General features: G+C 34.2%; 5 protein-coding genes across 6 annotated transcripts in view; 1 reads left to right on the plus strand and 4 right to left on the minus strand.

The window, feature by feature from the left end:
• The window catches only part of Noc3 (Nucleolar complex protein 3), a 5984-nt gene extending 1956 nt beyond the window's left edge, over positions 1-4028 (minus strand). Inside the window, exons 1-10 of the mRNA XM_077428582.1 lie at positions 3887-4028; positions 3555-3808; positions 3320-3477; positions 3008-3246; positions 2759-2924; positions 2356-2690; positions 2088-2276; positions 441-622; positions 153-361; positions 1-79 (exon numbers count right to left, since the gene is read on the minus strand). The exon at positions 1-79 is cut by the window's left edge and continues 103 nt beyond it. Coding sequence (XP_077284708.1) covers positions 1-79; positions 153-361; positions 441-622; positions 2088-2276; positions 2356-2690; positions 2759-2924; positions 3008-3246; positions 3320-3477; positions 3555-3808; positions 3887-3895 — 1820 coding nt within the window. The 5' untranslated portion in view covers positions 3896-4028. The remainder of the gene's footprint in view (positions 80-152; positions 362-440; positions 623-2087; positions 2277-2355; positions 2691-2758; positions 2925-3007; positions 3247-3319; positions 3478-3554; positions 3809-3886) is intronic.
• Positions 4029-6770: 2742 nt separating this feature from the next.
• Positions 6771-9422, plus strand: LOC143911229 (protein phosphatase methylesterase 1). Its single transcript, XM_077430039.1, has 9 exons — positions 6771-7337; positions 7414-7612; positions 7690-7799; positions 7875-8029; positions 8199-8289; positions 8370-8435; positions 8506-8715; positions 8793-8950; positions 9017-9422. Exons 1-9 carry the CDS (start codon positions 7264-7266, stop codon positions 9172-9174), a joined length of 1221 nt encoding a protein of 406 aa, XP_077286165.1. The 5' UTR covers positions 6771-7263; the 3' UTR covers positions 9175-9422.
• On the minus strand, positions 9296-102220 carry MICU3 (Mitochondrial calcium uptake 3). Of its 2 annotated transcripts, XM_077430040.1 has the most exons (12): positions 102179-102220; positions 101972-102057; positions 20901-21042; positions 15089-15199; positions 14967-15014; positions 14806-14888; positions 14474-14539; positions 12120-12206; positions 10741-11035; positions 10443-10670; positions 10222-10379; positions 9296-10147 (listed from the first exon to the last, which is right to left on the minus strand). In XM_077430040.1, the coding sequence occupies exons 3-12, from the start codon at positions 20947-20949 to the stop codon at positions 10076-10078; spliced, it is 1197 nt and encodes a 398-aa protein (XP_077286166.1). In that variant the 5' UTR covers positions 20950-21042; positions 101972-102057; positions 102179-102220; the 3' UTR covers positions 9296-10075. The 2 variants fall into 2 exon arrangements, with proteins under 2 accessions (XP_077286166.1, XP_077286167.1); XM_077430041.1 differs by having other exon boundaries at positions 101972-102216.
• On the minus strand, positions 100503-101873 carry LOC143911231 (serine/threonine-protein phosphatase PP1-beta catalytic subunit). Its single transcript, XM_077430042.1, has one exon. The coding sequence runs from the start codon at positions 101731-101733 to the stop codon at positions 100747-100749; it is 987 nt and encodes a 328-aa protein (XP_077286168.1). The 5' UTR covers positions 101734-101873; the 3' UTR covers positions 100503-100746.
• Positions 102221-113348: 11128 nt separating the features above from the next.
• On the minus strand, positions 113349-115445 carry bnl (fibroblast growth factor branchless). The gene has a single exon (XM_077430043.1). The coding sequence runs from the start codon at positions 115211-115213 to the stop codon at positions 114437-114439; it is 777 nt and encodes a 258-aa protein (XP_077286169.1). The 5' UTR covers positions 115214-115445; the 3' UTR covers positions 113349-114436.
• Between the last annotated feature and the right edge of the window lie 28734 nt (positions 115446-144179).

Raw genomic sequence — 144179 nt, forward strand, 5'->3', positions numbered from 1 at the left:
TGTGAAACTTTCTTACGTCGCATTATCAACACGTTGTTCAAAGCCTTTACAATAATGATCAAATCGGCATGATTTTTTCCTGTTGAAAGTGGTAAGAGATGATTATTAAGAATCAATATGGTGAATTTTCAGATGGTTTCACGCGGTTCTACCTGCGTGGATTCTTAATAGGTTACGATAAAGGTGAGAGTAGAATCTTGTCGGGTCTATGTTCAATACGTCGCCCTGGCCGGAGAGTACTGCGAATACTGTTTGTACGCAGTGCAACTGTTCCCTGTAACCCAAGTCTTCGTTTTCCAATAGATTGTTCAGAAGATTGACGAGGTCGGAATAATAGTCTAAGTTCATGATGTGAGCGAACCTGAATATTACACAATTTGTGATAAATTAAGTTGTTGAGAGTATTTAGAATGAATGGGGTTATAAAATGAAAGTCATACTTTGATAAGCCTTCTAATGTGGAACTGAGAAGTTTTGAATTCGGCGATCGTTTTAGAATTCGGAAATATATCGTAAATACGACTTTGATGATTTCCGTTAAATTTTGCTGCTTCGTCTGTTTGTTTTCTTCAGCTTTTGTTTCCAACATTTCCTTCTCGAGCTCTTGTAATTTTTTATTTCTCTAAAATTCATCAAACAAATGAATTTTTTTACATAAATCGCCTCTTCATGTTTAGTGTTTAATTAATATACCAGGAAGGCCTAACGGGTAGCCCCAATGTGCCTTCCCGGCCAGAAACATTTGTACATTTGATACAAACATTATATAGAGTACATAAATACATATCAATTAACATCCACAGAGACATCCATGGTCAAATTTGTAAATTTGCAGCATTTTATACAATTCAGCGAAATTCGAGATTGCTGAAAACTCGAGATTTTGCGAGAAAATCGGTAAGGTTGCCAATTTGTTGGAACTGTTTCAATGAAAACCGGATAAATTGATAAACTCTGATATGGAGTCACAAATCAAGGTCTGGCCGGCAGCAATCAGTGGGATTTGAAGTGGCAAACTCTGATAGATCAGAGTTTGCACTTTATCGATCGACCTGGAGTCACAAATCCAAGGTCTGGCCAGAAGATACCAGTGGGATTTGAACCCGTGACCACTCTGTTCAAAGCATCATATGCTAACCACTAGTCTATTCTGCTGGTTAAATAAATACATCATTTATATGTAATGACAAATATGGTTTGATTATTTTTGTACATAAATACTAATTTTCAAACATAGCAAACAGTATAGGTCTGTTACCGAGAATTGGCGCGAACAAATGCGCTTGTGTAGTGTCTGTGAATAGGTGTATAGCATGCTGTAACAATTCAATAATAACTATGAGTGTAGTAAAAATATATATGAGAACCTATAATGCAAAATTTATAAAATATAGTGTGAAAAAGATAAAGTTATAGGCGTTTAAACAATTAAAATCTGACAAAACGAGTGGGTGGCGGAAAGTCAAACATATAAGGTTACTAGCTACCAAGCGTCAACGTCTTCAAAATTTTCGCAATCTTAGACGTGTTTATTACGATTACTTTTCACCATCGAACTATCAGAATCGATTTAAATTTCTATCGGTGACCAAACCGCGCAAAATGGCAAGGTTTCAAAACGATCGGAAGAATGTAAGAATATTGCCTGAACGATTAGCGAAGTGAAACATAGAATAAGCCTTGTAAAAAGACGCATTGTATGAGAACGCGCCAATTTTCAGTAACAGACCTGTACATAGAATACAAATAGAGACATCTATGAACAATCAAAAAAGTTTTTTGACCCAACAAATTTGCGAGAAATACATTATGTACATAGGTAGCACCTTTTATTAGAGATGCTAATAGCTCGAATTTGCGAGAAAATGAGGATACCGATTTATTGGATCCGTCACAACAATTAAGCTAGAAAAATCGGAAAATTCTAATAGAAGACGGTCGATCTGTGGCCACGAGACCTCGCTAGCAGCGTATTTGGCTGGGACATGAACCCAAGACTTATCTATTAGTATGCAATAGCTCTTCCAGTGCACTACACTGTGACTTGTCGTGGGCAGAATCTTAGTTTAATTTAAATTTAAATGTACCTTTCTCTCTTTCTTCGACATACTAATGAGTCTTTGTTTGTGCGACATCTGTTTTTTTTGCTTCATTTCCAATTTTTTTTCATCATCCAAATTAACATCTTTAATCCTCAAAGCTAACATACAATCCAAGACCTGACAATTGACCTCGTTTGAACGGGTTTTAACTAAGATATTTATTTTACGTACAATCTGCAAATACAAATAGAAAAATTTTGAACATCACAAATACATATGTATATATTCTTATTAAAATCAATTCGGTACTTACCATTAACGAAATCAATCCTTTTTTATCATTTTTGAAAACAGTTTGAAAGCATTGGTTGACCGTTTCTCTTGCAGATGAATTTTTATTGTTCAAAAATGGCACAAGCATTTGGGCTATATTAGACGAGAAGTTAAAATACGGATGAGAGACTAATAAATCACACAAGCAAGTGATTGCTATGTGTGCTAGTTTCAATCTAGGCACGTCAACTTTACGGGTATCGCCTTTTTTTCGGATTAAAATCGATGCCATTCTTTCTAATCGTTGTAAATAACGCTTATAATGAGCTAAAAGACTCGATTCATATTTTGTGAGCGCCAGAGTATCCTTTTTCACTAAAAAATAGATATAAAAATGAAATAAACGAAACACAAATTTAATTTTGGTGCAAAAGTAATCTTACATTTAACGTCTCCAAAATCTTGTTGCGAAATTTGATAGTCGGGTAGAATATCTTTGAAAACTTCCAAAAGTGATACGGTTGCCAGTTTTCTAGTAGTCAATAAATTTTCAAAGCCAGTTTTACTTTTATCGTCCATGAGATACAGCAACGTGAAGAAATTTGTAATCTAATATAATAGTATATTCAATTAGTATTAAATTAAACGCAAAGGTATTAAAATTGTTTCGATTATGAATAATTAAAACTTGCTTTTATTTCCGGATTCTCTAAAATACCAGAGCATAAAACGCCGATTTTAAGCTTTTTGTTCTGCACATCTTCGTATCTGGCGAGCAATAGATCGGAAGCTGACAATGGCTTTACCGATTCCGAAACAGTATCGTTTTCAGCTGGCAACTCATCTTCTTCGACACCATTTTCCTCGACGATGTCCTTTTTCTTATATTTATTAGCTTCTTGTGATTTGAATGGATTCTTAGGTGTTCTTTCTGAAATTACAAATCAAAACATTAAAAAAGGCGACCAAAAGAAAACTTATGTTTGTACGTAGCAAATTTTTACCTTCGACATCCATAGATCTCATTTCGATTCCATGTTTAGTTTTGATCGGCAATAACTGCTTTTGCTTTTTTGCTTGCGTCGGTATTATCGTGCTTTCATAATCTTCTTCTAAATTTTCATCTTCAGCGGCAGCGATGCTGTTTTGCTTACGTTTTTTTCTAAAAAAAATTCAAACAGTTTATAATTAAAACATTGAAAATGTGATTACATGTGGGATTTATAGTATGAGAATTACTTCTGATTTCTTTTTGAAGACTGCAGCAAATAATTAAGATCATCCTCCTCCATCATTTCCATCATATCTGTGCCTTGAACAGAATCATTGTCACTGTTCTGTCTGTCAGGATACTGTATTTCAACTTTTTGCGGCTGCCTATTGATAACTTTCTTTTTACGATGACGCTGCGACTTGATTTTTCCTTGTTTTTTGAGTTTAGTTATCACTTGATTGCTGTGTTTTACTTTGCTCACCTTCATCTTTTTCTTTTTCTATACAAAAAAATGACAAAATGTTTAATAACTACTCAAAGTAACATGATATTGTTAAAATAAAAGTAAAATACTCACCGAAGCCATTATAGTACAGGTTTATACTATTTCTTAAGTCAATATAATAAAACGGCACATCCACGTGCGACTCGTAACAGGTTATGTATACGAGTTTGACACTTTGACAGTCAACTACCAAATATTTGGTCTAAACATGATTGAATCATATTATTGATAAATTTAAGTTTTTCATTATTTTGAGAATAAAATAGTGTCGTTCAAGTGAAATAAATAAAAACATTGTAATGAACATTTATAACATTATATACAGACAGGAAATGAGAATTTTTAATTCTTTGTTAGATTAAAATTCCAGGTAACGACACACATACTTCCTTATTATCAACTTCAATATCCTGATTCATAAGAGAAAATAAAAAGAATTATATCAATAACGAGCTCAAAATTCGTGTAACTTATAATATTCATATAATAATGTAAGAAGAAGAAAAAGTATGTATTATTAAGTATGACACCCATTACTGTTTTTTCCGTTTCTGTTCCCGTTTTTTCCCGTTTTTTTTTCACAGTAATCTTCCCGGACATGCATACAAATAATACTGAAAGCTACATTGTAATCGGTTAAGTGGTTTAGGAGCCTATTCGAGACACACACACAGACATTCATTTTTATATACATACATATATAGATAGATAAGAAAATACATCATAATTTCAACAAGTAAGAATATTTGCTTATTATTATTTGATTTCTTTTATAAATATTTGAACTACCAATATTAGGATACAACCTTTTTTTTAGTAAGGAAAAAAATTAAACACCGACCTGGTTCTTTTTTATTTAGCACTACACCACTTATTATACCCACATATGCACATACATACATATGAATATGAATATAGCTAAAATCAATCCGTGTACGATGACAGAGAGCCAAATTCTATTACGTATAATTATTTAAAGTGGAACATTTTTCACTGTAAAATTAAATTGAGTCTTTGAAAAGTTTCGAGGTGTGCGAGAGCGCCTTTTTGCGCACGGAAAAAAAAGCTTCCGTGCGAAAGCGTCACTTTCCCCGGTCGAAATGACAATTTTTTCAGCGAAAGCTTTTCCTTTCGCGCGCAATTTCCAAGGTTTTTCCACGACGCCTCCACCTTGTCGGCTAAGCCTTCGACGAAAACAAAAGCATTATCGAACGCATAAAGTCCGCTTAGGCTGAGGGACGTCTCCCTCCGACCTCCCGAACACAACCTCAGACCTAATATAGATCGCAATCTTTTCCCCTTTTTTTTCGTTCTCTTTTTTAACACCCGAATCTCTTGCGCATAATCTTCGAAAACGTATAAATAACATTTCTCTTATTTAAATTAAATAAACCGGATCCAAGAATCATTTCACACGTACCATTGTATACATATATCATTATCAGAGTACGAAAGTTCATTAAAGCGCATCGTACATACAACGTGATAGAAAATAAAAAGAAAAAAGTCCAAGCTGATTATATTACGCAAAGTTTTAAAACTTAATTTTCCTTTCGTCGACATTTGAACTTTTCAATTACCAAGTAACTCAATAGTGCTTTCGTGCAATGAATAATTAATTAATGGCAGTACCCTTGTTTCACCTTACGCTACATTCTACATACATTTGCATAAAAGATTCCATACTTAATTTTTGCTTTGCCTCAAAAACACGACAATGCTCTTTGTTTCGCTGAAAAAAATAATCACCCGATTCAATTTTCTTCATTGTTCGTACAAAATATATATGATACGGGCTGATTCACATCTTATAAAATAAAATGAGGCAATATAAAAACAAAATGACAAGTAATTCCAGGAATACATTATACATATATTGAGATATAAATTTGAGATTATTTTAATATACTAAAGAAATAAAAATTCAATGTAAATTTTAAACATTTATGACTCACCTACTAAAAAATTAACGTGAAATTATAAAAAAAATCTTCATTAATGAATATAAATATCTTTGACCGAAATAAATTAATTAAAATCCCACCGAAATATTGTTAAAATAACCCACTAGCTTTTCTTTGAATTTGACTTTTCTTATTTTAAATACCGGAGAGGATAAAAAACTCAATGTAGTGTTTTGGAAGTTGTTTATTGTTATACTGTGGCGGCTCTACGACATGGTCGAGTTTCGGTTACCATCCTGCGAGTTGGGACCAACTCGGTTGTGTTCGGAGCGCTATCACCACTCCGTCTCTGGCTCATAATAAACGCACGTGCATCAACATGCCAGTCGTCTCATTCGTTCATCCCCCATAATATTATACAAATATTAAGAGAAAAGGTGTAGCGTGATTAGGCAACTCGATTTCCGTTGTGTAACTTTATTACTGACTGACTGGCTGGTTATTGAATAGGAAATTCTGACCAGGGCCGCGCCTACCATATTTACAAATGTATGCATCACAATTAGGCGGCTGAAATATAAAGGTGGCCGAAATAAATGAGTCGCAAAAATTATATTTATTAAAAAATACGAAAAGAGACAACGTACTTTTTAAAATGCATTATATTGTCTTCTTGGATTGCTGTTGCAAGTCTTTTATGTTCTATTGTGTTTGCAACTGCCAGATATATTTTTTCAAGGATGTTGAGTATTGGTTAGTCATCGAAAGAACAATCTCCTAGATGTGGAATTGAGGGTAAATTATAATTATTATGAATGAAATTGAAAACGTTCAGTTTCTCTTATCGTCTGGTCTTGGTTCTTTCTGTTTTTCTGGTAAGTTTTTATTATGATTCAAATTTTCAAAACTATATTTATCACAAGGTAAAATTTTTACACTACTCGCAGGCACTTAATTTCTTGATTTTTTTTTATAAATATGATTTATACAAATGCTTTTAAAATTAAAAAGTGGCAGATTTAAGTTTGCACACCCTGCTATTGACTGACTGAAGAGAACATCTGGTGGGCCACGTACATGGGTCTTTCTTTTTTCCTAAAATTTTTGTGAAGAGCACCTGTTGCATTCAGTTATTGTTGGGTGTGTCCAATTGCTTAAGCAAGGGTCATGTCTCTAGATATGCATAAGTTGTGCAAACGTGTGATGATTTCCCACAAAATAATGCAAGGAATTACGCTAAAATTAATTTCTAAATATGTAAATTAGTATTGCCACATAATTCGAACGTCGGTAATACAGTTGTCTACTTTACCGAGTGAATCGGTACAGCTGTCAAAATACAAAACGATCCGTGTCGAAATGTTGACAACTACCTCTGAATTGTGACTCGTTTCAATACCAATTTTTGAAAACTGTCAAATATTCACACAAAAGATTGAACAAAATAGTGTTATATAATCAGATACAACGTAAACAATATTAGCATGACTCAATAATTACAAGATCTATTAATTTAAAAAGGTCAAACTAAACCCCCGACACAAAATGTCTGCTCTGCACAAAACCGTTATGCGATCAAAGCTGCCACCTCGCCCACCCAAATCAGTATCGTCCTTCAAGTGAGCATATCGCATTACACTTGTAGACTATCCCATCGTCTTGTATTCTATGCTTGATATCCTTATAACCTTTCAGACAAATGCAAGCGAATTCAAGGAAGAAGAACTACACGCCGGTATCCTGGAAGGAGTATTTCTACGAATGCAAAGACATTGAAGTAGAAGGAGGCACGTTCAGAGTATACTTATCCGATCCGCCAGATCAACCGGACAGGCCGAGACTCGTCGTTCTACACGGCGGGGGTTATTCGGGTCTTAGTTGGTCTCAGTTCACTGTACGTAGCATATTTGAATTGAATTCAAACAGTCGTTGAATAATATTGAACATGCGACGTATGTCTGTTCCATTCAGGTTGAGGTCACCAAGATGATCCACTGCCAAGTCGTAGCTATAGACTTCAGAGGCCATGGCAATACTGTGACGGAGAACAACGACGATCTCGGCGCAGACACGCTAACAAAGTACTCACCTCGACTACTATTTGGTTGATGTTTGGATCGTTTAATGGGGTTTTAATGATTTTTATGATATTGTAGCGATATTTCTGGTGTACTGGAAGCACTGTTTGTCGACGATAAGCCACCGATAGTTCTAATCGGACATTCTATGGGAGGTGCGATTGCTGTTAGAGTTGCTAATTGTAACATATCATTGACCATTCTAGGCTTAGCAGTTATAGACGTAGTTGAAGGTATTATCATACTGTTGTAATACTGCTTAATGTAACTAATCTGTCTGTTTTCTTATTGATTTATAAGATTGCACAATCTATCTGGACTATTTCTATTAGGAAGAATTACATGTATATATATTCAATAGTTACAAAAAGAACAGTTTATATATTACATTTATTTGTTTAGGAACTGCTATGGAATCATTATCAAGTATGCAAAGCTTTCTACGTGGCCGACCAGCTCACTTCAAAAGCATAGAACACGCTATAGAATGGTGGTAAGATACAATTCATTATATGAATTGATTATGAATATAATAAAATACATACAATTTTAATAAATATTCGTTATTTTTAGTGTCCGAAGTGGACAGACGAGAAACACTGATTCCGCCAGAGTATCAATGCCTGGTCAAATCATCAAGTATGCATGATTAATTCTGAGCTGTCGCTGTATTTGAAGGCATGATATAATGTGTACGTATTTATTTCAGTTGTAAAAATGGAGTCTTGGCATCGGCCGAGCTGGAGAATTATGAATCGCCCGATTCCGAGGATTCGAACTCGTTAGGACCGCCGGCGAAACGTCTCGCCGGAGTAGTGTTGAGCGATTGCATAGCTGAAGAGGATCAAGAGGACGATGTGCCGATGGACAACGTCCCCTCATTCGTACCTCCGAGTGGCAAAAAAGACGATAGTAAAAAGTAAATGTCGTATGATTATAGTTATGTAGCATTTATGATTGATGGAGAATGTAAATGTGTGCTGCATTCTTTTTCAGTTACGGTTGGCGGATCGATCTTTCACGCACTGAAAAGTATTGGACTGGCTGGTTTCAGGGATTGTCGACGGCTTTCCTCGAATGCTCTGCTCCTAAACTGCTTCTGCTTGCGAGTATTAGCGGCTTAGATAGAGATCTCACTGTCGGCCAAATGCAAGGTATCACTTGTATGAATGCTTTGTTTCGTTTGAACGTGTTTGTATTTATGATGTGTTTGTTTGAAGGTAAATTTCAAATGCAAGTTTTGACTCGGTGTGGTCATGCCGTCCACGAAGATTGTCCAGAAGAGGTGGCTCAGGTGATTGCATCGTTTATGCTCAGGCATAAGTTCACGGAGTCGGCCAACGACGATCAGAATTTCAAAGTAACGCCGGGATGTTGAAACACATACATATACACGTATCGAAAAAAATGAAATGAAATAATCTATAATAAAAAAAAATGCATACATATTTAATTTAAATATTATTATTATTAAATAAGTTTCAAGAATGTGAATTTTTTGTGATATTATTTTATTTATACATACAATACTTATTGATGTTGTACGTTGTACAGTATTAATGATGTGCACATACATACATAAAACTGCCACTTTGGATAAAATGAATTGAAGTGTGTACAAAATCTGCGTGGATTTTATTTTTATTTATATAATTTGTATGGGTTTTATTTTAATATACATATACACTGTGAAGGAATTGTTTATTGTGATTAAGATATCAATATATTATATATTTTTTACTAAAATGAATTAACAATGTTACAATTCAAAATGCTTTCTAACCATCTACGATAAGCGTAAAGCGAAAACCACAAATTACAACTCGATTCGCCGAAAATGTATAATACTTATGTAAGTTTTGAAAAATAAATACACATGAATCTTACAATCCTTTTTTTTTCGAATAATATACATTTTTATATAAAATAAATGCAAAAACAACAATCTTAACTTTTCAAACAATGCATACAACGTAGTATAAATATGTATGTAATTTATTACATGTTTTAAAGATCGATATATTGTAATGAGATTTTTTATTTGCCATATAATAAAGTAATGAAAAGATATATTATTAACAAGTACGTAGCATGCGTTTTATTTGCGATCTGAAAATTTGACGCAATGTAAAGCTAGCGAAATATAATACTAAAGAGAGGTTAGTTAAATTCAAAAACACTAAAACGCATTCATTATATATGAAAAATGAGTATACAGATACAGTGTTATAATCAGCACTCGATACATTAAACAAAACCAACGACGATGACTGATATTCTCAACCGACGGCTTTCATTTCTTGCTTGACACAGCTTTTGAAAGCTTCCCATCCTTCATTCTTAGCATAAGACTGTTAAGAAAGTAAAATATCATTAAATCATTCAATCTAAATCACATACGTATATGAAAGTGTTTGAAATTTACCTTGAAACCCCTGTGCAGACGATCTTTCATGATGGCTATGAACTCCTTGTAGCTTAAAAGTCCATCTCCATCTTCGTCAAATATGGCAAATACAGTCGACACTAAATGATTAGACTGGCTGATTCCGGTGCATATTTTAACAGCGCGTTGAAACTCGTCTATGATTGAAATGAGCATCAGTTTGGTTCAACGGCAAAATGGTATATATAAACAAGGCTCACCTTTAGATATGGGACGATCGGCTAAGGTGTACATCCTCATTGCGATGGTGAAGTCTTCCAAATTGTTCAAGAACTGACAGAACACACGAAACTCTTCAAAAGATATACCCTTCTCATCTTTGACCCTGTCGAGGAGTCTATCCAAGTACATATCATATTCATCGGTGTCGAGGTAAGTGTAGCGTAGCAAGATTTTGGCAAAATCAACTTCAGATATCGTATCATGACCTAAAGTCACATCGTTTATGTAATTTTCATTGGAAATCATACAAACATAAGCACTTATTTATGTGAATACCTTTTGAAAATTCGTGAAATTCCAATTCCAAAACTTCGGTCTGAAGATTTTCCATGAAGAGTCGGAAGCCCTCGAACTTCAATTCGTTTGTACCTTTTTTACCGAAGAAGTGCACGGTCAGGAGTGTGTCGACCTGATGCCTCCTTTGCAGACCCTGCTCGTCGTCGACGTATGTCTCTTGAGGTTGTTCCTTAGGTGCGGCCGGGTCTTCAGATTGACCATCGGCAGATGCTGGATCAGTTTCTTCGGCGATGCCTCGCTTTCCTTTCCACGCATAGCTGAATATTTTCTCCATCTAAAAAAGCATTCAATAATATACAAACCATATCTTGAAATAAGCAATAAATGGACACGGGACAAAGTGATGGTTGCAGACTGAAGACACATTTCATAGAAAATATGAGTATAGACAAGGTATTTAGCACTCAGATACAGGATTTGTCCAGAAGTAATGATTAATATTGAACACAATGACACATTTATACAAAAAAAGTATACAAACAATTACACATGTATTACACTAATGTACACAGTAAGACTTCGATAACCCAGTAGCGTCGCTAGGCCCGTGCGTGGAGTGCAGTCTGCACTGGGTGACACCAAATTGTTCAAATCGAAAAACGCTAATTCGACATATTCGTTGTATGAAAGTCCTCGAGCGGCTATACGCCTCATTGCGATTTCTGTATATATACAGCTGTGTGTATTTATACATATTTCTGTATATATACAGCTACCGCGAAATCCGTCTGATATTATATAAATATATAGCAACAAATATGAGCCATAATTTTTTTTTTTAAATTCCTGAGAAATCAGTGTACCTAAAGGTAATAAGGTTAACTGATTCAATCAGACGGAGACGCAATTCAGAAACCGCGTGTGAGCTTAGCTTCTCTTTTGGCGCTTCTCTTTCGTAAGGCATAAAAATGAACAAATATTAATAAAAAACATTTTTAAGGCGACACCACCCCTAGCGACGCCACTGGATAACCTACATATATAATAAAATAATACAATGAAACAAATTATTAAATTAAAAAAAGGAAGAAACATTAGTATAATATAGAACTACATTAGGTGAAAATCCAAACACGGTTAAAATTATTTTGCATCAATCGTCAAATAGAACTCTAGAATTATGATCATATACATACATAGAATGGTTTGGTACAAGTTTTTTTGATCGACAGACAAAACAGGGATGTTTTTTCGCTATGGAAACACATTATAAACAAACTAATTAATTGAGAAAAAAATACACACTGTGAATACACACGTAATGATATGTAAAAACTATTCAAATCGTCACTATAAAAAAAAAACCACTATTGTGTTGAAGCACACACATGAAAATATGCTGGAAGTCAGCGACTTACAAAACTCGGTGATTTTTTTGGCAGCTGCTTCGGTTGATCGTTCGCCTTATATCTAGCTTGGGTGCTATCGCACACTAACTGCATTAGCTGGTGAACACAAATATCAGAATAAATTCATTTCTTGGAACAAAAAATATTTAAATTGCAATCCCCTTTTACCTCTGCGTAAAATCACATGAATTGATAGCAACACAATGTATGGAATCAATAAAAACTTTAATTTTGCATTGCAAGCAAAGTAAGCTAATATAGTTTATTAATATTATTATTTAAATGTAAACATGCTACTTTTTGTAGTTTTTTTTTTAATAAATGATTTATTAGTAATTTAAATTTAAAGCCAATTGTCAAAAAAACTCAAGTTAACAAATTAATATAAAGCAATTACATTTCACATTAAAAATTCAATCAATACATTAATACATATGTAATAACTCTAAAAAAAAAAAAAACAGTAAACATACATACGATACGTGCACAGTAATTTAACAAAATACATGTTATTGAAGCTGTCGCGATGACTCACACTAATAAAGTTAGGATTTCATGTCACATAGGACCGTCTACAACATTAGGTGGAAATGTTTCCGTTGCCAAATACAGAAACAAAATGAGTAATAGAACATGATTGTATAAATCAGTGGCTTTCAATGCAATGGAAATAAGATAAATATTCCACAAAAATAAAAATCATTATCAAGTCAATGAAAAATTTTGCAAAAGTAGAAACATTTGTAGGAATATACGTAGCACAACTTGTACTATCCCGAATCATCTATTTCTTCATAAACTCAAGTCGCACGATTACATCATCGCCTTCCTGTACGAGCATGCAAAGCCAACTTTGTCTGAAAGATCTTCGTTCACATAGGGGCAAATACACAATTCGACTTGCTTGCATTAAACCATCTCCAGCCCAAAGGAACCCCCGAGAGCATGATCTCATTATACAGCTACGCACCAAACAACTTCGAGCCAGTTAGAATCTCATGATCTCTCAAGCAATAAAATCACCGTGAACAGACCGAACGCCGGGAACCGATCAAGCTGGTCGGGTAACTTTATATCTTGGGCAACCGGTGTGTTACTGGGTGTGGCATGCTCCATACAACTGCATACATTTGATCTGGTCGTGCAACAAAGTCACCCACCGAGTTGCTCGCAAGTCACCCGGTGTGGATGGGCTCAGAGTCTGTTTCTTTTAAAATGCATCTTAGTCTAATAAAAAAGGAATATTAAATTTGTAAGACTAAACAACTCCAAGTTCTGGCATCCATTTTTCATTCGATGAAACCTTCACATTAGGGCAAAGTCTCTCACTTTTGCATGGTGCTGTGACTCCGTATTATCGCACATCGTTGTAAAAATGGAAGTAAATAGCTCGATTAAGAATTTCATTTAAAATCATCATCAAAATATGTATGAGTGGTGACGTCTTTTCTGTTGAAAGCCCGCCGCGTTGAAAATTTCGCCAACATTTCCAACTGGAAATTTTTAGAAATCCAATAAAAAGCAGGTATAAAAATTGTAGCTAATCCATACAAACCCTACATAACTACCGCAGAGGATTTAGAGTTTTGTAAAGGTGTGTTTAGACTCTCTAGTATATCTTGCAACAATATAAAATAAACAAAACAAGTCTATTAATGAATGTATTTTTCCAAAACTAGTTCCATCTTCTTCATTGCTGTTAAAATGTAATGCTCACAATCTAAATGCCAAGCCACAATCTAAAATACCCAACAGTTAGGGATTTACATCGAGAAATTCTGCTATGGTTATAAATTCAGAAATTCCGATGCAAACCAGTCTTTATAAACGTTGACAAATCAACGACACGGATTACAAGACCTATGTTCGATGCATTTTTTTCAATGCTACCTGGAAAGGATTAGCGGGTAGTATTCTTGTTTACTTTGTACATGCTCAAAATACAACGCCTATCGGCGTTTTTTAGGCCACGGACTTGTTGGCAAAACGCCGATCAGCATTCAAAGGGTTAATAGAAAGCTTTCACAGACTAGCAGGAATATTTCTGTGGCATGTCACCAGTTTGAAAACCACTGATGTAAACCATCACGACAGCATCAATAGAATACAAATCACATTAGTTCTATCACAAAATGCATCATGTTTAATCAAACTTGACACAATACGTTTGATATAGACACGTAGATATATTATTACGGCCAGTTGTGTTATATTAATATATAATTATTAATGAATTTTTTCATCATTGCTATATGTTGTTGGGGTATAACACAACCGACAATAATTCATTAGACGGATAATGTTAACATATATTCACACAATTATGCGCGGGGCGTTAGAAGCTGATTGTTCATTCCACTCACGGCCGCAGTGCTCTCATCGTCCAAGCCTTCACGATTTTTCACGGAGCCACCCATGAGTCTCCTGATCTATATGTTCAACGAACATAACAATGACATGCATATCTACAATATTATTCTACATACTTTGACTTCCCTTACACTTGTACTGTGCGGATGTTCATTTATAAATAAAATAATACAGAGTTTTCATTATATATGATACATAACTAAACTAATCAAATATTATTTGAAACATTCGATAAAGAAATAAAATAATATGTACATAAATATTCGATTCGGTGGAAAAAGTTTAAATATTGTGAGATATATAAGCGTGGATAGAAAATACTTACGACTAGAAATTCATTTTTATCTACACGTTGATTTCCATCAGTATCGAACATATTGAAAGCAATTCTAAATCCAGATTGCGGCTCTATAAATTAAAAACGTTTCATGATTACTTTTCATGATGATTCACAAAAATATGAAACAAAATAAAAGGAATACTCACTTGTCAATATAGAGAGCAAAAACAGGTATTCGGTGTATGAAATTATTCCTGAAAAGAAATTTAAAAAAATTATATATGTAATATGAATGTATTTATATTATTTGCTGAAGCAAAAGGCAAACCTTTATCTCGAAGGTTTCTGAACATTTGAGGAGATCCATGATTCAACGACGGCGTAGAGTCTCGTAGTTTTTCAATCTCTTTCAATGTTAAGTTCTTCCTTTTCAACCGGGCTATAATAATATAACATTCACTTTTTATATATTTGTTTATTTATTTTTAATCTATACCAGAAAGGCCTAACAGGTAACCCCAATGCACCTTCCTGGCCAGAAACATTTGATACAAGTATTATAAAAGGAAATACATATCAATTAACACCCATATAGACATCTTGGTAAAATTTGCAGCATTTTTAAACAATTCAGCGAAATTCAGTAAATACTTATCAATTAACATTCATTCGCAGATACATTAATGGTCAGATTTGTAAATTTGCAGAATTTTATACAGTTCAGCGAAATTCGAGATTGCTGAAAACACGAGATTTGTGAGAAAATGGGTCAGGTTGCCAATTTGTTGGAGCCGTTTCAATGAAAATCAGATAAATTGATAAACTCTGATATGGAGTCACAAATCAAGGTCTGGCCGGCAGCAATCAGTGGGATTTGAACCCGTGACCAATCTGTTCAAAGCATTATAGTCTATTAAATTTTCTCAACTTAAGCATATTAACAAAAAATTATAAGACTTTTATCAGACCTGAATTAGAATACGCTTTTAGTATATGGAATCTTCATTTAAATAATATGGTGTATGTATCGAAAGGGTACAAAGGAGAGTTACAAAGATACCTTCTGAACTTAAATCACTTTCTTATAAGTTGAAAATAATGAATCTCACTACACTGGAGACGAGAAGAATAAGAGGCGACTTAATCGAAGTCTTTAAAATAATAAATAATCATTATAATTGTCCTATGTTCTGACTCATTACGTTCAATGAAAATACTCTTCTTAGAGGAGTGTTGTCAGATGTCCCTATTTGAGCGGGACTGTCCCGAGTTCAACAAACAGATCCTGAGTCCCGCATTGCGTCTGAATATCCCGACTTAACAAAATTTGTATTGTACATATATGTACGTAAAAAGAAAAGGTAAATTTCAATCCATTAAATTGTTGTCCTTTAACCAAACATGAAGATCGAATTTTCTTCAATTGAAGAATTAACAAAATTATTTGCAATGTTGACCGTCTGTGTTTATCGTTTGTTTACTGTTTATTAAACAAATTTTTACTCTAGCAAAAGAAGATAAAACAATGTATGAGAAATGAACAATATTTTTAAAAGATCATTCCGCTTGCAATAACACTGTTCGACACGAAAAATGGTTCAGAGACGAGATATGACTTTTCTTATCGATCTATGCCCAGTGAACACGAATCTGGTAATAAAAAATGTTGATTGGCTCGAGATTCAGAGATATATGTGTTTTTTAAATCGCGCAATTTTTCTATATCTTTTCTATTCATTATAATTGAATAAAAAAAAATTTTTTAAAGATTTTTTTTTCGATCGTTCGAAATAGTGAACTTCGCGACCTGTAATTTTGGAAATCTGGCAACCCTGTCTTAGAGGTGACACTCTCAGACTTCAGAAAGAAAAAAATCGAATAAATTGATCAGAGATTCCTTCTTTTCAAACAGAGTGGTTACAGTTCGGAATGGAATGGAGTAAATTCTGAAAGCCTTAATATGTTTAAAATCAAGCTAGATGTCTTTTTTAAATTTAAGAATTATTTTAATTCTTCTTTTCCGATAACTTTTTTTTTAGTTATTATATTACCGTTCCGGATATTTTATTTTTACTTTTGGTATTTTCTCTCATTTCGTACTAGTGTCTTTACCCGGCTTCGCTCGGTATTTATAATATAAACCGATAAAACATGACTAATCTAATAGTAAACATTCATTTGTTTTTTATTACATTTATTTGAATCGAAAAAAAAAATTATTGACAGCCAATAAGAAATTACACACACAACGAATAGTATTTTGTATATATAATATAAAGGAACTGGAACAGAAAAAATAATCCCGATCCGGAACTGAAAAAGGAATCGGGATCCGGAACTGAAACAGTAAGCGGGATCCGGAATTGAAAAAGGCATCCGTATCCGGAAACGTAACTGACAAAGTAATCCGGAAACGGAATCGACAGCGGAAAATTGTCAAATTGTTTTCGTATTATTCGTAATATTTTTGTTTTTACATACCTCTTTTTAGCGTTACGATTATTATTTTATTATTTATGCAAGTCAAACCCCGTGGGTCTATCAGCTTTGCCGCCTACCCCATGTATTTTTAAATAAATAAATAAAACGTTTATTATATCAATTTTATTTCTATACATCAAATATTATACATAAAATTAAATTGAATGTTTTGATATCATTCAACGCCGTTAAAGAGAAAGCATGTGTTGCTTGTCTCGAGTTTGCCAAGATAGATAAGCTAGAGATAGAGATGCGTCTGGATTATTTCGGTTGAAAGGTGTGTATTTTAAAAGAAACTGGCGAAAATAAAAATCGACAGAAACCCACACACACACATACATATATTCACATAGTATTTTTAAACGAGATAGTTGTCGCATAATTAACAAACATGTAACGTTTATGTTGCGGATCCCGGGGATTCATTAGTAAGACTCGCCTGAAAGTCTACAGTATTTTCGGTTTTGTGTTTTGTTTTGTCGACTGAAAAATGCGGTTTGTTGATCTGAGGAAAAATTTGACATGTGTGTTGTCAAAGTGCAATTTAACGGGTTGTGTGTTGTGTAACGGCGGCCAATGCAGAAAGAAGTGTGAGCGGTCGCAATTAAAATGTTGGCATTGTTCCGCGAAAAGAGAAAATGTAAGCAACTAAAACAAAACGATTGTTTTCGGTAGGTAGACGAATGCAAAAAAAAGAAAATAGCTCGTGACCGGTATTGTGCAAGGTATTATTTTTGTGTATTGGGAAAAAATCGGCGGATAGACGAGAACAAATGGACAGAAACGGAGTTGGCGACTGAATTTTAATTGGCGAAATAACTGTGATTTGAAAGAAGAATGGGAAAGAAGAGCAACAAGAAGCGGAGAACAATGGAGTGACTTTTTGTCGTTGCAAATCGACAAACCATCAAATTAATTTGAAAAGCTTTGAAAAATCACCAACAACAGTACTGTTGTTTATATTGTATAGAACAGTTCTGAATGCAAATGTTCAACTTAAAAATGATATGTGAATTTATCACAATGCCATTTTTATGGAAAAACCATAATATGAGTCAAATTTAAAATGTATGTATGTAATAAAAAAAATTACAAAATTTTTATGTTCATATTACAGAATAATATGAACATTAAATTTGTTTAAATTATATTGAAATTATGTAGAGTATGTGAATTTTTTTAAGCAAATAAACATACATGGCAGGTGTTTTAGAATTATTTGAAAAATATTTACATACAGATACAAAGATTATCATATGAATGAAGTGTGTACTTATTTATTTATTTAAAGTTTGAATCATTGTGGCGTTACAGGAATTCCTAATGCCTCACAATGGTCGAAAATATAACAGAAAAGACACAAAAATATTCGGGTGTGACCAACCCACGACTTTATCTATGTATTTGAGGAATAAAACAAGGATAAAAAACAAAATTTGATAGTTAAACATAAACATGACCATTTTCGATACAGATTGAGCGCAAATGTAGAGAAACTTACACAAGACAAATGTTCTACTTCCAGTTGTCGGATTTTGTTCAAACTTTTTTTATTACTTAAAATCACAATATACATATATATGTATATTACTAGTGGTTTTACCCGGCTTCGCTCGGTATTTATTATATAAACCGTTTAAACATGGTTAATCTTATAGTAAACTAGGTGTTTTACCCGGCTTCGCTCAGTGTTTGTAATATAAATATGTAATATAAAAACATTCATTTGTTTTTTTATTAAATTTATTTGAATCGAAAAAAAAAAAATATTCAACCAATTGAATCGTCGTTATAGAAACTTTGACTTGTTTTCGACGTTCCCAACGAAAAATACTTACATACATATATATATGTATATACAAAGTCTCTTTCGAAATTATATATTAGATATTCATTTGTTTGTTTATTAAATTTATTGAATTAAAGAATTGAAAAAAAATTATATTTAATGACAGCCAATCAGAAACGAATGGTTTTTTTTATATATAAGTGAACTGGAACTGAAAAAATAATTAAAAAATCCGAATCTGGATCCGGATCTAGAATTGAAAAAGGATTCCGGATCCAGAACTGAAATCGGAATCAAGATTCGGAACTGAATACGGAATCGCGAGTCCGTATTGAAATCGGAACCGGAACTGAAACAGGAACCCAGAACCGAAAATGAAAAATTAATTTGGATCTGGAACTAAAAATTAATCCGGAACCAGAACTGAAACAGGAATCCTGACCCAGAATTGAAATCAGAATCCGGATCCACAACTGAAATTGAAACCGGAAATCGGGACTGAAACCGCAATCGGAATCGAAAACAGCATCTAAATCGAATTCGATATCGATATCGTCGCCATAGAAAATTACATTTGTTCAATAACGTCACGGACTAAGAACCAAACAAATAAACAATATACAAACAAACATACATACAAAGTCTTTTTCGAAATTACATATATGTACATATATTAGATACACAATAAATACCAAGAAGATAAAAATAATTTAAAAGGTCAAAATAAAATAATGAAATTTTGTTTTAAAAATCTACTACTTGCGGTATACGAATTCTGACCAAAGCCTTAACAAATCTAAGTTAGTACATAAAGAATACAAATATAAATTTTCAGTTTGATACGTTCAGGGGTGTGGAAAAATTCGTGTGGTCACAACATTTTTGACTTTTGTTAGAAGAAAAAATCCCATTTCCGGTTTATTAAATTTAGTAATTTTTTTTATTATTTTCATCACATACATACATGGATTAATACTTGAATTTTCTCGTGAAGAGCAGACATGCTTAAGGGGTCGAAAAAAAACTCCTCCAGCTTCATGTCGGAGACAATAGCTTACTTCAATGTCGGTAAAATATCAAAACGATCTAAATTCAAAATCACATAAAAAATTTTTGAGGGGCAGGAATTTCATGGAACTAACCGAGTGAAGCTAATAAAAAAACATGTAAAGTGCTAAATTTAAACTAAATATTAATTGAGTCCAAGTCTAATGTTTCAATACTAAGAAAATAAATAAAATTGATAAATCTTTTAATGTAATAAATCTAAAAAAAATACTGAAGAAGTACTGGATCACGTTTCGCATTGAAAATAAGTGCTCGAGCACCGCTCCAGCTCTGCTGGTTTGACAAAGACTACGGGAATCGCATTTTCCACTGATATATACATGTTTTATATTAATTACACAACGTTGTACACACCTGCATATTCAATAACCGGAAGCTGAGACCTTAAATGAAACTATTTAATCAAAATCGGTCATCTCTGTACGACTAACTGATTTCTATTTGTTGATAGTTTCTCATAAACCGGTAGCTGCTACCTCATAAACAATGAACCATAATAAATCAGTACGTACAATTGTTTCCAGCAAGCAGTTCATAAATCTAACCAGTCCGTATAACGCCAATTATCATATTGTCCTTAATACTTAACACTGCGATACATTAATTGATCTCTGGAACGAATCGCACAGTGCGTGTATCGTTGTTTATGATAAATTTCGATCGGAATTTTTTTTGCGTCACGCACGTTTAAAAAGACATAAAATTAAAAACCAGACGACCCAAATGTTAGCACGTACTAGAATTTACATAGTATCGACCATTCAATTGTCGTATTGATTGTATCGAATTGAACTGAACTCACGTCTCGGCTCTGCTTCGACGACCGATTCGAGGAAGTCCTGTGGAGTCATGTATAGCTGGCCATCGTACTCCACTGAAGCGAATTTGATGAATCTCCTCTCGCGAGAAGTCAACTTCACCGCTTTTACCAAGACTTCATCGTGCTGAAACAATAAAATCAAATGATTAATAAGGTACATGTTGAGCTCTGTCGAAAGGTTATCGGATATACATATACATATGTATGTATATAGTTGGTTGAATGTTTTTATTGAACTAGTCCTTATACAGTGCCGGCCTTACACCCAGTGGTGTAGTCGGACCAGGTCGCCGCCCTGGCACTTTATGAAAATTGTTTTTCGAGTAAAATTAAAAAAACTTCATCTATTGTCACTACGTACATAGATAAAGTAAATATTTTGGGTAATATGTCATGTAAAATTTTGTATACCAAATATTGTGAGTAGATTCTCGTTCTAACATTTGGTGACCACAACCGAATAGTAATCTGAGCATATTCAAAGCTTAAAAGACAACTTAAAAACGTTTTGATGAAATTCATAGGCTTTTTTTTTATCTTAGATCACCCAAAACTTCGTAAGAAAACATTTTTGAACTATCGATTATACGCACTTGAGAATAGATAAAATAAGGGAACTTAGCTTAAATAGAGTCATCTCTAAATTCACATGTTAAAATTTGATTTTTTGACATATATGTACATACATATGTATGTTCATATGTGGGTCTACGTGACGAGCCAGAATGTTAAATTAAAGAAAACACAAATATCGGAAGGCAAAGATCGAAAATCGAAAGATCAAAAAAAGGGTGCATGGTAAACGGTACATACTCACTTAATTTGCGCGAGCAGGGTACAAAAGGAACAAGAGGAACAGGCTTTTCCTCCCGTATTAATACGTAATTAAAAACTTTATCATTTTTATATCTTATAAAATTCAAAAAATAAAGCTCAAACCACAAGCAAATTCGACTCACTTCTAGAACCTCATGCTTGAACAGTCTAGAACCGAGCCAAGCTTTCAATCGTTTCAATCGTCAAATTCCCAGTACGACTTCATTCAAGTCTCAAGTACACGCCTTTCGCACCCATTCATCCATATGAGCCATCACGTTAATTTCATCCAGACGATTTGGCACCAGGACACGTCTGTTGTTACACCCTGAGTAACAAAACACACACACATATATACTCCTTCTACCTAAGTCTACCCCGAATAATTTATTTAATTCGAAACGGACCGCGCCCATTGTCACTTCAGATTCGGCTCTGCGTTTAAAACGCCGTGATCTCGTTAAATATGCACGCCAAATGTTCGGGGTCCAGGTTCACGGTCCTTGCGTATAATTTAAGACCGTTAGGAACGATATGGTTACATAAATCAAATTTATGACAGGCTAAAATAAATTTTGATCGTCTTCAAAGTGCCTTCGGATCTCCGATTCTAAGTATTTTATGATGCATTATAAATTCGCTACAGAAATTTCACCGTTTATATATTTTTAAATAATGTAAAACGTTTTTGCGTATTTGCGTAACAGATAAGCATATATCCGGTCGACTTGATATATGGACCATAAAAATACTTTTACTAAATTGTAAACACTTTTTTCCAAAATGAATCACAATTATGTATGTATAAGTACATACATTGGTGCGAAATCTACTTCTGGCCAGCTTCTTGAGCTGAGCACTGAAGAATCAGATGATTTACGAGCAGTGATTTGTTATAAATGTATGTAAATCCTAAAATCTTTATTCAACATTGGATGAAATCTTTCAACTTCTTCTTTTTCTTCTTAAAGCAGTGTAACGTGGGAACTTTATGGGGATTATCCGCTGCCTAAAGTGCATTCGGGGGCTAACAATGGAGACCCCCGAATTGGCCTAGCTGGACTCTAAGTGGTTGGTAGAATTCCTAGAACCCTGAGAGCGTGAGACTCACTTAAAATTGTACGTGCCCAGACAATGGAGAAACAAACAGATCGGGGAAGCTGTAGTGAGCGACTTGCCCTTTATAAGGAAGTACTTTGGCCATATCAGATCATTCTGGAACGAGCGCTGGCTGAGAGTTTGACCTCCTGAATCAGTTAATAAATGCTGTGAAGCGACTTTGGCCTTTCATTTGGATCCCCCACCCACCTCTACGCATCGATAGTATAATCATAAGTACACAATGATAATCTTTTTGTAGTGTGCCGTATAAAAAAGCTTCTTAAGAAGGACATTGGTTTTTCGTTGCCTTCTAACTGGGGATAGAAATGACATTTTTTGATGAAGAGAACATTCGCTTAAAGGTGCAACCAGATTGAGATGGACGCGTGAGGGAGCTCAAATTGTGATGAGCCGTAGGGGGTCGACCGGTTGTTCGGAGAAGGACACTATCCGAACCAGTGAAAAAACAAATATGAGACTGATTCTAACAAATATTCACCATCTTATCGTCAACACGGCAGAAACGGAAGAAACACAGGAAAGCTATCGATAGTTCGATCAATGGTGATTTGTATATTAGTGATTGGGTATTTTGTCATAATTAGATTTTTTTTTCATTTATACCAGGAATGCCCGAAGGTATACCAGGAAGAATATAAGGAAACATTGTACATTTGATACAGAGACATTGTACATTTGATACAAAAACATTGTACATTTGATAAAAATATTATTAGTATTATGCAAAGTACACAAATACAAATTAATTAATATCCACAGAGACATCTATGGTCAAATTTTTAAATTTGCAGCATTTTTAAACAATTCAGCTAAATTAAGTAAATACATATCAATTGACATCCATAGAGACATTTATGGTCAAATTTGTAAATTTGCAGTATTTTATATAATTCTGGAACAATGCTGAAAACTCGAGATTTGCGAGAAAACGGTTCCAACAAATGTTGCCAATTTGTTGGAACCGTTTCAATGAAAATCAGATAAATTGGCAAACTCTGATAGGAAACGATCGACCTGGAGTCACAAATCCAAGATCTGGCCAGCAGAAACCAGTGGGATTATATGCTAACCACTAGTCTATTCTACTGGTTAGGTAGATATAAATAATTATCCGCCCTTGAAATAAACAAATATCTCAGAAATTGACCCAATGTGAGTATCTAAGCTAATATATGTATTATATTTGCGAAATTGTATGTACCTATAGTACTAAAAATCGACTGAAAAAAACTCACTGAACTATTCACAATACCGAGTTCGTTGAACTGGATTACACAATAAGATAAACAATGTATAATTTCGAACCGATCGAAGATTGACGTAATGGCGATGAAAAAGTTTAACATTCGCTGAAGCGTGCATCGACGAGCACATTGTTAAGTCTGCGGATAATTGAAGTGTTTACACAACGAGTCGAAAATGCATGGCAAAATAAACACTGAGATTTATACATTCAATAAATAGTTCGATCGATTACAGTTCCGACATGTACATTAATAGGGATCATTTGAAACGGGCATAAAACAACATAATATCATTATTTTTATATGACAAATCACAGGAAGCGCCACTGATAATTTGTCCATTTCATGTAATAGGCAAAACAATTAGGGCGTACTTCAAGAAATCGTCGAAAAAGCAACGGGCCTGCATCGTTCATGAGCTAAGCATTTTTTGTCACTTTCATGTAATGAGCAATTTCAAGAATGGTTTATGTTTTAGTGAGTTATGAATTTTATTTTCGGTGCAATTATCAGGAAGAATCGTCGACAAGATAATCGTCTACGCCCACCTACATATATTCAGATTGGAGATTTTCAGCAAAGAAACATTTCACTGCATCGGTTGCGCGATAAATGGGACGAAATGGAGACTAATTGAAGGCGCGCAAGAGGTTGATTTATCTTCGACGGTGGAAATTCTTTTAAAAGTAGACGGCCGTCTGACGAGTGACAAGTGTGATTTATCACACGAGACGACCATCTTTGCTTTGTTGCTTTTCTTTTTGAACGCTTTTCCTTTTCCATTTTCTTTTTTTCATTATTTCGGAAGTACCAAAAGCGAATCGGTCATCGTTCGACAATTACGAAATTAATTTATAAATATATTTTGTAACGTCTATATATGTAACTAGTGTTGTGCCGGTTGATTTCAACGGGTGGTTTCGGAAAAGAATTGATACACGAATTAAAATAAGTTATATATTATAAATAAATAGAATGTAAGGTAATTTATAGGCGCGCGCACGTATTAATAGAAAAAGTTGAGTGCGCGCATTACATGCTCGTCGATCCAACCCATTCACCCATTCGAAATGATGAATGTGCGTGTGTGTGACTTGGTGGATGTGTGTGTGTACGCTCCCACGCACCGCATCTGACGCTGACATCACCCGTCGCTCGGCGCTTAATATCAGGAGCATATTTATTTTTTACATATATACCAGGAAGTCCTTACAGGTAACCCCAATTCGCCTTCCTGGCCAAATACATATGTCAGACACCACGGTTCCCCACTTCCCCGCGTCTCCTCGGCACGATCGGGGATGCTTAAAATGCACCGTCGTTGATACAATACTATCAATACAAGCATTTATACAATGTGAAATCTTACAAACATTATCCACAGTGACATCTATGGAAACCTTTTTGCAGCATTATATTAAATAAATCGGCGAAACTCAAGCCACTGAATAACTTGAGATTAGCAAGAGAGATAGGAAAGGAGATGCCAATTTTACAGTAACCGTTTCAATGAAAAATCAGAAAAATTGACAAACTCTAATAGGAAACTATCGACCTGGAGTCACAAACCAAGGTCTGGCCAGCAGCCAATAGTAGGAATTGAACCGTGACCACTTTGCTCAGAAGTATAATATGCTAATCACTAGTCTACGCTTCTGGCATGTGTATTTTAAAGCAATAAAAAATCATAATCGATAGACAAAACATCCGACTATTGATTTCAATACTCACTTTTCGCCTGGCAAATTTTCGCAGCATTTTTTAATCAAATTGGCGAACGCTAAGGTTAGCTTGAGATTAGCAAGAGAGGTAGGAAAGGAGATGCCAATTTTACAGGAACGATGCAAATTGGCAAATTCTGCTCGAAAACATAGTGACCACTCTGCTCGAAAGCATAGTATGCTAATCATCAGTCCACACCGCTGATTATAATAGTCCCATTAGAAAAAATATAATGACAAACTTGAATATTTGAGCACATCCAAAATTGGAACACGGGAAGATCCCAGTCATTGTTTTAAATCGAACAACGCTTACAGCCAAAGGTAAATAAAGACGTTGCGTTTAGGCACAGGCATTCCCGCGAAATACCGCTCGAATTGCACATCAAAAGAAGAATTCTCGAAAGAATGGCTAACCAACAAGTACAAATGGCGACCACCATTGGCAACATATCCGTGGCACATCGGAAGCTCACCTCGTCTTTTTGTGTACATATTCCGACGAAGCGAGATCCGAGAGCAACATCCTAACTTTTGAATAAATTATAAAGACGGCCACGCCTCGTCAAGAATTTAGCCAAACGCGCGTGAACTAAATGTATGCACGTAAGGAAGTCGCGAAAAACATCACAAGGGCCCTCTCCACTTCCGAAGATAAATCGTCGAAAAATTAAAGCCGAAAATATATCAAGGGATGCTGAATGAGGGGGGGGGGGGGGTTGCGAAAATTTCAGCACATATCATAGATATGTTCTTAATTTGTTCCTGTCGATGTAATAGAGTGTATCCTCATTAAAAACGAGGCAAATGCAACGCTGTGAAAAACCGACAATTCAATTCAAACTCGTCACTGAATAGAGCTTTCGTGACTATGAATGTCCTGAAAGATATACAAATACATATATAAATCGCAGGCTTTCAAACTGATATCCGAGAACTTTTTGAGGGTCTGTGAATTCGGATGGTCGTGCGATATTCTGTGGCTGTTTACTAAACACCGAAAAAAATCACCTGCGGCACATTTATCGACTTTATGTAGCGACAGTGAAAGCACATTTCAAGTGAAAATATATATTCACCAATTCAAGCAATGAAAATGTATCAAATAATGAATTTAAAACCTTTAACTTTATAAATTTAAACTTAACAACCCAATCATAAATTAACAGGGCCAACCCTTATTTAACCTAACCTATCCTAACCCTTAAATAATACCAACCCTAACAACCTAATCTTAAATTAATAAAACCAACCCGGAAAATGTTATGATTTTACTGAAAATATATTTTCACTTGATATATAATTTCACCGTGACATATACAATGCACGTTGAAGTGTACTATAAAAGATCAGTACACTTCAACGAGTATTTTTTATTTTCATTCTACAGCACATTTGATTTTATTCGATGATCCAGATTAGGGCTCTTTTAAAATTTAATAATATCTTTACCTTTTCAAAACGTAATATAAATAATTTAAACCTACTATTCGAAATTCAATATTCAAATATATATATTTTGTAACCCTATTTAGTAGGTATGTAATATTAAATTACAAAGATTAATCCTTCGAAATTGATATTGATCAAATTTGCGCTTCAGTCATCTGTCATTAGATTGGGAGATCAAAACCCTCCCACTTTGGAAGAGTTGACGTCGTTCTTGATTAAGCATTCACATCTTAAGAAGACTTTAAACCGGATAGTAATCCAATCGCCAATATACACTTGTCGGATTGCCAGTATGGCACCAATACAACTGTCATGTCAAGTTCACGGTCGTTTGCCAAGAGAAAAATCGATTCGTTAAATTTATTAGAAAAACGTAAAGGAGGTAAGTAAAAATCGAATCCTTTGACACATCCCGAACGATCACATCAAACAATCGGGACCGTGGACTTGGGATTCCAAACACTTTCGGTCGGTAATTAATATTCGCACGCGAAAGAACATTGACCCGCGGGATACGCAAGAGGGGGTTAAGAGGGGGGGGGGGGGCACGAAAAGTAAGAGCACGACAAAAATAGGAAAATGCGTGCTATACGGAAACGACGTGGTGATTCTGCGAGACTACCACACATTCCCACATCGTCGATTCTTATTTTTAAAGTACGCCCGAGACCGCTACCATAAACAATGTGCATGAGATTGTGGCCACGGCGAGCTCACTTACACCCACGTTGTGTAAACTGAATGAAACTTTCAAGTGGATGTGTGCATGTGAGTATGTAGTTGGTAATGGGTATTTTCAGAATCGCCAATTCGGATGATGGACCGAGACGTGCTAATGGCGACTGACCATGCCTGGAGAGTGATGGTCTGTAATATATCGTATCCTTATAGCGCAAAGTTGGCAAAATTACACAAGAACTAATTATTCAGAGCATTGTACATATGTACAGGGCCGACGAGAGGGGGGGGGGAAGGGTATGCAAATAACCCGGGCCCGACTTTCGAAGGGGGCCCGTGGTCCCCGCAAATAATATGTATATTTTTAGCAAAAGTATAAAAGCATTATTTGGCCTTTATACTATTAGGGTTTTTTGGACACTGAGTAAAATGGTATAACTGTTTTCAAGTAACGGATTTTACCTACTTATGGCATAATAAAATTTAGGGAAAGATCCGTTCTGGTGTTCAGAATAGTCAGTTTCCTCGTTACAATATCAAAAACAAATTAGTAAAGTAACACTTGGCCGATTCAAGCAGGTAACAAGCGGACAGTCAAAAGTACGAGATTAGTGCATTTTTACATCGATAATAAAAATAAAAATCTTTCAAATTTTTTTATGTTAAATGTTTAATTTTTATTTCATTTATGTCAGCATTATTTTTTAAAAATTAATCTATTTTTTAACGTGTGTATGTTTTTACATGTTTTAAATATTTAATTTTTCATTTGTTATAGTTTATTGTCGTATTTAATTAATTTCATTTGTATCACTGTGTTGTATTTATGTGCATATGTAAATTAATATGAAATATATTTTTATTAATTAGCAACGATATTAATTGAAATACTCAAAAACCTTTTTTTCTTTTTACATATTTTGATAATTTTTGTTTTTACTAAAATGGTCAAGGTGGGGGGGATCTTCAAATTTGCACCGGGCCCGGATTTTTTCTCTACGGCCCTGAGTATGTAGCAGTCGAACTGTATCTTCAGTTGTAATATACCGTCGCGGTTTCGGAAAATGGAACACTTGTGATTTTACGATTTTTGGGCAATAAAAATATTGTCCCTTTAGATGTGTGGTTTTTAACGATCGGGTATTTTAAATATGATTGTTTTCTACGATTTGAGTTCAGTTTAGTGTGAGTTTTCGAGGTGTACGGATCGAAATCGTTGAAAATAAAAATACCATGCAACAATACACTCAACTATTATTGGAGGAGAATATAAAAATCGCGGCTTTGGCAGACTCTGGACATTCATTGCGATCAATTTCTCAACAAATGGGACGTTCTGTATCTACTGTGTCAAGAATAATGAAAAAGAAAAAGGATTCTGGAACTTTTGCTCGTAAGAAGGGGACAGGACCGAAAAGATGCACATCCGAGAGACAAGATCGCCTGATAACTCTATTATCTTTACGGCAACGGTTCAAAACTGCTGTAGATATAAGAAAAGAGATCGCGGATCAATTTTAAATTGAAATTAGTGATGTAAACTTAAGAAAACGACTCAGAGAAACTGTACTGCACGCTCGGAAACCTGCGAAAAATCCATTACTTACGAAGAAAATGATGAAAAACCAATTAGAGTGGTCGAAATATCACGAAAATTGGACGACATCGGATTGGCGACAAGTCATATTTTCTGATGAGTCGAAATTTAACCTCTTCAGCTCCGATGGTTTTCCGTATGTTCGAAGAAAAGTTGGAGAATAATTCGACCAAAAATGTACCCTGAAGAGAGTGAAGCATCCCCCAAGCCACATGGTTTGGGGATGTTTTTCTTATTATGGAATTGGTCGAATACAGTTTGTACAAGGTTCCATTAACGGAATAACATATAAAATAATTCTAGAAGAAAGTTTTATCCCATCAATGGAAAACCATCTTTCAAATTCTGATAATGTCATATTCCAAGATGACTCTGGCTCTTGTCATCGAGCTAAATTAGTGAGTATTAATTTTATTTAATGATATTGAATGTAATTAATAATATTTTCAAAGAAAATACACTTCAACTACATATAACGGTAGTTGATATTAGGTTAGATGAAATATATTCCAACTACTCAAATATATATTACAAAATTATCAAATATATACTCAAATATATATTGTCAACTGTAACATATATGTACATGTGTACATACATAGATATGTTGTCTGTTGATTTTTCAATAAATAAAATAAAATATATTAAGACTACATACATAGATTGGTATTAAATCCGAATCGATCGTCTCCTGTTAGCATCGGCATCTATCTTTCTCCTAAATTCGGATAGTTCGAATTTGTCGGTTGTTGCAAACATACGCATGCTTGCGTTTTGTATCTAAATTATATCTGTATATGTTTAGACCATTTCAGCATTACAGGAATTCCCAATTGTCTACATTGTATAATATGTTTGGACGTGTTCACATTTAATTCCGCAGGTGATGTTTGTCTGCGAGCACTTTGCATGTCCGTGTTTGTCCATGTGCGTATTGTCCTAATTTGGACGGGCCAATTAATAACTAATTTGCAGTGCTTACAAATTTGTCTATTGCACGTTAGGGCGTTGACTTGGCTAATAAATAAGATTCGCACAGACGCGACACTGAAACTGTTTAGTCTAGTTAAAGTTTTATTCTGGTTAAAAGTGGTTGTAAATCATTCTGTCGCTACACACTCGAATTTGCTATTGCGCCAATTAAAAATTATTGGAATTAGTGTCTGATCGTTTTATTGCGAGGTACAATTTTGTCCAACCACAATTATGATTATATACGATTGTTTCATTTGATAATTATACGATGTCGTCGCATTCGCATTTAAGCATAATAGTTTAGGAGTGGCAAAACATTTTAGACTTAATAATGCAAAAAAATAAAAGGTCGTGCGGGCAAGTTTTCAATAGAATCGTATCGCACCTTGACTAGTTTTATTACTATTACCATGTTCTCAAATAGTAGTATTTCTGAATTAAGGCACAGACACATAATCGTACGGTACGGCATGGTAGACTCCAGCTATAAATGGGCGCGTCTTATGTCATTGTTACTTCGTACGATCTTACATATTTAGTAATAATATTATTTTGACTTTTTTGATTATCATTTCTTTAAATTTGGGAATCACCGGGATCGATCACTGTCAAACCTGTCAATACAAGGAAAATATTTCAGGGGTGCTAGCATTTTATATGTGCAAAACTATCTATCAAAAAAACACGTGCTGTGTATCTGTGTGTCTGCGCTGTTGTTGTTGTGTCTCCATGCAGACGCTGTGTCTCAGTGCGTCGTGATTTTGATGCAGTATTACTGTAAATTTTTCCAAAATGACATTTTATGATTTATGTACATATATCAGTAATGACCCACACTGAATTGATGGTATTTCAGCGAAGTCTATCGCTGCTGGCAAGATCTGAAAGGTCTTTAAGCCAGCAGCATAGATCAACGTGTAATGTTTTCAACTGAGTGTCACGGGTTCAATCCCTGGCCCGGTGCTGCAGACCAGACCTTGGATATGTGATTCCAGGTTTACCGTTTCCTACCAGAGTTTGCCAATTTATCCGATTTCATTGAAAAGGTTCAAACAAATTGGCAACCTCGTCCTATTCCTCGCAAAATTCAAAAACATTGAATTTTTCGATTTATAAAATACTGCAAAAATATTTGTCAAATGTATCCATAGATATCTATGATGCTCTGTAAAATTGCTCCATAAATTGTTTATCGAAGTTTATAATTGGCCAGGAAGGCGTATTGAGGTTGGCCTGTTAGGCCTTCATGGTATAACTATATTTATAAAATAAGTTGATAGATTGACTGTCTCCTGTTGGAGTTTATCTAATTGTTGTGACGTTTCTAATTAAATCGGCATCCCCCCGTAAATTTGTTGCAAGCATACATATGCTTGCCGTTTTTAATTAATATTTGTATGTCTGTGTGTACAATATGTTTGGATATTTACTACACAGTTAGCCATAGTGTCAATGTGGGATGAGCTATCTTGTCATTATGGTATATATGAAAAAAATATCATATAATATTAAAAAATAATTGTAAATAGGTTTTTGAGCTCTTTTTCCTATTATACCGTACATTAACATTAGAATAATAATAATACTATGATTACTAACAAAATTAAATTAAAATTGAAAAATAGAAAATGTAAGTGAACATAATTTAGTAATAATAAAGAATTTAAAAATCAGAAATATAATATTAAAAAGGGTTGAATTTCTTTTCACCCTTGCAAAATCTATAAAATTGAATGAAACGGTCGTAAAATTTTACAATCATCACGATAACACGTTTGTTGCATTATTGCAATAAAACCAGAGCTGTTTATTTTTATACATCAACACAATTCAATACATCAAATTTGAAGACCGGCTGTGAGCAGTCAGTTTTTATACAAATCGATACGAATTCGCTATATCAATAACGGTAACAGTTTTTCAAGCACTCCAGGAAAAGTAATATTTTTAAAAAATAACAGCGAATCTAAAAAAAGTGACGCATTTTCATTGGAAGCGTCCGATCTTGGAAAACGGTTGTTTTCATTTATCAAAAGTATCATCACGATGGGGGTATGGGACGACATCCTCAATATTCGCATGACGTGATCAACGGCCGCCATCACACCGGCTGATGAGGTAATGATTCACTTGATCAACTCTTTGTGATCCGACAATAAATACGTTCGAAATATGAGGTCAAGGCCCATGGCGGGGGGTGTTTTTGCGCAACTAGGAAGTCAACGTTTGGAGCACACGTCCACGTGTGAATGTTTGGGAAAAACTGGAAAATTTACTGAAAATATGTATGTACATATAATATATGTGCTAATATGTGTGCTATTTTTTCCAGAAGTTTCTAATGTGATAATTCGTATTGCGGTTCGAGGTCACTATTAAGCTATATTGACGTGAACCCGGACAATTCTAGCACCTTGAACTTATGAAAATTGGTTAAGTATGGAAAATGTCGAATCAAGGACATATTCATGCATTTGAATATGTAATATTTGAACGTGTTAAGGTCTGACCGCACTATACGACCGTCGACTGCTGCAGCTCGACACAACACGGCTAAGTTGATATAAAAGGCAACTGTGTCGCGTGACGCGTAGTGCGTTATATGTATCTCATACAATTTCATACAAACAATATTTGGCCGCACGCTGCCGTTCGTGTCGCAGACGCATAGTGCGGTCAGACCTTTAAGGTCTGACCGCACTATGCGACAGCCGAACGATCCGACACTTCACAACAGTACGCGACCAAATATTGTTAGTATGAAATTGTATGAGGCATAACGCACTACGCGGCCGTCACATGACGTAGAACGACAAAATGGACTTTTCGACCAACTTTGACGCAAGGTGTCGTTCGCGGTGTGACGCAAGTGTCGTTGAGTGGGAATTGCCTTGCGACAATTGTTCTCTGACCTTTTGCCTGAAGCCTGACGTTAATCGCTCCAAAAGGTTCGGTCACATTGTTCGCCTACTGCGATCGCTTTAGCTTCTTCTTGCTGTGTATCTCTTTTCACCGTCATCTATGTCAGATTTTAATTGCTTAAACGCCTATAGCTTTTTCTTTTTCACTCTATATTTTATAAAATTTGCTCTATATGTTCTCATTATCTCTCATATCTATTTAATCATGAATGTTATCGATATCGTTGTCGATCGAAATATCAATCGATATCGCTCTTATGGCCAAAAGTCCCGTCAGACATTTGACATATTGCATTACCAATTTACCAGTAAATTGCCGAATTTTCGACAACAGTAATTTCCGAAAATGATTTTACTGCTAATTAAATACATATACCGGCATATTGATGCATTAAAAATCGATGCAAATGGTGTATTGTGGATCACGTAGTTTTGAATTTGTTTATTTTCAGTATTATTAGGCTCGGTGGTTGCGTATATACTAAGCACCGAGAGGTCGTCGCGTTATCTCGATAGTTGATCTCGATTGAAAATAATTTATTCCGAGTATAATCTTTAATGCTTCTGGTCAGACTTGGATATTAATGACTCCAAGTGGATCGTTTCCAATCAAAGTTTGCCAATTTATCTTATATCCCTCCATCAAATTGGCAAAAACCATCCTACTCACCATGTCACCACTATTTGAATATAATTACAAATTACAAAAAGTTTAATACTATGGTATTAAACGCTTAGGAGCAACCCGCAATTGCATCATTGAAAAATATGTATAGGTATGTATATATAATTTTTTGTGTACTTCTCCAATGTTGCGTTCCAATGGAGATAAGGCATTATTAGCAAAAGTGATATTTTTAGAGATATATTTTTTTGAGCCGCTTGTAAAGCAATTTAAACTTTCCCATAAAAAGTTAAATAGCATTTAATAAGAATTTACACAATTCGATCTATCTATTCTGGCAGTGCGCTTGGGTTTCTCTTCTGATGAAAATATTTTCCAAGAAACACGAGCCAGATAACGAGTTTATTTCCAAATTCCGGTGGGAAAAGCCGAGGAAAAGTTTTAATTAAAAACCGCCAACTAACGGGCAAAGTGTCGAAAATTGAACATCAACCGCAGCTCTAAATAAACACAATCGATAAAAAAAATTACGTGACTTCAGGGGAGATCAAATGACACCGAATTGCTCGCCAAATATAATAGCGAAAATTTTCAGGAACGAATTGCATATCATACGAACGTCACTCACTGTTACTCATTTTCACCAATTGGTGATCGGTGAAATATGATTCATTGGAGGAGGACGTGCAGAATGACACGTAGACACCTACTGTTAAAATTCGCCTATTATTAGGTTAGCCATATTGTTTTGCTCTCAAATTTGGGACATTCGTTTGAAATTTGGCAATGTCTCCATAAACACCGATTCTGTTGAAATTCGTCAAAATTCTATCTAAGTGAATTGAAGCTCAGAAGAGTTTGTTCAGCGAGTGGAGAAAATTGAGACGTGTGTACAGTGATTGTTAGTGTGGCTCTGGCTGCCGAGGTGAATTCACATGACAGCGTGGTTACGAAGTTCCTGAGATTTTTCAGCAACTTCGACAGTTACATATATGAAATGGTTAGATGATAGATGATGCATTTTAGATGATTTTTTATATATTTTATTTATAAAATGCAATAAATATAGAAAATAAAAAGTTACATTTATTTCAATTTTTGAAAAAAACTTTAAAAAATTGATATATGTATATATGCGTAATGCATACCTTGCAGTCAACCGGTAGTTACCAACACTGTCTCAATTTTCTACACTCGCTGAACGAACTCTACATATTGAATTCTGAACGAACTCTACATATTGAATTCTGAACGAACTCTACCCTTTGAATGCTGATCAACGCCTATCGGCATGTCAACGAGTCCATGGGCCTGAAAAACGCCGATAGGCGTTGTATATTAAGCATGTACAAAGTAAGCAATAATACTACCTGCTAAGCCTTTCCCGGTAGCATTGAAAAAAAAAATGCATTGAACACGGGTCGTGTAATCCATTTCATTCATTTGTCAACGTTTATAAAGACTGGTTTACACCGGAATTTCTAAGCTTATAACCTTAGCAGAATTTCCCGATGGAAACCCTGGCTGCTGAGTATTTTAGACTGTGGCTTGGAATTTAGATTGACAGCATTAAATTTTAACAGCAATGAAGATGGAACTAGTTTTGGAAAAATACATTAATTAATAAACTTATTTTGTTTATTTTATATTGTTATCTCGAAATCCTCGGCGGTAGTTATCTAGGGTTTGTTTGAATTAGCTACAATTTTTATACCTGCTTTCTATTGGATTTATAAATAATTCTAGTTGGAAATGTTGGCGAAATTTTTAGCGTGACGGGCTTTCAATAGAAAAGACATCAGCACTCAAAGGGTTAATAGGTTTGCCAATTTAGAAAAAAATCTTACGCCGATTGACAGATTCCTTCTCGCCGTGTTTTGTTTTTTGTTTTACGATTGTGTTGACAAGTAGTTGAAAGAGTTGTGGATACCGGTGAGACATTAGTTCCAGTGAGACATTAGATTTGATCAACCGACGTCCCTGATAAATAGAAATGTGTCTTGAAGTTTTTACATATGCACTGGTGTTGTATTCGAGTTCCACGATCATTTTTGAAGGTCCAAATGCATTCTTGAACATATGAATGTCATATGTCACGATATGATTTTGTCCACGGACGTCGTGTCGTTCACCGTTTTGTCCGAGGACGTTTGGTAGTGACACCCGAGTGCAACACTAGTGCATATATAAAAACCGCAAGACGCATTTCTATTGCTCAGTGACATCGGTTGATCAAATCCTAAAATATAATCCTTAAGCACAGTTCACATTATTACATTATTAATTCCTTAAACAATGATAAATTCCTTTCCAAAACCACCCGTTAGTATGTATATTGAACAAAATACTAATATTGTACTAATAAATATGATATTTAATTTTAATTTCAACAAGTAGAAAGTATGGTAATCCTACATATGACAAAATCACACGCAAACGATACAATAGCACAATAAAACCAGGACATTGAACATCATATACATGTACATACATAGTTTCGATTGATTGCTTTTTAACAATGCAAACTGTCTATTGTAAAATTATACAAACTGTCCATACGATATGTCAAAATACATACACCATTTATGTACATATACATACAAATGAATTGACAAGTGCGAGAAAATTCAGCAAAGCAGGAAACTGGCAAAAAGGACGTACATAATTAAAAACAGGCCAATTCGCGAAACGTGAACCGGCCGCGAGTGCGTTCGTTCAACTCTACTCGTAGATTCAAAAACAAAATGACGATAAAATGAAACAAACTAACAAATTAAACCACCACGTCATTGTCTTTAAAATGCATACAATAAACCTCAATCATTTAAACTGGTCAACATCATCGCCGCTAATGAACGCTTAACGCCGATCGTTATAATTCCAACGGATTAACGAACTCACACTGCAAATTCAAATAATGCAAAAAATTCACCAACATTCAAATACAACTGTCGCTTAGCATTTCAGTTCATATGAGATTGTAAAAAAAAATCAAAGGTGTTTGTATCGCGAGGTAAAAGAACAATCCATCACCCGCTCAACAATAAACCTAGTAGACCTGTTACGGAAATAAAAAAGGAGGCTTTTATTTATCACCCCGATGCGTTTAGATAAATAAAGAAGGGCTGTTACTATCTTGAGATTCTGAATAAATGCTCACAACCGGAGTGCGGCAAATGCCATTACAGATCGACACACGATATCGTATTTCACCGTTTATTAGTATACATAAAACAGTTCCAGTTTATGTTGTGTGTTGCATTACGAATGGGTGTGTATGTAAATTAAAAGATGTACTTAATTTGAGGTCGAGAACAATTGGACGGAATGTTTTAATTGCAGAAGAAAATGTCGGTCTGTTAGTGTTTCCGTTGCATTACTCGGAATTGAGCTAGACTACAGCATAGTAGTGAAATTTATTGGCGTAGGTCAGGTTCACAAAAATATAAAGAATACAACTTGAGAAGTGCTGTTCTTCATAAAATAATTTTATTATAGTCGATTCGATGTAGCGGGAGACAAGAACCAAGCGTGCTGTGGTAATGTCATGATTGTCATGAAGATACGCGCGTCACAGCTGGAAATCAAGAGCACGTCCATGCCGTACAATTCAGTGTGTTCTTACAATTAGTCTACTTATTACGCATGCCTCATTAGTCTGGATACCTCAGAACACAGACTTGAATGGACTCAAATCAATAGTTGATTGATGGTTGAGCGGTACTGTGATCTCACTGCTACAACGTGGTAGTGCTTTCATTTTATGAAAGCGTATTTTACAAATTTTACTGGAATATTTCTATTATCATAAATAATTATTTTTATTTAGGTCAAATAATTGACATATCCGGTAGAAAATAAGAAGAGATAAAGTGACGTATGAAATTAGGATGGAGTGCATTTGGACGAATGAATGTTGTTTTTAAATCAAAAATGCCACTCTGTCTAAATGAGAAGATCTTCGATCCAGTGATGACGTATTTGCCAGTGATGACGTATGGATGCGAAACTTGAAAATTGAACGCCAAGATGCTACACAAAGTCCAATACACTCAAAGAAGTATGGAACTCTGTATGTTTGGAATAACGAGGAAAGACAGGAAACGGAATACGTGGGTGAGAAGTATGACAAGAGTAGTGGATAGAGTGAAGAAATTGACGTAGCGATGGGCGGGCCACGTGGTTAGAAGAATGGACGAAAGGTGGACAAAATAAGTACTAGAATGATACCCGAGAGAATGCAAAAGGGTAAAAGCAAGACCGCAGGGAAGATGGGTAGACGAAATTAGGAAAATGTGTGGGGTGAGATGGATGAGAGTTTCGCAAAACAGAGATGAGTAGAAGCGTGTTGAAAAGGCTTTCATCCAGTAGTGGATGGTTAGCGGCTGTAGATGATGATTACTATCATCATAAGTAATAACAGCAAAGAGTGCCAATTTTGATTTGAACTTAAATACTGGGTTAAGCGTGGTTCGTGGGCGTTAAAGCTATCACGCTCACACATCATGCGCCCCTATAACTTATCTCGCCGATCAATGTCACATCGCGTGAAAAACAACCCGCACATCCCGAGATGGGATCGATTAAAAATGTACAAAACAGGTAAACTAAAGTCAGGGTGAAAAAAACGAACCGAGGCAATAAAACAGGAATAGAACGCAACAAATATTCTTTACGAGGGCGATTCGTGTTTGTGAAGCGCCAACAGAGGCGCCAAAATTGTCTCGTTGTAAATAAAATAGCTAGCGGGCGGGCGTTTCCGTGATTGAGTGCTGTCCCCGATTTCTCGAATAGGGACTGAGGTTAAAGGGATTTAATTGCCTGGGCATGCCCGCGTGATTTAGGGGAACGAAACCGGGGGCCTTAATGTCCACGAATTATGTCCAGGTTCGACCTCGTCCCAAACGACCATTGTTGTCGAGCTTAACGTTCTACATATGTCGACGAAAATAAAATATCTCACCCCCCCCCCTCTGTTAATGGGTTAGGAAATTACGCTTATTATAATTAAAATTAAGTTTTCAGTGGGTAATAAAATGGATGGAGGTGTGATTGTGCTAAAAGGTAGGCGATCGATCGGGACAGTTTTTTTAGAGCCGACTCAGGAATGGTGATAAAATTTTATCACTATGGTAAAGAAGGGGAATAGATATGCGAGTAAAATGAAAGAATTTTTCCGATAAGAATTGTATATTATTTTGTTTGGGGTGCCTCAATGCATAATATAATGCGCTTTGAATGAAGCATGGATTCTAAATTTTTTATATTTTGATTTAAAAAATTTCATGAAATAAATAAGTGTGCGTAATAACGAGTCATAACCGTTTTTAAGGGCACGTGTTTGTAATCACTCTAATCTCTATTGCTAAACATATTATCAAATTTCGAATCTTTTGCAGTATTAATTTTATAAAATAAATATTTTAAGTTTTTAATAAAATATACAACATAAGTGAATTAAAAGTCTTAATTCTACATTAAAAATATGTATATATGTACAAGTATATCCCAGACTTTAAGATAAATGGAAAAACATCATCATTTTCGCAATGAAAAATTCAACTTAAGAACTACATACTTGCTTTGTACAAAATTTATTTTTCTATAATGGATCATTTATGGCGGTTTTGTAAATCTGAAAGCTTCTAAATCTACGTCTTTACAACATTATTTGTGTGTATAACATTTAGTGTTTCGAAATATTTACATCAATAAAATTTTAATTTAAATACGTAAGTTGATGATATTATTAATTTATTTATGGAATACGTATATGTACATATTTTATATTCGTGAAAATTTTTATTTTTTAGACAATAAAAGTAATTGTCAACGGCATGTTATGGACAGCAAAACTTACAGTAGTATTATTAAATATCGATCGACTATACCTTATATGTATATTAAAATATATTTATTTATTTTTTGGAGTCAAGTCAAGCATGCATTTTTAACAAAAACCATTTACAAAATTTGCACAAACAGATATGTATAATAACTCCATATATTAACATAACAATTTAAAAATTATTAAAACATATGTAAAAGTAAATAAAAATAAATATAGTAGCAATACAATAAATTAAATATTTATTTAATTATAAATCATCCATTCATCATTTAAGTTGTATTAATTATTCTGATTAAAATTAAAAAAAACAAATCCGACATGGCCATTTTAATAATTCATTATCAATTAAAAGTTAAAAACGGTTAGAAAAAACGAAAATAAAATAATTGGGAAAGATAAGAATAATTTAAAAAAAATCGATTTCAATGAAAGAAACGAAAAGAATCAATCGATCAATTTAATTTGTCTATATTTATCATTATATTATAGAACACACATTTTGGATATAATATATATTCAATAAAAAAAGAGGAAGAACAATCGATATAATCCGTATCAAATGAAAGCAAACTAAAATGTGTATTGCATGAACGAATCAATAGATAACTATTAATTAATCTATTTTTTATCATTATATAAGATATAAATATTTGATATGATATGTATATATATATATATATATTTTCAAACAAATAGTCAGAACCTATTTACGAAAAAAACTACATATATACATATATAATATTTTAATTGCATTTTATATAGCTATAATATAACATAAAGGAAGCGATTGGTTAGATCGAGATTAATCTAGAATATTTATTGCGGTCGTATTTCGGTATCGAGATATGTGGAAATGCTAGTTTTGAATACAGTTGTATTACACCATAAATTAACATCATCGATCCAATATCGAATGCCACCCGAACCTTTATTACTCCAATGATTAAAAGGAAAAGCCGATAAAGTATTTTTATTACATGCATACATATGCAGTCACATGTACTAACGTTGCATTCCAATTGAAAATACATACATACATATACACGTATCCAATTTTTTGCACAAACGAGACGAATACATATATACGTAGGTATACCAGATCAGAGATAAGATGATTTATCGTGTAATGGTGGAGTAAAAGTCACAACATTTCGATGCAAGCGATGCATCAAAGCCCAGCGTGACTTCTTCTAGCTACCAGTCATAATCGTAACATTATGCAACTGCTATAAAAATTTTTTTAGATTTTAAAACACTTGGATATCACTGCATGGAGATCTATTCGGCTACCTAAAAATGCATACTCGAATTACATTAAAAAAATAGATTCTCAAAATGCCTAGAGTGCACAGTAATCGAGACTGACAGTTATGTTGTATTGGCTATTAAAAAGCAAGCCGAGGAATTGTGCGATGATCTAAAACCGGTTCGATGATTATTAAAACATATTTCAAAATGTAGATTAGCCGTCACGGTAAAGTGTCACTCGGAAAAGTTATGGGTATTTAATAAAAATTCAATAAAACGACAATTTCCTCTCATTATATGATACACAATCGGTCGTATTTTCATGCAAAATTCGAGTTATGTACGAATTCGTTGGTAAAATAAAATAAAAGTAAGGAAATGATATATTATACACGTTTTATGTACAGCGGAAATTGTAAATAAGGTTGATTTTCGTGAGAATATTTCGCAAAATATGTCACATTTAATCGCGAGATAAAATTGAGATTCTCCAGTATCAGGAATGGCAAATTATCTACCTACAGTGTGATATTCAAGGTTGACGCTTCTCGAAGATAGTACATAATATATAAATGGAAGGGGAAATACTGTAAGACACTTATTTACGGCAAGTATCGATAACGACGATGATGATAAAACAAATTAATCTGCAGAATCATGCGTCTGTTGGGTTTAGATTTTATAATCGACGTGAACAAAACGTTAACAGCGTGCGGTCTCACATTAACGTTTACACTGCCAGTGGGGGGGTTTAAATGTTTGAACGCTAGTTTTAATTTGTCGAAACGTAAGACAATGACTGTTAAATATAGATATGGATATAACGAGAGTTTAAAGAGCTCAAATGATAGCAGTAAAGTCAATTGGAAATGTTTTATTATATTATGTATGTGAGGTAACTGTCCCAGTCTCCGTCAGGTGGAGGTAATTATCAACTATTATAATTAAGAAATTTTTATAGTATATAATCTGTATATTGAAAATTGCTTAGAGTATTATTATAAGATTAATTTTTTTGTAACTCATTTTATTTATTACCACCGAGCCAACAGCATGGCTCGGTGGTAATGATTAATGAATAAAGAGGCGCCGGGTTCGATCCCGTGAGTTGACCTCGATTGAAAGGAATGTATTTTGAGTATATCTGTAATGCTGCTGGTCAGACTGGGATATTTGTGACTTCACGTCTATCGTTTCCTATCAGAGTTTGCCAATTTTTCTGATTTCATTGTTGAAACGGTTCCTCGATTAAATTGGCTAAAAACCTTCCTACATACTATGTTACCACTATTTGATTATTTATTTATTTATTTATTTAATATACTTGGGGGAGGCGGCAAAGCCGATAGGCCCAAGGGGTTTGAATAAACATAATTTTACAAATTATACATATATGCAATAAAAAAATGAGAAAAATTAAAATACATTAAAAAAAAAAACAATATTAAAATAAAATAAAATAAGAGAAGAAAAAAAAATATAAAATAAATAAACAAAAAAAGATAAAAATACAGAAATATGATTATGGGAAAGAAGAATCACAAAAATCCTTTGGTTTTAAAAAAAGTATCAAGTTTATTCTTAAAAATATTAATATTAATAGAGGTTACTAAATCGTTGGGAAGACTATTCCAAACTGAAACCACTCTGTTAGAAAAGAATGTATCTCTGATCAATTTATTAGATTTATCTTTTTGGAGTCTAAGCGTGTGACCTCTGAGGTGAGTGTTTATGTTGAATGAAATAACATTAGACATATGACAATTATAGTGATTATTAAGAATTTTATAGACTTCGATTAAGTCACCTCTAGATCTTCTCGTCTCCAATGTAGTGAGATTCATTATTTTCAATCTTTCGTTATAACAATAAAATTATATAACAACAATTATGTACAATAAAATTTATGTAAAAGCTAAAATTCATATATGTCACGTTAATTTCGAGTTTTTAGTGTCAGTGTAAACTCAAACGCTCACTGGAACGCATTTATACGCATCGCAAAAACACTCCATACACTTAACATATATTTTCATATATTTTTAGGTTGTGGTAGAAACAATTATACGATTATGAAAATTAACACTCTAATTGAAAAGCAAATATTCACTAGCTAAATAAAACGTACAGCATTATACCGCCAAATCACCTAAATTAACCCAACATTGTCCATCACTTTCCTGACCACGATCTCAAAGATTCATTTAATTTTTCTCTGGATAGGTTGAAATATATGAACTGACACTTCCTTCTTTGAAACAAGTCATCAGGAAAAATGGCACAATAATAAAATTTAGCCAGCAGCATAGCTCGGTCGTTAAGCTTCTGCCTAACAACGAAAGAGTTCGATCCCATGAGCTGACCTCGATTGAAAAGAATATTTCTGAGTATATCTGTATTCGGATTTGGAACCCCTATTCGAAACCTTTAAGATAACATCCAATACAAAAAAAAAGCTAAAAAATACAAGTTTAGATCAAAACCGTTGAAAAGGGGGCGGCACGTGTGAAAAGCGCGTGTTTTTTTTTTTCAACACTATAAAGGTGTATCGTATGGCCAAGTCGAAATTTGCATGAATAAATCAAGAATTATTGGTGGAAGGCCTCGAGGCGGGTGCGATCGTAATAACGCATCGCGTAATTGGACGCAATAAAACCAACACGACGTGGCCGCGCTCTAGATGTTAGATTAACAATTGATCTTGATCGTCGGCCGCCGGCCCGTGTAAGCGTGAATGATGCCGACCCGACGAAACGAAACGTGAACAAAAAAATGGAGACATTAAAGACAATGGTTTATGCGTCGGCATACGTATTGCGAAAATAATGCGATCATCGATAAGGGATATGAGGCTTGAAATACATACATAATACTGACCGCGAATACTGACGATCAGTTATAATTTGGATGCCATGTTATTCAGGTATCTACTATTATAAGGTAGAATTAAATTGTAATACATAAATACATATGTATCTAATCTATAATTTGGAAAGAGACTTTGTATGTATGTATGTATCCATGGTTTTCGTCGTCGTCGTCGTCCGTAGATCGGTGACGTCATCGAACACGTGATTCGATTTTTTTTTTTTCGATCCATGGGCGCCGATTTTTTTTTTCGTTTCAATGGATTCACCCCCGCGGGGGCGCAAGGCGAGTAGCTTCATGGGGCCCCGCCAGGGGCGCCACAAGGGGCGCAGCCCCGTGGGGCCCCAGCCTCATGGGGCGCAGCCCCATGGGGATCAAAAGGGGGCGCCACAAGGGGCGCAGCCCCGTGGGGCCCAGCCTCATGGGGCGCAGCCCCATGGGGCTCAAAAGGGGGTGCCACAAGGGGCGCAGCCCCGTGAAGCCCCGAAGGGGGCGCGGGGGGCCCAGCCTCATGGGGCGCAGCCCCATGGGGCTCAAAAGGGGGCGCCACAAGGGGCGTAGCCCCGTGGGGCCCCGAAGGGGGCCCGGGGGGCCCAGCCTCATGGGGCGCAGCCCCATGAGGCTCAAAAGGGGGCGCCACAAGGGGCGCAGCCCCGTGGGGCCCCGAAGGGGGCCCGGGGGGCCCAGCCTCATGGGGCGCAGCCCCATGGGGCTCAAAAGGGGGCGCCACAAGGGGCGCAGCCCCGTGGGGCCCCGAAGGGGTTAATGCCTATTAGGGGCGCAAGCCCTAATAGGCATTAACTAAGGGGGGCGAAGCCCTAGACGGCAATTAATCATGGGGGCGCGGAGGGGCGAAGCCCTAAAAGGCAACTGATCATGGGGGCGAAGCCTTAGACGGCATTTAATCATGGGGGCGCGGAGGGGCGAAGCCCTAAAAGGCATTAACTAAGGGGGGCGAAGCCCTAAACGGCAATTAATCTTGGGGGCGCGGGGGGCGAAGCCCTAAAAGGCAACTGATCATGGGGGCGAAGCCTTAGACGGCATTTAATCATGGGGGCGCGGAGGGGCGAAGCCCTAAAAGGCATTAACTAAGGGGGGCGAAGCCCTAAACGGCAATTAATCTTGGGGGCGCGGGGGGCGAAGCCCTAAAAGGCATTAACTAAGGGGGGCGAAGCCCTAGACGGCATTTAATCATGGGGGTGCGGAGGGGCGAAGCCCTAAAAGGCATTAACTAAGGGGGGCGAAGCCCTAAGCGGCAATTAATCTTTGGGGCGCGGGGGGCGAAGCCCTAAAAGGCATTAACTTAGGGGGGCGAAGCCCTAGACGGCTTTTAATCATGGGGGCGCGGAGGGGCGAAGCCCTAAAAGGCATTAACTAAGGGGGGCGAAGCCCTAAACGGCAATTAATCTTGGGGGCGCGGGGGGCGAAGCCCTAAAAGGCATTAACTAAGGGGGGCGAAGCCCTAGACGGCATTTAATCATGGGGGTGCGGAGGGGCGAAGCCCTAAAAGGCATTAACTAAGGGGGGCGAAGCCCTAAACGGCAATTGCTCATGGGGCGTGGAGGGGCGAAGCCCTAGAAGGCAAAGGCTCAGGGGGGCGCCGAGGGCGAAGCCCTAGAAGGCAAAAAAAAATTTTGATTTTTTTTTTTTGATTTTTTAAAATTTTTTTTTTAATTTTTTTTTAATTTTTTTTTAATTTTTTTTTTTAATTTTTAAATTTTTTTTTAATTTTTTTTTTTTTTTAATTAAATTAGCTTAGTCATGTTTAAGCGGTTTATATTATAAACACTGAGCGAAGCCGGGTAATACAGCTAGTATGTATATAAAAACGGAAGGGATTTGCATATTTATTTATTTATTTTATTACATTTTATACCAGGAAGGCCGTACAGGTAAACGCCAATGCGCCTTCCTGGTCAATTACAAAATGGCAGCATTTTTATTACACAAGTCGCTGAATTACGAAACACTGAAAACTCGTAAATTAATGAGACATCTATGAATTGTACATACATTTTATTGTACATTAATCATACTCAAATAGTGGTGACATAGTAGGTAGGAAGGTTTTTAGCCAATTTTAGTTGGGAATCGTTTCAACAATGAAATCAGGGAAATTGGCAAACTTTGATAGAAAACGATCGAATTGGAGTCACAAATATCCAGGTCTGACCAGCAGCACTACAGATATACTCCGAAAAATTCTTTTCAATCGAGGTCAGCTCATGCGATCGAACCCGGTACCTCTCGGTGTTAGGCAGAAGCTTAACGACCAAGCCAGTGCCGGCCTTACACCCTATGGCGCCCTCGGGCATTTTTTTCTAAGCGCCCCTAGAAAATTATGACAATTTATTTTGTGACATTGTTGATCGGAGATAAGTTTCAATTTCAAATGATCAATTTAAGTTTCTCTTTGGCACTCTAATGTAAAATTTTTTAGGGTCATTGGCGCCCTAATTTTAAATTTTAAAGCGCCTTCGGTGCTAGGAGTGGCGCCCCAGCATACTTGGCGCCCTCGGGCACCGCCCGACCCAGCCCCCCCCTAAAACCGGCACTGGACCGAGCTATGCATGCAAATACACATAAATATATATGTATGTGTATTTGTATGGATAAGTATTATTTCGAAAAATAAATATTACAATTCATGAGAATGCAGGAGATCGCACCATGACCATTGACAAGAACACACACGGCCGGGCGAGTGCGCGGGAATGGAATTAGGAGGCAGCACGGGGGTAGAGTGATGGGACGGTGCGAATTGATGAAGTGCTAAAACTGTTAGCCTCGGCCCTAGTCTAGGGTTTATAGGTGTATGGGGGCGCCAGCCCATCCCTAAATTTTAAAAATAGGAAGTATTTAGAAAAAAAACGTAAAACATAAAATTAAATTTACAATTTTTTATTTTATTCAAAGCCTTGGGTGAATTTTTATTCAATAAATATAAACTTCATTTTTTTTGGATTCTTAAACGTGTTTATTACGATTATATTTCACCATTGACTTCTATCGGCGGCCAAACCTCACAAAATGGAGAAGTTTCAAAGCAATCGGAAGAGTGTATGAAGTTTGTCAAACTAACTGACGAAGTGAATCTAATAAAAACCTTGTAAAAAGTATGAAGACGTGAAATTATTTTCGATAATTTGCAATATGATTCATAAACTTTTTGTATAAAACATTATTAAAGCGACGCACCGCAGGAGTAAATTTTTTTCAAAAAAAATAGTATGGTTGATTAATTTGAAAATTGATTAATATGAATTCATTGGATAAATATTTATTTTAATATTTATATACAGTAACCCTAATTTTTCGCAAATTCCAGAAATGAAAAAAGCTTCCTTTATTTTTACTGGGGAGGGGGTGCGCCTGTGCTTCAACCCCCCCTCCCCAAAATCTTGGCTACAGTAGTGTTGCTAACGACAATAGCCTCGGATTTGGTTCATTTATCAATTCCTTTTTAAAACCACGTGTTGAAATATCGATGGGCACAACATTAGCAAAAACGAATCTTATCCAGTCAAAAATCATGTTAAAATGGACTCGGATAATGAAGTATTTTAAGCTATTCTGAGCTATGAATATGTGACTTATGTACATACAACCGCTGCAATGGCACTTCAATTGTAATATATCACTAACATACTCTTAGCTCTTAGATTATCTCATCAAATATCATCTACATATTTTGCTTTCAGGCTTATATTGCATACATATATTTCGAAAACTGACAGTCAATGTCCAAAAGTCAATAAACAAACTTACATATGCACGTAGAAGTCTTTGATGTATAAAATATGTTTGTATAGTTTCTAAAAATATAATAAATGGGGCGTTGAAAGTCACTATTTATAATAATGTTATTTTATAAATAAATAGTAAAATTATGCTAAATCTTAAAATACACTTGTACAATAAAATAAAGTAAAAATTAAATGTGTATTGTATTTGACTATATGGACATCAAAAGCAAATGTAATAATTAAACAGTAAAAAATCCAACTGAAATAATCCATACTGACTACGCATTTGAACATTACAAAAAAAATTGGCAAAACGTATAAAGAAAATGTGACTTAACGGAACTGTTCCAAAGCTACATATAAACAAGCTATTAAAAAAATTACACTCAATTTCACGACACTTTCAAGCAAAATCCAGTAGTAAAATACGAAAATAAAACGAATCATCACACGGAAGTGAAGAACGCATTCCTAATATAAAGCTGGCGAGCTTTTAAAGCTACCGTAGGATAATAAAGCTCCCACATAACGAAAATCGCATAAATCATAATGATTGGTTTCGATACACTGCAATCGATTGATGATTCGGGGCCGGTGCGTGCCACGCGTTCATATAATATTATTGAGTGGTAATAGCATGATTACGACGACCAAATCGAGTTAAAATGCGACCGCTGGAGGCTTCGTGGGGGCGTGGGGGGCGCAGGCCTAATCGTCGGGCTCCGCCCCCGTCCCGTCCCAACCCTCCCACGTGATGTCTTCATCGGATTGATACACGTGTACCGGTCAGAACACCAACGAAGAACATCGGCCACGCGTGTCGTAATAAAATATTCATATTTTTATAGGGTTATTAATAATCTTGCTATTTAATTCTAATTAAACAACAAAAAAAAAAAACCGGGAATTGAACCGATGAATGATGGTCTTTTTAAACAATGAGATCAAAAGTCAGAATGAACCCGGCCAAAATGCGTTCGAGATGAGAAATTGATGACTTGCATATAAAGTGTAATTAGTCGACTGAAAAATGTCACACATGCAAAGTGAGGAGTAGTGTGACTAATTTGGATGATATTCTTTTTTAATAAAAGTGCACTTGGTTCAATTGAAAATGTATATGAGTGATATATTTTTTAATCGTGAGATGAATATGAGCAATGTTGAAAGACATGGTTTGGAAAAAATTATCTGGAAAATAAATCGACCGTATATTTTACACTTACATACATACATACAGCCAGCAGCATAGCTCGGTCGTTAAGCTTCTGTCTAACAACGAGAGGCGCCGGGTTCGATCCCATGAGCTGACCTCGATTGAAAATAATTTTTCCGAGTATATCTGTAGTGCTGTTGATCAGACCTGGATATTTGTGATTCCAGGTCGATCGTTTCCTATCAGAGTTTGCCAATTTTCTCTGATTTCATTGTTGAAACGGTTCCCGATTAAACATTGGCTAAAATCCTTCCTATCTACTATGTCACCACTATTTGAGTATGATTTACGTACAGTAAAATTTGTTTACAATTCATAGATGTTTCATTAATTTGCAAGTTTTCAGTGCCTCGTAATTTAGCGACTTGTGTGTATAATAAAAATGCTGTATTGTTTTTGATTGCGCATTGGGGGTTTACCTGTAAGGCCTTCCTGGTATAAAATGAAATGTAATAAAATACTACAGAAAGAAGTATGACAAAGTGGTTGATGTAAAAGTGATAGTAAACAGATTGAAATGGTAATTAGTGGGTCACGTAGCTAGAAAAACGGACGATAGATGGACGAAATAAGTGCTTGAATGGTACCCGGGAGAATTTAAGTGGGGAAGGAAGGACGTATTGATGGATGAATGAGTGAGAGTGGCCCAAAACAGAGACGGAAAGGCCTTCATCCAGCAATAGATGGTGAATGGCCGTGAATTATGATATAACAGAAGCAAAATCAGGTAAGAAACAGGTTAGGTTTGTGAATAACTGTCACGAAGGGGGAGGAGGTGCGACGAGAGGAGATGTAAAATTATGGGAGGCCTTCCTCACTGTCCCACTTAAGTTGCATGCAATGTTTCAGCGTTGTAAATTTTCTTTCCGTGTTATGTCACATCAAAGGATTTCATTATACCGTCTGTAAAGAAGTTTTATTTAAAAAAGAATACATAAATTATATAGAGAATATGGAAGAGCTTGTCCATTATGAATAAAAGTCTGGTGAAATTCTTAGTGTTCTCGATCGCACTATAATATGGAGTGAAGACTTTGACGTTGAAGAGGAAGGAGAGAAACACTCTCACACAGTGATTTTCAAATGTGGTGTTGGAAGCAAATGAACGTCTTCATCCTCCATGAGCTTAAAATATTAGAAAGAATCCACAGCGTAGCATGCCGATGGAGAATTATTTCGCATTTAGGACATATAAGAAGGAATTTTGAATCTAGGAAATCTGATAGTAACTGCATCAGTGAAGAAGAATAGGAAGATCCCCAACTCGATGGAGGGATCAGATCAGGGAGTCAGCCTCTTTCTGCTCTATTATCAGCTTGACCCTGGACAGGGACGAGTGGATACGAGTCATCCCTCAGGTCCTGAATGTTTCATGAAACCACGATGCTCAGTATTGAGCAATCGAGAAGAGATATATGATATTGTATATATTAGCCAGCAGTATGGTTCTGTGTGATTTCGATTATGTTAAGCACCGAGAGATTACTGGGTTCGATCCCATGATATTCTTTAATACAGCTGGTTAGACTCCAAGTGGATCGTTTCTTATCAAAATTTGCCAGTTTATCTGATATTCATTGCTGAAACGGTTCCTCAAATTGACAAAAATCATCCTAACCGCTGTCACAAATATCTGAATTTGATTTACATATGTACAATATGTAAAAATTTATGTACAAGTCTAAATCCATAGATGTCTCAATGGATTAATTAATTAATTAATTTTATGTTCTTCACCCTCTCGAAATACAGTGATTTATGTAATAAAAATGCTGCAATGTTTGTAATTAATTGTCTAGGAAAGCGCATTGGAGTCTACCTGTCAGCGCTTCCTGGTATAAAAAAATAATACCGTTCGTAGATACAAAACTTTTCATGACAGTTCACAAGTTGGCGTATTTTTTTACCAGTTGAGAATATGGTTTAAAAACAAGTGTTCGACATAAAGAAAGCATTTGTTACATGCGATGAGCACTGTGAAGATTCAAAATAATAGCCGATATATAATATAAGATTTTGAAATGATTGGTTGTTTTGTATCGTCACTGTACACGCAGTTTAGCGATTCAAATGTAGGCTTAAGTTCAAATACTCTGAAAATAACTAGAAAATTTATGTACAGTTTGCTTCAATCGAGATCGAATAATGTATATACATATGTAATGTATATATCTAATAAATTAATAGTCATGTTAACTAACGCAACCCTATCTTTACGTACGATAAAGTTTATGGTGACATTATAATCATTTGCAATAAATCTCATGCAAGTGTAGAGCATACAAAATATGCTCAAATATTTATAACTGTAGTATATTTAAACGAAACAATTAGATTCAACAAATTTACAAACACACATCACCGACTTCCATTATAGCTACATATGTACATAAATTATGGTTACGCTGACCATACGTCCTTTATTTAAGAGGACAGTCCATTATTTCACTGCTCTGTCCTTTAGATTTATTTATATTCTAAAATTTACTTTTTGTCCTTTATTTTGTAATATCGACCACGGCTAAAAACACTAACGTCGAAATATTTAAAGATGCAATTCATAAATTTTATCAAAACTGTATTGATCACACTGAGCAACAAAAAATTTTTTTTTGCTAAATTTGACCCAATAAATTTGAATATGACAATGATTTTTGTTGGTTTCATTTTGGCTTTTATTGTCATTAAACTCAAAAAAAATTATTGTTATGCCAAAAATGAGTATTGAAATCAATAGTCAGATGTTTTTTCTATTGATTGTGACTTTTTAATGTTTCAAAATATTTACAAATGATTATTTTGGGAATTTTAAAAGTCAAAAGTATACTTTTTTCTTTTTTACATATTTTCTTTGAGCTTATTTCGCAATTTTTTTATTTTACCTATCTTAATAAACCACGCGTATAAATATTTGTTGTCTATCCCAATATTTTTTTTATCTAAAGGTACTTGTAATTCTAGCAGCAAATGTTTTTTAAATTTCAATAATGTACCCATATAATACCTATAAATATAACTACATAAATTTAAATTTACCATTATGTTGATATCAGTTTGGGTTTGTTATATTGTGATTGAATGTCTGGAATTCAACATATTTTGATGTTTGAAAAGTGGTAAAATTACTAAATGTATATATGGAAAATTTATAGTATAAAATTCATTTTAGTTCTTGCTGACCGTTAGATGTCGTAGTTTTTTCAAATTTATCCAGTTGTTTGAAAAGAAGTGTAACCGATAATAGTATTTAAAATTCGAAATTTTGTGTGCTAATATTTTATAATAAATATTATAAAACTATTCTTTATGCGTCCTTTATTTTTTCCAAAAAAATATGGTCACTATAATTACGGTATGAAAAAAATTGAATTTTAAATTAAAAGTCACCTCAAGCGACTATATTATATCGCATTATACTATCCGACAACAGACTTACAACGATTTTCAAAAGAAAGCGTTCTGTAGCTATTTCGAACTTAAAAGTCGTCGCGTTGGGAACTTATGTATGTACATTACATGCAAATTTCATTGGGGCGTAAAAATCTCAAATCACTAGTAAAAGTCAAACACTTGCCAAAACTTAAACGCGCAATTTCAACCTATAAAAATACATACACATATAACAAAACGAAAAATTAACATTGCACAATCGAATCGATGCAACGATATTGCACCGGAGCGATCGTCAATCTGCAAACCGGTTTCGGTAATGCACAATCGCATTCTTATTTACAACTGCGATGCAGTCGAGATAAATCATCCCGTTTTTTTTTAAATTTTCATATTAACATTTAATTTCTTCTTCGGCGAAACAAACACACTTTCGATTGTCGAAGAATGCGGATGGATATAAAACCTTGAACGTCTATTAATAATACACAGTTGAAAGGGCCATAAAATCGGTACTAAAACTTATTGCAAATACATAAAGCGTCCTAGCATTTTATCTCGATATACATAATCGCTGAGCGCGTGATTCGAATAGTGTTTCCTCGTAAGAGATAACATCTCTAAGAAGCGCCTCGGGGAAGCGAGGTGTTAAATATACACACACAGGGTGATCGGTAAATATGGTCCCGGGGACAATGAGGCGGCAGATGATTCAAAGGGAGGCTTCGTAGGAGGACTAAAGTCGGAATGGACTCGTTTCCGATATCATCAGCAGGAAACGATCGTATCGCCTCTTCTGACCATATTCAATACTCGAGATCCGTTCCAGATGGAAAAAAATTGAATATGGCGAAACAAGAACTGGGATAAACCGTAATATAGTCCCACTTGACAAGGGACTAGTTTGTGATCAAGTATGTACGGAGAGACACAAGATTGGAATTAATTAGACGTTCAGCTCGCGATCCCAAATTATAATGTCTTGGATTTACCATTCGTACTATGCATATATTTATAAGAACCGTTCTTGTGATAATATTAATTTGGTTTGGTTATAATATGCAGACATTGTATTTAATCGTAGACATTAACGCGAGATTAAAAAGTTAATGTCACGATATCGTAGCGTGGTGTAGAGGGGTTTCCGAGATCGGAGTGAAGTAGAGGTATTTTATTTATTTATTTATTTTTATTTTATTTATTGAAAAATCAACAGACAACAGGATGTACATAGATATGTATAAAAAACAAATAGTAAATATATAATATATGTAGCATCCGAGTCCAATAACAGATTTTTACAAAGATTATAAAAAAAATGAAAAAGATAAATATAAGGAAAACAAATGAAAAAGAAAAGAATAAAGGTTATAGCATGACAAAATATGTAGAACATTGCATAATTAAACTATAGTATTAAAATATTGGAAAAAGGTTATAAAATAGAATATAAGAAGAAATTTAAGTTTTTGATCCGTCGGTCTGCCAGCTCTGAATGAAGCACAGACTAAAACCTCTTAATATGTTGATCTATCGGGTACTCTCCGTACAGAGAGGCCATTGTTCGATGATACAAATAAAATAAAAATATGCCCAACCACCGAGCCAGCAACATGGTTCGGTGGTTGGGCTTTTGCCTAGTACCGAGAGGCGCCAGGTTCGATCCCGTGAGTTGACCTCGATTGAAAAGGATTTATTCTGAGTGTATCTGTAATACTGCTGGTCAGACTGGGATATTTGTGACTCCAGGTTGATCGTTTCCTATCAGAGTTTACCAATTTTTCTGATTTCATTGTTGAAACGGTTCCTCGATTAAATTGGCTAAAAACCTTCCTACCTACTATGTCACCACTATTTTGAGTATGATTAATGTACAACAAGTTAAAATTCATAGATATCTCGTTAATTTCGAGTTTTCAGTGTCTCATAATTCAGCGACTTATATACATATGTAATAAATATGCTGCATTGTTTGTAATTGGCCAGGAAGGTGAATTGGGGTCAACCTGTTAGGCCTTATAAAATAAAAAATAAAAATATGTATATATATATATATATATGTATGTAGTATACAAAAAAATAACGGAGTATTTAGTACAGCGAGTAGTTTTTAGCATAATTTGTCGACCCTGTCAAAGTATCACCAAAAGGACTGTAAAGGTTAAAGATTTGAGATAAAATTCAAGCGGCCCTTATCCTTACTATATCGTCAAGGTGTGTTTTTAATGAATGTATTTATGTTAAACGTATGCACCTTGGGACAAGAAAGGACGAGTCCAATTAAATCGAGCCCAAAGTGTTTTGTCACTGACCGCCTCATTAGTCTCCTTAATTTGAATTAACGGTGGTCTTTATCGATCTCGTTCCGAGACAAGAACCCCAAAAGTCATATTCTTCCGCACAAACAAACAAGCATCGTTAATCCGACATTCCTATACATAATTGATGGATCAACTCGGGTTGTTGAGATTGAAAGTTTGACTGGAGTATGTGTGTAATCTAGGATGTGTGCGATAAATGTGTCCACGGGGACAGTTCTGGGATTGGGTGGTACTATTCGTGTCGTCCCACGCTCCACTTTGTTATCTCGAGGACAGCTTGTACACTTCTTTCTTCTACATATCTGAGTTGGAGCACTCCCTTCGCATTGAGGAAGTCTCCTTATCCGGAGCGACGAACTCTCTTCGGGACACAAAATTAGATATTTCGATTCTCATTCAGGCACAATCCAATTTACTGCTTACGTTCTCCGAGATTTGGAGATTAGTGCGTTCAAACGGTGCGATAGAAAAGTACCCATTGCTGTACTTCATTGACTTATTCAGGGATCAGGAACGGTCGGCTTTAGAATTGGGTCTCTTAGTGTAGTTTTCCGGGACAAACTAGGTATGTACATATGTACATACATACATATGTATCAGTGGCGTGCTGTGGAAATTTCTCGTTTCTATCGAACAGCTTTACTTAGGATACAAAAGGATGCAGTATGACGTCACAGCTATCCTCTTGTATCCTATTCGTGCAAATGTAAATAAAGTTGTGCGATAGAAACAGATAAATTTCCGCCGCATGCCACTGGTATGGGTGACCGTCACCGCACCGACAGTCAAAAAATCGAAAATGTTCGTTTACCATGCATACATACATACATATGAAAAACGGTTAGTATATATATCAGTGGCGTGCGGTAAAACTCTCTCTCCCCCCGTCGTACATCCTCACTTAATTTGCGCGAGCAGGATACAAGAGGAACAGGCTTTTCCTCCCGTATCCTGCGCGCGCACATTAAACAAGGCTGTATGACAAAAAGAAAGATAATTTCACCGCATGCAACTGATATATATTATATATACATAATACTGTTTACCATGAACCCTTTGTTTGATCTTTCGACTTAAGATCTTTCGATTTTCGATCTTTGCCTTCCGATATTTGCTTTTTCAATCTTTTGACTTTCAGTGCCGTGAGGTAGACCCCACTGTTATGTATGTAAATATGTAAGTTTGTTTAAAAAAGTTACAACTATTTTCATCAACAATCTTTTTTTTAGATCATTTTTAGCATGTAAATCTATTATTTAATTAAAAAGGAATATGAGAAAGTATAAAAGTAATATTAAGTTTATATGAGATGAGAGTAAATAACCAAATCGCGCAAAATGGCAAAGTTTCAAAACGATCGGAAGAACGTAGGAATTTCAACTGAATCGTTTGCGAAGTGAAATATATGTAAAAAGTAGAAAGGAGAAAGTGAAAAAAAGTAGCTTTTACCATTTGAGTTGCAAACGGTGAATTGATTTGTGAATTGAGTTGCAAACGGGTGGTAAAAAGCCACGTTTGCATAGCTGTCATCGTTTCGATCTGACACAAGATTCGTTCGTTAATGATCAAATTCAACTAGCTTCATGTTGGGAACAATAGCTTATTTCAATGTCGGTAAAATATAAAAGCGACCTAAAGAGTAGAAGTGGTTCAAAATCAGATCACAAATTTTAGGCAAGGATTTCATTGAACTTAAAGAGTGAAGTTAATAAAAATCGTGTAAAAAACGCTAACACTTGATCTATGCAACCAGGCCAAAAATTACCCACTGGAGTGTTTTGGTTGATATTTTATCTTTGTATTCACATATATTTGACAGTGATCGATAGCCAGTTAACCAGCAGCATATATCAGTGGTTAATGTGTAATTCTTTCAATTATGTGTGCATAGGTTCGATTCCTGGCTATGCTGATGGCCGGACCTTGGATATGTGACTCTAAGGTAGATAGTTTTCCTTGACTTGCCAAAATTGCCTCCTGGAGTGTTTTGGGTGATTTTTGGGATTATGTGCCATTAATACCATATGTCATATGCTAGAGATGCTGCATTTTTTTCGCATGTTTAAAAGTATCTAAAAAAAAACGCGTGCAACGTTCCGCTCTGTATGATTTCGCCCTAATGTCAAACATTTATCCACTACTGTCATATCGACAAGTTAGACGATATGACGATATCGACAAGTTTAGACGATATGACGATATCGATAGGTTAGACGATATGGAAAGTTTAGACGATATGACGATATCGACAGGGAAATGACGTGGAATAGGCTACGGCCTATTCCATACATAAGGAAAATATTAAAAAAAAATACTCTTAAAGTGCAAATAAAATCTAATTACAGAGCAAAAAAGCCGCCAAAAAATACACCTGCACAGCTCTGGTCAGAAAAGCAATTTGTATGCAAGGGGGTAGGGTATGCGCGCTTCAAATAAAACATCGCCGATAGCCATCTCCAATTATTATCTCTCTATCGAAGGCTTTCGCGGATGGGCCCCGGTAATTAAAACGCTAATTGACGCTGGCCGGACGATTTCGCCAACGGTGGTGCAGTGGCGTATCGTTACGACGCATAGATATTTTTTTGCGGCTAATTTTCCCAAATACCCCAACTTATCAGCTTCGGTTCGACCTGACCGAAATCCAATCTCTTGCGAGCCGTCAGCCTTATTTATACGAGTCGTAAAACTGGCGGTTGCCTGCCGTGCAAAACGGGAGGTCTTCAGATCAAACGGTGTATACCGCGACCGGTGCACAATATTCGATCATGATGTTTAATGGATTATTATTATTTTCAGGGGGTCGTTGGAAGAAGATTAGAGTTATGAGATGGCGGCGATTGATGATTTCGGGGGGACGAGATGAGATTAAATGCGAAATCACCGAGTAGACGTGCGCATAACTTTGAAAGTCAATGAACCGACTGAAAAAAGCTGTGCTTTAAGAGTAACTGTAACTTGTGTAAGAAATGCTCATGCCAAAATATTATATACAGCGCAATATACCGAATTTATTATTGTTTGTACATGTTATACATTTGTTAGAAACCTCCTTTATTTAGCATGTTAACAATGACACTTTTGGATATGCAACAATTCTATTCCTTCGGTAACAAAATACCGTTTACTCATCTAAAGAATTCCGAAGTTATTTTCTTCTTCATCTAATACCGAATCCGTATTCGAACGTAGGCGACTACCATGGGCAGACCTATAATGGGCAACAAGAAACAATTTTTCGAGTGCTAGTCCTATACATCAGAGCATTGTAACCTCTGGATATTCACGGCACACATTGTTTACGACTCGTAGAGTTTGTCAGCTACGTACAAACATATTTACTTCATCGGCAGTCGCTAGTTATTCCTAATATGCATAGGAACAAAACACTAACTAACGTCGGTTTTCTCCCTCACACGCGATCTCACTCGCACGCATGAGGCCGAAGTGCTGTTCGGGGAACACATTACCGCGGTGCACAGGTTACGATGCTATACATGAACTAATGTTCCAGGGCGAAAAATAACTTTTTTCTCCCAAGTCATCGTTTGTATTTTCCCCTCTATGATTGTTTGTAGAAGGCGATATTTGGGGTCGCGAATAACGTGGCCAAAATATTCCATCTTACGGCGCTTCACCGTGTTAAGAAGCTCTCTCTCTCTCTCTCTCTTCCTATGAAGAAGTGAAGGACCGTTTCGTTTCAAATCTCCTTAACACTACAGTTGAAAGGATTTCTGGCTATTTCTTCGTATCTCTGTTTCGGAACTGACATCCGTATTGATCATTGCTCCTAGCTATTTGTAGTGGTCGACCTGCTATTTACCCATATCCCACAGGGTTTCTATTAGGAATGTTGGGATATACATACATAGATCATTGAAAACTCGGAGATTAATCTGCCAAGTAAAACATTTTTCGGCATAGTAAAGGGCCAAGTTGAATTCTCCAGGAACTCCATTTGTTCCATTTGTTCAGGAACTCCAGAATGTTCCAACATGTCTAGATCGCGATATCTCTTCCTGTCTGTTTGCGCACGTATGTAAATATGTACATAGGCACATGCGATATTTTATTTTATTTCAATCGAATATGTACACTCGCCTTTACAGATTGCTCCAAAGCGACGAGTGTACTAATACAGATACAATACAATTATACTATTAATACAAGCATTTTATAAAATGCGAATTCATACTAACATCCACAGTGACATGTATGGAGAAATTTTTGCAGCATTTTTATAATCAAATTGGGGAACCTCAAGACGCTGAATAACTTGAGATTTGCAAGAGAGATTGGAAAGGAAATGCCGATTTACAAGAACCATTTCAATGAAAACGAGAAAAAATGACAAACTCTAAAGGTAAACGATCGACCTGGAGTCAAAAATCAAGGTCTGGCCAACAACTACTAGTGGGAATCGAACCGTGACTACTCCACTCGAATGCATAATATGCAGACCACTACCACTAGTCCACGCTGCTGGTTTATAAATGCTTCCTCCAAAACTCGCCAGTATTGCGTGCGATATGTCTTCTAAATGAAATAGCAATCAATGTTGACCTATTCTCTATCTTGCATGTGGACTGTTTTTTTTCTTCTATACCATTGTATTATCAGCAAAAAGCAGTACTTTGAGTGTAATGTTTTTAACTGAGTCATCACGGGTTCATTTTCTGGCCCGGTGCTGCTGGCCAGACCTTGGATATGTGACTTCACTTCGATCGTTTCGTATCAGAGTTTGCCAATTTATCTGATGTCATTGAAATGGTACCAATAAATTGGCAAACTGACCTATTTCTCGCAAAAATTCCAGTTTATTGGATCTCGAATTTGCTGATATATAAAATGCTGTAAAAATGCATGTCAAATTTGCTGATATCTAAAATGCTGTAAAAATGCATGTCAAATTTGCCCATAGATGTATCTACATATGATGCTCTGTAAAAATTGTTTATCTTAGTTTGTTATTATAGGCCAGGAAGGCGCAGAATGTCAAAAATATGTATCCAGTGTATTGATTTGGGACCTTTTTGCATAGCTACGTTAAAACCAGATTAACATATTGAATATCTCAATTTTTTTCAGATTCTTTGAAGTAACATTCTTATATTACCCTTGTATGTGTTCAATACTATTTTTAAACATATCATTTTAGATTGTACATTCTCGACTATTTCAGCTAATTTCTTATCTTCGCATTATACATTTGTTTTCGGTATATAAAAATACTAGGTATATAAGAATACGAATTCGGTATACAAGAACACCGATGCAATACTGAGATTATAATCAATCATACTTTCTCCCTTTAAAAATAAATATTTAAATCTTTCTTCCGACATTATTCATACAAAAGTGCTCCACCACTGTATTTTCCGACCCCATACAAATGCAAATGTATTTTTATTATTACGTTTCGACAAATCTCTTTCGTAAGCACTTACATACCGAAAATACAACCGTTTCTGGCACCCTCGGGATCTGACGAAGCCTCGGGCGGGCCACTACCCAACAATATTGATTTACATCCAATGCAATTGGTTTTAAATCGCGTGAAGGCTATTTTTACCGAAAGAGGAAATGCCAAATCGAACATCTGAATCAGGACATCGTAAAAAACGAAAGGAACGCGAGTGAAAGAGCGTCAAAAATCTTTTGACAAAAAATGTGTATGCAACTGTAGTCGCCTGACGAGCAATTAATATGTAAAGTGCAGTACGAGATAACTGTTCGGGCGAGTTCTGGTTTTGCTGGTTCTCATCTCGTGACGGTTGCGATTCACAAATTATTCAATTAGCATACGCAAAGTTGTGACGTCATGAACAAAAATATGTAAATGAAAAAAACCAACAGGAAAATATAAAAAAAAAATAGTTCAAGCGATCGGTTTCGAAGAAAGCAGGAGAGGAATGAGAAACGAGCTCACGTCGAAGAGGTGTAAAAAATCCGGTATTTTCCGATATTATTGATCTATGGGGTGGCGCGTCGCAAACTGGAAATTATACGTGTGATGGTATTAAGCCATCTTACGGTGCCAAGTGTCATAAATAAAAGCGCATCGAGCAAGTGCAGGGGCTAATAATTACAGGGGACCGCCCGGTTCACCGGTTTTATCTCCGTGAATCATCGGATGCAACTGCATCACAATCGTATCCACGTAGGCGGATAAAAAGCCACGTGAAGCACCGCGTAATTGTTCTGTTTAATAGACGAGCCCCAGCCAGAACCACCATACAAAGTATAAAAATTCATGGATAATGGCCACGGTTCAGCTCGAGTGCAATCGTGGGCAAACTCATAACTTTTAATTTAAAAATCTTGGGAAAGTACATAATAGATCAAGTTTGGTAACTTCAGGAAAGTGGTCCTAATCATATCGAACCGAGTGGTATACAATATTTGAAACTACTGTTATCCTCCTAATACAAAATCAAATGATTATATTGTAATTTAGCCCAGTGATGGTGACCCGACAACTGAACACATGAACCAGCGGCGTAGACTAGTGCTTAGCATATTATGCTTTCGAGTGGTCACGGGTTCGAGTCCCACTAGAGTCCCGCTGCTGGCCAGACCTTGGTTTGTGTCGCTAGGTCGATTTTTTCTATCAGAGTTTGCCAATTTTTCTGATTTTCATTGAAACGGTGCCTGTAAAAATTGGCATCTCCCTTGCTCATCTCAAGTTATTCAGCGTTTTGAAGTTTGCCAATTTGATTATAAAATGCTGCAAAAATTTCTCCACGGATGTCACTGTGGATATGTGTATGCATTCGCATTGTATAAAATGCTTATGTATATTGATTGTATTGTATCTGCACTCGTCGCTTTGAAGCGATCTGTAATGTTTTTATTTAAAGTAATAATATATAATAATATAAATAATATATGTACATACATACATATGTATGTATGTGCTTTCAACCTCTTTAAATCAATTTGAAACATTTCGACAGTATCATCTATTTGAAAAAACAATAAAAAAATAGTAGGTACAAATTTCTCAATTTTGTTTATAAACTAGTGTTGCCCGTTGATATTTCAACGGATGGTTTTGGAAAGAAATTTTGACACATACAGTAAAATAAATCTTAAGTGTGTCAGGAACGATAAGTATTTGGCGTATCTCATACTCGAAGCTATTGTCGCTAGCGGCCAGCCGTATTGCCCCTCACTCCACTCGCCACGCTTTCCTAATTCTATCCGCGCACGCTTACCATCAGCATATGTAGATCAGTGGTTAATGTGTAATTAATGTTTCCAATTTGCATTGAAACAGTTCCTGTAAAATTGGCATCTCCTTTTCTATCTCTCTTGCTCCTCTCAAGCTATTCAGCGTCTTGAGGTTCGCCAATTTGATGATAAAATGCTGCGAAAATTTCTCCATAGATATCACTGTGGATTTTTGTATGAATTCATATCGTATAAAATGCTTACACAATGATTATATACACATATTGATTGATTGTATTGCGTCTGTATAACTGCACTCGTCGCTTTGGAGCGATCTGTAAAAGCGAGTGTTCATGTTCTATGAAAAAATTCTATTGAACACAACGACAAGTGCATACAGTGATGGGTGAATATAGACTATTGAAAACAAACCGGCAAAAAGTTTAAATTATTATGTAATACATATAAAATAAACTATAAAACACTCGCATTCTTTTCTCGTATGTTCAGTTGTCATTGAACTAGCAATTTGTCTACAAACAAATCGCAAGCAATTTTTTGGGTGAACGAATTGTATGTCAATTGTAAAAGCTTTCGGTCATAAAAAAGTATTTTGTCAATCGATGGCTAAAAATACGCATCATTAAATAATAAATGGATCAATCGTTTTAACTTTTTGACGGTTGCTTGAATGTTTTGTAAGCGAATTTGACAAAAGATTCTCAGTCATGCGATTTGTTGTTCATTTGCTACAATTTTTGTAGCGAGCAACTTATCCAGGTTTATAGCCAGCTTAAAGACCCATAAACATATCAGACAATCAGTTAGACAATATCTGGAAGCACCAAGGTTTTCAAGGACTCAACTCTAATTTTTTTTTCAATTTGATTTCAAGCAATTGAAAAAACAAGTTTTTGACTAAAATAAATTCTCCTAAACGAATTATATAATAGAAGTACATACATACATATGTATATCAAAGAAAGCTGTCTTTATGAAAGAATACTCGCTTCATCCCATAATATGTACATATGTTGAATTTTTAACCATAATTTTCGAAAACGGTTACTGCGCAGACACATAATCGTACGGCACGGCATGCTTAGGCGACTTCAGCTGTGAATGGGCGTCGCTTATGTCATTGTTAATTAATACGATATTATTCAAATAAGTTTCTCCTACATTTATTCAAATATGGGAATCGCCGTAATCGATCACGATCAAACCTACATACATATATCAATACAAAGAAAATACATCACCGAAAAAACGAGGAAAATATATCATGAGTTTTGGCCCGGCATAGTGTGCAAAACTATCTATTTGCGCCCTTAGTCTATTGCACCAATTTTCGTCAATCTTATACATACAGAGGATAATTCATCTAAGGATCGTCTGGCACTTGCGATCAAATCCATGTAACCATTTTACGTAATATTGAAAATACAAGAACACGGTAATGACGGGTTTTTTTTTAATCTAATAATAATGTATTGTAGAAGACGGCGACGTTAATTCAGCACATTACCTTTCAAACTAACGGAAATTTACTTTAGCTATCAAATAAAATATTAAAAATTATGAATATGAATTTTCGATTACGACATTTCTAATAAAAACTCATTCCAAATGCGACGAAAATCAAACGGTAAAATTTATTGAAATTACCTGAAAGAAGAGAAAAAAAACCCGCCAACAAATTAAGCGGAATCAAACGACGTGCATACGTGACCGCAAATGAAACGAATTTAACGAACAAGTTTTTTTAAACTTTCGCAAGTTGGTTTGTGTACGTGTGTGTCCTCCATAAAAATTATTTATCACTCGACAGACTTGTCGAACCTTCGATATTAAATAAATTGAATTTATTTCGCAACGCAATCGCACCCGAAGCGAACAATACGAATTTAAATCAATTTTGCCGTAACTTACTTATGCATGAAATTCTCTTTGCGCAAAAAGCTATCATTCAAAATATATGTACATTCAGTAGAAAATAATACAGTCGCGATTTTACATACATATAATAATGAATAAATCATATCGCATCTTTAGAGCACAAAGGTGATATGTATGCTAATTTATCCATACAGGTCAACATTTCAAAAATTTTAAATAGTAAACATAAATCGTGGAAATTTTACAATACATAAAGATGGTGTGTTTGTGAATTTCATTTAATAAGAAATTACCATTATTTTGCATTATTGTATATTAATTATATAAACAGGATATGCTAAGGGTACGCTGAAAGCTTCTTACATTAATGAATACACACTTGCGTATAAAATAGGAATCACACCATTCAATTTTCTGAACCGTTTCGACTAATTTGGATTATTTTTATGACGCTAGTCGAAAATTACGTTAATTTAATACGAAATTTCACGACTGGTGACACATTTATCAAATCAGATTTTGGGATTCCCACATTTAACATATTCGTATTAATAGATATTTTCACAATAATTATTATATCATAGCAATGCTTTTATTAAAAATCACAAAACTTCATCTATTGTTACTACGTACATACATAGATAAAGTAAAAAGGTTAGGTACCACTTCTTATCAAGCTATTTATTAAATAAAATTTTATTCCAACATCATTTAAATGAAATTTAATGTAGTCTTTCCTATGCCGCGAAATGTATAAAAATTGAACACAATTTTTCTTATTTAAAAAAAAAGGCAAAACATCGAAAAGCAAAAAAGGTGGCGGAACACCGTTTCAGTGCATTACATTACGAAAGAGTACTGTATTATAATATAATAATTAATACTAATATTGTCTGTGACATTGCAAATTACACGTATTAAAGTTTTAGTCCAATCCGTTGAGTAGTTTAGGAAATAATTTAATTTAAAAACTTATATCAAAGAGAAGACCTACATTAAGGGGGGGTACCACGTATGTTAAACCTGAAATTAAAAAAAAAATTACATAATAGGATTAAAGCTGTTTGAATTATCTCGAAAATACGCATACATATTTTTTCTAAACCATAAAAAGTGATCAATGATTGATTCTGAGTTCAAATTTTTATATGATTACAAAATTTCATCTATTGTTACTACGTTTATAAATAAAGAAAAAAATGATGATTAAAAAAAAATTATACACATACAATCCAGCAGCATAGCTCGGTGGTTAAGCTTCTGCCTAACACCGAGAGGCGCCGGGTTCGATCCCATGAGCTGACCTCGATTGAAAATAATTTTTCCGAATATATCTGAAATGCTGCTGGTCAGACCTGGATATTTGTGACTCCAAGTCGATCGTTTCCTATCAGAGTTTGCTCATTTTTCTGATTTTATTGTTGAAACGGTTCCCGATTAAAATTGGCTAAAAACCTTTCTACCTACTATGTCACCACTGTTTGAGTATGATTAATGTACAATAGAATTTATGTACAATTCATAGATGTCTCGTTGGTTTGCGAGCTTTCAGTGTCTCGTAATTCAGCGACTTGTGTGATATAAAATGCTGCATTGTTTGTAATTGGCCAGGAAAGCGCATTGGGTTTTACCTGTAAGGCCTTCCTGGTATAAAAAAAAAATGTTTCTGAAAGTTTTACTTTATCACACTGGCACTCGGTGGTCCGAATTAGTACCGTTTTTGCTTTTTCGTGAGAAGAAAATCAAATAAAATCTTTCTACATTGAACTTATTTTAATTTTTGATATAAAACACAGGTAATTTATTCACAAATTATTTATTACATTTAATATAGCTGTGAATGTAGCTCCAAGGTTATTTTTGCAAAGTAATGAACACATCACCTTTGTCTTCCGAGGATGCCATGTACAATATGTATGTACTATATTATCATATTATAACAGCCTATATATATCGCAATGCGCACGAAGCAATACCCCGGGGGTGTAATATACAGGTATACATAATTATTTTTTTATTTTTTTCCAGAGACGAGATATCACAAGTTTCAAGCTTCATCACGGACGATTATCATTAAAGTTTAATAGTATCGTTAGCACCATTCTACGTGCCGTAACCGTGTGCTTAACACTCACTGTCATCGCGGAAAATAGTTAACGCGTCGACTTAATAACGAGTCACAATATTAAATCGTTTAAATTTTAACAGTTTCCAATCATATTTAAACGAGCCGAGTAATCGAATTTACCTCTTACAATAAATTGATAAACTAACGATAGGTAGCGCGAGCTGGTATTGTGACTGTATTTTTGGTGAAATCTATGTGTGTATGCGATTACGGCTGAATGCTGAGATAGGTACTATATGGGTTACGGGTAATTTAACAACCGTAAAACTTGATATATGTAAATAATATAAATATTTGAGGGTCATAAAGAGGACCGATGTGTGTGTGTGTATGTCCTGCCGAGATATTGAGACATATTCGGAGACATTAACAGAATGAAATAGAGGCCCCCCCAGAGGGAGCCGACTCTGTCGAAGAGCCCTCTCGATTTGATTTACATCTTTGTCCTAAATAATAAATTATAGTTCAACACTCACCGCTGATTCTTATTTTTAATTTTTTATTATATAGATATATTTATATGTAAAAAAAAAATAATAAAATCTTCGCACCGATCATCCGTGGTGAAAATTCAAAAATAAACAGTCCACGATACGTTTTTTGATACAATATTCAAAGCGATCCGGATTTTATTACGTCGAGCACTGATTTATAGTTCGGACCTGTTCAATAATTTTTCATTTGTCTACTTGTCACTAGATGTTCCTCTTGTTTTTTAAGATCTATAAATTCAAGTTTACGCGTTGTGTTTATCACCAGCCGGATGTACGAATTGCAAACAGTTGAACAAATGATCAAGTTCATTACTGAGATTTTTAAATGTTTAAAAATAAAGTACGCCAAAATAAATTTTCTAAATATGAATGCAAAATATGTTCATTATCATTTATTAAAAAAAAATTAAGGAGAAATAAGCACTCAAAACAAGCCAAATCCTAAAGTCTAAACCTCTCAATCAGCTAATGATATACCACATGTTTTCATTTAAGGTGAATTGCAATTATCTCGAAGACCTTGGTTTATCCGCATATATGTATCTACATACTTTAAAAGGGTATATTTTCATGTCTGGAGTGCTTTTATATTAAGCGGTAAAAAGTGTCTATCATTGATCAATTAACCTTTGACTATTCTAATACATTATTTTGTAAGCATTACATATGTATATATGTACCTACATACAAATATCATATACATAATATATCAAAGCGCTTAAATTTCGACTTATCTACATACATTACTTAAGAGGCATCTGAACTACCTTAAACTACAACCTGATCCAGAATGTTTTGAAGCCTAAGTGTCTCAAGGTTCTATCCGAGGAAGCAACATTTTATTACTTTTCTAAGAGGTTAAAATCCCACTTCCAGTTTATTAAATTTAATAATTTTATTTTTATTTTCATCAAATTGATACACGAATTATGTACACTTGAATTTTCTCGTGAAGAGCACACATGTTTAAGGGGGTCGAAAAAAATCGAACAAGAGTAAAGTGCCACTTCCGGTTGACGGATGCTTACTAAATTTTATACATAACTTGGTATTAAGCTTAAATGGATAGATATGAAATTTCAGTTCGAAAAACGGTTTCCGAGAAAAACATAAAAAAACTTCGAGTACTCTAGAGTTAAAAATATTTAAAAAATATTAGGGTATAAAATTTATAATTTCTATTACACGAAAAAAAATTTCATTCTGATGTCTGATTCAATCTGATTCAGTTAGCGGTTTTTGAGAAAATTGAATTCTAAAACTTTGACAGAACACCTATAAGGGGAGGTACCATTTACGGTCAACCTAAAAATTTACATCGTATTGATAAGAATTTATGTAACCGATACTAAGTATCAGTTCGATAAGACTAACAGTGTTCAAAATATCACTAAAATCAGACACACAGACACACACATTTTTTCTAGATCATGAAAACGTTATCAGTGATCGATTAAAAAAAAATCGAGTTCGAATTTTCGCATGATCACAAAACTTCATATATTTTTACTACGTAAATAATAGATAAAGTATTTTTTACATTTCTATTATGTACTACGTACGTACGTATTAGATAAGTAAAAATACATGGATTAGGCTGAAAAGCATTGAACAAATCAAGGAAAACATATACATTTACTTACGACAGGCAGAAATTGATGAGCCCAGCAGAATATAGCGAAAGTACCGACAATGATGATAAATATACACCAAAACTGATATTTAAGCAATTAAATCTCGACTACCTCACCGAATGAAACTCGCTTACGTAAATGTAATGACACAATCCCAAAAATTACCCGGATAAATGTCAAGGTTAAGTGGCGCCAAAAAAGCGCATAAGACCGGTCAAACCTTCGTGATTGTAGGCTTCGCTTTCTTCATAAGCGGACGAAAGTTGTCCGACAAAAATTTGCATGTTTCGTAGGCGTTCTTGTTTGCTTTATTGGAGCTCACTTCTTTTTTCCTCAGCGTATCAAGTTATTTTTTATGGTGGGTCGACAGCGAAGCGCCATGGTTAGTATTCAAAGTCAGGTTCACGTCTTGTTACGGTTAACGTCTTATGCATTTCGACGACGTCTTAATTCGAGGGCACCGGGAGATGCACCACCATGTGGGTGTTCCCCATTGTGAATGGAGTAAATGCGCTTTCGATATTTATATACGACGAGACCAGTCAATTCGAATGCATAATGGATCTAATCCAGAGCATAGGACTTGAAATATTGTAATGTACATATCGTTGGAACATTGTATCAATGCTTCCAAGACGAATTCCTGAACAAACTTTTTCATTAATAACTTAATAAGCATTATATGACATTCGAATATACTACTAAGGTACCTTAAATAATCTTATCAACGATTTGTATCAGAAGGGTTCAAAACTTTTTAATATTTCTGAGTGCAAGAGCAAGGATTAATATCAAATAGTGTTGTGCTCGATGAAAAAACAGTTTTAATTTTATAGTTTTGGACCATTATGGCATTACAGGAAGAACCTAATGCGCAACAATGACCTACTACATTAGAAAAAGAGAAGAATACAAAAATAAAATACAATAACATACATAAAATAAAAAAAAGCAAAAGCAGAAAAACATGATAAAAAATAAATAGTACAACTCTGTGTGTCTGCGCCCTTATAGAAAATACTTAAGAAGCATTGTTAATATATTATATAGGTACATAGCTTATGAACAGTGAAAAAAATATGACTAGTTTTATGCCCGTTGATATTTAAATGGGTGTTTTTGGAAAATAATGTATACATAAACACTCGGGGCTATTGTCGCTAGCGGTTTCAGCATGCACAACCCTTTTGAACAATTCGCATCACCCTCGCGCCTCACCCCTTCACTCCACCCCCGGACTATAAGTGAATATTTTTCAATTTTCATTCCATCCCCGCGACTCGCCCAGTCATCCACGTACAAATGAGCATATGTATGAATGTCTGTTTTTGTCAATGGTCATGGAACGATTTCTTATTAACTTCTGGAAATTGAAATATTTATTTTTTGAAATCTCTATACTTCACAAAAAAGTATACGTATCTATGTATGTACATCCCTTTCGATTTATATACATATACATATGAATTCATCAAACATATACATTATTTTTAAATTACAAAATATATAAATAAAATAATAGTATTTTTACTAGGCGACATGCGGCCTAGGCCGAAGTTTATACATTCTTACTTTGTTTCATTACATATATAGCATGTTTGTTCAAAGTCAAAAGAAACACAAATGAAGAGAGTCGACCTTTAGTTCTATTCAAACTGAAGAGCAATGTTTTTTCGCATTATTTTTATTTTCTGGTACAGATCTCCATTTTCTTTTCTTTTCATCCATTTCAAGTCGTGCCAGCTATTTTCTAAAGCGACAATGTTGCTTCTTTTAAATACCTTTTTAAAGTTTTTCATTAAAAAGAATATACATATGTAAATACATTTTGCACCTCATGTATGAATAATATAATATGCCTATACATATAAACCGATTCAGATGTTCAGTGTGAAAATCATCACATCACCTCACAGAATGATGGACGATATTTGGGTGCGATAATCGTCGGCGAAAATTGCGGTCCACTCGATCGAATCGATAAATCTTCGCTCCTTTTTAATCAAATTTGCATTATCGCTTTATTTGCCGAGAAGTTCACGCGTGCATAAAGCATTTCGACGACGAGATAAAACGTTAGTATCTTGCATTTGGTGGACCTGAATTCTTTATTTTTTTATTTGCATAAATTTCTTGCGCTCGAGTGGATTGTGTCAAAAGCGATGACTTATCTGCGTTATTATTTTTTTTGTTTGTTTTCAATTTAACGTTCGTCTCGATGCGTTTTCCCTCTCGTGGGTAGGTTCGGCGGGGTCTTTCTGCCGAATTAGCTCATCAGTTATTCTGTGCTGGGCATAAAAATAATGAGCTTGTTGCATAAATATCGGCTCGAGTCTTTGAAGGAACACCCACATGGTGAGACGGTGGTGTTCTCCCTATCCCTTTGGGCGAGGAATTAAGACATCAAGGATCTTTTGTACGACGGTCGGCCGCGAAGGATCTAACGAGCGAAACATTAGCGTCTTCCCTGTGGCGTCGTAGGCAACGCGAAATTTAATAATTGGTTAAAAAAACAAACCCGAAAAATTCGCCCTCAAGGGGGGAATAAACGCTGAACGTAATACGGAATAGATTCGTTTAATAAATCAATTAAATTTTAAAACCTTTAGGCTATATGTAGCTTCCTACCAATGCAAGCATTGTATTCAATATATTTGAAACATAATTTTATACTATACATACATATGTATATAACTATCAATATGAAACGTTTTGTTAACTAAATTTTGCCTGATTTTAATATACGTATGTAAAAAATGAAGATAATAACTGATTAATCAAAGCAACGCCATACGTTTCCCGCAACTATTCCACGAAAGCATTACTGATGATGCAATTTTAGTAGAAACTTGCACCAACAATTCTCTAAATTTTTTAAAAATATTTACCATGGCACGATTTTAGGTTTTACCAAGGCGACACCTCTGGCCAAAGTTGTACACATGTACTATAGAGGTGACAAATAGAGGGTAGGTGGCTAATTTGGTGAGGAACCGGTTCAACAATGAAATCAGATAAATTGGCAAATCAATCGATCTGGAGTCACATATATCCAAGGTTTGGCATGCAACACCTGGCCAGGGCTTGAACCCGTGACCACTTATTTGTTAACTTTATACGCTAACCATTGAGCTATGTTGCTGGTTAGGTAAAATGTTTTTGTTAGATATCATGGCATATCCACACAGTCTTTAAATAAAAAATGCCACTTTACCTTAAGAAAAAGATCTTCGATCAATGTGTTTTGCCAGTGATGACTAGTCACCGGAGCCTGAGGGGGCCGTGTATTGTTCAAAGGTTGTAAATGCATTGTTAAATGTTTGCCGGACAATGGATAGCACTGTGACTATCCTACCTCTAGTGATGACGGATGGGTGTGGAACTTGGACATTGAACGCCAAGTTGCTACATACAATTCAATGCACTAAAAGAAGTATGGAACTTTGAATGCTTGGCATGACTAGGAAAGATAGGAAATGGAATATGTGGGTGAGAAGTAGGTATGACAAGGTTAGTGGATATAGTGGATAGAGTTAAGAGATTGAAATGACAATGGGCGGGCCACGTGGCAAAAAAAATTGATGAAAGGTGGACAAAAGAAGTGCTAGAATGAAGTAAAAGGAAGACAAGCAGGGAATATGGGTAGACGAAATTAGGAAAATGTGTGGAGTGAGATGGATGAAAGTTGCGCATAACAGGGACGAGTGGAATCGTGTTGGAGAGGCTTTCATCCAGTAGTGGATGGTGAATGCTTGCAGATGATGATGATGATATGTACATATACATATGTAGTTTCCTTATTCAATTTGTCCAACTTTTATTTACTCTCTTCTACATATTTGAGGATACCATTTTACGTAGACGTTCTTGACATTAAAATTAATAACTTAATTTATATACCCACTTTATAAATCTTGAAATTTATATATTCAAAATATTTATAATCTGCGAATCGAAAATCGTAAATCCTTTCCGATAGGCAGTTAAACTTCGCACAAGCGACGATTTAAATACCTCATAAAATACATCACATCCAGTAAAAGTTCGATCGGAAACACAACCCTTTGTTCTTTCCGCAGCCACACTGTGTAATATTATAATTTAATAAATTCAATCGAAAAATATCGACAAAAAGACTCTCCTGTCAAAATTTGATCCTTTCGGCACATCCGTCCCGTCAAAGTTAAAACCTCACTCCGTCAACACCACGAAATATCAATGAGTCCCAGAATCCCTTATACCCTTTCTTTTTACAATAGTAACGCAACTTTTTACCCAAAGATCGGATTCCGATCGGAAAGCAAACAACGGTCAAATCCGTTACGGCATTCGAAACATCCTGAGCTTTTACCGACACCGGTCATCCTTGAAAACACCAGACAGAATGAACATGCTCAAACGCAGATCGTCTTCGAAAAATTACGATACCATACAAGACAATATTTTGACACCGACCAAAAAAAAAACCCCCCATTTAAGTGTGTCGAAGTGTTAATAAGCACCAAATATGCTTATCGAATCGACGAAGCGTGTTTAGGTCTTAACACATTATATTCGATGAATCGGTCGAAATTGTTCAAAATGCAAATTCGAATCATCGAACAGGTTCTCGGCTCACAATCAGTGCATATAATAATATTTAGTGGGTTATTTGTCGCACGATTCTCTCAGTTGGTGGTCAATATAATACAGCATGGGTAAACGAAGACGTCAAAGCTGGTGCCTCCTTGTCTCCGTGGCGTTTTAGTCCTTTTTCACCTCTTCGTCATGATGTATGATGCTTAGGTCTGGTCCTGAGACCAGAAGGTGACTGTATTTGCTCTTCTCTGCGGGTCGCCCGCTGACCCAAAAGAGCCGGCCAACGAAAACGAAACTCGAACTAACACCCGACCGAAGATCATCAATAATGATTTCGGTCGGAGATTATTAAATCAAAATAAAAACGAGCGGGGCGAAATTAGCTAAATAAGATTAGTGGAGGTGTTCGACAACCGAATTATGGATAATGGGATAATTTTATGCATACCATGGAAACATGCATAATAACAATATACTGAAACGTAATCGACTCTCTCTCACACACTTACTATGGTAATGACATATGAAAAATATTCTAATAAATTAATTCGTAGATGTGAACTTTCACTCGTAAGTACTCTATTACAGAAAGACATGCGTGATAATAAGCCATGTATCTGAAAATTTCAATGACATTTTTAAAATACAATACTTACATACCTAAGGTGTAGGCAAGCTACATAGTCGACCTGTTGACCCTATGCTATGTTTTGTAAAAACTGAACAATGATTAATCAAAAATTCGATTATTCTAAAAGATTGGTCATCTTCGTCACCATATTTATTTTAATGATATGGTAAATAAACTACATATTTAGATTGCTGGTATGTTTACTACCTACTAATTGTCTTTTCCAAGAGTATTATACATATGTATATGTATGTAAAATCTGTACTACATATATGATAAATACTATTTCATATAAACGTCTTAGATTTAACATACAACACATAAAAAAAATAGCAGCAAAATTTCAAATAGTATTAGAAGTAGTCCAAAAACATAATAATAGTCAAATATAAGGAGAAAAATTGGGAAGCACCAATATATTTACATATGTACATACATATGTATAAGAACCAGCCGTGAATACAAAACATCCCGTAAGAGAGATTAAAATTCTTTCATACATCACCATCCAAATATGAAATAAAAATATATGTAAATATAAAGTAAAAATATCAAATAATTAAATACAAAATAGGGAATGTCTTGCACCTTTACCCAGCACCAATATATAAAAGCAAGCCGCAAATACAAAACATCCCTGCGAGGCCCAAGTGGAAGAGAGAAGATTAAAAATCCACTCATATATTACATTAAATTATGAAAATAATGATGAGCGCAGGTTACCAGACACATAGGTTTAAATAATTTCTAATAATCTACGCTCACTGAGGTGGAAAATATCACATTCAGGTACAGCAGCAACGATATCATTGAGAAGTCAGATAGCTCTTGGAAAATGAGCCACCCGTTAAAGAACTGTTCGGGCAGGAGGTACAACAATCAAATGATTTTGTCTATCCCACACTTATTTATAGTTGGAATAGTTGGGCATTTATTTGGGACATAAATGCCCAACTATTCCAGCAATGACAGGCAGTATTACCACGTAGAAGCAGGAGAAAAAAAACGAATTATCATTCATACAATAGGTTAGGTTAAAAGTTTGAGTTTGTGAGTATACCTGCTATACAAATATTAGTTTAATTGTTTATTTTTCATCATGATAATCTACAGTTTTCGAGATAGAATCACCAAATTTGGCATACAATCTCATGGTAGACTAGAAACTTTCACCTGTCCGAGCAACGCCAGGCAATTCAGCTAGTAAGAATTCATAGATACATACGTATGTACGCACCATAGAAAAACATACATGTTTAAATACTCATTACATAGGAATTTTCAAAATATTGTAACGTGGGAACATGAGAGAGAGAGAGAGAGAGTATACACTGTCTAAGTGCATTCGTGGGTGAACAATAGAGATCCCGGATTAGGCTAACGTGACTCAGTAAGTACCGGAACAAAGGATACGCTGGAGTTCTCACAGACATGGGCGAGTGCGTGCGTAAACAATAAACTCGCCAGGGTAGACCTTTACGTACCTAGACAATATACACATTAATGGATCGGGGAAGCTGTGCTGTGCAACTTGTCCTTTGTAAGGAGGTAAACACGGTAGATTAGATTATTCTGGAGTGAGCGGTGGTTCCATGTGGACCTCTGGGATCATTGAATAAATGCTGAGAGGCGACTTTGGCCTTTCATTTGGTTCCTGAACCCACCCCTACACAACAATATCATAGCCTTCGATAAAAGTTAGTCAAGCCTGATCGTGAAGCAGTCAAATAGTTTGACGGAAATATGCACTCGAGATAGTTGCACTTTCGAGACATCCAAACTTTCAAAGATACTCAAGGAGAACTAACGCAATATAATCCCACAAAAAAGTGTCAAGGGGTATTTGTATGTTATCCGAGGGTGCTAACTTTTTTTTTGAAATTCTATGGCGTAAGTTTTTTTTGAGCGCCTTTGAAAATTAGGACTTCTCTAAACTGCGCTATTATTCAGTGCAATTTAGTGCATCTTTCCGGGAACCGTCAAATAGGTAAATCAGACTCAATTTACTATACAAAGGCACTAGAAGCGATCTGAATAAGTCAAAATCACCGCATCGACTGATTAAGTCCCAATTTGTATGTGTATTTGCCATCTCTGATCATATTGTAACATTACAAACCCTTATTACTGGGATGGTTATTCAATTACCGATTTTCAACTTTTCAATGAATTCCAATTCCATTGAAGATACGTCCAATCTTTTGGATTCATTCAAATGACAAAAACAAAAAATCACACCACGAATAAGACGTACCTATACAGAAACGGATGGAGAACTCTATGTTGTACAATATTTAAATATTGCCGTTTAATTGAAGTGATAATCAGATATCGTATGACGGAAGCGTTCGCCTGTAACGAAACAGTCCCTTAGCACGCGATACATTCGAAATATTCAGTTTTTAACACTAGTATATATAGTGTTGTATAACATGTGAGTACGGGATGCACGCGAGCCGTATAATTATAGTAAACGTTATAAAGGTGATTTGTACGCACATAAATTACACATTACGAACGCACCGATAAAAACTAACCCCCGGTTATTGTGGAAAAATAACTGTAACTAAACCAGAGTTGCATTTCGTGAATACCTAATAAGCATCGCTATCAGATTTACATTTTTCATCCAATCATCCGAAACACGATTTTTGCCGCGCAGATACACTCAAATTATATTAAAAACACACGAAACGAATTAAATGCAACAATGAAAATCAGATATTGGATACTACATATAATTACAACGAAAAGTTTAATTTCAAACGAAATTAAGGAGCGCCTACTAGAATTCCAATTTGTATATTAAAATTCCAATGCGTAGGTTAAATTATGAAATCTGACATATCGTGCAAATTTCGATGGAAGATTAAGTATTAATCGATCTGAAGATAAGAAGTATTAATCGATCTGACTGGCCTTTTTTAATCAATTTTGAGTTTTAAATGATATTAAGAAATTCCTACTACATATGTACAATCTTAATCCATATCAATGATAAAATTCCAATGCCTAAGTGTAACGAAGAAATTCGACAAAAATACTGTACAAAATTCGGTAAAAACTAATGTAAATATGTACATACATACATATATACGATAAAACTATTTTGGTCAAATTAAACAGTTTCAATTTTGGGTGAAATTAAGGCGTGTATTCCGATTTGTAAGTTAAAATTCCAAAGTATACACAAGTCTAACATATTATGAAATTCGATACAAAATAATGTACATAAATCAATCTGATACGATCTTTTTTTGTTCATATTTGAGTTTCGAATGAAATTTAGAAGTTTTTAGTTGGAACCTAATCTATACGTTGAAATTCCAATAATAGATAATTTTCATAATTTCGAGAATAGTTAAGCTTTTGGATGAACTTACTTAGGCTTATAGGCTTATAGGCTTATAGGCTTGCCTTTTCGAATTCCAGTTCATAACCAGCAGCGTAGACTAGTGATTAGCATATTTACTTTCGCACATAGTGGTCACAGGTTCAAGTCCAACTACTTGCTGCTGGCCAGACCTTGGTTTGTGACTCCAGGTCGATCGTTTTCCATCAGAGTTTGCCAATTTATCTGATTTTCGTTGAAACGGTTCCAACAAATTGGCAACCTTTACCCATTTTCTCGCAATTTCAATTTTCATCATCTCGAATTTTGCTGATTTGTATAAAAATCTTGCAAATTTGTTCATAAATGTCTCGCAAATTTAGAATTTTTCAGCATTCCAAGATGCTGACTATTTATATAAAAAAAATGTTCCGAAAATGTAAGTCTATCAAAAATTTATCATGATGTCATGATGCTTTGATTCTAAAAAATGTATATCGATGTTTGTAATTGGCCAGGAAGGCGCATTGGGGTTTACCTGTCAGGCCCTTCTGGTATATAAATGTGTATGTAAAATGAAATAAGTTAAAATTACAATGATGATGAAATTCGGCATATTATGCAAATTTCGGTATAAAATAATGTAAATATATACGATAGGACTTTTTTGGCCGAATTAAAGAGAGCAGTTTAGCTTTTGGATGAAATTAAGGCGTGCTTCTTCGAATTCCGATTTGTAAGTGAAAATTCCAAAGTGTAAGCCTAATTATGAAATTCGATACATTGTGCAAATTTCGATACAGAATAAATCTCAAATAAACCTTTTTTGGTCGAATTAAAAATTCGATACAGATCTTCGTGTACTGTTAGATGCGGTCCGTGAATAACTGGACCGTCGAGATGCGTTCCGAAACATCTACGTGTAGGAATGCTTCTGCCTATTGCCAATTCATAAATTCCAATCAATGAACAGGGATGATGTTAATAAAAGGACATTCTCGATTATATTGCGTATAAAAATATACACAGAACTAAGCATCTTGATGTACATATGTATGTGTAAATGATCTCATCTGGATTAGGCAATGGACGCATTAAAGTGGAAAATTCTTATTAACAAATAAAATTGTGATATTACAAGATGGGCGAAAGACCCCATTTATCGATTAATTGAACCTTTAAAAGACATCACGACTGTCGAAAACGGCTCGGCGGTCATTAAAGGACTTAATATTATGTGTGTTTAAATTAAAACATGCAGTTTTCGCGGCAATCAACGCGATGAAATTAAAATTATTGACCACTTACAATTTTATGTCTTTCGGCGATATCAAATTATGCGAAGAGTGTTTCTCAATTACCTGAAACAATAAATAAATAATTTTATTAGTGAGGGAAAAAGTACATATTCGACTTGTCGAATGAAGAACACGTATGTACATAGTATGAAAGTCTAAATGTTACAGGGTTTTAAATTAAAATGAAACTTTACACTACTGTACCTATTTTGACACTTTTATAGCATGTAAACAGCTGAAAGCTTAAACTTATTTTAGTTACAATTCAGGTTATTCATTTCTCAACCTGTTTAAGCATACATACATACATACATACATCCTTCAAAGCACATTTACATATGTATAGGCTTGCAACTTTATAAATGTATATATATACATATATAAAACTGCATTGACCTGGATTAAGACCTCATCAATCATTATCAAACTGTCATCCCTTGTATTTCACACACACAGTTAAATTCACCTTTCTTGCTGTTTTCTCCTTCATCTCAAAATAGCACACTCAATTTGAAGCATAGCAGTAGATTCAACATGACAAGTTAAGTTTCTCAATAAACGTATTTCAATTCATTATTATTCAAAATTGAATCAAATTTAATAATTTGTGATTTATTTTGTACCTTTCATTCATAAGTAGACGATCTACTGACAAGGCTATAACTCCTATAAATGAAAGAGTATGCGTATTACCCATATCTCTACCCAGTGGTGTCACCCTAATAGTTTTCATGGGTTTCCAGAAACCCGTTGTTAAAAATCGAAAGATTCCTGAAACCCGTTGTTAGAAATCTAAAAATTATACAAATCGCAGTCAATTACATAGCAGATAAAGAGAAAAGATCTTTTACGGACACTGGGAATCATCCTTCCTTCATAGTAAATGTTATAAATGTTATTGCGTCGTTTAATACCCAACGAAAGCCGAAGACTCCAATTTTTTCAAACACGTGCAAAATTCTTTGAATAAATTTGAAAACGGGCGTATTTTTATTTCGGTTTTACTCGATTGAATTGTTAGACTTCATTTTCATTATCATATTAAGATTTAAATTTAATGTAAAATTTAAGACGACAAAATATTTTAATCTTTATTGTGTTAGTGTAATGTCGATTGGGAAGGAGAATTATCTGAAAGTTGTATTGCATGTTTTGTATTTACGGCTGGTTTTTATATATTGGTGCTGGCTATAGGTGCAAGACATTCCCTACTTTGTATTTTATTATTTGATATTTTTAGTTTATCCGCTATTATTATAATGCTATTGTTTTTTTATGATTACGTACAAATGTGTGTACAAATTTCGAAATAGACTTTGCATTTAACTAATGTTGGTTCGTAGAAAAACAAATGAATATTCCAATAAATTTAAATAAAATAAAGTATTCAAATACATTTAACAAAATGTTTACTATTAGATTGGCCATGTTTAAGCGGTTTTTATTACAAATACCGAGCGAAGCCGTGTAAAAACACTAGTATACTATATATATATATATTTTTATTTTTCTCATCTCTCTGTATTTTTTCGACCATAGTGGCGCATTAGCCAGCAGTATGGCTTAATGGTAGCGTGTGTGTTTAGCACCAAGTGATCAGTGGGTTCGATCCCCCATACTGCTGGTTAGATTTGGGGGTATCTGTGACTCCAAATCGATCGTTTCTTATCAGAGTTTGCCTATTTTATCTGATTATTATTGAAACGGTTCCTCAAAATTGACAAAAATCATCTTTCCTGTTGTCACAAATCTTCTGTATTTTTTGTGTATAATTTGTAAAAATTATGTACAAAAATCTAAATCCATAGATATTTCAATGGATTGATTTAGTGATTAATTAATTAATTGTTATTTCGTGTTCTTCAGCTTCTGGAAATACAGTGATTTATGTAATAATAAAATGCTGCATTGTTTATAATTAATTGTCCAGGAAGGCGCATTGGGGTCTTCCTGTCAAGCCTTCCTGGTATATATCTATGTAAAAAAAAAAATTGGGACTCCTGTAATGCCACAATGGTCCAAACTTAAACTTAAATAAATAAACTCATTTCAGTAATCCTATTGGAGGTCATCTGAGATGTCCTGATTTAGAAGTGCTTAGCACAACTTGTCGACTAATAGGAATCAAGATCCAGAATTCACTCACGCAATCTACATACATACATATGTAAATGAGATGGTGTGTAAATTTGCAGAGTTGCAAGATCACTTTAAAATTGGTAAAACCCGTCGGCAGGGACACGTCGAAACTGGCACACGCGGTATCGCAAGGACATAATTTTCCCGCAGGACGCGTCTCCCAAAAGCGGCAAAAAAGTCGTAACACCGTTGATTGGTGAAGATTTATGCACGCTTTTTAATATCGAACCGCCATAAATCATTGGCGTACTGTCACACAACCGGGTTGTCCAAACCACCGCCGACCATCAATATTTACGAGACGAGATACCACAAAGCGTCCGGTATCGGTTTCGTTTACAGTTTATCGATTATGCTAAGTTCCTTTCCTTCTCCTCCTCTTCGGGGAGGGCTATTTTTTTGCCGGCGGTCAACACGGCAGGGTCAACAAGGACCACCACAAAAAAGCTCCCCTTTGTTTGATCCTTCTGAATGGTATTTGATGGCTTAGACCCAAACCTGAGTGGTACAATATATGCATCTACAGTACGGGAAGATATTTTTATAATCTTTAATTTATGTCAAATATACATACATCTATTTACATATATTTATTATGGGTACTTTGAGTGGATACCATCAATGGCAGGTCGAAATTGGGATGTTGAACTTCATACAAATTTCGCACTACACTTGCATCAAGCGCAGTTGACTATACATATCTATGTATATGTAATAACTAGCCAGCAGCATAGTTTCTGCTTAACACCGAGAGGCGCCGGGTTTGATCCCATGAGCTGACCTCGATTGAAAATAATCTGTAGTGCTGCTAGTCAGACTTGGATATTTGTGACTCCAGGTCGATCGTTTCCTATCAGAGTTTGCCAATTTTCTCTGATTTCATTGTTGAAACGGTTCCCGATTAAAATTGGCTAAAATCCTTCCTACCTCCTAAGTCATCACTAGAGGTAGGATAGTCACAGTGCTATCCATTGTTCGGCAAACCTTTAACAATGCATTTACAACCTTTGAACAATACACGGCCCCCTCAGGCTCCGGTGACTAGTCATCACTATTTGAGTATGATTAATGTACAATAAAAAAGGTATGTACAATTCATAGATGTTTCGTTAATTTTCGTGTTTTCTGTGTCTCGTAATTCAGCGACTTGTGTAATAAAAATGCCGCATTGTTTGTAATTGGCCAGGAAGGCGCATTGGGGTTTACCTGTAAGGCCTTCCTGGTATATATGTAAAAAATAAATAAATATATAAGTAATAGTTGAAGTAAAATATATGTAATATATGAATATGTGTATATGTAATTTGTATTATATTTTTTTATTTCAATCGAACATGTACACTTGCCTTTACATATTGCTCCAAAACGTTGAGTGTACTAATACAGATACAATAGGATCAATACAATCAATACAGGCATTTATATAATGTGTATTCATACAAACATCATCCATAGTGAAATTAAATTTTTGCTGTAATTTATTATAAAAACCGGCGAACCTCAAGAAGATGAATAACTTGAGATTTGCAGGAGAGATAAGTAATGAGATGCCAATTTACATGAACTGTTTCTATGAAAATCAGAAAAAGGTGGCAAACTCTAATAATAATCGATCGACCAGAAGTCACAAACCAAGGTCTTAACTTAAGTAATCGAATTTCGTGAGTCATTATCTCCTTCCTTTCTAACTTATACATAATATAACTCAACATAGAGGTTAAGGAAAAATGTTAGTCACCGCAGAATTTAAAGACTCAATTTTTTGAAGCAGAACTAAGTCTACTCGCAAAAATGCATCATAATCGATCACAATCAATTTTTAATCGAGTATGCTTGGTTGACTATGTATTTTAATATTTGGATGGATTAGTTGAATACAATTTTTCAAACATAACAGTACATAAAATATACAAATTGAGACATCTATGGACAATCAACAAGTTATTGATAGACAACAAATTTGCGAGAAATACGTTATGGAGGTAGCATTTAGATTCAACAAATTCGTGATGCTACTAACTCAAATTTGCGAGACATTGGGGGGGAGGATACCAATGTTATTGAATCCGTCACAATTAAGCTAGGAAAATCGGAAAATTCCAACATGACATGTTTTAATAGCCACATGATCTCGCCAGCAGCGTATTTGACCAGAATCTATGAGCTATCTACTGGTATGCAAAAGCTCTACCAGTGCACTACGCTGTGACTTTTTAAGACAGATATGGTTCTACATAAATGAAATTTAAGTATAAAATCTTTTAAAAGGTTAAATTGCCTCATGTGTACATATCATTCGATATTATTGGATCTTTACTGGTAGGATATGTTAAAGGATCGAATTGAAAAAGGGACCAAAAATAAAATAATTCGTTCAAACGAATACGGGAATCAAATTCCAAAGGCTCATAATGTGAGACTAGGGGCACTGGTTTCGGTGTCCTTACCGGTTTCCAGGAACGACGATGTCCAACCATTGACCGCGAGGACATGTGTAAATTTTCACTTTCAACAGTAAGATCCGACCGACAGGAATGCGTTTGAGCTGTTCGAAAAGATCGTCTCGATCACAGCCAATACAGCATTTCAACGAAAGAGAGAGGAAAATAATACAAAGGTAAAAATTCTCACTAATGGCGTTAGCATTCTTTTCACATATAAACAGAAGAAAAATCAAAACAAAATCTAAAAAAAAAAGAGTAGACGCAATTCGAAACGGGAAACGTCAGCAATTCGTAACATCTTCATCGCCGAAGAATTTTTAGAATGCTAAAGGGTTGAGAATTTTACGGATAGATCAAATCAAAGATAGCACATCGAACGCTTAAACGAGAAATCAAAAGAACTTTATGGTAATTTCCGAGCGGAATTCTCCAACAGGCTTTTGTGCTCAAAACCGACACGATTCTTATATAAAATTTTCCACGAGTTCCGGAAAATAGTCAACACATTACGTCACACAATTCATATGCTTTTTTTTAGTCCAAAACATTCCAAAATCGTTATACATATGCCAGTACATGGTATATTGGCTGTCGGGATGCTGTTCTAATACCCATTTCAGGGTGGCCTCTTCACAACCATTCTTTATTGAATGTTCGCACCCCGTTAACATATTTATGGGAACTCGCTAACACCACAGTACACATAGTTTTGTATGTACTCGCATTCCGAATACACTAAACGCCATTAAAAATAAAATCGTATGACACGAGATCTAATTTTGGAGAAAATTTAATCCGACTTAGTATAATAGTAGCATGACTAACCTTGCAGTCTATTTATTTAAAAAAGGAAAAAACCAGAAAACTAAACTGTGGCGTTGATGTATGGATGTGAATAATGGTGCTCAAATGCGATAAATATATAGTGATAAGCGATTGATGAAATTATACATACATATACACAAAGATCAAACAAGCAACTTAAATAAATATGATGCCAATTGAAAAACTCTATTCTATTCCGGTATGTGTATTTAAAATCCCCTTAACATCTCTAGCAACATGTTACAAGAGTTATATCCCCCAAAACAAGACTTTATTTCTATGTTGTTTTGTACAATAAGAAAAGGATTCGATACTCTGTACAGTCTATATCGTAAATCTAAAGGGTAACAACTCCCTACATTCAATAGGGGGGAGGTAGAAAAAAAAACTGGTTAACATTTGGTTTTAAGAGCTGTATAAATGTCTACAACGTGTTCACTTAAAAGTTAACACACGCTTCTTGGTTTTAAGCTTTTTAAGAAATGTCGAAAGACGGAAATCGTAGCGGCTTTCCTGTCAAAGGGATGCAAATGTGTGGTTCGGGAAGATGTCTATTGTTCAAAAGCCCATCGAAGACCCAAAGGAGGTTCGTCCTACAAGTATTTTTCATTGTTGAACTATCAAAACTTTTGATTGGTGGGAAAACCAATGATAAATTGATAAGAAATCAAAAGTCTAAAGGCAAAGGTAGAAGAAATAAAACAGACAGTTCTGAAAAAACAAAAAAGATATACATATTTAATGGAAACGTATGTATGTATGTAAGCCATTCAAGAGTTGAATAAAAAATTGTGGGTCAATTTGTGTAAGAAAGTATCCCATAAACGTACGTATATGTATGTATGTAAAACAAGCTGCAGAAGACCATGAAATGTGATATGTGAGTTTATTCAGACGTATTGAAAACTTGAATATATGTTCGTATATTATAGATATTTTCATGTACAAAAAAAATCACATTTAGTCAAAATGTAGGGTTTTTTTTTATTCGTCGTTTAAGAAAACGAAGAAAGTCGTTTAAAAAAACGTCGCGAAGAAAACATCCAAATTTTTTTTCTAGTATTTTGTTCCTTTCCCAAACCTTATAAGTTATATCTTTAATAGCTAACTGACGCCTTTCTTTTACTGATGCTGGCCAGACCTTGGATATGTGACTCCAAGGTCGATCGTTACCTATCAGAGTTTGCCAATTTATCTGATTTTCATTGAAACGGTTCCAACAAATTGGCAACCCTGTCCGAACCCTTTCACGAAAATTCAAACTATTCAGAATCTCGATTTTTGCAGCATTTTCTAATGCTGCAAAAATTTGTACATACATATGTATATGTCTCTGTGGCTGTTCATCGTTTGACCGTAGATGTTGTGTTTAGTCAATGTGTGTACCTGTACCCGTTTAAATAATTAATAAATAATTCTTAATCTGTATAGCACACTACTCGTCGCATTGTAGCAATCTGTTAAACGAGTGTGCATGATTGATTGAATAAATAAAATTTAGTCGTAGATGTAACTACTGCAACATCATCATCGGAATCTGAAACCGATATAGATTTACTACATCTTCCATGTAAATTCGTTTAATAACTACTATTATTTTCATTATTGTAATTTTTTCCTCCGGGATGAAGCACTGGGTCAGACTGCTGTTGCCAGAAGATTAAATAAAGGAAAGGAATTTGATATGTTTTGTTGATTTACCGGTAAAAGTAACAATTTACTGAGCTATTTTAACGGCTTTTTACCGGTACATACATATACATATATAGACCTTCTCCTATCAAAATCAACGATTAATCCCCACTTAATTTTTGAGATAATTTGTATACACCATCTACGTATGTATGCATCTATGTATGTGTATCTCATTTCACGACTGTTTGCAGTAGGAGAAAAATACACGATTCCTTTCGGTGAGCCAAGATGTTCTGATAAGAATCGCATATGTGACAGGTGCACAACAAAGCTTTTCGACCAATAGGAATCGAGAGTTTGCCTATTGCAAAAAGTACTAAAATATAAAAATAACGATTGTTTGTAGTTCGCTAAGCAAATCTAGAATTTTAAATTCGGAACCAACAAATTCGGCATTCAATCTAGTGGTACTCTAAACTTAATTACAAAATGTTATGAAAAAGTTTATTTTTTATTGGGATAATATTTTTGGCACGGCTGTAAAATAAATTACACGACATGCCAAAACGACATTTAATGTGAAATTAATGTCTGTAAAATAGCACTGTAACGACACAATCGACGTCCGCCCGGCAAATCAAACGTCAAATGGGTTGCTAGTAACAAAAATAAAATTTGACGTTTCAGTGAAATCATAATCAGTTACATTTTCATCGGGTATAGTTCACTGAAATCATATCCAATTACATTTTCACTGCTTCTATCAGTGAAATTATAATTTTTGACAGTTGGATGATAGCGCGTCGCCCCGCTCCTGTCCATTCCCACTTTCCTCATGGTCCACACTTAGCAGCCAACACTTATTCATTTAAGGGTTAGTTTAGGTTAGGGTAGTTTTATTAATTTAAGATTAGGTTGTTAGGGTCGGTATTCATTTTTGTCAAATTTTATTTTTGTTACTGGCAACCCATTTGACGTCTGATTTTCAGGGCGGACACCGAATTTGTCGTGCGAGCTATTTTAGAGAGGGGCACTCTTTTTATTTTGAGGGCGAAATGTCTTAGAGATGGTAATTTGCATATAATGTCGTGATAAATACTTAATTTGTCTGGAAATAGGGCTATTTTGCCGGGCCGATAAACGGTATCCTTTTTACAAGCCTCTTCTTACTTCGCTTCCGATTTTTTCGAAATCGAAGTAAGACGAAATTTGGGTTCTTATCCGATCGTTTTCAAACTTTGCCATTTTGCTTGGTTTGGTCATCAATATGTGGAAATCTAATCCGCCATTACGATGGTGAAAAATAATCGTAATAGACACGTTTGAAAATACTCCATTATCGTTCTCGGTGATGTCTATTTGCCGTGTTTATCCGCGTTGCCGGATTTATCCACACTTTTCCGATCGTTTCTTCTCTATTCGGATGGTGAAAAATAATCGTAATAGACACGTTTGAAAAAACTCCATTATCGTTCTCGGTGATGTCTATTTGCCGTATTTATCCACGTTGCCGGATTTATCCACACTTTTCCGATCGTTTCTTTTCTATTCGCCACCCTCTCGCTATGTCAGATTTTAATTGTTTAAACGCCTATGACTTTTTCTTTTTTTCCTCTATATTTTATTTATTCTAACTTTCACCGGCCCGAGCAATTCGCCGGATTGGTTATTAAAAATAAGCTATAACAAGTTTACTTCGAACGGTGAAAACTCCAAAGTTTCACCGTCAATGAACAAGCGTTGACACTTTTGCCATCAGAACCAATTGTGTGGAACATTCGAAAGCGAGTCTCGGGTAAAAAAGGTGCAACTACAAAATTTCGTTACATGAATCAATCCAAGCCGTTAAAAAATTAACGAATTAGTAGGAAAGCGTTACGTTCGACCACCCGGTAAGAACCCAGTGAAATATCTCTAGGAAATTAACCCGTCTCCTCAGCTGATTGTCCATTGGCTTTTTCACGGGCCCAATCAAACGTTTTCCCCCCGTAAAGTAAGTAACCGTTTTACTTTCACTGTTCGAACAATCCGGCAAGCTGAGCACACCACGGGATAAATCAAAACGTTTCGGCAATTGAAACTCATTAATTCGTTTGGTTTCAATTAAGGCCCGGGGGTTCACGTTGCGCTTCGGCGAACGTCCTCACGACAAAATTCTAATTTAGTATATTTGGTTCGAGAATAAACCATCGATTGCTTACTTGCCTTTCGCATTCATCTTCTTTTCGCATCGTATATCAACGGCACCGCAGCAATCAGGCGAGATATTCAGAGATAGCACGCAACTTTTCAATACGGCGCAAGATGCAAAGTTGTCCTTTCTTTATGTAATCAGTTGCTGGGGCATTGTAGCAATGCGAAAAACTTCCAATTTCAATTCGTATGTAAATTTTATTGTGATTTGCACTACTGTTTTATGTCTTCTATTGAAGGATCGAAGTTAAGGAGGCTACCGTTACATTTTTTGAGCTCAATAGCTGCAGCTACAAATCGTCAGTTGTCTGTTGCCAATTCGTATTAGTTATGCAATGCAATTTATTTACAGTTTCTTTAGAAAGCATTGTACATAGAGTTTATTATAAATATAATACACATATCTGACAATATCGGTTCTTAGTTCGGATGCTGATTAGTATTCAACTGGAGAAATGCACAGAATATGTAGATATTATGTTGACACAGGTATCTATGAATGTGGAATGATCATATTATCTTCTTTTTTACTATTCTTCTTCTTTTTAATTTGTTCTGGTATTCAAAGCATCGACTAGGTGAATCTATATTTACTACTTGAACTACATATGTATATATGTACATATGTAGATCAAATGGGAGTTCCAAACTTTTACAAATTTAAATCATCTGCATCTCCCAACATCTTCTGCCACTCTACAGATGTTTTATTCATCTTTACTCAGACATTAGTAGCAAGTTTATTATCCAGCTTAATCAATATACGTATATCGTTGTTAAGGATTTGGTACAAGATTTCTTAAAATAAAATACAAATATTCGGCAGGGGATTTCTTCTTGTACTCCTATCACTATTTGTACACTCTTGGGATCTAAATTAGTATATTTGGTAAATCAATGTGTATAAATTTAAAATATTTTAACTGTGCTCTTCATTTCTAACAATAGAGGTGTAAAATAAGCTCAACATTACATATGTACATAATTTTTTGACATTACATAATTTAAGTATGTTACGTCCAATCATCATCTATGATTATTTATGAGCAGATTAGATATTTATCTGCACGCAAAGGTTGACAGTAATAAATTACAGACGTATCGATCGACTTCTTAATCAATCAATCAATCCTTAAAATTCAATTAACTAGTGAGAATCTAAATTAAATAGAATTTATGACTGATAAATTCTCTTTTCAAAGACTAGACATCTAAAGTAATATTCTTTGAAGACAAATATATAATGCTTTGTTTTAGTTAACAAATCTGAAGAATTACATAAGATTAGTCGAATGAAATGCATTAAAAAATTTCTCTGCTTCTTGAAAAATATACAGTTGAAAATACACAATGTGAAAAAAATACGCCTGTCAATCCTTTAACATTACGTACGTACAATAAGTTATACAATCAATTTAGCTCGTTCTACATGCATAGAACATCAAATCATGAGTGAGACATTTTTGACATTTATTATACCATATATATTAGAGACACGTAGACATCCAATTGTGCTGAAAGTTAAATTGATATCGCAATAAAAAAAATCACCCACAATTAGTAATGAACGAGAGATAATGTCGAGAGCAATCGAGTTAATAGTAAAAAAAGTTACGATAGCGATATCGCCTCGTTTACGATATATTTCATCACATAATTATTATACGTTTCTGATTTTACCGCAAAATCCGTAGTTTGCGTCATCAGCTCTTTTCACGAGACCAGACGCTGAAAAAATAGATGAAAAGCCGATTGTGTTGCGATAATAATTGCTTAGTGTTTATGAGCACGCTGGTGTGAAGGTCGGACATTGAACCTGATTTTTCAATGTTTTCCGCGGAAAATTCTAAACTGCACTGAGAATAAGTGGAAAGCTTCAGAAGCAGACAGTGAACCAAGTCCTCCAAACAATATGGACACGACTGAGAAAATCGATAAGTGTAATACGACAAATGGGCTAAAGAATTGATGGTCCGGAACTCGATTTACGATAAAGGACGAAAAAATCTAATATGATTTTATCTACGATTTTGGATTATTCGGCTGCTAGTCGAAAGATTTGGCCATTATTGAAACTCAATATGCTGTCAGAATTTATTCGTTTATTTACCCGGAGGGTTATCGTTACAAAATATGTATAAAATAAATCCCTAAGTATCGATAAGAAATCAGTTGATTGATCGTGTGCCCAACTGATTAAATATAGACCAAAATATGTAACATTTAGATTCAAATACAATTCTAAAATATTGATATGCTATATAATTGACAAAAATTTTAATCCAAATCAGCCTTGGCATAATTTACCCATTTCATCTGATATAATTGTTGGCATCGACGAACACGAAGGCGTGTTCTATATCACAATTCACACTAATAAGAGGGGTTTATGTTTTTCATTTGAAAAGTCCCCATTTATTATATAAAGCAGGGTTTTCCAAACTTTTTCTGCAACGGAACACTTCGCAAACCCGGAAATTTTAACGGTACATTTGGCTTAATTTTATGTTGGGTAATTCCTACTAGAAAAAATAAAAAAAATGGTATAAAAACAAATTATTTATTTAGTAATTATTTTAAATATAAAACAATAATCTAATATATAATTTGGAAAGAGACTTTGTTGGTTCGTTGGTTCGTCGTCTGTAGATCGGTGACGTCATTGAACACGTGATTCGATTTTTTTTTTCGATTCATAGGCGCCGATTTGTTTTTTTTTTCGATTCAATGGATTCATCCCCGCGGGGGCGCAGCCTTATGGGGCCCCGAAGGAGGCGCAGCCTTATGGGGCGCAGCCTTATGGAGCTCAGCCGCATGGGGCCACAAAGGGGGCGCAGTCTTATGGGGCTCAACCGCATGGGGCCCCGAAGGGGGCGCAGCCTTATGGGGCTTAGCCGCATGGGGCCCCGAAGGGGGCGCAGTCTTATGGGGCTCAGCCGCATGGGGCTTAAAAGAGGGCGCAGCCTTATGAGGCGCAGCCTTATGGAGCTCAGCCGCAGGGGGGCGGAGCCCCACGGGGCCCCGAAGGGGGCGCAGTCTTTTGGGGCTCAGCCGCATGGGGCCGCGAAGGGGGCGCAGGGGGGCGCAACTTCATGGGGCGCAGCTCCATGGGGCCCCGAAGGGGGCCAGCCTTATGGGGCGCAGCCCTAAAAGGCATTAGCTAAGGGGGGCGCAGAGGGGCGAGGCCCTAAGCGGCAATTGCTAAGGGGGCGCAGAGGGGCGAAGCCCTAGAAGGCAAAGGCTCAGGGGGGCTCCGAGGGCAAGCCCTAGAAGGCAAAGGCTCAGGGGGGCGCCGAGGGCGAAGCCCTAGAAGGCAAAAAAAATTATATATTTTTTTAATTTTAAAATTTTATTTTTATTTTTTTTAATAAAATGTTTAGATTAGTCATGTTTAAGCGTTTATATTATAAATACTGAGCGAAGCCGGGTAATACAGCTAGTATAATATAAACAAAAAAATATAATATAAAAATAAATGAGATCACATGAAATAGACAGTACCAAATATCTTTCCTAAGCCCTTTTCCTACATTCTGCCTATTTAAAAAGCAATGGGAAAAGACTGGTTAGAGTCCCTCTTCCTTTCCTATTACTAAGGACGCAGACACACTGAATCGTAAGGCATGGTTTGCCTAGGTAGACTCCAGCTGTGATGGGTGTATCCTTGTCATTATTAATTCGCACGATCTTATTATTTCAACAAGCCTCTCCTACATTCCATCAAACATGAGAATCACCGTTATCGACCACTATCAAACCTATTTCAATACGAGGATAAAATATCGAAAACACTCGAGGGGGTGAGATTTGGCTTGGATTTCCAAAGCATACACCCAACTCGGACAACCAGAACCAACTAAGAATTCGCTCACTAAAATCTATAATAATTGTTAAAACGTGACGATACAGTCACATGTGTTCATAATTTTTAACTATGAAGTCGCCGGCAACCAATCTCCGGGTGGCACCTTTCAATAAAACACTATACATTTTGAGGGGTCCCAACGGTTGCTTAAATAATAAAATCAAGGTGACCAAATTCGGCAACCGATCTCGCCGGTTAGGTGACTTTGTAGCTTAGGGAACCAATGAGTTGCTCGGTGTAGTATGCTCCATACAACTGCATATATTTGATTTGGTCGCGCAGAAAAGTCACACAACAAGTTATCCGGTGTGGCCGGGCTCTTAGAAACAGAGATATTTAAAATTTTGGTAGCAGCAAAGAAACAATTTCAAATGGAACAACGTATGATACTATTGAGATAAATTTTGATATTGATTTTTCTTAGATTGAAAATTGAAAATCTGTCGACAAAAATAATTGAAATTAAAATTCTAAAAAAAACTATCATCGATAATTGAAATTAAAATTCTAAAACTGTTAAATTCTAAAATACTTTTTGCCTTATCACCATTTGGGTAGAAAATTAATAGGTCGGATGACTTACCACAATATATGTACATACATATGTATGTATATATTTACCATATCGTTTAAGCATGTGCTGATTCAATATTTATTGTTAAATAAACAAAGCTGTTTATGCAACAGTTCATTATTTAATATATCAACTATTTCGTCAATAATAATTACAACAGTCGTATTGAAATTTCATTTAAAACTCATTAGGAAACAACAACAACTAAACAGGTATTATTTATACGTCATCAAAACTATTGTTTCTAACTAATCTAACAATCAATATAGTTTCCACCGGACTTGGTTCACTCTCGATCAGAAGCATTCGGCCATTATATTCGTCTGAACTTTTAAGAGTATCGTCAATCAGTAGCAGTTCTGTTTTTATAGCATTTTGTTTTGATACATTAAAATATTTACGTTGTAAAAGAGCGCGTATTGCGTTTCCATTACGAATCATTTACCACATTTAGATCGAAACCCATAAATTTATTCTCGGAAAATACATTTCACCGAAACGCGTAACTATAAAATAATCGGCATTTTACAAAAAAATGTTCACCGACAGATAAATAATACTGTTTAGCTCCAGGCGCAACTTACACTCAACTCAATCGAAATAAATGTCCGTTGTTAATAAATAAAGCGAAAGCTTTAAATTATTATATTTGTTAATTAATTTAGTAACAGCTCAATTTCGAGTCTTAGCGCGTTTATTAAAAAAGAAAAACAACGGCATTTATTAAATCAAAAATATATAATAAACATCGAATATAAAAAATAACCTTGCACATGTAAGTAATAACTCATAGAGACCCAACATCGTTCGCACGAAACACAGATTTGGAATTCAAATTATTAAAATTTAAACCAAGTATGTATGTATATTTGCTTTTATTTTCACAATTTTTTTTGGTGCATAGCATTCTTGTTTTACCATTAGCTTACAAACATATATGAGGGGTGAAATCCTCTTGTTTTAAATTTTTAATACTTCGGCTACTAATGGTTATTAATAAATAATTTTTACAGCTGTGGCAACTTCAACCGAAAGAGTAACATTGGTAGTATACATAGCAGGACGTGTCACAATTACATAACATAAAGCGAGCTTTAATATAACATATCAATATATGTACTACGTACGTCACTGGATGGGTATGTACGTGTGAGACAGATTTGCTCAAGCAATTATAATATCGTCGTAGTAAACATCCACTGCAAAAATATACTTTAATATGTACGTATAATAGATGGGTAGATACGCCAAATTAAGCATAGTCCTTGAAGCGTACAAATCGTTTCCAATTTTCGAGCAAATTTAGCGATTCCGTTATGAAAAGTCTATAAATACGTATACATATAAGCGTGTGTATTGGTTCGGTTTGGAAGGGAGTTTGTGACAAATGAGGGGATGCAAAATTTATGCACATTCAAAATGCGATTAATGTGACGAGATGCAAACGATCTTGGCGACAAGTGATGCACGAACGGTGGAGAAGATTGTTTTTGTGCATTTGACAGTGGGGATTTTAATCTTGGGTTATATAATATGTACATATAAACAGGAAAATGTGCTTACAAGTACTTGCATGAGTACAGTACTAGTTATTTGTCGTGGATGTCCATTATTTTTAAAAGTTTCATTTGTTGAACGAAAGTTTAAGCTATGCTTTTGACTATGGCTGGAGCACGTTCTTAGGACGTTTGAAGAAAGGATACCGATTGGTTAAAGACTGGTGGAGTGATGCATAATGTGTTTGGTAAGAACAGCTGAGCTCAGATCTCTCAAAGATTGGGATCCAACTAGGAACAATAAAAAATGCATATGTGGGTTCTCTTGAAAGAACCTGGTGAAAGCGTTGTGCCTCCAATAAAAAGTTGGGAAGAAGAAGAATAAGCTTTTATTGCAGTTAATTAAGTTTAAGTTTAATTTTAGAAAGGAGTCGGAACGCCCTGAACTACCTAAGCCTACCTAATCTTTGAGTCCAATTTAAGCAAAAAAAAAAAATTAGCACTGAAATACATACATATGAGTAGTATTTAAATAGCAAATAGTTCCCAATTCGCACATCGTACATTTCTCTTTTATTATAGGTTTTTTACTAGATTCACTCTGTTATGGTCTAACCAATTAGATTTGCATGAGACTTGCGTAAAGTGTACATGCTATTACATTCACCTGTCACTCGACCCGAAATGGCCAATTACATTTCGTTTCAGTTTCGCTTTGCATTTTGGTCAAGAAATGCAACATTGTTCGTGCATATAGCGGTCGGTAGAATTTTACTTTTATTTTTTGTTAGTTTTGGGTTCGTGTTTTGTATTTTGAAATATTTACATAAATAAAATTTTAATTTATTTATGTAAATATTTTAACTTACGTATTTCATATTAAAATTTAAATTTTAATATGAAATACGTAAGTTGTTGATATTATTAATTTATTTATGGAATACGTATATATTTTATATTAATGGAGATTTATATTTTTTAAACGATAAAAGTAACTGTCAACGTCATGTTATGGACAGCAAAACTTACAATGATATTATTAAAGACCTTGCATTGAATTATATTATAATAATATTATAAAGTTAAATCATTAATAAAAAATAAAGAAATTATTTTACGTCGTTACAATATTACAATACACGAATCTGACAGCATGCTTGTTTCTCGTAAGTCTCAGATCACATCAGTTTAACTAAAAGAGGACAAGGGAAACGTATTCTATTGTTTTGGAAAGGATACATGATTTGAGATTGAAGTTAAAACTTTTATAAATTGTATTTCGAAAAAAGTGACATTATTATGAAAAGTTACTCTTTTCTTAAATCTTCTTACAACCTTAATTTTACACTCTCAATAACCTATAGGAAACTATCCTTACATAGTTTCACCACTAATCTTCACATAAGCAGTCGTTTACTTTAGTCTACTCTGCTTCAATTAAGTCAATTTTTACTTTATCTACATACATACATACATTGCGAAGTGTCAATAGATGAAATTTTGATTTGTACTGAGTATCGATTCTTGATCACGTTTTATTTTTGATATATCTTATATTAAAATCAGCAGTATAGCTCAATGGTTAGTATATTATGCTTTCGAGCAGAGTAGTCACGGGTTTGAATCCCACTAGAATCTCGCTGCTAGCCAGACCTTGGTTTGTGACTTCAGGTCGATCGTTTCTTATCAAAATTTACCAATTTATCTGATTTAATTGTTGAAATGGTTCCTCACAAAATTGGCTACCTACCCTCTATTTTTCACCATTAGCTTATAATATATGTATATATAAAAATGGACGTGACGTGTATGTATAGGTGACTATGTGGGTGGGTATGTGGCAGACGCGTGGACACACCCAATCAGAGCAAAGTATTCTAGACGAGGGAAAGCGTGGTCGCGGGGAAGTGGGGGTGTGGAGCGTCATTTAACGGCAGGCATGTGCGACGTTGGGCCGAGTCACGGGTGACAACATCCACACGCACTTCTTTCATCATTTCGAACGGGTTGGATTGGTGAGCGCGTAATGCGCGCACTTTTTATTACGATTAATATTACGTACGCCCGCATGCCTATAAATTACGTTACTAAATATTTATATTATAACATATAACTTTATTTTAATTCGTGTATCAATTCCTTTCCGAAACCACCCGTTGAAATCAACGGGCAGAACACTAGTTTAAAATAATTTTTAATTTATATATATGTACTACATACACACACACACAAGTTTGGCCATAAGTGTCGATCTGGGGCAACCATTTATGGCACCTATGGTAAAAAATAAATAAATAAACTACATAATATGCACATATCAGGAGTGTATGTATGTATGTGTGTATTATGTAAGTTGGCGCCAAAGATAAATACGTATGTAGACAAACGCGCGACTTTGAGGACCAATATTGATTTCGCATTGCAGCTGACATTGCTCAATCGCACCCTTTTATTTTAAGACATGAGTGAGGGGTAAGTAAGTGGGTTCGTTGAAATACAACAACCACCCCCAACATTCGACGTAAACAGATATATTCAAAGTAGTCAAATAAGTCAAACGGAAAATTGTTCAATTTATAAACGGCAGTTGGGCATAGTGCACACCCGTGTTCCCGTCGACTAAAATAGAAAGCAGCATCCAGAGAGGAGAGCATCTTCAATGATGATCATTTAAATAATACGTAATTGAATGAAAACACGACCCGACCCGGTCATGAGAGAAAGACACCCCCGTTACATTATACTTACTTACCCGAAGAATGAATTATTTATGCGGGACAACGTTCGGTATCCGAAAAACGTCTTCGGGATAAAACAATGAACGACTGCATAATCGTACCACTGTCAATGATGATGGATAACATCGAAGGCATTGTGAAACGTAGACGAGAGATATCTGCATTTTTAAAATGCAATTACTGAACCCAATTGTTCACCATTGGAGTTGGAAGCATCGCAAGTCAGTGCCTCGTCAAACGGGACAAAAATTACATACAAAACATACGTATACAACACGGCAAAGACAAATTGAAATAAATTGATGCTGTAAAAAAAACCAATCCACATAATAATGTATTATATGTTGAAACGAAACACCCAGTTTCAGCTTCACCTATAAGTGTCGTCGCTCCACTATGCACGTTCTAATATTAATTTAATTTTTTATCATCAAATTGGATTTGTTCCATCAGTTTATTGCCAGTGATACGTTAATGTCATCCGGCTATACCGTATGGTTGATTTTCCTAGTAGTAATTTGCAGATATAAATATATGTATGTGGTATTTAGTTTTCTAGCCTAGAAGAATGTTAGGAGAATTAGGTTGGCATGTATGAGTTGAAGAGTGGTTGAGTTGTCATATTGTACATGTGACGATTAGAATGCTGTGGCGCTCCGCCGAATAAACAATGTTTTAAACCGCTCAACGAGTTTCATTTTTTTTAACTCTACTGTATATACTTTTATGTACTGTATATCTCCTGACAATGAGATGCTGCGCATATATATATATATATATATATATATATATATATATATATATATATATATATATATATATATATATATATATATATATATATGTATGTACATATGTATATCCAAAACTACTCGTTGCACAACACTAGTTCTATCTAAAGTCGATCTGATGTAGCGTGAGACTGTCGTCGTGTCGTATTCGTGCAATGTGTTATAAATTGTAAGGACATAAATAATTTCTATATATTTTTTTTTTAATTATTTCTTATTTAAGTATATAATATTATTACAATATAATACAATGTAAGGTCTGTAATAATATTGCTGTAAGTTTCACTGTCCATAACATGACGTTGACAATTACTCTTACTGTCTAAAAATATAAATTTCAATTAAAAAAATATATATACGCAATCTATAAATAAATTTATAATATCTTTTTTTGAATTAAAATTTTATTAATGTAAATATTTCAAAATACGAAACACGAACCCAAAGCTAACAAAAATAAAAGTCAAATTCTACCGACCGCTATACGCTCGAACAATGTTGTATTTCTTGACCAAAATGCAATGCGAAACTGAAACGAAATGTAATTGGCCATCGCGGGTCGAGTGAGGTGTGAATGCGATATCATGTATATTTTACGTAAGTTTCATACTAGATGGTTAGACTACAACTTCGTAATTGACGAGTAGGTAAGTATATTAAATTTAAGATTTTAAAAATCATCAATCCCTCCCTATTTTACCCATATTTCCTCCATCATACCAACATTATGACTAATAGTAATATCCCATGGTGAAAAATTGGTCATGCAATGTAAGAATCAGACCTCAACATACAAGTGTGTATGAATGTACATGTGTATTAGGTCGACAACTGTCTCATTCCATGAAAGAAAGATCTTTCGGAATATATTCATCAGGGGGTGGTGGCCTCATATTGAGTCATCTTACTATGAGTGGTGTAATAAAAATACAGCTGTACTTTTCTTCGCGTATTGCCAAATATATAGAGGCTGAAACTTCGAGTCTGCCAAAACAAGCATGTTGAGGTAAGATCAGTGTTTTCCGTCAGTTCCGCACATTTTTCAGGGCTAGATATTTCGAGACAACCTACTACACATTTAGAACCAAGGTGCAAGATTGAAACTCCTCAAAGGCGATGAATCAACACGGCAAGATCAATGAAATTGAACTTCAGTATCTCGAGCACGTCAAGGTTATCAAAACCAGACCAAAGAGTGACTAATAATTTCAAAATATTGCACCCGTCTGATAAAAGCGTGACGTACGCATGTAAAAATACACAATGAAATGGAATGACAATGCTTCTACATACAAAACAGTCGAATCGTGGGCGAGTTTGCATTGTGGGTGAAGTTCTGGGTACCACCAGATTAGAGAGATTGGCGAATATAGTATGTAGAGTGACTAGTGAGACGAGTCTTCTTAGGTGTCCACACGCGAATGGACATCATGGCGGAGACGTTCGATAAAAATACCGACAAATAAATGGGTCAATGCTTTTAACATGCTCTCTGGCACATCTACGCTTCTTATATCTGCTATATTGATATAAAATATTTTCGTCTCGCTATGCTAATATCGTATGACGACGAGTTGACAATCGGCATATTTGCAGAAAATAGACACAGTGTCTGATGGCGATTGTGCATAGTCTAATTAGTTTCGGTCTCCTGTGTGAATCTCATTTATTGAAAAGTAAATCAGCTGATGGAAAAACAGACAATAGGATTTGATTTATATCTACAATGTGCTATTGATAAGTGCTCAATGTGATAAGATTACATTATGAGTAGATACATTTCAGGTAAATCGTGTAAATGAATGATTCAAAAAAATATATAAATCTTTTGTATATAAAATGTATGAAGAAAAATAACAAATGAAATTTCAAATAAAATGTATCAAAAACAATAAATGAAATTTAAAATAAAATGTATCAAGAAAAAAAACAAATGAAGTTTCAATAAAAAAAATGAGATTTTTTTAAATATTTTATTAATATTAAAATAAAATAATAATACACATATTAGTGAATCTTGAAATTTTGACAAGAGATAAAGTAAACATTCAGTAGCTTTCAAAGCGATTTGTTGTTGTTTTTTTAAATAATTTTACAAAAATTGTACATAATATATAACAAAATAAAAATTAATCATTTTACATTCCGCAAAAACATACAAAACAGTAGACGTAGAGAAATAATACTGAATAAAACTAAATTCAAAACTTTAATTTAGCTTGCAAATTTCAAAATTTTCTCTTGTGTTAAAATCACAACACAAAAAACACAAATTTTCAAAAAAAAAAAAAAAAACAATAAATATTATTTACAAATAATAATATAAATTGCATAGAGAACTCTTTTCTAAATTTTCCAACAGTTAAGGACTAACAAGTCTAAAAGATAAAATAGTTTTGGTGTTCCTTTTTGCCTCTTTCTCTCTATGTATATAGGTAATATAGCCTAATCAAGTCAACTAAATTTACTCGATAAATGTTTTATCTACAATTTTTTTAATATAATTTCATAACAAACTATTAATAATATAGCCTAGTTTAAATTAGGCAACGTAAACGTACATAAACGAAATTAAAGAGGAATTACTGCGCATTCAAACCAATAATACCTTCTCAAGATAACGTTACATATATATATTTAAATATTTGTTAAGACTCTACGGTTACTGTTACAAGTAACACATCAATTTTATAAGCAAATAATTACACAAATCATACTCACAGACTCTAAACTATACATTTATATTTATTAGCTACTATTTTCAAAGGCAAGAGCTTTCGATTATTATTTCTCTAACACAAACACATTGTTAAGTTGTTTTTACTTTTATTTTTTATAGAATCAAAGGCTAAACATGTTACAAAAAAAAGCAAATAAAAAAATAATCGCATCTTTTTTTCATCGGCGACTAACAATTATTGTTATGACAAAATTTGAGCATATTTTGGCATTATTGGTGGGTATTTAAAATACTACGTATTATCACTAATCACAATCAATGTTGTAATAAGTCAAAATTTTCGTTGAAAGATGTCGTAGATGTATAGTTGAAAAATAATAATAAAAACAAACATTAAAAGCTGTTTTAAAACTAGCACACGAAATAAACGCTAATACCCAAATCGGTCATACACAATAGGACGAAAAACTACAGCGATTCTTTGAACGAGTCGGGCCTAAGATTATATAGGCAGTGTTGAAGAAAATAAAAATGTAATCAATGGATAAAAATCATTTAACATTACTATAATTTACAAATTTTACAAACCGACACAATCGGAATGGTCTCTCTTTAAACCAAACATAAATGCCGCCCGCTTACAACAAATATTTTTATCTGATTGTGTCGAAGATAATACAGATATGAACTGTATTAAACGTATAGTGCATTCGCAACGACTTCCAAAACAAATAGACATTTTATACATATATTTTTATTGTAATGCGTTTCATATAATACATCTATTTGTTTCAGTATACGGAACATTGATCGGCACGAATGTATCATACAATGGCCAATTTTTACAGAAGATAGAATATATATATATAATTTCAACGCGCGCGTTCAGTCAATACTCCATAATAAGAATTAATAAAAACAGTACAATTATTTACATAGGTATCGTAAAATTTTGAAATATATAATATAATTAATATAATAATATAAAGATCAAACACAATAAGCGTTAAATTTCACATACGTAAACTCTCGTAGGACGAGCAAATAGTATAGTATAAAATTTTTTATTTCATAAGATTGCATTGTATGCGACCAAGCCAGTTACTTCTTCGCCGATAGCTCACAACTTACATCGTACATAATATTAAAACACGTTCGATCCGACCCAGAAGAATGTGTGAACAACTCTGCATCACATCGAGAAATTTCATACTACGCTAAAATATAAACATTACAAATCAAAACTTAAAAAATATATTCCGTCGCCGTTCAACGACGAATCAATTTCCAAACGAATTTTACAATTTGATCGAGAGCCTTTTACAACATAATAATTTCATACAAGTATATTACAAGGGGGGGAAAAATGTCAGTGAAAAAAATATATATATATATGTGTGTGTATAAATTTTCAACACGTCACAGTTTGGTCCCGTTTAGCGGGGGCGAGGCGGGCCGAGCCCGCAATCCCTCCGAACGGAAGCGTTAGAATTATTTCTTCTTGGCGGTGGACTTTGCGGCGTTGGCGTCCGCCGTCGACGGTCTGTTGCCATGGATCTTGCTGTACATGTATTTGGCCTTCTTCTCGGACGGCCTCAGTATCTGGAACGAGCACATGAGCGACTCGTCGACGGACATCATCCCGCCAGCATTGTCGAACTCTCCGCAGTAGTTGGGAGCGGAGAACAGAGTGACCAGTTGACGTTTGGCGAAGAACTCATACCCGTCTTCTACGACTTGATGGGCTCGGCATATCAAGTCCAAGTCGTGCCTGTGTAGAAATTTGTTGACGATGTCGGGGCCGAACGTGAACGAGACGCCGCGGTCGTTCTCCCCCCAGCCCTTGATGTCTTTCTCGGGGTCAGACCAGAGGAGGTCGCAGAGGAGGCCGGTGTCGGGGACGTCGGTGGGCCGCATGATGCGACGGATCTGCTCCATGTTCTGCAGGTCGGGGGAGAGGCCGCCGTGGCAGCAGAAGATCTTCTCGTCGACGATGGCCGCTATGGGCAGGCAGTTGAAGCAGTCGGTGAAGGTCTTCCAGAGCTTGACGCTGAAGCGACGCTTGCACTCGTCGTAGAAGCCGTAGATGCGGTTGATGCTGGCGCACTCGTGGTTGCCGCGCAGCAGGAAGAAGTTCTCAGGGTATTTGATCTTGTAGGCCAGCAGGAGGCAGATGGTCTCCAGGGATTGCTTCCCTCTGTCGACGTAGTCGCCGAGGAAGAGGTAGTTGGCCTCGGGGGGGAAGCCGCCGTATTCGAAGAGTCGCAGCAGGTCCGTGTACTGGCCGTGGATGTCGCCGCAGATCTTCAGCGGCGCCTCCAGCTCCAGCAGGATGGGCTGCTGCAGGAAGATTTCGCGGGAAGACACGCAGAGGCCTCTCACTTCCGCTTCCGTCATGTGGACGGTTTTTCCCGGCCGACATCCGCGCACTTCCAGCAGCCGCAGGATCAGCGCGTCCACGTCCACTTCGTCCGACATGGCACAATGGGGGCGGGGGCGCAGCCCTACGGGGGCCGAGGGCGGGGAGGGGGCGGGGGGGCGAAGCGGGCGGCTTCGGAGCGGAGCGGGACGGAGCGAGACGCAGTGCGACGTGCGACTGTTGGCGCGGCAGTACTGGCAACACTGGCGCCCGTGTGTGTGCGTGTGTGCGAGTGTGCGTGTGTGCGAGTTGCGAGTGTACGAAGCGCGCGGCGAACGTGTAAGTGTGTGGACTCACCTTTGGCCTGAGCGCGAACACGGCTGCGTGCGTGGAGTAGGCGGCTATGGTCAGGGAGACGGCGGCGGCGGGGGCGAAGGCGCGCGCTCGGGCTGCGCCCCCCGCCCGGCCGGGGGCCCCCGCGGCTGGGTCGGGGCGGCGCCATCCGCGCAAAAGCCTATATGTCAATCGGCGCAGGGTGGCCATCTTGCTCCCGCTCGCGCTCGCGCTCTCCTCGCCCCGCCCCTCTCGCCTCGCCCCTTTCCTCGGCTATTTGGAGCTCGACTCGTCACGGCTACGTAAATAAATCGCAGCCGCGGCTTTTCGCCGTTTTGCGCAAAAAAAAAGGCGGTCATATTGTCTGGTGTCGTCCGCCCGGCGCGCCGCAATTCACTGCCATGTCGTTGTGTAATGAAATTAATTGCGCCGCACAATCATAACGTTCGTTTTATTCCTCGTGAGGTTGCCGAATTTTGTATGAAAAAAAATTGTACGGAGTTTTTAGCCGGGAAAAATTGTGCGATCGCACGACTGTTCGAAAAAATTGCCAGTGGTGAAAATTAAATTGCAAGGTGAATCTATATTTAGGTAAACGGACTACTAGTCATATGTGAACCAGTCACAGGACCGATCGCTCTAGATCGGTCACTCGTCATCACCCGTCACACTTAAACTCGTCACTTGAAAACTGGTCACACCCGAAAATTGGTCACGAAAAAAATGGTCACATCCAAAAATTAAAAATTGGCCAAATTTTTGGGTGTGACCAGTTTTAGGGTGTAACCAGTTTTCTCGTGACCATTTTTAGCGTGACGGATGATCACGAGTGACCGATCTAGAGCGACCGGTTGTCCTGTGACCGGTTCACATTTGACTAGTAATCACCGAACCATATATTATTATTATACATAAAAATTGAATGTCTGATTCTCAGTCTGTCTCGTATAGGCTCCTAAACCACTCAACCAATTTGTTGTATACATGTCCGGGAAGCTTACTGTGAAAATAAAACCTCTTAATAATAATATTCGTAATTACGATTTTACAGACGCGAAAGTTTGAAGCGCCATTGTGTAAGCAAGGAAATGTGTTCGTTGGTAACCACGTTACCAGTTGGTTTATGACGACACGGCTTTGAAGAGACAAGAGATGAGCTCCAACTATCATTTGAAACGGGAACGGGAACGGGAATTGCATGCCTTATTCTGGCATAGCAACGCATGCCGGGTTCAGCTAATCTTAAAAAAAAAAACGTGATTAGAGCCGTTGCGATGTTTCTGGCGCCCTCGGCAAATATCAAATTTTTCGCCCCTTTTATTTATTCATTAGATTAAAAGAATTTATTTCATTTAAAATGATACATATTTTTTTAAATATATATTAAACATTTTAAAATAAAATAAAAAAACTAGATTATTTTTTATAGTATAATTGTCTCACGTTGAGAATTTCGCAATAAATATCAAATTTATATTATATCGCTATTCTGTGTGTCTGTGTAAGATAACGCTCGTTGTACTATAATAGTCGTTTTGATTCGACATATGCGTCACAGCTAAAATACTGCCAACAAAACGTCCGAATATAATACAAATATAATAACAAAAGAAAAAAAATGTCTTGCTACCAATGTTTCCTCTAGGCTAATAGACGGCACTATCTCTGAGCATTTAGCGCCGTCTATCGAAAATTTATTTAATCATTAATTAATTAATTTTTCTATTGGTGTTTTATATTGTTTATATGTAGGTAGGTTGGTAGTTTTTACCTCTTTTTCTATCAAATTAAACAATTAAATAAAATATTAAATCAAATATATTTAAAAGGTATTTGAAAAAAATTCGGCCGCGTGCGGATCGAACACTAAACTAACACATTTCTTTTAATTTAATAACTTAATATGCCAACACCCATGCGATGATATTTCATCGGGTACAAAATTAGTTAGAATATAACGGAAATTGGATTATTACTCACATTGCGATCGCCCAAAAGACGATTTTTGCTATGAAAACCGCGAATACGGAATATTTGGCAATAGAGTTCTCGTTAGTATTAGAGTTATTGTTAGTATGATGGACTTTTCGGCTCCCAGATGTTCCGTCATAGAGATTTTAGTCCGACTCCAACCCCACCTTATGATTCGACTCAAAACTCCACCGTAAACAATTTTAGTAAAATCTACTTTTTTTGCTAAATTATAAAATTGTTAATAATAAAAATAATAGCAATTTTCAAAATATAAAATTAAAGGAAAAATTTGAAAATAGCCCAATTTATTGAATTATTGGTAATAAAATATATATAAATATTTTTTTTAAATTGATTCATAGTGTATACATATATGTATACGTATGAATTTTAAATACAAACCAATCAATTTAATAACAAAAAAGTATGAGACGGAGGAAACAGTCGGTTTTGGTCACAACACATAAAAATACGTGAAATTCAACAGTTTTATTTATAATGAAATTTTAATTTTAATTATTTAATTTCAATTTATTAATGGATTTATTTTAAAAGAATTGGAGTCTAGTAAGTCTAGTTGGCGCATTCCGTTATACTAATAATGAAATAAAATAATAAAATGGAGTCGGAGTCGGTTAAATTTTTACGACTTTTCGAAGTTTATTAAATTTTCCAAAAAAAATTAAATAAAATTCAATTAATTGGTTGGAGTTCCCGCTAAATTGCTTAGTTATATTACCGTTAGGTGATATTAATATTTATAGACTAAAAGCTCTATTTTCATAGCGACATAGCTCAGTCGTTAGGGTGTAATACTAACAGTAGGTCACGGGTTCCATTCCTGCCCCGGCGTTGTTGCTCGCCAGACTTTGGATATTTGTGATTTCAGGTCGATCATTTCATTTCAGAGTTTGGCAATTTATCTGATTTCATATTTGAAACGGTTCCTCGGCAAATGGGCAACCTACATGTTAATTGACACTTCTAAAGGTGCATATGTACAATTTTGGCCAAATGTATCGCCTTGAAGCATTGGTGGAAAAAATAACTTTGTCTTTATTGTCTTTATGAATCGAATTTGAAATGTGTACGCATTTTGGCCGAAATCTGTCGTTCGTCGGGCATAGTCGTCGTTGCGCTTAAGACGTTTTGAACTATCCCAGCTGAAATTGTTTTTTTCGATGCTTTGCTGTGTTCATGTATGCAATGCCGTAGGTACTAAAATTTTTGAATCGAATTAATGCAATTTTTGTGGCAACGATTATCGTACGCCCGACCGCAATTTACGCAATAATCAGTTTACTATTTTATTTATATGTTGTCAAAGTCGTGATTTTTACGAGCATTTTTATTTTCAGTACAAACTTCAAATATGTCACTATTAAAATAACTTGAGTGTGCAAACCTACTACATATGTATAATTTCACGATTTGGAATATTTAATATTGTCATGATACTGTTGCGTAGGGGTGGGTGGAGGATCCAAGTAAAAGGCCAACAGTCGTTTCACAGCATTTATTGATGATTAAGGAGATACACGTATTGCCAGTGTTCAGTCCAGAATGAATTATATCGCCTACGTACCGCCTTATAAAGGGTAGATCTCTCAGGACGCCTAATCTGTTTACCTGTTGTATAGTCACGTATTCGGATATGTATTTCCAAGACATTGGGTCTTCCCGTACCGATTCTGAGAAATAACTAATAACGGTCATTGTTTAGCCTAAATGCACTTAGAGTCCAGATATAATCTTTGGAAGTAAGTGCATGCATTTAGTTAATCCGATAACAGATATCCGTTGGTGTAAGTACAATTCGCTCAATCCACGTTGTACGTAACAATACACTGATTGATCTTTACAAACGAGCTCATAGAGCCGTCACAAATTAGGTAAATCGGAAGAAAACCATAAGCTGCTATCGCTATCACGTGTACTGAAAATTATGACTGTCTTACCACTTCAATATCATCACTCTCAGCATATTTATTTTATATATTTAAGTAACTTTACCGCTACGGCCTCGTTCTTATATAATATGTATTTACTATAGCTGCATTTACGATGATGATTTCGAATTTGAAACGTGTAAAAAATTGTAGATTAAACAATCACTCATTAAGCATGGTCATTGTGCTTTTAATGTTTTGAATTCTTCCAATTGAATTGATAGTTTTTACGTTTTAAAATGCGTATATGTGAATTTATTTTAAATTACTTATATTCGTTTGTTTTTATTTCAAATTAGAGATGTCTCTCGTAAACTAAGCGCAATTTATTTATGCTTTTTCGCATTTTGAGGCGGAATTAAAGTGAAAAAAATTAATTTCTAAGAAATCAACGGCAATTTTACAATTAGTTATAAATTTTCGTATATTAATTTATATTTAAAAAATTATAATTAGTTTATATTTGATGTAGAATAATATTTTAGATTATGTATGTATGTATGTAATTCGGGATCGTGGTTTCATTTTTTTTTTATTCGTGTGTATTCTTTTTAAATTAAAAACACCTCGACGCTATTAACATGTACAAAAAACCATAAATTTTAAGAAAGTTAAGCCTATATGAAGGTGAAAAGCGTGTGTTTTTCCTCATTTATTACGAATGACGTCAGGTAAGCACACACTGAACGATCACTTATTTAATAAAATATGTGTTTTTAAATAACAACATTTCATACACTTGATTCTTATTATATTTGTTTATAAGTGTCAAATATATTTAAAAAAATCCATTTCTGCTTTATCGATATTGTACCGCCATGCAACAATCCATTGTTCTAAAGACGTCCACCTTTTGGGTATCCCTTCACTTAACGAGCCATTCTTTTGAATAAAAAACTATTAAAAAACCATCTTTCCCATTTAAATGTCAGCTGTAAGATAAAATACTATGTAGTTTGTAAACAAAACAAATTAATCAATATTCATTTATTTTTTATTATTTTCATTATATCAAACAAAATTGCGTAGGTACTTGCACGATGCCAAATAAAAAGCAAAGCATCCATATATAAATCTTATTCTGTCCTTTCATTCAAAGAGTATTTGATCATTTTTTGAAAATTGAGGATGACCAATCTTCTTCCATTTTTTTTATTACAAGGTTTATATTAGGTTTACTTCGCCAATCGATCAGACAATAATTCCTACATTCTTTCGATCGCTTTAAAAATTTGCCACTTTGTGAGGTTTGGCCGCCAATAGAGATTAAAAATCTAATCTATTATGTAATGTATAACTTTAAATGTATGTAATAACTTAAAAATGTAATAATGAAATATATGTAATCGTAATAAACACGTTTAAGAACCGACAAGTTTTGGAGACGATGGCAGCTAACCATTTTCCAGTAGCCTGTAGCTTTATATGTTTGACTTTTCGCCACCCACTAGTTTTGTCAGATTTTAATTGTTTAAATGCCTAACTATAGCTTTTTCACACTATATATATTTTTTTATTTTCAACTAGCTGAACCCGGCATGCGTTGCAATGCCACTCATTCTGTGTATTGTGATTTTGCATACACAATATTTTTTGTTTTTCCGTTTGGTGCGTACACGAATACATTCAAAATCCCCGTTCCCGTTTTGGGGCATTTTTGTTTACAGAAACCATCATCACGTTGCAATGCCACTCATTCCTGTATTCCCGTTCCCGTTTTTGGGCGACTTTTTTACAGAAACCATCGCGGGCATGCACACAATAACTCATGTAAGTTTCATCGCAATCGGTTGAACGTTATAGGAACGCATGACACAGATAGACAGACAAACATTGATTTTTATATATGTCACAGTGAAATTATATTTCAAGTGAAAATATATTTTTACTGACGTTTCAGTGAAATCATAACCAGTTACATTTTCAGGGTTGGTTTTATTCATTTTAGATTAAATTGTTAAGGTTGGTATTATTTAAGGATAGGATTAGGATAGGTTAGGTTAAGTAAGGGTTGGCCCTATCCATTTAAGATTGGGTTGTTAGGGTTAAATTTATAGAGTTAAACGTTGTAAATTCATTATTTGATACATTTTCACTGCTTGAATTGGTGAATATATATTTTCACTTGAAATATGCTTTCACTGTAACATATATATTTATATATAGATATAGGAATCATATTTTAATAATCCATTACTATCACTATTGACATTGAAAAAAAACTCCTCCATAAATGACTAAATCATGTCATTCGTCACTGAATTTAGAATTGTATGATTCCCAAAACTATTTTTAGCCACTTTTATCTACCACACTTTCCTCGTACAAGTTCGAAGTATTTTCACCCGTGCTTCTTGCATACATATTTAAATCCATATACCAGATTGAATCATAACGAGATGCCGATCCCCATATTAAATATTAACGAGAAGACTAGATGTGCGGTTTAGCTGATGATACGTGCGATTGCTGAAACTTTTTAACCGCATGCCATTCATTGTTCATCATATTCGACACCTACTCATATCTAAGAAGTCGAATCAAACGGTCGGTTTTACCGCGAAAAGCAATGACAATGCGTTTAGTTGGGAACTATCATGAGAGTGTGCTTGATGGATAACTCACGAGCCTGTCGTAATGGTTCCAATTAATTTCATCGTTCTAATAAAAGCACCATTCTACGTTTTCAGGAACTCCAAGAGTACTACGTGCCAGTGGTCAGGTAGACAGTTGGGTACGTTCTATTCAATCGTCACCTGACCGCGCAATAATTTGCAAACACGTGCCTTGCGAATCGTATAGCACTTGCATAACCTGGCTGAAAATCAGCAAATGGGTCATTTAAATCCGACCGCTCTAAATTTGCATCAAAGACGATTATATTCCTAGTGGTTTTTCCTTCCATATATTTTCTGTATCTTATCCTTTCAACTGAATGCGGGTGTGCTAAATTTGAATTGTGTTCCTAATCTTCATTTCAATCCCAATATCATCATCATTTATAGTCATTTGCCAAATCGGCATCCACTACTAAATGAAGTCCTCTCCGATTCGCTTCTATTCGTCTCTGTTTTGGGCAACACATTTTTCTAATTTCATCCATACATCTCCTTCATTGCACCATTTCAGATAACATTTCAACACTTCTTTCTTCTATCTATCGTCCTTTCTTCTAACCACGTGACCCGTCCATTGACATTTCAATATCTTTACTCTTTCTATTATATTAAATGCAATTTTGAATGTGAGGATACGTAAGAATGTTAGAAATATGTTAGATGAATTGAAATGGTTGGATATTAGAAATAGTCTTAAATTAAGCACTTTAAAATTTGTATATAAGCTATGTAGATAAGAATCTATGTATTACCCAAATATTTTGATAATCATATAGTTAGGAATAGAGATATACATAATTATAAAACTAGAAATAGAAATAAATTAATTATACATAGGTAGAGTTAAGAAAGCCAAAACTGCAGTAGGTGTTTTCCACAGAGGTGTTCAAATATACAATGCCCTTCCTGAGAGCATTATATGTATGTATGTATGTAGGTGTTAGTAACATTGGTGCTTTCTTGAGGGGTGTTAATGGATACCTGTGTAGAAGATGACGTAACCATATATGTAAGTTTAATAAAACTTTGTTTGGAATTATATTATTTTATTATAGGGTTACTAATTATAGTTTTGTTAATTTTGTTGACCATATTATATTATACATAGTTGTAAGTTTTAGTTTAAAATTGTTGATTATGAAATAATTCATTAGCAATTTGCTATTTAATAATAAATAAATACATATACATAGAAGTATATACATATATTTTAGGATGAGAGCGGCCTCCCTGCGTCGTCGTGGATTTTTGTCATCTATTTATCTTCTTGCTGCGGCATATTCTAATTACGGTTTTCACTGTATGTTCGGTGGATGGAGCTACCGACCGCCATAAATTGAATTTTAATTGATTGATTTATTCATTATTATTTATTGTTTGATGTGTTTTTGTATATATTGTGTTGTCTTTATTGTCATCACTGTAGTATGTTTGTTTGTTTCGTCTTTTAAAATTTGTTTTATTTATTTATTTATTACTAGTGGTTTTACCCGGCTTCGCTAGGTATTTGTAATATAAACAGCTTATACATTAATTTTTTTATTAAATTTATTTAAATTGAAAAAAAATATATTCAAGGATATCGATATCGTAGTCATAGAAACTTTGATTTGTTTTCAATGTTCCCAACAAACCTTACATACATAGTTACATACAAAGTGTCTTTCGAAATTATATATTAGATTTATATGTACGATGGGGATTGCACTATTCTCCCTATCGTCTGGAATAAAAAGTTATTATTTTTATTATTATATCATTGGGTTCCTTATGATTCAAAAAATTTATTAAACGAATTGCTTAATAACAAAGAACTTGATTTATAACGAAAAAGTTATTAAGCAAGATTTTTTGTAAATTATTAAAATATTGTATGTATGTATGTATGTATGTAATTTTTAAAACAATTAAATAAATATTTAGAAACTTTTTTGGTGTCAATACAAGATATTCTAATACTGCTTGTTTGTGTTTTTAATAAATAAATAATTATGTGCGTCTTATACAACATTTGCTGGTCGTACCTCTGCCTGCAGAGCGCTTTATCAGATGGCTCCTATTCCAAGAGCTATCCAACTTCTCAATAAAATCTTTGTTGTCGTGTCTGAAAGTGATATTTTCCACATTAATGAGCGTAGGTTATCATTGATTATTTTAAACTATTTGTCTGGTAGCCTGAGCTCGTTACTATTTTCATAATTGAGTGTGATGTATGAGTGGAATTTTGATCTTCTCTCTTCCATTTGGGCCTCGCAGGGATGTTTCGTATTTGCAGCTAGTATCTTAAACATATGAATGTAATATGGATATTGGTGCTAACTGTTTTTGCAAGACATTCTCAAATTTTCTCGTATATTAACTATTGTTATATATTTTTTGACCACTTCTATTTTTGCTTGAACTTTTGCTCCTATTTTTTTTGTGTATTGTATGTATAAATTTGCATTTTATTTCTTGTGTAATTAATATATTTAGAATTATATTTTTCAATGTTCTTGGGGATGATTTAAATATGTACTTATAAATACATATATACCAGGTGTCGCCCAATTTGGTGTTATTGTATTGTTTGGCCATAGAAATCTGTACATATTTACGTTTATATATAATCGGGAAACACCGGATATGTATTTTCTTGTATAGTATATTTGCATACTCACACTTATACTCTAACTAAGATAAAATTGTGCAAATTTTATATCCAATGTAGTACATCTTGATATATGCACATATTACGAAAATTTTCTATAAGTTAACTTCCGTTGAAAATGGTGTTAGTAAATAAAAAAAAATACTAGCATTTTTACTTACCTCTTATTAAGTTCTTTCTATTTTATTTAAAGCTTTATTTGTCATTGAAACCATTGCATGTGTATTCTTATATATATTTCAATATCTGAAATAGTTATTGATAACTAAAAGTCTTGATTTTTTTATCTTGATTATTTTATATGAATTACAAGACATTTCATATGATTTTGAGGAAAATTTTGAGCAGTCACAAAAATTTTAGCAAATCTTATCAATGTTGTTGTAGAAAATTGCATCATACACGTGTCTATGTTATTAATGAGTTTCGATATGTCTTATCGAAGCACGAGGTTGTTTTAATTTCTTCGAATAGTTAAATTCAATGACGTTTGCAGTTGTAATCTTTAAACATTGAACGGTATTATTTCACGATATGCAATTGTGCAAAATCTACGTCACTGTCTACGTGCACATGATCAGGTGCAACATTTTCACGTTATATTTCTGCATGCATTTCGAAGGTCGTGAAATCGAAACCGTCCGCAAATTCACAGTTTAATGGCTGATTGTTGTGCAATTTTATAAGGCGTGTGAAATCAAAACGATATTGTTATTTTCAAAAAAAAAAGTTTATTCATTCATCACATCAGTTGAAAAAAAATATTTGGTTAAACTTCATATTCTTTTTTATTTTGATTAAGTGACTCTAATACATAGCGATTAAATACTTTTTAGAAAATACAAAATACATGAAAACTATCCACATGTATGTATAAATATATGCCGGCATTCCAGTATATATTTAGACATACATATAGATATAAATATATTTAAAAATGCCCATCAATTTAGCAGTCACTATAAGGTATGCGGTTAAGCTTAACCTACATAAAATACTGTTATTGTACTTTTTGATACATTTAATGAGTATTTTCTATTTCGTTGAAATATTTTTTTATATTAAATTATATTATTAGACAACATACAATTTTATCGGAGAGACGTTGTTTATAAATATTTTATATTTATTTTTTTACAACACATAAACGTACATCCTTACAAGTATGAAATTATTAAATACATCACAAATAATTACAAAATATATAAAAACTGCATTTTGTGACACTTTAGCACTACATCTACGCATATATGTATGTATATAGTAATTTTTCAAGTTACAATTTTTTTTTTTGTCAAGATCGGTACATATAATATGATTAAACTCATGCAGCAATTCCTTAACCCTTATATATGGCACAATAATTCAATTAAAATAAATTATTAAACTCATGCAATTAAAGAGTTATTCAACATTTACTACACGTAAGCACAAATATGTAAATTACTTCACTTTGGTAGCGTTGACAATTTTCATGAATTTTTTTCACAATGAATAATATAACAGAGTATATATGTATATAAATATATACTTTTCAACTCGACTATTATTTGATACACAATAAATTGACACAAATCTAATTATGCATAATTTTTCGTCAATGTGCTAAATTGTCTATTGGCCTATTAAATTTGTAAGATTATTATCTTATTCATTAATAATAATTTAATACATTCTAAAATACAACATATTTATGACAAATAAATAGAACACATACTGAATGTCCATATCGATATATAAATTAATTAAACGACTGTCTTTATTAGTTTTGATTGTTTCATCGTTAAATTTTCAACACTTTGAAGTATTGTTGAATTTTTTGATAGAGCAATTTTTGTCTGTATTAATGGAATTTACCCAAAAATTGCTTTTTAGTGAGTAGAAAGAATCGTTGATCATCAAAATCGATCGCACAACGAAAGATTGGACAACGAAACATTCTGTATACAAAATACTATTATTTCCCGGTAGATGAAAATCAAAAAAGCAGTCTTTTATACTTTTGTAAAAAAAAAATGAAATGCATCAAATACAATAAATATTTAATAATTTTTAAAATAATTTGAGAGTCTCCTAATTAATTTAATGTGATTGTTAAATTTTACCTTGTACGGATTCCTGATATCCAATCGTATTTTAAAATTCATGTTTTTCGTTAAAATATGCTGACATTTTCGTACAATAAATACATCACGATTTTTTTTCGTTTGATTTATCGAATTTTTTGAAACATTTCACTGATTTAGATGAAAATATCGCAACGGTTGGATAACTGGAATTTTCCAGTACATGTCTACTTAAAAACCGTCTAAAATGTATCCCGAAAATATGCTTCATATTCGAAATGTACATATGTACATATATTATGTTGCTTAAAAGAATCTACAGCTGCTCAAATTCTCACAAAAATAAAAGGAAATCGACTTTTTCAACTACGTTCTAAACTAAAAACTAATATTCGAATGTTTCATTTAGGATTTTTTTCAACTAACATTTAATACTACAATGTATGAACGTTCAAAAGACATTTTACTGTTACTAAATTCATAATACGAAAATCTATCAATATGTACATAATATATTTACAACATTTATATGAAATTTGAAAATATCATTGGTAAAATATTATAAATATATAACTTAAGTAATTTGTCAACTGTTATTGCAATAAAAATGGCGATGAACGAGACACCAATCAATGCCTACGATTTTTTGCAGCAAATTTAATACGAAAATAACATCTTAAACATAAATTTTGGCAAACTCGTCTCATTCACCATAAACTCTGTGGTTTCCAAAGTGAAAACGTCCAAATCAGTTTTATAAAAACTGAAAGAGTGACATTTGATTTTTAATCTAAAATACTCAAACTTTAATGTAAATTTCATCAATTTAAAATTTTTTACAAAGTCTGATATTTTCACGCCAAAATTGAACGACTTTCGCCACAATGGAAGTTCAACCGATTTAATCCAGAAACCACAGAATCGATGTGGGTGGGTTGGGAGGTTGTTAAGCGTCGCTGTAACGTATTATATTGTTGATCACTTGATTACGCGCCTAAGTATTATACTACATAAAAAAATAATTAATTGTTAAAAAGTAATCAGTCATTTTCGGGAGTAGGAGTCCTCTCGATCGTTTATGCAGTTCGTTCGCGTGTCAAAATAAAAATAGTTATAAGAATAACAACAACAACTTCAAAAAGCACAAATTCTTCTTCAGCTAAAGCGTTGTAGGATGTTGTAAGCACAATAGGACAGTAACAAACAGAATGAAGTGTAGGAGAGCGGCGATCTTACGTGTCGTCCTCCTCGGCCGTCTCCAGCACGGCCGAACCACCCCGAAAAAACTCTCTGTTGAAACCAGAGTTGGTTGTTAACTCCCACGAGGTGACGTCTTCGACTTGGGTACTGCTCAGCATCTCGTCCGAAGTGCTCATCCAGGCCTCCTCTTCGACCTCCCAAGAATTCGTCGTCAGAGATGAGAGACCGTGGATATCTTCTGGCGCTCGCCCTACCTTTCTCTTGTTCTTCTGCGGAGGTTTCTTCGGCCTCTTCTTGTTCTGAGGCGTTTGCGAGGTGTCTGTCTTCTCCGGCCTCTCTGGCTTTTCTTGCTTTTCTTGCTTGTTGGGCTTTTTGGGCTTCAAAGGCCTCTTGTGCCTTACGTGTAACGGCTGAGTAGCATTTCTAGCTGGTGCACAATCTGGCTTATGTGGTGGACACTTTTGAGGTTGAAGACGACGTGGAGGCTTCTCACAATTGTCTATAACCGGCCTCTCTCCTTCCTTGCATCTTCTCTTCTTCTTCGGAATTCGACACGGTCGTTTCGTGTGATGAGGATGAGGTGGTGCGCTCGTCATCGAAGCTTGTCTGTGTTTAGTGCATCCGTGCAATGCTCGATGTGCAGGTCGCGGCATAACTCGCACATATCCCGAAAGCTTTCCCAAAGCCCTCTGTGCTGGTATTGCCACTCGTCTAGGACGTCCTCTGGCATCTAGGGCCAAGTAAATTGTTCGTCTATTACCAGAATACTTCCTTGAAGAGTATGAGTTGTAGTGGTTCAGATCTATCATCTCGTTGAAAACGCACTCGTCCGAGAACTCCCTCTGTAACAATAAAAGCTCGTTAATTCTAAGAAACAGTTGTATGGATGCTTTTGATGGATACTAGAGTCGTTATGTGAATGTAAAAGTCATAAAACAAATCGAAAACGAATAGATTGCTCAATACTCTTGCGACTCATCTTTTAGACGTAAGGATTATGTATCTATAGAATCATTGCATTCTTAAAACTGTTTATTCGTACACATCAAAAATAAATAAAAAGGCTCATCCATTCAATGCGTAATTTAATTTTGGAATCCAATTATACCTATAGTATCGATCATAATCAAGCAGATGCTTAAGTAATCTTTACACAAGAGACAAGACACTATTGAATGCAAGCTCGTTTTCTATTATGCTTATCGACAAATCAAATTATAAAGGTTGGTTTCATCGATACGATTATAAATGAAACATGATATTACATATATTATAGTCAAAAATCTTGTCAAAAAGACCAATCACTTCAGCTTACATTCGATGGAAATATGTAAGAAATTGGTCAATTAATATATGTATGCAGCTACTTGCAAGATTTTGAATATATGTAAATTATTTAAAATTTTAAAATTACGGTACAATTAGCTAGGTTCTAAAATTTTAGCTTAACACCGTCAGAAAAATTGAGTAGGTTCATTATGATTTTTTAAATATTTATTAATTATGTACACTCGTCTTACAGATCGCTCCAATCCGATGAGTGTACTATACAGATGAAGAAAAATACCCGATTATATATTAATACATAATTATTATACAGTATACATTTTTACATTATACATACATACATGACATCTATGGTCAAACATTGCAAAGTGCATTGTAAGCATTATTATATAATACGATCAATAAGCATTTATACAACACGAATTTGTATACGATCAACATACACAGAGACATCTATAGAGAAATTTTTTCAGCATTTTTTAATACAAATCGGCGAACCTTGAGACGTTGAATAACCCAAGATTGACTAGAGAAATAGGGGAGGGAATGCCAATTTTATAGGAATCATTTCAATGAAAATCAGAAAAACTCTGATAATAAACGATCGAACTTGAGTCAAAAACCAAAGTCTGGCCAGCAGCGGGACTCTAGTGGGAGTCGAACCGGTGACACTGCTCGAAAGCATAATATGCTAATTACTAGTCCACCCCGCTCGTTATATACATACATATAATACTTTTTAATGTAAATTTATGCTCATAAAGTGTAGCAGATAAATAAGCAAATTTTCTTTTCCAAAATTGTCGAAATCGATTATGCTTTCTATCCAATTTTAAGCCGACAACTTTTAATTTTATTTACATAATTGGAGCTTTTAAACTTTTGCGGTTTAACTAATTACGCCTCTTATATAATAATTGCCTTTGAAATAATACTTAATAAAAGCACTTAAAATGTAATTGCCCACACAAATTACTCGATTTGTCCGCTAATTGTATTGGCCACTTCATTGCAGCATTAGACTAAAAGATGAAGCAATTACTATTTATAAGAAATAGACAAAACTTTATCCGTTTATAAATTATTCAAACGTCGTTTTGCATATCTATTATATTTAATATAAGCGTTAGCGATAATTTGAACACTTGTTTGTCTAAGCAAAACAAGTGGCAAACATCGATCGGACATTTCGCGCACGTACGCTCAGTTATGTGTAAAGTAGCGAGTGAGTGCATCATAAAAAAATGCACAATTGCATCGAACATTATTTGTCTCCGAGGAATTAAATTCGATTGTACGTGACAGCGCGTGACGCCTTTGTCACTGACCGCTATTGAAGATCAAATTCGCAATCTTACCTCCCCTCGGCCACGAAACGCATTCTTAGAATTGACAAAAAATTATCATAAAATTAATCAATGCGAATTTAAACGATGACATCGCCGAGAGCATACAATCAGTGAGATTATTGCGAAAGCGACAACTTTTTCGCGAGATTCTGTAGAATTTTGAGCATCTTTGAAATGTCGCTGTATAGCAGACCGTATAAGGAAAATAGACATCCGCATACATTGACCAGTTTTTAGGGGAAAATTCTTCATCCGACGGACGTTTCATTGACGAGTTCTAAATCCGACAGTCTCGATTCTGAATGCGATGAATTCTTAACGAATTTGGCGATTTGTAACTAGCAAAGGAAGTGTCTGCGATGTTGATGGATGTCTTTAAAGTTTTTCGCTCGTATAAATTATCCCCGTTGACAATTCTGACCCGCCTCCTATTTGAAACAGTCTCAGATTCCACGAGTGTTTAAAATCTCACGAAATTCGACTACAAATCAAAGCTCACGATCGTGATGGACAAATCGCTCGTCTATCATGTGATCCCATTTAGAACGAGACGAATGGTAACGCCCCTGTCCTCTTTTTAGAAATTTTTGTTTTAAAGTCGCATACCTTTGATTGATTTTTTTTTAATTCATATGTAGCTTTGGAAACATGAAAATTCCTTTGAATAAATAATCCTAACGAATAAAATAAACAGAAAAATATTTAAGCTCGGTGGTGATGTACATATGTACTTATTTCACCCAATTTTCAAGCTCATAGGTTTAATTCTAGCTCATAGGTTTGTATGTAATGTATTCAAACATCGTTTTAGAAACTGTATGCACCACTGACCTGAAAGGACAAAGGTCTAGAAATGAAGCATGATCTAGTTAACTTTAGAAAACTCTTTTGTATGCAATATGTATTGTATGTTTGGTTTTGGAGCGGTTACGATGTAAGTTTTTAAATATAAAGTTGTTAGAGAATGGCATAAATAAGACAGATACATTAATAAAAAGTGAATTGAAACATATTTAATAATTAGGACTCGATGAGCAAGAATATGATGCTGTATTATTTTTTGATAGTATTCAATGTTGTTTTGATGCCAGGATTGTATAGAAGTTGGAATCATTTCAACGATTGGGAAATTTTTTTTTATAGAAAATGGCAGATTTAAATTTAATAATATGAACACCTTGCCAGCAGCTATAGGAATAATGTAGATTTAAACTAATTGGAATACATTGGGAACGTATTATCCAATGCTTCAAAAATGAATCGAATTATACAGATCATTTTTATAGTTACTAGTTGGTTTGGTGAACAATCCTCAAATTTTGTAGAATTGAGCTTCAATGTTCAAGGGGCATTAAGCTCCTCAACCAGATTTTCGCTAACTTGGATTTGTTTAATCTAAAATATGCTGATCTTGTTGGGGGATTCTTTAATTTGAGATAGCAACGTGTTGTATTATTATATTTGCTTTTGATTGTTTGTTTATTATGTTTTATTTTTCTAATTATTGTAACCTTTTATTTTTTCCTTAGTCATAACTAGAGGTAGGATAGTCACAGTGCTATCCATTGTTCTGAAAACCTTTAACAATGCATTTACAACCTTTGAACAATACACGGCCCCCTCAGGCTCCGGTGACTAGTCATAACGATGGCTTGAAACTACTCTGTAATGTCACTATGGCGAAATTGTAAAATAAATATAGATCTTCTTTAAATTAAATTTTATTTTAGTTCTTGATTTTTATTTTATTTTATTTTTTGTTATTATAATTGATAAAACCCATTGGTTAACCGGCTATAACGCCTCGCCCATACATTTTTAAATATTTTGACGCAGAACTACATGTAAATAGTGCAGTTATATACTATATGTATATATGTATGTAGCTGCACTATTACATGTAGTAATAATTTACAGTAATAATAAGTGATGATTTACAGTCAATCACAAAGTTATACAAACATATATCAATTTTTTTATGACATAAACCAGGACTGTAGAGTCAGAGTCGGAGTCGTGAAGTCGGAGCATTTCAAGCTCCGGAGTTGGAGTTGGAGTTGTAAAAAACAACCGACTCTAACTCCTTTTTACTATTTTCTTTAATTAATACTATTGCGGTATGTCATCAAGAGTCTCTAAATATATTTAATTGAATCCACAAATAATTGAAATATTATAATTCCTATATAAAAATAATTAATTATTATAATTAAATAGCATTATAAATAAAATCGTAGAATTGCACGTATTTTGACGTCTTGTTTCCAATACCGATTGTTTCCTCCGTTTCATACATTTTTTTATTCTCATTTTTTTATTAAATTGATTTATTTGTGTATGAAATCAATACACATACACTATAAAGGTACTTACTTTTTATTTATACCTATTTTATTACCACTAATTCAATAAATTTGGATTACATGTCAAATATTAGTGATTATTTAAATTCCTTTAATTTTTTATAATTTGAATATTGCTATTATTATCATTATTTAGGTAATATTTTTATGCGTTGGTAAAACAGTCGATCTTACTAAAATCATCCACGTTGGAGTCGGAGTCGGATTCAGTAGATTTTGAACCGAATCCACAGCCCTGATACAAGCTTAACTATTGCTAATTCCAATTATGTTAGCAAAGAAAACTTACAACAACAACAACAAATGATGACAACCACAAAATAAATGAATCTTAGTAAAACGGTAAATGTCATATTGTCGTTTCCGCAAGAAATCCTATACCTAATTCTCTGTTGAAATACAGCTGACAAATTCACTTCAATTTCGGTATTTCTGTACGTAAATCCTTATACATATTTGTGAATCAGTGAATCCATACATAATTTTATTATTATTGTTGAACATCTGCAAAAATATTTATGGATCGTCACTAGTAACCCAAATTTGAATTCTTTAGATTACATCACAACTACATATAAAACTACTAGGCAACTCAAATCACGATATATGTATGTAAATCCCCAAACAAAAGTGAAATCCTTCCGTAAACGACAGACACGCGCACTGTGTGTTTGTTTGCAAGGCGTAAATATGACACAGTTATCGCCCCATGACGTCTCGCATAAATCAACCGGATCACACCATAAAACTCCAAACACGAGCTTCCTACGGTGTCATCACAAGACAAATTTGAATTTGAATAAGTGTGCACACAGAAAAAGAAGCTGCTAAGAAAAAAGGACCGTTGGCATCATCAAACCGTGGCGAAACATCGCACCCCCTACAAATACCTATATACATACATATATTGTAATAACGATCTTTCAATTTACGACGCACATAAATTATGGAAATCACCTCGGAGAATGTGCAGCAGGTGTGTGCTACACATGCAGTGGCGATAAGTGTCATTTCGGGATTGTCAATTTTTAATTAGAAGTCGGATTAGGTCGTGGCAGGTAGCGGTAAAAATATTATTACAACCTGTTGATTATTGTTTGGGTTGCATTCAATTTTATTTAGATTGACTATTTTTTTTTCATTTCTATTTGTATTGAAGTCGAACTATCACGACGAGACGGTGCATTGTATTGTGTATTATTTTATTTATTTTTTTTGTGTATTGATTTATGGAGTGGGAGTGATCAAATGCCACCCGGATGATCGTCGGAGGTCCACGTTCCTCTCGGATACCCTCAGGACAGGACCCAGACTTTTTGATAAGCATGAACTACATTTTTCAATAGACGATACTGTTTCGGCTAACGATCCAAGAAACAATTGATACTTTTGAAATAATACAAGTTGTTTTAAAGATATCAAATAATCTGGCATATATTAAAGTTTAATTTAAAACAAGTTAATTATTTTTGTACTTTAATATGTCTAAAATTATAGGCATTTAGAAAAAATAATAAACTATGTATGTATGTACATATATGTATATGTCACAGTGAAATTATATTTCAAGTGACAATATATTTTCACTGACGTTTCTGTGAAATCATAACCAGTTACATTTTCAGGGTTGGTTTTATTCATTTACGGTTAGATTATTAGGGTTGGCATTATTTACGGGTTAGGATATGTTCGGTTAAGTAAGGGCTGGCCCTATTCATTTAAGACGGTTGTTAGGGTTACATTTATAGAGTTAAACGTTGTAAATTCATTGTTCGACACATTTTCACTGCTTGAATTGGTGAAAATATATTTTCACTGTAACATATACGTTGTACATATAACGACAGCCATGACAGGTAGTCATAAACGCCAGACATTGTCTACAATAGTGTGTCAAAAAAACTTAAAAAAATAAGTTTAAGATCAATATTATTTTAAGATCAATATTATTTACCGAAAGCTTAATTTTAGCTTTTACGTAAATGTATTTTTTATTTTTTTTTATCGTTCAAATATTATTTATTTTTTGATTCAAATAAATTTAATAAAAAAACAAATGAATGTTTTCTATTTGATTAGCCATGTTTAAGGTGTATATATTACAAGTACCGAGCAAAACCGGGTAAAATCAGTAGTTATATATAAAAACGGACGCGATGTGTATATGTACATATGTGGGTATGTACCAAACCGTGGACATACAGCCAATAAGAGTCAAGTGATCTAGGAGACGTGGGGAAGCGTGATAGCGGGGGGGGGTGTTCGGCGTCATGTGATGCCAGGCCAAGCAAAGACACATGCACACACACACCCATTCATTCATCATTTCGAACGGGTTGTATTGGTGAGCGTGTAGTGTGCACACTTTTTATTACGATTAATATTACGTGTGCGCGGGCCTATAAATTACGTTACTAAATATTTATATTATAAAATGTTACTTTATTTTAATTCGTGTCAATATTTAAATCAATTTCTTTCAGAAACCACCCGTTGAAATCGACGGGCAGAACAATAATTTATAATAATTTTAAATTTATATATATGTACATACATATATACTATGTATGTACATACACACACAAATTTGGCCATAAGTGTCGATCTGGGGCAACCATTCATGGCACCTATGTATGTATGGTAAAAAATAAATAAATAAACTACATAATATGTACATAGAGCACAACGGGCACAACACTAGTTTTAAATATTGTGCTATGTCCAATAAGTCCAATCTAAAATCCATGCAAGTAAGCGTAAGTTGGATAAGTTAAAAATGAAAAAAAGTTATTGTTGCCATTATGTTTTCAATGATGTGATTTATTTCTTTTACAAACTTTACTAGTATAATTTATTATGTATGTAAAAACCATATAAGTAAGCTTAAGTTGCCTTAGTTAAAAAAGAAAAAAGTTATTTTTGCCAATATATTTTCAATTGTGAGCTTTATTTCTTTTAAAAACAATTACTTGCATAATTTTTTATTTAATATTAAATATCAATTTTATGTCCTATATAATATTACATAAACCTCATCGGGACACTCTATATCCACGGGCAGGATTCAAATCCTGGAAAAAGCATGAGTAATATAAGATACTAGTGTCACGGATCGAAAAAAAAAGACATATTGATTAATGAATTGATTGAATGCCTTATTAAGTCGTGGTTTCTATTCATGGAAACGATAGCATCGTTGTCGTGATTTATTGAAGAATAGAAATGGCATTCTTCTACAATCTTATCAACAGAAACGACGTGTCAAATTTTACAAATCGAACAATTCTAACATCAAGTGTATAGATGGAATTATATCATCAACAATTTTAATTAAAAACGTTTCTGTATTAAAGCTTATCTTACGAAAGACATCGACGCATCCTTTTTGAAGCATTTTAACAAATTATACCGAATCGATAAATTGTGACCTAAACGTTCAAAGATATGGCGTTATTATAATGTCTTCATTTCGTTATCTTCGGTGCTTTTCATCTGTTTTTTGCTTTCGTCACACCACCCTTGTACGCGACAAATTATACCCTCAGTAAATAAGACAATATGTCTCGAGATAAGGTGACATTCCAAGAATCGAGAAGGGTTGATTAGAACGACAGAGCAGGTAGCTATCAGCTTTGTTTAGGGGTGATAATTCTAAAACAAATAACATCCAAAGGGCTCGATCGCCGAAACCTACCGGTCATTATTATTTTTTTGAATGTATTCTACATTCTACTGAACCGTTCCTTTAAACATAGAAAATTATCGCGATCTCAATGTAAAAAGGTAAAAATACGATCTTTCCTTGGGTTAAAGAGGAATTTGGCAAAAGCTTTCGTGCTTAAAACGTGCACAGAATCCATTCGATATGTGCTTTGAAAAAAGATCACGATGGAAACGATCACATTTTCGCGAAAAATTCTCGATTGAAACGCATCGGCAATAAATCGCGATAAAACTTTGCAAGGTAAAAAGTTGAGTAATCGTTTCAAATTGCAATTAATTGCCGCACAGCTCTTTTTGTGCGATTTTATCGTCGGCACTGCAACGAGATAAAATATTGATGAAATTTCGCGGTGCGGTGAGAGAGAGGGAGAGTGATCAAAATTTTAAATTCCATTGATCAATATTGATTTGGCAATTTTGAAAGGAATCGGTCGTTCGTTCGATCGTAACGGAAACGGTTAAATTATACGCTTTTATTTATAGGATATACATACAATAGTCTCTTTTCGGACATTGTACGCACGTCTGTCGGATAATTTCAATTATTCATTTCGTACGAAATTGAACGACAGACGTTTCGGCAATTTAAAATAATGAAAAAGTGAAATAAAAATATAGTAATGATCGTACATACAGAGCTGTATGGAAATCCGCAGGAGTCCATGCAGAGGTATAGACAGGAAGCAGCACCTTGTATCTTGACTTGTCCATAATTTACAGTCGTCCTTTGAAGGATTGCTGCAAGCAAAAGAAATGAAAAAAATCAATAAAATTCTCAAAAAAAAAATTCGTCAATACATACATATGTAATATAATGATACCTTCTTATCAAACATTTTTTTTAAATTGTGTATATAGGTATATATTTTTAAATTATTATTGTTATGAAATTAAACTCGTTACACTTGACCACCTGTGACAAATTAAACATTCAATCAGATTAAAAATACGTTTCTAATTAAAGCTCTAATCTGATTACTTAAAACTATGCAACAGATAGATAATCATGAACTGGAATTAGTACATTTTTTTTATAAAATCTTTACCTAATGAAACTATCCTACACGATTATTTTTTTAACATTGCCAACTTCGTAAAACTATTTTGCATTATATATAAAAAAAAAATCTTTACACTTTGGAGACGAAAAGAACGAGAGGTTGTCTACATAATCGAAGTTTATAAAATTATAAATGGCCATTACATTATCCTATGATAAACCTTCTTACGTTTAACAATAATAATACTCATCTGAGAGGTCATACTCTCAGACTCCGAAAATATATTTACTCTCAAAATAATTAGAGAATCCTCCTTTTCAAATAGTATGGTTAAAGTTTGGAATAGTCTATTTAATGAATTAGTAACTTCTAACAACTTAAGCTTTTTTAAAAATAAACTTGATAATTTCCTTAAAACAAAAGGATTGTTATAGTTCTTTCCCTTTTAAGATTTTTTTTTTGATTTTTCTATGGTTTATTTTATTTTTGTCTATTTTGAGTTGTTAATATTATCTTTTCAGCTTTCTTTATTTTTGATTTTTATATTTTAGCTTATTTAATATTTGAATTTCTGCACTAATGTACGATTATCAAACTTTGACTTCATCGACTTTGTGGCCTCTCCCAAGTGATCTTAAATAACGAAATAAAAATAAATCGCCTGTAAAAAAACAACAACAGTTTTACACTATTGCTTACCACAGCCGAATAGCACGGCGTTTCTCAAGTGGATGTAATTAATTCAAGTCGAAATAATATGCTAAATTCAGTGGTTATACAATGACAACAATATGTAGATGTCAAAAAATAGTTCAACATCGTATTCCTGCCCTAATTTTAAGGCACTAGCTTAAAATACGTTCTAAACTAGTCATTAAATCATCAAGCAAATATGTATGTACATAAGTATGTATGTATATAAAGCTTATTCGTTTTATATACAATAAATTCATACCAAATTAATTAAACGACTACATTAAGGCAATACAAGAATGCTAATTGTTCATATTAATATGCTGTATTTATTTATTTATGAACCATGTAGATTCAGTGTACAAGTACCAGTTCGAATATATCACAGAACACCCACTGAGACCTCCAACTAGATCAACTCTTCAATTGTTCTTGTAAATTGTCTACTTTTAATATACATACAGCGTTTGATTACATTCGTTACATTTAATTGAGCGCGATTTTGATTTGAAGGCGATCAAATTACGAAGCGAGATGATCGCGTGTACACAAATCGTTACTCGGCGGGTAATTTAACCCATTAAGTGAGCCCTTAAGAACCCTTTTTAGATTCAATTTGTACGTTTTACACTCACTCGCATTGGATTCGCCTCTTTAAATTGACAGCGTAAACGTTTCTGTAGCGGCGATAATTTGGTTCACATTTACATAATAATTTAAAGTGACCGCGCGATTGCCGGTTAAAGTTACGCTCATGACTTCGTTTTGACACCGACTGTCTTGCGATTGTGCAACAATGTAAACGAATTTCACGAAATATTAACGCAACGGTCGAAATTAAATTAAATTAAATTGCCGATAGTACGAGGAAAGCTCACCGCTACTTATTCCGTTTATGCGTATTTATGTACATATTTAGATACACTTGTTTATTTATTAGGTAATAATTTACAAAGACGCTCGCAGCCATTCGAATATTTCATGGCCTCTCAACCTTTTCCCTCACGAGTTACGCTCAAATGTCGTATCCGCGTATAGGAATGATCACAATTGCAAAACTAACGTTTTTTAATTGAATTTGTTTAGTTGATTGAATTTCTGAATTGTGAAAGTTATTAAAAGTGTTTTATAGGTCCGGACTCAAAGAATAAAATAGGAAAAAAGAGAAATGGAAAAGTGAAAGATAATATGGAATGTAAAAGAAATTAAAGTAGAAGTAGAATAAGGCAAAAACAGACAGAAAGATACGCAGCACCTGTTTTTTCCAGAAAGTTTTGCACATGAAAAAATATAGAGTGAAAAAAGAAGAAGTTATAGGCGTTTAAACAATTACAATCTGACATAGCGAAAAGGCGAAAGGGGAAAAAATGATCGGAAGAGTGTGGATAAATACTAATAGATGTCATCGAGAACGATAATGGGGTATTTTAAAACGTGTCTATTATGATTATTTTTCACCATCGTAATGACCGATTTGATCTCGTAATAACATATATTGATGACCAAATCGAGCGAAATGGCAACGTTTGAAAACGATCGGATAAGAACCCAAATTTCGTCAGACGAAATCAGTCGAAAAAAAATCGAAAGCGAAATAAGAAGAGGCTAGTAAAAAAGAACCGCTATTTGGCCAAATCTGTACGGTCGCGTCTGTTTGCAAACCTCACCCCCTGGAGTGTTTTCGATGGTATTTAATCTTTGTATTGACAATAATCGATAACGGTGATTCCCATATTTGAAGAAATGTAAGAGAAACTTGTCGAGATCGTAAAATCGTACGAATTAATTATGATTTGAAGATACGCCTCTCACAGCTGGAGTCCAGATACGCGTCCCGTGCTGTAGTTTTGAGTGTGTTCTTACCATAAGACGGTTAACGTATGATGAGGTGGACAAGAAATATATAAAATAAGAGGAGAGTAAGAAGGAAAATAAATAGAAATATAAGAAACGCAAGACAGAAAAGCAGATTTTGGCTAAGGAAGTTTGAGCTTTGGAAGCTTCAAGTACATACACAAAAAGTCAAGCAGTTGAAACAATTGTTTTACAAAATAATGCGCTGCTGGTGAAATTCTTTTACTTCATTTATAGGCACATTCATATTGCGAACAAAAAACAAATATTACTATTAATTGTATTTAAATTGGATATTTAATATAGGTAGCTAGAGATTTTACCCGGCTTCACTCGGTATTTGTAATATAAACCGTTTAAACATGGCTTATCTAATAGTAAACAATTTATTAAATTTATTTGAATAGTTTTATTTAAATTTATTTGAATATTAATTTGTTTTTTTTTTTATTAAATTTAACGTCACGAATTCTACGAACCAAAACATACATACTGTTACGTACGCCGTGGATTGAGCGAATTGTACTTAGACCAACGGATATCTGTTATCGGTTAACTAAATGCATGCACTTACTTCCAAAGATTATATCTGGACTCTAAGTGCATTTAGGCTAAACAATGACCGTTATTAGTTATTTCTCAGAATCGGTACGGGAAGATCCAATGTCTTGGAAATACATATCCGAATACGTGACTATACAACAGGTAAACAGATTAGGCGTCCTGAGAGATCTACCCTTTATAAGGCGGTACGTAGGCGATATAATTCATTCTGGACGGAGCAGTGACACTTCGTGTATCTCCTGAATCATCAATAAATGCTGTGAAACGACCGTTGGCCTTTTACTTGGATCCTCCACCCACCCCTACGCAACAATACATACAAATTCTCTTTCGAAATTATATATTGGATGTTTATTTTTTAATTTTTTAACGCACAATAAGATACTTAATTATGTGTTAAAGATATCAAACATTAGCTATTAATTGTATTTAAATTGCATTATTTATAACAGGTAATTTTTTTTATGTGTAGTAAATAATTTCTTCAAGATTTTTTTCATAATTAAAAAAATAGTCATTCTATTGTATCGAGTTCGAGAATACTTTTGCATTTTATTCAATGATTATTTCAGTATTGAATACGTTGAAATATGTACATTGAGATTACATATATTTTATTTAAATATATGTGAACATAATTTAGCAATAGTAAAAAGCATTTAAAAATATGTTTGTTTATGGCGATGTTTTTATTTGATTTTATGCACATTGTAAATCTCTATTATTGTACATTTTGACACGTTGGTATTTATTGCGCAATAAAGTTGGAAAACATACAGCGACCACCCTCTAAAAGCTAATTATGGAAACCAGTCATTGATTTTGGCGAGTTTTGCACGTCGATCGATCATATTAAATACCGCGAAATTTTCGCAATTGCTGCGGTCGATAAATGGGAAAATTATTGCAGAGGGATCGTAAATATGACGATAACGACTTTATTGTGACAGATTTAAAATATTCAGCGTTGCACTCAATGACACCCCCGAGTGTGGTCAGCGATTTGCTTTGAATGCAATAACAATAATTGCAAATTCAATGTCTGTCTATGTGAAGACACAGACAATCAGTGTAAATGTTGACAGCAGCACGTATACAGTGTTAATAAATAATTTAAATATGAACGCCGATATTATCGACACGTATATCAACGACAATGTAATTTGTCATTCCGAAGTTTATGGGTATATTGACCCCTTCGTCGTTTTTGCGAAGACGAAAGTTCGGATGGCGAGCTTTCAAGTACTTGCGTAGGCAAGTACTTGAAGATAGTTTTGGTAAACTTTAAATCGAATTAATTATTGAGTCCTTCGTATGATTTCGAGACCAATTCGTCTAATGTGTATCTCCATCAATTGGTTGACAGTTGAAAGCGTGCTAATTTTATAGGTCAATAGCCATTTTATATGTCAAACTCTTTTGATGGTCATTTGTATATGACATGACAGTCGATGATTTTAGGATGACAGCACATATTATGTACATATATTAAATATAAAAGGCGTACCATCGATCTAAATTTTAGATACGACTCAAATACGAAGAATAATACGGTATGGAAGGAGGCTTACAAAACATTATAAAATTGCCACGAGAAATACATAGAATACTGATCTTAATTGAAAGCATTTTTAAAGGAAAGCGTTGAAAGTTTTAACATATTTATTTACTTTAAATGGATGACTGGATTTTATTAAAGGAAGTATAATTTTATTTGAAGCTTATTAGACATATCTTAAAATTACGTATGTACTTGATTTCTGATGAACATTATTGTATGTATACAATGAAGTATTCTAGGAAGAGTTTATATCCAATAATTTTCCATTTTATTCTGAGAATAGAAAGGAATTTAAGATATTAACATTGGATTGAGATTTTTATCACATCATGTCAGTTTTGTATAGAATCTTCTCAAAATGACAGATTTAATAATACCCAAATATTGCGAGTAGCTATAGTATAATCCAAAAATATGTACATACATAGATCTATTCGACCTTCATTAGGGTTTAAGCCTTTCAGTTTATAACAGTTTATAAACACCCACTCTATAAATAATTGCAAAAAAGATTAAAAATCTTACGTGACTATTTGCCTAGAACTATAAATTTAAACTTCTTTTAATTTCCGACACGATAAGACAATAAATTTAAAGATAAATGCAATGTATTGCCGTGTTCTAAAGCTGATTTCATTTTGTTTATTATCTTAAAACTACATATAGACTATTAAGCATACATAAGCATAAGTGTATATAACTAAAGCAAAAAAGTTTCATCCGTCTTAAAAAAATATATGTATGTATGTATATACAAATCATTAATCTAAATTAGTTACACGTTTTATCTCGAGGCAATTTGATAGAAAATATGTTATTTTTTTATTGCAAATTTGGATTATTAATTACCAGTACTATTAAGTTCGCGTCAGCTTTCGTTACTTAAAATTTGTATCTCGCCTGATGAACAAATTGAAATCGCTTGCAAATTCATCGGAAACCATTTAAAAACGCCAAAAAGCATATAGGACATGACAATTTAATCGATCCAGTTATTTTCAACGGATATAATTTACAACAGTTTAAAATGCGATAATGGCATCCGGCATGCGATGAAAATACTTCAAAAAATTAAGGTCGCCCGTTCACAGCGGCTGACTTTTAAAGATACGCATTTTAGAATGCTAGGAAAACAAAAGTTATTATTTTTCAATTAAGAGCGAAAAATTAAATTCATGGCCGATCTGATTATAAGCCTGTCAATTTTTGCCGCCGTCGAGGAAATGTGATCGCACCCGCCAAAGATTCGAAACGGTGTAGTTTCGGCTTCCTGATTCGCTCGAGGACCGGTCCTTCAGCTTCACCTGTCACTTCCATCTCATCAGGTGAAAGCCTTTTCGTGTTGGAAAACAGGGACTCCCTTTTTAATTGCTTCAAAGCCCAGACGACATATTGAGTCACAACAGACTGCCAAAAAAACATATAAAGAACAAACCTTACGGGCTTAATGCAAACTAACATGTATCAATAGTAATGCAAACATATCCGTACACATTTTTTATCTTAGAAAAAAAAATCTCCAGCTGCGGTTTCTGATACTGAGATTGATACGTCCAACGGTAAAATAGCACGTGTATGATACTTTGAGCGTAAAAAACACACTATATTTGTCTACCGCGTGTACAGTAACTAATAGGTACATATGTATTTAAATCGTCTACGTTACGGTTTATTTTCGCGCAAATATTATTTGGTTTGTTGCAAAACATTGCACATATTGTTGATGTTAGCAATCTTGCTCAAGATCACGTAGCCTATTGGAATTTTCTATTTTTGCTTATTGCGAATTGGTAACACGTCAAATATGTATGTACGCGACTCTCTTCTTAATTTCATGAGTCAAATTTAAATATATGCATGAAATTCCAGCGCAATGTTTTCATTTATCATTTCTTTCCGAATATATGAAGGTTGTGTATAATGTTGGCGATTAATTCAAAGTTGGTTGGTGTCGGCGAATGATTGTTAAACGGTTTAAACTTGTTTTGGTTCTATGTAAAATAGCAGTAAAAAGTATACTACAAGCGCACGCAACAAAACCTGACCGGGTTCAATACTACATTTTTATACACAAGTTCAAGGTGTGTTTGACCCAATCAATTACATATAAAACTGTAAGGTTTTATTGATTTTATTTGTATAAGCTTTTAGACGAATGACGACTCAATTAAGTAATAAAATGCATCTGAAACGTGACTAAAGAGCATAGATAGAGAGGAATTGTATGATTTTTTGTTTCGAATGTTTCCGAAATGAATTAAAAGTTTCATCAAACTTGAATGGACGTCGTCCTCATTCGCGAATGTCGGTCCATCGATATGAATTCATTCGTCTGTCCAAAAATAAATTGACGTTTCGACGTCTGTCACGATTTTGTCGTCGGACGATTGAATTGTAAACTTCTACATTTTGTACGGACGAGTTCGTTGATTCGAGAAAATTCGATAAATCCACTCTGACAAATGATGTCAATTCATGTGCACATACATGAATGTATTCAACGTATAAAAAGAGATACATATCAATTTGTCCGCGAAAAAATTCTATTGATACTAAATATATATATTTAAACAAAATTATAGCTTTCGGGTTTTCGTCTAACCCGTTCGTTGAGTTCTTTCGTACACGTCTGGAAAATTGACTTTAACGAAAGAATTTAACTTAGCTATACCTAAAAGATTTAAATAATATAACATATATTTTCACCACTGCAATTTCATAGAAATATTTCGTGCAGTATAAAAGCAAGCTTATAAGATTTAATCATATATGTATATAATTATGTATAAATTTTTGTGTTTTTTATACCTATCTCTGTACATCCTGTCTGTTGATTTTTCAATTAATAAAATAAAATAAAATAAAATAAATAAAATTATGTATATATGTAGGTAGTAAATGATGGTACATATATTGTTGCTATTGTAACCTACTATATTTTTGCCTTGTTTTTGAAACTAAGCTTAGTATTCTTTATGTATTTCGATTTTGATGTCCTTTATGCAAAAATATGTCTGAATTGATTTTTTGTATACAATTATAATATAATAGGAAATAAACCAAGGGAAAAAAGTGACCTCGAATGACAATGAATCGAAGCTTAAAGTCGTGTTGTCATTCTGAAGAAACATATCGTCGGATTTACATATAAGTAATTTATTGCGGCGATCCAATCAATAAATAATACATTAACGTTTTTCTTGTGCAATGCGAGACATCTTAAATGAAAAGAATGCACTACGTCGTGATGCACAAAACAATGTACGCCGAAAAAAATGTCGACATTCGACGTCTTCATCCGATTGCGTATTGAATTCATACTTCAATCATTTGTATTCTTACAACAACAGGAAGACTGAATATTTGATTTTGATTCATAAGTAAAATTGAAAATGTTGAATCGTCAACGGAAAATTTTCTCCGAAATATGTATGGTATTGTACTACCTACATATGTACAACATCTTAACAGGATTCTACATATGTACATACATGTGTATCATATGATCAAGTTATGAATGTATATCATGCCGAAATATGCGCCACTTGACAACTTTCTGAACCGGTTGTTATTAAAACACTTCAGGTGTTGCAAATTAACAAAAGATATGATTAACACCCCAAAATTACTTTTGCTATAACATGTTATATATATATAACATGAAAAATTACGTTATATATTAAGAATCCGATTAAGATATGTATGTATGTATATTTTTTGTATGCAGAAGATCTCAGATGAGATTATGCCAAAATTTGATTCTAAAATTATACTTTTATACTTATAAAAATATAAGTATTATAATTAGAAACAATTCACAATAAATATAAATTGATAGCTTTTAAAGTTCATCTACATAATATGTGTATTTTTCATTGGAGAGAAAGTTAATAGAGCATCTTCTTTACATTTTGATAAATTGGAAAATAATGGGGTACAGCAACAGTTTCTTTCAAAACCCACATATACAAATCATAATAAACTTCAGTTTTAGGCTGTTCAACATACCGATCCAGTTTGTAACAGATCAATCATATTTAAGTTATAAAAATTATGTAATTAAGAACACACACAGCCTCCGGCACTATCGATAGTTCTTATTGCGTCATAAAATATAATCAACCCCAAGCACAAAATCACAGACAAACAAAAACTATCTTATTTTAAATACTTCAATATTAAATGAAGCATTGTTGATGTATGAATGAGTGCAACGCCTTCTACTCTTCTATTTAATACAACTTCTAAAGAGGATTTACTAGGAATGTAGCATATGTTAGCTTATGCATCCTTGTCGAGGATGACTATCGTCACATTTTAATCTCCACGATAATAAGACGATATTGTAACTTAATATTCGAGGCTTCCACGCATGTAGTACCGTAGCATTGTTACAGTAATCAGCATTCCATGCCGGTTGACAACGGGGATAACCATAGTCCTCTTAGTGATGATAATAACACCCGTAACTCATACGAGGGACTTCCTAAACGTATGTAATAAAGTAGTAGCTCGATGTGTTCATCCATCAATATTATCTGCTTAACGACCAGTGGGTAACCCGAAACTTCAACTAGATAGATATTAACACTAATATGTAACGGTGCTTTTAATAACGAAAAATTACTACGCATTACGTTGTAGTAAGTATAGAGCAATTGCGAGTTTGTTTGCGCTCGGGAAAAGAGGTCTCATTTGAATCGAATAAATTAACGGTCGTAAAAAATAAAACCCAGAAGGGAAGAGGAATAATTAATGAATCGGTCAGGTGATTTATAGGTACGAAGGACCTGAATTACTGGCTCTTACCCATTCACCTGTATAATAAGCACGTGAAATTTACGAGTTCCGTGCTCTCTTAGGTTCGTACTTTGATTCGGGGCGCATACGAAGGAGGCTTATGAATTTTATAGGCATCGTAAGTTACGATAATCACTGAAATAGGTATTTGTATGTGTGATTACCGAAACGAAAATAAACATATAAATAATTCACATTCAAAACATTACTGCGAGGGTATTTTAAAACTGCGGGTTGCCTATAAAACATCATCGAACGGTAAAATAGGTTACGCCTGCAGTATACTTACGTCTTTTTGAACAAATAATAATGAACGAAGACCAAAAGCATAGTTGTATAGTATAATAAAAATTTGGACTAATAGGGCATCTTAGCACACGTTTTAGTTTAAACCGAGTGATGTTTACTTTATTTTATTGATTATTTCAATGTTCGTTGGAAAAAATTGTTTATCAACAAATTCGGCTAAAATTTTTCAATTTACAAATTCCATATCAAAAGTGTTACATTGCACATGTAAATAATTATAACTTTATGTTTTTGACTTTTTCTACGGTTATGGAAAATTACTTCAAAAATATCCTTCCTAGATATTGACAGTAAACCGTTTAAAATTGAGTATGCTACTTTAAGAAGAAGTACATTTCAAAAAGAAATTGCTCAAGATTGTAAATTTTCATTCACCAATGAAACAATAAGCCAGTATTTGTCAGAAAAACATAAATCAGGGACAGACAAATTGTCAATATTATAAAGTAAATTTTGAAGAATTGATACATAGACAACGGATGCTGAAGTCTTTAAATAAAAACATGGCTGTGCTATTTTTTAAAGGCTTTCCTAATAAAAGCAACATCCCTACATGATGAAAAAACTGTGTTCCAAATACAATTTACTGTCTAAAGAGCATTTCCCAAAAAAATAAAAATAAATATTTGCCCTTCCAGGTCAGTGCCCTTTCAAATACCAAATATCAAACAACTCTTTCACATTTTCAATGATCATAATGATTGTTCACAAGTGGTGAAAATGCACTAGAATTTCTATAAACATATCGATTTAAATAATGTGAAATAAACATCGCGTGATTGTTTCATTTCGAGTCTTCTCGATCAAAAGAAAGAAAGCGTAATTTACACCCGGGTCAAGTCGACACTGTTGTGTGTAGTTTTAATTGCTTGCCTTAATGACATAAAAAAACGTAACGTGAAATTCCAACGCCTTCAAGATCAGATATTACAGTAAAAAACCACCGTGAAATGTCTTGATTAAACGATAACAACAGTGAAACGTATCGACGTTTCATATAAAATTGACAAGAAAATACTATCCATAATAGAAAAAGAATCAACTATCATATAATTCCCACGACGATAGCTAACATTGCACAATTAATATAAGCAAACAAATCAAAAAATATTTTAATTACAAGCAGGATTTATAATACGACAAAGTGTGAAACAAATTTCAAGAGTTTTAAATATTGCATCAACTTTAAGTGCATAATCCGATTTATAATACTTTGCGAAGATGGTAGCATTCCAAGTTTGTTGATTCAGCTTCGGATTTCAATCCCTTTTCAAACGACTTTTAGTTCTTGTTTGCATTCAAAGTAAACTTTAACCCTTACGTCGACTCTGATTGACGGATTTGTATCGAAAAGCACGAAACCAAGTGTGTGAGGATCGTTCAAAGCCGACGCAAGAATAGCCGAAGCATTAATCTATCTTCGGTTCCTTTCAATTAGCAGTCTGTTTTTGTTTTCACGGTGCAATGGCAAAACTAGGAAATCCTTTTACTCTTAAAGGAAGTCGCCTAAATTTAGACGGATACAAATAAACTTCGCGGCGAGTAAAAGCTCTCGTTAAAAGCTGCATTTTATTACGAGTATTGTTCCAAATCGATCTTTAGAAAGCTTTCACACGCTGTTTCCATTTAACTAGGACCGATTTTTATCGGGAAACATCCTCGATTTCTTGTTAAAATTATTACAATATTATATGCATCTCGTCGTCCGGTATGGCCAACGTTCAACGTTCATATTCGGTCAGTGGCGTCGATGATAATCTCCAATATAAATATTTAAATAGCGCACGATTTTCACATACTTTTCGGTCTGTAATACGCATTGGTCATTCAGAGTTCTGGTTCATTTTTTTTGTTTTATTTGTTCGACAAAATACCGCGCTTATTTATATATGAGATTATGACAAAAATGCCTCGTTTTTTGCCTTGAAAAGCATGAAATCACACTGGCAAAAAAATTATTATATTCAAATCTATATATGTGTATATTTACTACATATAATATTTTATTATAATATAAATCGTATCGTTCTAAACCGGTTAACAACTACATATATGTTTTTATCACACACGCTGTAAGTCAAATGTGTTTTGAAAATACATATACATTTTTTTTATGGTTTATAATAAACTTTTTATACATCTCGACTAACAATGACGGTCTTTAATTGCACTAAAAATTTCTCGTGTGAACTTCAATTCATGACGAATTAAATGTCAACACTACGTTTCGTTTAACTGGCGAGTGACGTGCTTATGTTAAGAAGTGATAGAAACACGCACGTTTGGTTAAATATAACCGCGAAAAATTTTGGCTTAAAACTCAAGTAAAACACGTCACATTTCACAAGAAAAAATATTGATTTATGCTAACCCAAATTCGATAAATGTTTACGATGGCATTGACCTTCTTGGTGGTGCGTTAAATCGGGCACACAAACTGTGCCAATTATTCACTTAAAAATACACTTCACAAAAATCCCGAAAATTTCCTACGAATCAATGAACATTTTTTCGATAGTTCAACCGGTCGTAAAATACGCCAGTGGCATTTACAGCATTATGCAAATCTATTGTGTAAAAATCTGGCTGAGTTAAGTCGTCGTCGCATACATTATATCATAAATACGTGTATTGTAAAAATCTTTGAATTAATCGCCCAATATGGGCCTTCATAAGCGCATTAACGACAGCAGTTTATCATACGGGAGTTGATCGATGCTTTTAAAGCCTGATTACAATAAAATACAGAGACCACACACTAGACCGCATCCTCATTGCCCAATCTGAATATATATTGCAACAGGGAAGATATCAAGTGTACTCACCGAAACCACAAAAATCTCTAAATCAAGTGTCGTGTTTCTCAAAACAGCGGCGATTAATTTACAAAATTAAAACACGTGTTTTTTTTGTTGTTGTATTTTTGGTTGCAGAGCAGAGCTAAGATGCACTTACTTTCGATTCTTTCACTCGGTTTATTTTCGGTGAACTTGGTAGTAAACTAAATTGTTCGATGCCCTCGACAGAGTAATTACTCATTTGTTACGAAACAACGAGTTTTTTTTTATTTCAGCGCTCTTTTAAAACAAACCTGGCAACACTCTGAGACAAGACAGATGGGAGCAGATCGCATCTGGACCACAGCCTGCCTGATGTCAACATGAGCTTATTACGTCGACAAAAAAATTATACTTCTACCATGTTCCAATTAGAGTGAAAATAAATAAATTATTACGTTACACTTGTTACATGTGTGAAAAAAATTCATACCGGCTTTGTACTTTACCCTTGACCGTGACAAAAACATTTTATATCGTTGTGATAAAACAGATGCTGTACATATATGTATCTTATATAAAAAATATATCTATAATAAAAGACTTTCCCTATAACTTTAGTAACTTTCTATTGATTGATAATATAACGAACTATTTTAATTAAAATGCAATGAGTAGAAACTTCGCAATTATAGCAATTATGGCATCACTCTCTGTTCATGAACTTTGACAGTGATTGGATGTGAATAAAATTCACTAAATAAAATAACAGTTTTTGCAGGTAACTGGTTCCCATCCTTTCAAATTAAATTCACTACTTTTGAATACAAAATTTAAAACATTTCATGCAAAGGATATCCTCAATGTAAATTTAAAAAAAATTCAACATAAACATACCTCAGAGATTTAACTAAAAAATTTCAAATTTCATCCGCACTTATTTCAAGATACATTTATGAACGTAATAAATTTCTTAAATGTTAATTCGACAAAGAAAAAACTCGACCGATATTATGATGGATTAACATTTGAAGAGATTATGTGTTAAACAAAAAAGAGACAATTAGGCGACAAGCTTTTTCCATCGGATCGATCATGACATTTATTATAAATAATAAAAAAATATTTATATCCCTACTATCTTACGTCTGTAATCTATTCGGAGACGAAATAATTATGTATGGATCGAGAAGTGTTCTGTAATTCGTATCCTGTAAATACAAACATACTGGTTTCTCATATTACGTAGAGCAATCAATGCTGTCAAGCTCTAGGAACAGAAGATTTACAACCTTTTTTACAGGATAGATTTATATACGTACATATATACAGGATGCTTTATAACGAAAGATCAAATTTACGACACTTTTTGATCATTTAATTCAGCTAATTCATTTCTGATTAATGCTCACAAAAACATGTCGCTTAAGCATATGTAGGATACATTTGAGCAATCAATCATTTTAAATGCGAATAATCCTCGTGCGAAATATTATAAGTATTTAGTTTATTTAATTGCCATGATGAATGACTATATTAATGCGTATATTAGAATCAAAACCTCTTTTTTTAATATTGTAATATGAGCTTGGAGACATCAACGCACATTTCCTTGTTGTGACAGTGAGGCTACTCGTTCGTTAACGAACTAACGTCTTAATTTATACGACTTACAAAACGGTTAAATTCAATATTCTCAGACGCTGGAGTCTCTAATTTATAGCCGGGTTGACGTTTCAATTTGTTTTTCTCCGATTTACGGTGCGAATGAAGCGAAAGGGAAAAAAACGCGTGTATAAGTCGGTCACTGTGATTGACAGTGCGTTCGCGGATGAGAAATTATCGTTTGATTACAGCATTTGAGACGATCGAGCCAAATTTAAATTGGATTCCGAAATCTAATTTAAATTCTTCCACAGTGTTGATGGACTTGTAACGAAATAGTATGTGTTAAAACCAGCAATTGCCGCATTCAGGATGAGCTGTCATCAGCTCGGAGATGTTTATCCAGACGCAACGCCCCCAAAGGGATTGTAGACTTGTCTAGGATGTTTCAAATCTCTTTAGGAAATTATTATGTATCAAAATAATTAAAATGATTAACTTCTAAACACATACAATTTGATTACCCAAAAATATTTTAATTAAAAAGTGTTAAAATAGGAATTCAAATTACCACTATCTTTCAATCAGCAAAATTATACAACATTTAGACACCTCTTGATGAAACTAAAAAAAAATGAAAGTTAAACCAGTACTTCTATTTTGAATAAAATTCGACTTAAAATTGTCTTCATACATAAAAATTATATACATATATCTACTTAGCATTAGTGTAAAAAATTTCAATTTTATTAAACGTCACATTAAATTTCAATAATCGTAAACACAAATTTTCACAATTTTTCAACGAAACGTCGGCTTTCTAAACGATTCCAATTTAGTACAAGCACTTTTTTTTGTATTTACTATGTACATATATTATTTATTTAGCATATTATATAAAAAAGAAACTTATATTTTTCTATATAAAGAAAGTGACATAAAAAGCTTGAAAAAACACTAGATTTTTTAACGAAATAGTCTATAATCTACTATTCTTAAATTGCCTCAATTTGCGCATATTCATAAATAAGAAAGCTTAGAAAAGTTTTCATGTTAAATAGCTATATTTCCGGTAACTCGAAATGCTAGAAATGCTCACGGATTTATATATAAAGTGAAAGAATCTCATCACGTTTTATATAAAATTGAATAAAATATAGCGGGAAACGACTGATCTATGTTTTAATAACATCAAAATGTTGCCAACAGCTCTAAATTAAATAAAACTGTCGACAGAATCAGAAATCAAACCATAAACGTTCATTAGCTCAATAGCCGTCAGATTCAACCACTATTTTAAATCTTTTAATATAAAAACTAACTTCCAGCTGAAACCTAATTTAATAGTTTGCGACATAGCGAACCATCTCAGCTAGTAAACGTCACCGTTTCTTTGAATAAAGTCATCCCAGATTTAATAAATTAAATAAAACTGTCGACAGAATCAGAAATTAAACCATATACGTTCATTAGCTCAATAGCCGTCCGATTCAACCACTATTTTAAACCTTTTAATATTAATTTCCAGCTGAAACCTAATCTAATAGTTTGCGACATAGTGATCCATCTCAGCTAAATAAAGTCATCCCAGATTTATATATTATATTATTCTGCGTGATAAACAAATAAAACTTTTATACGATTTATCAGAAGGTTAATATCAGGTGTGAACGATTATTTTTTAACAAATTGGCAAATCGACGTGTGTTTTTTAAAGTCACATTAAACGAGTAGCCGTCTGCTCTAATGATATGGAAATATAAGCGAGGAAAATTATCGCGGAGATCAATGGATATTATACCGCACACCATGGGAGTGTATGGTTTACAATATTTATATTATTTTTATTACTGACCTTTTGCTTCACGTGTCAACACTAAAAATTAATAAAAAATATTCATAATCGTCTAAAAGTGACCTCTCAATGTGTCTAGTCGAATTAGTGTCATGTTTTGAGTACATATATTAACCACGATATTGCTTTCTGTCTTACAAATTTGAGTCATTAAGCCGTGGCATCGAATTGGCGAAGACATGTTTTGTATAAAAACTACTAATACATATAATGTATAAGTTAGTAAAAAAAAAATATCGATTTATTTCTTATTATACAGTGCATATGTGGATACATACATGTGTTATATTAACTCATTTGAAGTATCAATTCAATTCGTAATCCGGAATCCTTTTTATTGTACCTACATATGTATATAGGAATTGTCTACGAGCCATTTATGAACAGATTGGATCTTTACGATGTACTTTATAAGCAAAAAAAACTTTTTTTTAATTTTTTTTACACAAAACGGTATACATAATACGGTTTGCTAAAATTTTCCGGAATACGAATTTTGTTTATATTATATTATAATACGTTGTGTCAAAACTCGTTTTGTAAATGCATACAAAATTTCAATAAAAAATTATCTTTTGTAAAAATCTCGTCGGAAAAAGATTGTCAAACGAATTTTAGTATACTTTAACAGTATCATTAGAATTTTAATGTAATAAGCTACTAAAAACATGTTGAAAAAAATATTTAGTTCTAAATGATTTGTATACACTAAACAGAGTACATATACACACACAAAATAAATTTATTACATGAGACGTATTATAATTGAAGTTGACTTAAAAATTCATTCATTAATTTTCCAATTTTAGAATAGAGAAAATTTAATAAAAAAAGACATGGGATTAATAAAATTAGCATACATTTTCATAACAAATTCAATCATTAATCAGAAAAATCATTCGAAAACGTAATAATGCATCCTCTGCTAGATCTAACAAACGACGATTCTTGATATCTGGTTGTTTCCAGTTAAACAGGATTTCTATACACAAAACTCATTTTAGAAATGGAATAAACGTTTATTTATTGAAACGCTAAAATCAAATTATCAAATAAATAAAGACATGAGCTACGATTCGCATTTTTAATGATCTTCAAACATTGCTCGTACTTGAACTTGAACTTTGCAATCAAAGTTCATAACGCGAATTCAACGGTTGCGTTTTTAAACAAACACATATTAGATATATGTATGTATATACGTTATTCTATCGAATTAAACACCAATCGAGCTTTATGTTTATTTATTTAACGCGTACGTTCCAAAGAAAAGTCACGCGAATTTCGTGCATCGTATATTGCACATTTAATCGGTTTGTCATTTTAATAATTGCAATTAGATACCGAATTTATATTTAAAAAATATTACAAAGACAAGGCGTATCTAATCCGATTTTTTTTATAAAATTATAAAATTTCAGTTAAATCCGAATCAAAAATCCATTTTGATAAAATTTATCGCACACAGCAATTTTCCTCGATAAGTAGCGTGGCGGACAAGATGTTTTTGTTGTTGTTTATTATCGTTTTAATTTGTTTTTAATCAACTCGAATTTGGCAAAATATACATGGCAATAAATTGTATCGCGCGTTTTTCTAAATCCAATATTTATTCAAGTTCAAAGTCACACGCGTGTAATAAGAAAAAAAACTAGATTTGATTTAAAATACTTTGATTGGATAGTTTCCAAAGTGATGTTCTATTAGGCGACGAAAACCGACGAAATTTACTACACTATCGTCATATCATTAACTCTTTATGTAATTTTTTTCGCAAATAAAATATCAAAGAAACATTCAGTTTATTTCTGTGAAATAGTTTTACTACTAAATTATACATATTGCAGATTTATTGTAGCAATAATCAATAAAAAAATTATAACCATCTGATAATTGACTATTAATATGATGGCAAAATTACCAATTGTTTTCCAACTGTGTGTGAATTCAAACAATACAAAAAATACAAATTTAAAAAATCAAAACGACCAGAAATTAAATTTTAATCTTAATAAAAATTAGATAACTTTTGAACGGAACTTTTACGAGCTTATCGAGATTATCATAAAATTATCATTGAAAAAACGAATTAAAAACATTACCATAAAATTAAATGTTTATTAGATTAAAACATTAAAAAATACATAGGCAATTTGTGAATATTACACGTCACTTATTATTACAATTTTTCTTCCGCGTGATATATTACTGGAAAAATACCAAATTACACATAATCCGTGCGTACAAAAATTTTTTTTTTTTGAAAATGTGCGAAACTCTGCGATTACGGTATGCGAATAATTCGCCGCAATGTTCAGAGTCACATAAACAGTTAATAAAATGTGTTATTAGTATAAATTAATTGAAAAAGAATCGATTTATCGCCGATAACGCTAGGCTTGAGATCTCACGGGCGACCATTATCCCCGTCGGAAATTGCGCAATACGAAAATTATCCGGTTCGCAATCGTTGAAAAGCCGAGGTGAGAAGTTAAGCATGTTATTTCACGGTAACGAGAAAGATCGTACCGGTTAACCGTCGATCATTAGCGAGAGGAGTTAACCTGCTAACCGGTGGGAGGTCCCCGGAATCACTTAACAACTTCACGGACAGACTCAAGAACCGAACATACTACATATAATATTATAAACAAGCCGAACTTCTTATTTCGTGTCGGTTTTTTTGGTTCATTTTTCATTTTGTGATTTGCAAATAATGCGGCTTTGCGAGCAGCAGAACACCGGACGTCTGGCTAACCCTCGTCTTCCAAATCGTTATCGTCACAAGATCAAAAGGGGTTTTGTTTAAGCTAATAATACCCATATCCATATACGAGTGCATACCACTACCATTTGCTTAATGAAAATCAAATTTTAATACATTTCCATCGAATACAACTTGACATTAAGATACAATACGAGTATAATTGACGTTTTTTTTACTCAAAAGATTCGAACCAAATCTATCTCAATATTTTATTTTATTTTATTACATTTTATACCAGGAAGGCCTTAGAGGTAAACCCCAATTCGCCTTCCTGGCCTATTACAAACAATACAGCGTTTTTATTATACAAGTCACTGAATTACGAGACACTGAAAAACTCGCAAATTAACGAGACGTCTATGAATTGTACATACATTTTATTGTGCATTAATCATACTCCAATAGTAGTGAAATAGTAGGTAGGAAGATTTTTAGGCAGAAGCTTAACGACCGAGCTATGCTGCTGGCTAAAATATATTTTAATCTTAAAGTTAAGCAACTACAACAATATTCCCCTATATCATTAAACTTCTACAATTAAACTACTAATCGTGTTGTCAATGAATGTCACACAACACTTAAAAATTGTCATTTTTTTAAACGAGACTATATCATAAACTAATGATTAATACATGTGCATGTAAGTATATCAAAGTACCTATATAACAAAACATACTATTTAATCCTCCCTCACCGAAGTGGGGTATGCAAGTGCCCCAATTTTTACGTTTTTCGTAATAACTATGTGGGTTTTAAAACCATGCACCCCATATTTCTTGTATTCCTAAAATGAACTACAAGAAATTTATTTTAATAGATTTTGTATGATTTAGATAAGGGGTACATCGTAAAAAAATACATTTATACATTTCTACGTTCCAAAGTATGATTTAAAGGCGGTAGCGATAAGTCATGTTTTTGACTGTTCGCTTGCATATTCTTGTTGATCGATGAATCAATGCGAGAGAAAGAGACAGCTATATTTTCGTAAGCTATTGTTTTCGTTGCTTTTGGCGCGTGGCTATTGTGTTTGCATGTCGATACTTATCGTTGTTTTTTAATACAAAAATAGTCAAAAACATGCTATAGGACTAAAACTTTTTATGTAGATGTATGAAATGATTAATAAGATATAAATTGAACCCATTTGTATTGAGAAAATTAACTGACCCTCAAAAATATGCACTTTTCTTGTCACTTTTCTTAGAAAACAATAACGAAATAAATCACCATTCTGCATACATAGATAAATCCTAAGCCCAAATAA

The sequence above is a fragment of the Arctopsyche grandis genome, chromosome 4, assembly GCF_051622035.1.
Source record: "Arctopsyche grandis isolate Sample6627 chromosome 4, ASM5162203v2, whole genome shotgun sequence".
NCBI lineage: Eukaryota > Metazoa > Arthropoda > Insecta > Trichoptera > Hydropsychidae > Arctopsyche > Arctopsyche grandis.

Coding starts and splice junctions, on each gene's coding strand:
- LOC143911229 (XM_077430039.1), top strand. CDS start 7,264: ATGTCTGCTCTGCACAAAACCGTTATGCGATCAAAGCTGCCACCTCGC. Junction 8,030..8,198: donor AGTTATAGACGTAGTTGAAG/GTATTATCATAC, acceptor TTATTTGTTTAG/GAACTGCTATGGAATCATTA. Junction 8,290..8,369: donor GAACACGCTATAGAATGGTG/GTAAGATACAAT, acceptor CGTTATTTTTAG/TGTCCGAAGTGGACAGACGA.
- MICU3 (XM_077430041.1), bottom strand. CDS start 102,157: ATGGCCACCCTGCGCCGATTGACATATAGGCTTTTGCGCGGATGGCGC. Junction 21,043..101,971: donor TGTTCGCGCTCAGGCCAAAG/GTGAGTCCACAC, acceptor TTATTGTTTCAG/CACGATGAAGTCTTGGTAAA. Junction 14,889..14,966: donor TTTGCTCTCTATATTGACAA/GTGAGTATTCCT, acceptor TTTAATTTATAG/AGCCGCAATCTGGATTTAGA.
- LOC143911231 (XM_077430042.1), bottom strand. CDS start 101,733: ATGTCGGACGAAGTGGACGTGGACGCGCTGATCCTGCGGCTGCTGGAA.
- bnl (XM_077430043.1), bottom strand. CDS start 115,213: ATGATAGATCTGAACCACTACAACTCATACTCTTCAAGGAAGTATTCT.